This window comes from Amblyomma maculatum, chromosome 10 (genome assembly GCF_055883805.1).
Source record: "Amblyomma maculatum isolate TAMU_Amacu chromosome 10, ASM5588380v1, whole genome shotgun sequence".
NCBI lineage: Eukaryota > Metazoa > Arthropoda > Arachnida > Ixodida > Ixodidae > Amblyomma > Amblyomma maculatum.
This window is the reverse complement of record NC_139353.1, coordinates 121,209,940-121,354,118: the sequence shown is the minus strand read 5'-3', so window position 1 is coordinate 121,354,118 and position 144,179 is coordinate 121,209,940. Positions and strand designations below refer to the sequence as shown.

At 47.3% G+C, this 144,179-nt stretch overlaps 1 protein-coding gene and 1 pseudogene across 9 annotated transcripts; one reads left to right on the top strand and one right to left on the bottom strand.

Moving 5' to 3' along the window:
* The first annotated feature begins 58,114 nt into the window (after window positions 1-58,114).
* LOC146177374 (uncharacterized) lies at window positions 58,115-138,897 on the top strand. Of its 9 annotated transcripts, XM_084580439.1 has the most exons (6): window positions 58,119-58,328; window positions 58,406-58,444; window positions 69,655-69,774; window positions 118,823-118,886; window positions 127,648-127,834; window positions 130,059-138,897. In XM_084580439.1, the coding sequence occupies exons 1-5, from the start codon at window positions 58,225-58,227 to the stop codon at window positions 127,738-127,740; spliced, it is 420 nt and encodes a 139-aa protein (XP_084436565.1). In that variant the 5' UTR covers window positions 58,119-58,224; the 3' UTR covers window positions 127,741-127,834; window positions 130,059-138,897. The 9 variants fall into 9 exon arrangements, 8 of the variants coding, with proteins under 8 accessions (XP_084436567.1, XP_084436565.1, XP_084436568.1 ...); XM_084580441.1 differs by having other exon boundaries at window positions 58,115-58,509; XM_084580442.1 differs by lacking the exon at window positions 118,823-118,886 and having other exon boundaries at window positions 58,123-58,328.
* On the bottom strand, window positions 87,043-101,006 carry LOC146177375 (uncharacterized; annotated as a pseudogene).
* Window positions 138,898-144,179: the final 5,282 nt, after the last annotated feature.

The following is a 144,179-nucleotide window of genomic DNA, read 5'->3' as shown; positions in this document are numbered from 1 at the left end:
GCCGACCAATTCGTCCAGCATGCCGAGGCCGCTCGCCAGCTGGCTAGACTGAGAGTCCGGACACAGCAAGTTAAAGATGCTCGACGGTATAACCTTCGTCACAGGGAGGTAATTTACAACCCTGGTGATCAGGTTTGGGTGTGGACACCTGTTCGCCAGCGGGGTCGCTCCGAGAAGCTTCTGCGCCGCTACTTCGGCCCGTACGAAGTACTACGCAAACTCAGCGACGTCACCTACGAAGTGACCCCGCAAGGAACTGTTCGCTCATCCCGACGGCAAGCACAATCGGAAGTCGTACATGTCGCCAGGATGAAGCCCTTCTACTCCCGCTAGGTCAAGCTACATGTGTTTTTTTTCTTTGCTTCGTTTAACTACTTGATGTGAACGCGCCTCCTCGCCGACTACGGTTATCCTCGACCTCAGCACTCGGCATCGGGACGATGCCTTTTCCACCGGGAGGGGCAATGCCGCAATGTTATCGTACTGGCGCCGCCATGTGGCGAGCTCGGGAGACTGGCACGCGCTCGTCTTCTTCGCTCTCGGTACTCGCCCGCCAGTCGGTTCCGTGCCTGATCTTGCCGGTGCTTTTACTTAATCCTAAGTAAACCTGCTGAACCAGTTTCACTGGCTTCTGTGACAATATATATAGTGGCTGCACAGCAACCATAGTTCCGCATAAAGAAGGTAACAAAATTCCCATAAAAAAGGTGTTAGGCAAGGAGACACGGTCTCCCCAGTACTATTCACAGCTTTCTTAGAGGAAGTATTCAGAGACTTGAAATGGTAATAGTTGGGGATAAGGGTAGATGTAGAATACCTCAGTAATCTGCAATTTGCTGATGACATTGCCTTGCTAAGTAACTCAGGAGATGAACTGCTGATCTAGACAGGAAAAGTAGAAAGGTAGGATTGAAAATCAATATGATGAAGGCTAAGGTAATATACAACAGCCTCGGGAAGGAACAGCAGTCTACGTTAGGTAGCGAAGAACTGGAAGTAGTAGGCGAATATGCCTACTTAGGACAGGTAGTAACCGCAGATCCGGACCATGAAAAGGAAATAAGAATAAGATTGAGAAGGAGCACGTTTGATAAGCACTCGCAGATTATGACTAGCAGCTTACCGGTATCGCTCAAGAGGAAAGTATACAACAGTTGCATCTTACCTGTACTCACCTATGGGGCTGAAACATGGAGGCTAACCAAGAGGGTTCTACTTAAGTTGAGGACAACGTAGAGGGCTATATAACGAGAAATGGTAGGGGTAACATTAAGAGATAGGAAGCGTGCAGAGTGGGTCAGAGAAATAACTCACGTTAGTGACATTCTAGTGAAAATTAAGAAGAAATGGGAATGGGCAGGACACGTAGTGCGAAGAGTGAATAGCCGATGGTCGCTTAGGGTAACAAACTGGATTCCAAGGGAAGTAAAGCGTGCAGGGGGCGGCAGAAAGTTAGGTGGGCGGATGAGGTTAAGAAGTTCACAGGGGTCAAGTCGATGCAGCTAGTACAGAACCGGGTTAATTGGAGAAATATGGGAGAGGCCTTCGCCCTGCAGTGGGTATAATCGGGCTGATGATGATGATGAGTATGATGATCTCAGGTATGAATCTGTCATTACAAACATACACGCGTGCACTTGTTAAGATAGCTACTATGACACAAGTAGCGATAATGCCACAAATGAGCGGAGCACGGCGAACAAGTAGCCATGTTCAGTGCAGTCCAATGCCTTCGCGTGGTCCAATTGGCAACGAAAGCTACAGTGATCCGTTTGGCATTTTCGCAGACGTCTCTCGTCAGTGTCAGCGAAGGGAACATCGATCGCCAGGTACCGAACAGGACCGGTATGGGCTAAACAAATCCTGCAGGTAGATTCGCACCCTATGGACCGGCAATATGGCTACGAGTTCATAGTCGGTGTTAAAGAGGGTATACTGGGTCGCCACAATGGGGGACTCGACAGCGTCATGCTCTTTTTCGGAATTAGAGCGATACGGCCGACACTGAACGAGGGTAGCTTGGTGCCGCTCTCGAGGAAACAATTCACGAGCCCTAGTAAAGAAGGATCGAGGATGTCAAAGAAAGTACAATAAAAACCGGCTACTAGTCCGTCAGGACCGGGCACGGTCGACTGGTTCATGGCGCTTAAGGCAAAACGCACCTCCTCCAAAGTTGCTGGCTCCTTAAGTACTGAACATGCATCTTCTGGAAGTTGAAGAAGAGGCCCACAGAAAGATCCGATAGCTTCTCGAAAATGCTCCTCCTAGTCGATTCCTTGTGACTAAAAGAGGGCCGCGAAATGCTCGAGCATGTCCGGCTCGAGCGTGTCCGAAGTTTGCGGCATCCTCAAGCGGCACTTTGGATGGACCCGCGGAGAGTGATGTGCGCGAACATTCCTCGAGCGTCTCGAGATATTCGAGCATCGCGAACATGAGAGTTTCGCCGCCACTTACAATGCGCATATACGGCGCAAAACGTCATTCAGCATGGTCGTAATGCGGAAACGCCGCGCCTTCCCCACACACACAAGAACATCGCGCCAGCGTGTTTGCAGCGTGTCCTAGATAGCAGTAGTTATGTCACTAACTGCGGCCACAGGCAAGCACAACTCTCGGCGTATACCAGCAACGCACTGTTCATCGTGGAGTACCGCTGCATCCATGCACCACATCAGGGGGCTGTTTTCACGGCCCGGAGCTGCCCGGAGAATAACCATAAATCACTTAGTTTAAGGCCTGATGGGAAAGGCAATACTTCACACTGTAGCAAGTCAGGTGCCATAGCGGAGGGGATGTAAACTCGATCTATTCGGCTTGCGGTCTGGCCCGACTCGTGTTGCCTCGGAATGGTCTCTGTGAAGAGTGATCCACGCGTCATTTAAGCGTAATGGTCGCACTAGCTTTTCATTCGCGTGGTAATTGGAGGCGCCCTAACCAGGTCCCCTGACGTCGCGCATTGTGTCTATGACACAATTAAAATCCCCGAGCAGAAAGTGGGGCATGTCATTGAGGAAGTTATGGACAGAAAGAACACGTTTGTCAGACTGTGCGTGGCTGGCGCGTACACCTTGACAAGACCAGTCCCGAGCCATCTAGAAAAACGTCAACGACAATCTCGCGCCCATCTATGCCATATGTATTCATACAATGAGCACATGCCCTGTATGCTGGTGAATGAAAGATCACAGGCCACAACACCTCGCAGAGTCCGTCAATGAAAAAAAGGCGTCAACATTAAAAAGAGGACAAAAGAAAAGGACATAGGCAGGGGTGCGGAAATTACACTCCGGCAAAAATAAAATATGTACTCGATGCAAACGCGCAAGATGAAGCACCTCTCTTTGCGTGTCAGGGTGACGAAAGCCTTGCGCGTTAAAGGAAGCAAAACAAAAAGGGTCATCATAAAAGGAAGGCGGAGTAAATAAAACTATATATATTACAGAAAGAAAGGAACGAAAGAGAGCATAACGCGTGGAAAAGTTCGTCGGGCAAAGTCTGTAAACGTGTCCGCACATTAGCACAGGGAGGTGCTCGTGGAGTTGATGCTCGGTGTTGAAGCCTTCTGCAGAAGCGGGCAGGATGCGACGAAGTGCTGACTGCTGCGAGCCCGGGCCGCAACATGGTTCGTGTGCCGCGCGCGTTTGTGCACCCCACAGTCAAACACACACACACACACACACACACACACACACACACACACACACACACACACACACACACACACACACACACACACACACACACACACACACACACACACACACACACACACACACACACACACACACACACACACACACACACACACACACACACACACACACACACACACACACACACACACACACACACACACACACACACACACACACACACACACACACACACACACACACACACACACACACACACACACACACACACACACACACACACACACACACACACACACACACACACACACACACACACACACACACACACACACACACACACACACACACACACACACACACACACACACACACACACACACACACACACACACACACACACACACACACACACACACACACACACACACACACACACACACACACACACACACACACACACACACACACACACACACACACACACACACACACACACACACACACACACACACACACACACACACACACACACACACACACACACACACACACACACACACACACACACACACACACACACACACACACACACACACACACACACACACACACACACACACACACACACACACACACACACACACACACACACACACACACACACACACACACACACACACACACACACACACACACACACACACACACACACACACACACACACACACACACTCGCTTCGCGGAACACGCGCACAGTTCACCGTTCGCAGGCAGCAGCCACAAAGCCGAGGCGGTCGAAGCCGACTGAGCCGCGTCGAAGCCACCACCAGACAGGCGAGGAGGAGGAGGGTGAGGCCGCTGTGGCCGTTGAGCCTGAGAGGCGAAACCATGGTGCTTACGACTCGGCGTCCGATAAGTCCATCTCGGTGCCGTCTGGTGCCCTCCGCGCCTTCTTATGCGGCGCTGACGCGCTCGAATAAGATGCACAGCTTTCTGGGCCGGAAAGGTGACGCTTGCCATTGTCCGCCAAAGGCGCTTTCGTAGCGTGACCCGAACTCATGCGTTGTGGCTTCGGGGAGCCAGACCGTCTTGCCACCGTAACACACGACAGGGTGACCTCCTTAATCGGGAGGATGGGGGCGGAAACCACAGAGTGCAGAAGACGCGGGGTGTTCAGCAGAGCCTCCAGATTTGCCGACTCCACAGGTGGAGCGGGCGTTGTCTGCAGCTTGTCGTCATGCGGATACTGGCCCGCCACAGGTTGCGACTCCAAGGCACGAAGCTCAGAGCCGGGTACATCTGAGGAAGTCTCGGAGTCGCTCTGAGAGGCTGTCACCTCCGTCACAGGCTCGCTATCGGGGGAGGGCTCCGTAGTTTCTCCGTCGGAGAGGACCTCAGACGTGGCCGTCAAGGCCTCGTCGTCGTTCCTCTCTGCGTCCTTGCTGAGCTTCTGGAGGCCGCCGGACCGCTTTAAGTTCTCGGTCTTCTCGGGTTGCACGTCAGGCTCTGAGAATGCCTTGGCAGTCGCTGCATAAGAGAGAGGCAGAACACAATCCACCGTTGGGTGTTAGCCGCCGCAGCGCTCGCACGAGCAGCGGCAATTCGCAGTATCGTGGCCATAAGAGACCGCAGCGCACTGCCGAACAAGCAGTGCCAAAGTGGCCCTCGACGCCGCACCTAGAACACACGCGTTTTATCCCTCGATTCCAGCATCACGCGGGTCCCAGTCACCATCAGGAAATTGGGAGGGGGGACCGCGTCATTTCCAACTTCACCGGCCGCGTCCCGTCCCGGACGTGGCTCCTAGACTGGAACGGAACTTCTGAGACGGATCGGACGTACCTTTTCGTACGGGGAGCCGCAGCAAGAGCCTTGTCATTGGCGCCCGGGGGAAGACGGCAAATCGTCACATAAACCATCGGAACTCTCATCTGCTCCAGCGGCACTTCTTTTCCGGCGGGACGTAGGACACCTCTCGCCGCCATCTTGGTCGCTAGCGCCGTGGAGGACAAGACGGCCATGAAACGAAGACCTCCGAGGTGCTGCAAGTACTGCAGCCCCCCTACTCCGAGTGTCGGATAAGGCTGTCCGCCGAAACAGGTTCAGGCACCGTGAATGCGAAGCACTGCGCCTTGGAAGGATGCCGGGATAGGTTGTTCCATGATTCAATACAGGGCCCGGGGTCCGCCTAACAGGGTAGTGGCTTTGAAACTCGCTGTTCTACTTCGGCAACGAGGATATGCCTAGCAGCTCACTAGAACGCGCTGCGAGTGTATGTACACAGAGACGCTATACTGCAAAAATAACAAAACCTGACTGCAGTAATATACATGAATGTATTGGCATACAAGCGCTGATTGCCCCATCACAAAGCCAATGGAATGGGACCCCATGTCATTTCAGGAGATATCATTTGATTCACGAACTATTTTAGTCATTTATGCCGGCACAGCGATCAAGATTGCTTTTTCCAGTTTAACAAACATGTTCCTTACTTGCATATTTCACAGAATGTGTGGCGTTTATCCAAATTTATAGGTAGGAAGTAAGCATAATAATTTTGTGGCACTAGTGTAACGTTTCGCACAATGATTCGAATATGTGATGATGCAACTTTTGGGGGAGGGGGGAAGAAAATGCGTCGTAGCTGTATAACATGTGTCGGCAGAGATCTCAATCATGCTCTGAGGGCATTCGACAAATTTTAGTGAGGGACGCTTCAGCTTCTCCTATGAACAGGATATCTGCGTTTAGATGAAGGCGAAACGGAGAGGCATATGGGTATGCCTCTCGCACATCCGCACTCGGAAAGGTCAAAAATTGGCTTCAGACATCGGGTTTATGAGAAGATGCAGGTACTAGTGCTGCAGCACTAAAATTAAAAAAAAAACGAAAAATGCGAGAGTGCTATAGAATCCGCACTGGCGAAATGAGAAAGCCTGAGCGTTGCTGCTGCACACAGTACATCGCGCGACCCTTATACAGCTATTTTTATCGAGATCAGGTCTGGCGCCACACAATGGAAATTATCTTCTCCCGATCGCCGGCGGCTGCGTCTCGATGGAGGCGAAACGAGGTGTCCGTGTGCAGAGCGATGTCAGCGTTGTTGTTCTTGTGGTGATAGGAAGGAAAAGAAAATACACGGTCTTGCTACTGGCTCTGTAGCTGAGCCACCTCCGCTGCCTCGTGCAGACAGGAGAGAGAAAGTGGAGAAGAAAAAGATGGAGAGAAAGACGCGCGCCGCAACAGCCGTCCTCCACCACCTGAGCGGGGGCGGGTGCAATGATGGCCTACAAAAGATAAAAATTCGGTGGCAGGCTAGCCCCCGCCGCAAGCGGCGTTGACCTACCCAGTCTGAGCCCCATAGGGCCAGGAACGGCCACCCTTCACCACCTTCTCGAACTCATGTTAGATTCCCAGGTGGTAGAAATTACCTGGCAGCCTTCCACTACCAGCACCTCTTTCTCTCTTTCCGCTTTCATTCGCACCATCACCCCCCCCCCCCCTGTTACAACGTGGTTCAGGTTTCCAAACATAGTGTGACAGGTATTGCGCTCCGCCGTCGTGGTGCAGTGGTAAGACGCCCGAATACTGTGCCGGAGTACCCGGGTTCGATCCCGACCATGGCGGCAACGTTTCTATGGAGGCGAAACGAAGAGGCGTCCGTGTGCTGTGCGATGTCAGCGCAGGTGAAAGATCCCCAGATTGTCGAAATGTCTCCGTAGCCCTGCCCCGCCGGGGTGGTGCAGTGGTAAGACGCCCGACTACTGTGCCGGAGTTCCCGGGATCGAATCCCGGCCTCGGCGGCTGCGTTTCGATGGAGGCGAAACGAAGTGGCGTCCGTGTGCTGTGCGATGTCAGCGCACGTTAAAGATCCCCAGGTGGTCGAAATTACTCCGTAGCCCTCCACTACGACCCCCCTTTCTCTCTATCCACTTTCACTCCCACCTTCATCCCTTCCCTTACGGCGCGGTTCAGGTGTCCACAGAGCGAGTGTGACAGATACTGCGCCTTTCCCTTCCTATGAACCAACCAACCAACCGTAGCCCTCAATTACGGCTCCCCTTTTATTCTTTCCACTTTCACTCCCACCTTCCTTCCTTCCTTTCTTTACGGTGTGGTTCAGGTGTCCACAGAAACAAGTGTTACAGGTACTGCGCTCTTCCCTTCCTGTGAACCAATTATTAGTATGACAGATAATGCGCCTATGACAATCGTTAATTAGGTGAGAAACGGAATCCAAGTACCCGAGGTCAGCACACCTCGAGTCCTGGGAATGTTTTTGCAAAACAATGAACTCAACAAAGAAACAATCCTGAAACTGAATATCACCACCCATCAAACTATCAGACTCATCAAACGAATAGCGAACAGGTACGATCTCCGAAAGCACGATATCCGGCGCCTTGTACCGGCATTCGTCATCAGCCAAAAGGTCTATTCACTCCCGTATCTCTATCTTACAAAAGCAGAAACGGAAAAGGTGGACGCATTCATTCGTCAGGCATACAAAACAGTCCTTCACCTCGCGAAACACACTTCTACCACACGCCTCCTAAACATGGGAGTACACAACACAATTTAAGAACTAGTGGAAGCTCACCATACTGCCCAGATCAACAGACGTTCCTCCACAGAGACGGGCAGGTTCATTATCGCCGCGCTAAAACTCCAACCAATTGGTCCAACCACTGAAAACAGCCACCTAGTCCCCCAACACATTCGGGACGCGTATTACCAAACCATATCCCGTAGGAGCACTCGAGCAGGCCGCTCTGGATAGATGGATGGATGGAATATAGGAGCGTCCCTTTTGAAACGGGGTGGTAGCAGTAGCTATCATGCTCATTTTTCTCCCTATATCTTAATTGTTGATTTAGATTGGTTAACTAAACCATCATTTTATTTATTGAATTTTTGTTTCTAGATTAATAACATTATGTCACCTCTGCTTTTAAGCCACCAATCTTCCAGTCGTTTTTTCGGTTTATTCACCCGGCCACGGTATCTCTAAACCCCAGAGCTTCAGGAGCAGTGACTGCGTCTGCATCAACTTCCGGAAGGATAACATTACATTCGAGTATAATATGGTCAATTGTTTCACTGGAGTTACAACATACAGCACATGCGTCATCTTCATGGTTAAATTTCTTTTTGCAGCTGTGTGTTCTAAGGCACCCTGATCTAGCTTCAAAGAGTAGGGCACTGCCTCTTGAGTTATCAAAGAAAGCTTCCTTCCTGATCTGCATTTTCCAATTTCGGTATAATTGCACACTGTTTCTTTTCCATCGAATTTATCTAATTTTTACCTGCTGTGTTTTTCACTCGTTGCTTAATGCTCTTTATTTCTCCGTCCTTGTGACTAGCATACTTACTAGTTAGTTTCCTAGTTCTTTTCCTCCATTGTGAGTCAATGCTTTTTAGGTACAGGTATTTAAATACTTTAGCTGCCCATCTGTTACTGTCCAATTTCCTCAGGCGTTCCTCATATAATGTTTTACTCTGAGCTTCCCCGAAAGATGCCCAGCCCATACCTCCCTGTACCGCCTCATTTGGGGTTTTGCCGTGGGCACCTAGTGCTAATCGTCCAACGGCTCTCTGATTTATTTCTAATGTCGACTGTACCTCTGATTTTATGCACAAAACCGCATTTCCGAAAGTAAGTCCGGGCACCATAATTCATTTCCAAATACCCCTCAAAACCTCATACCTGTTGTATCCCCACAATGCCCTATGCTTCATTATCCCGGCATTTTCCCCCCCTTTGGCCTTAAGTGATTGCTCATGCTTTCTAACGTATGCCAATCCTTCGTTTACCCATACCCCTAGATATTTATATTCTGCTACTCTGGGTATTTCATGGCCTTGTATTTTAAGACCCTGATCAGTTGAGCCGTTGAAAATCATCAGACCCGACTTAACTGCGCTTAAACTGAAGCCTAGAGCGTCCCCTTCATCTCCGCAATACTTTAGAGTTTTCAATTCTTCCAGACTCTCAGCTAGTAGCATAATATCGTCTGCATACATCAAACCGGAAAGACGCTGCTCTACCGCCTTTCCACCTAATCTACATGACAGGTTAAAACCTAGGTTACTGTCTTGTATCCTCCGTTCCTTCTGCTACCTTGTGTTGCTTCCTGATTTGCGGAGATTACCCAATCGTCGCTCTTAAATGACTCGGCTATAACTGATGTAATGTAGTCCACTGCGTTGTCTCCCTTTAAACAATTTCCCTCGTTATCTTGAATCCGATCCTGATTTCTTTGATTCTTCTTCCCTATAGCCAGCTTATATGGTTCCAAAATTTTCTTGCTCCGCCTCTAGAGCCATCGTGTATGTCAGCCATTTGTGGACTGCCTTATTTTACTATGGACGAGGGCCTGTACTTCAAGTTTCTTTCGTCGATATGATTCCCATTTTTGATCGATTTCCTCCTGAGATACCTGCGCTTTCTTTGCCACTCGGTGTTCCCTTGAAGCAGCCCGTCGTTGTTCAATAGCTTCCCTGATTTTCTTATTCCACCAGCTCCGTGGCTTCCTCTTTCCATTCCAGCGGTTTGCTACTTTAACCTCCTGAATTTTGCTCCTTATGAGTAGTTCTACTTGTTCATAATCCCAGTCTTCCATGGGGCTTTTCTCTATTGCTTCCTCTATGTCTGCTGCTATCTGCGCTATTTGATCGTCGTTTAATTTTGCGTTCACGTTTTGTCTAAGTTCCATTTCTCTTTTCATCAAGGGCCCCATCTGCAGACTAATATGTTTATGATCACTTCCCAGACTACACTCCCCTTCTTCGTCTACTTCCATTTTTGTGACCTTGCTATAAATTTCCTGCGACATTAGACAGTAGTCAATGGTAGTCTGCCTGTTGCGGAATTCCCACGTGATTTGGCCTTCACATTTTGTTTCTCTATTTACTATAACTAGATCGTGTCGCTCACAGAAATCTAGCATTAGCTTCCCGTTACAATCCGTGTATCCATCCAGATCGTCGATGTGGCCGTTCATGTCCCCCAGCAGAATAATATTGGCCCCGTTTCCAAACTGGCTTATATCGTCACTGAGACACTCAACCAGATCCTTGTTTTCGTTCCTGCATTGGTGTCCTGTTCCTAAACAATCTACCCCTAGCCATGTCCTTATACCGGCAATTGTTCCTGATACCCAGATATGTTCTTTACAAGATGATTTAATTCTTTGCCAATTTGTTCCCTGGTGTATCATCATACCTACCCCTCCACCCTTTTTTCCGTTCTCGTTCTGTTGCACCCTTCCCAAACGTAGCCTTCTATAAACGGCGGATCTTCTAGATTTCTAAGATGCGTCTCGCAAAGAGCGTACGCACATATTTTGTCATCCTTCAACTGCTGTTCTATCTCTAGCCATTTCGCTCTTTTTCTACCTCTTGCATGTTTATGTAGCTGATCCTAGTGTTAAATTTCTTTTTTGTACTTTTCGTTCTCGACCTCCTCCTTGCCATTTTTTGGGCTCAGCCTCCGTTATTAGACTTTCTTCTGCTTCACTTCTAACTACTGTTAAAAGGAATGCCATCTCGCTGAAAAGCCCTACCAAAACCTGCTTTATGTACTTCCCTGTTTACCTCAACCACTTCGAAACGCTTCTCCAGGCTTAACTTTCTTATGTCCTGATTAACTGTCACCACGTCCTTTTCCAGCTTTCCGTTCAATCCTAGCACCTCCGGTACTGTGCATACAACTATCTGCGCTTGCTGTGCTATCTCCCTGATATCGTCAACTCTCTTAGCTAAACTTTCCTCCACTCCTGCAGCGTCACCGTTTAAGACATCGTTTAGCCCCGCGGCTACTATCACCATACTGCTCTCTGCGAAATTTTACAAACAGCCTATTTTTACTCTCTTTCAGCACTTCCTTCATTGTGCTCCCTGGGAAGGCTCCAACTAACACTCGCTTATCACCATTTACACGTTCCAAGATATCTCGCTTGCACCTGCTCATGTTAGAATCTCCGGCGATAAGCACCTGGGCCTTCTCTCTCCCTCTCCCAACTGTTGGCTCCTGCTTTCGGTTATCTGTGTCCTTCTCTCTGGGATTTTCATTCTTCCTTACTTCTTACTTTTTTTCCGGCTTCTTAGTAGCTGCTTCTAAATAACTCTGTCGGTTCGGATCCGCCTGACCTACTTTGCTTACGCCTTCCATGCCAGTGCTGGTCCCAGCCACGTCGCCCGCACTGGAATGTTCGTCCTTGTTGGTTCCAAGGATAAAGTTGGCCATTTTTTTTTCATTCTAGAAGCTTTCCAAGCAGTTTCTGATTTTCAGTCCTTAACAAACGTACTTCAGTTTCTAAATCATCCACACGAGACACTAAACTGCCCCTTTCTTGATCAAATCTATCTAGGCGCACTCAGCACGCAACACCGACAGCCGCTGCCTTCCGCTTCACGTACAGAGTCAGAACGCGTTTCCTTGAGACTAACCTGCGCCTCACACTTAGTACACTTTACCTTCTATTGATTTCACATCTTAAGCGTGTATCGACTGAACTATATCTGTTACGAATTCTCAGAATATACAAACTGCCAAAAGAAGACGCAAGAAACGACTAGCAAACACGCGTTAAAATCAATTCTGCGAATGCCAATAGCCTAGAAAAAAAAATATTTATCTATACAAAATAGTTAAAGAATGAACACCGAGAAAACCTAGCTGCTGGCACGAAAAACCGGGGCGCTAGGACAGAGCTAAAATCTATTCTTTAGGCTGCACCTAACCTAACTAGCTGAAAACGAAATAAAGATAATAAAAGAAAGAACTCATCTATTTGACGCTTCGGAAGCTCCCGCTGTCGCCAGTCCGTCCGTTACCGGTAGCTACGTGCAATCGGAGGAGCGATGGAACACGCGTCCGCGCCACACGGCTGTCAACTGTCAACTCCTGATTTTTCTGAGCAGTGTCACCTGGCGACAGATAGTGAATATATTGTCGAAACGAATAAGAACGCATTTAAAGATTACTGTTCCCGTCGCTTTTGTGGCGCGACAGTTCGTCCATCTCATCTGGATTGTCGCCTATATTTTGAGTTAGGCATATGACAAAGAAGAAACGCCACCGTCATTTAGAAGGACGCACGTGGTGTTAATACCAAAGAGCGATGACCTTGTCAAATTGCTCTCAGTGAAGTCATACCGGCCTAAAACACTTGCCAATGCGGAGAACAAAATCTTCATGAAGTCCTAGCGAAACGGTTGCAGAACGTAATTAAAGATATTTTTGGGCCACATCAAACATGCGGCAAAGGGAGAAGCATATATACAAATATCCACATAGCTAAAAGCATTTTGGAATGTTGTGACGCGTTTGCAGATCACGTTGAAATGTTGCAACTAGACCTGGAGAAAGCTTTTGACCGGGTTAGTGATGAAATTTTATTTTGAATACTGGATTATGTAAATGTAGGCTGAGTCATATTAGATGGAGTTAAAATGGCATATGCAAATTATTTCACTGGTATTATTGTAAATAAGGAAGTCACAGAAAGCTTTTAGATAGGATCGTCCGTAAGACAAGGGTGTCCACTTTCTCCTATGTTATTTGCCATATATTAGACCCGTTTTGCTTAAAGGTGATTGAAAATGAAAGGGTCTAAGTATTTAGACTTATGGAAAGCGAAGTAAAGATATTGTCATATGCCGACGACATAGCCGTTTTCTGTCAAGAACAAGACAGCGTTTTAGAAGCAAAAATGCTAGTCGATTTTGTAGGCGAACGGCCAGCGAAGTCAACTGGGACAAATGTTTGGGGCTGTGGCATTGGATTTGGTGCAAAGCCCCTTCCCTTTTCGAAAATGTGTCTTGGTCGGTCACACCTGCGAGGCACCTTGGAGTGCCGCTGGAACACTACAAGGACACGAAAGATTACTGGAATGCTGAACGTGAACGTGTCGAATAAAAAAAAAAAAACGAAGTGGGGTGGCCTTGATTTATCAATGTTCGCGCGTTCAACTGTATGCAATTTGTTCAGTGTTGCGAAAACCTGGTACGTTTTGCAAGCATTGTCTATGTCATGGGTTAGCGTCCAGAAATGTCACCGATTGCTAGCGGTTTTCGTCTGGTGTTCAGTTTGGGAGAAAACAAGTCGTACAAATTTGTTTCACTCGGTAGAAAGTGGGGGACTTGGTTTGGCCCATTTATTTTTACGACAAATAGTACCAAGCTTATGTTCTTACGGAACCAAACTGACCCTTTTCTGCATACGGTTTTTCAAGTTAGACTGAGCCAAGACTTTCCCGAATTTTAGATGTCCTCTAGCAACTTTAAACACAGAAGACTGAGTGTTTTTTTTTTTTGCGTGAGATTGTGGCTTCCTTTATCATTTTAAAAGTGAGATTCTCAATGAAATACCTAAGCGCTGTAACCCAAAAGCAACTGTATAAGAACTTGCTTGATGTAATGATGCCAGTGCCGTTGTATCGATCATTATACTGTGGAGGGGAAGGTAAGGATGTCCTAAAAAGAGTTAAAAAGATGCCAGCACGGTCGTCAGCAAACAGTTTTTTCTTCCTATTACACAGTGGTACATTACCTGTTAAACAGTGGTTGAGGAGAAAAGGTGTCTTTGTTCCATGGTCGGTGGACGGCTTGATTTGTCACTTTGCCCAAGATATCATTGTTAACAGGAAATAAAGAAAAAAAAAACAATTTTTGTGGCGAAATGGATTCATACAACCCATCTCTGCACTGATGCCACTGAAACATCTGTTCGACTCCTGTGTTGGAATTTTTTTCTTAATATTTGCTTTGCCAATTCCCTTCACCGTAATTATTTCCTGCTTTCAGTGTGTGTTACGTTTAGATTGCGTTCACAGACGCATTTCAGTAACAATCGGTATGACATTAAGCAATCACCTTCACAGTTGTCATTACCTGCATTCAGTGAGTGTATGTTACCTTTAAGTTGCGTTCAGACACATAATTCAGCAACAATCGCCATTTACAGTGAGTGTATGTTACCTTTAGGTTGCGTTAAGACAGACCTTTCAGCAACAATCACCGTTTACCTCGCTGACAGCGTCATCTGCTCCAGAGCCCGTATGGGATATGGTTTGGCAATACGCATCCGGGACAACCTTACCGTAGAACCCCTACCTAAAATATGCGCCCTGCTCACAACAAGATACGACGAAATGCTCGAGCCAAGGCGTTACACAAAGCACACGCGACTGACACCGAATCGGCCTACATAGACGCGGCAGAATACAGTCACCCCACGGCATATGTCATCAGTGTGATTTCTTATAATTTCAATCACATAGTTTCTGCCTCTGTCAAAGCAAAAACGTCGACAGAAGCCGAAGAGGTAGCCATAGCACTACCCATCTCCTCTTCCACTTCCAAACTCATTTCCAGCGCTTCTAAATCCGCCATTTAAAATTTCGCAAGAGGGAAAATACACCCAGTCGTCCAACAAATCTTGACCTCTGGCTCCACAGCTCCCCGACTCATTCACATCGTTTGGGTACCAGGCCATGCAGGCAACCCCGGTAACGAGGCAACCCACTCGACTGCTTGAGCGCACATCAACCGAGCGGGGCATACCGAAGATTGCGAAAGCACGCGGGACAGACTTCTCATCTATCATGACATAACACTTCACTACCGAGAACGACTCTTATATGCTCCACCACATACCTCTCTCTCAAAACCTCATCAAATAATCTGGCAACAGCTACAACCCAAAACCTTTCCCTCCACAGCTTGGTTGGCCTTGGCACACCCGGGCCGGTACAACTCCACATGCTATCTATGTGGCGCACCTAGAACCACCTCCAATCACATAATGTTTTTATGCGAAGATTTCAAGCCTCCGCCCCAATGGGGCATCACGGACCAAGAGGGATGGGAGATCGCGGTCTCCAGCTCGGACCCAGCAGCGCAAAAGATGTTGGTTGACTGGGCTGAAGCGGTCGCTGCCATGCACGGCCTGACAGACACCAGCCGGGATCAGGAACCACCTCAATCCTTGTAATGTACCATGGTCACGGCCGCTCGATGGAAGCGCAGTGTGCTTCCATCGAGCGGCCGTGACCATGGTTCCCACAAAACATGTTTTACCACCACCACATCCACGTCCGGTTGGCGTACCGTCAAATCCGCAGCACGTCGATGCTATTCGTATGGCAGCTGTCGACTTATGTTTGAGTTTACTGCTACATTTTCGGCTCTGACTAAATAACTAACCGTCCTATTGATACAATTTTATCTGCAGCATCCTCAAATCATTTTCTATCACAACCATTTCTTTGATCCTAACACTTCACTAACACGTGGCGGCGGACACGCTAGCAGACACGACCTTGCGGACATAGCCTAATAAAGCTCTCGCCTTAACAAACAATGGCGCAGTCTCGGTGGCGCAGTGCGTAAGACGCTCGACTACTGCACAGAAGTACATAGAATCACACTGCCGGAGGCTGCGTTTTGATCGAGACAAAACGGAAAGGCGTCCTTGTGCTGTGGGATGGCAGTGCACGTTAAAGACGGCTACGTGGTCGAAATTATTTGGAAGCCCTGCACCTCTTTCCGCTTTCATTACCATGATTCCTCTTTCCGCTGTGTCAGATGGCCACAGAAAATGTATGACAGATTCTGTACCTCCGTTCCCAGTAACCAATGTCAAATAATTTAAATATAGAATGTACAGAGAGGTGAATTATATGCAGGAAAAAGTTTTATATGAAATGAAAAAGAAGCATAACAAACTGTATAGTCCTTCAGTTCAGTTCAGTCGTTCAGTCGTGTCCGACTCTTCGTGACCCTATGGACCATGTCACGTCACGCTTTCCGGTCTCTCACTATCTTCCTAACGTCACATAACTTCATCTGCAGTGCCTCGAGGATGCCATTTAACCATCGCGTTCGCTGCCTACCCATTCTCCGGCGACCCTCAACCTTTCCCAGCATCAAATCTTTCTCCAGCGTCTCCTCTCTTCTCATCAGATGACCAAAGTAGCTGAGCTTTAACTTTAGCATTTGACCCTCCAATGAGCAGTCAGGGTTTATGGTCGACAATATTGGCTGATTTGATCTTCTGGCACTCCAAGGAACTCTCAAGAGTATTCGCCCACCACAATTCAAACGCGTCAATTCTTCGGCGGTCAGCCTTTTTCACACTCCAACTCTCGCATCCATACATCACAACTGGAAAGACCATAGCACGAGTTATACGGATCTTGGTTGGCAGACTGATGTCTCTGCTCTTTACTAGGCGGTCAAGGCTAACCATTGCTCACTTTCCCAGAAGCAGGCGTCTCCTAATTCCATGGCTGCAGTCTCCTTCCGAGGTAATCTTGGAGCCCAAGAACATAAAATCTGTCACAGCTTCCACTTCTTGTCCATTGATGCTCCAGGACTTGATAGGGCAGACGCCATGATCCTTGTCTTTTTAATGTTCAGTTTAAGCCCAAACTTCTCACTCTCTTCTTGTACGCGCATCAGAAGTCTCATGAGTTCCACTTCACTTTCTGCCATTAAAGTGGTATCATCCGCATATCTAAGGTTGTTGATACGTTTCCCAGCAATCTTCACTCCAGCTGAAGACTCGTCCAGACGGCCTTCCTCATGATGCACTCAGCATATTGGCTAATAGGCAGGGCGATAGTATGCAACCTTGTCGCACTCCTTTCTCGATCGGAAACCAATAAGTTAGACAATGCCCAGTTCTGACTGAGGCCTCTTGCCCTTCATACAGGTTCCTGAGGAGACAGATGAGGTGAATTGGAACTCCCATCTCTTGGAGAGCTTGCCACAATCTGCTGTGATCTACGCAGTCAAACGCTTTCGCATAATCAATAAAGCAGAAGTAGATGGGTTTCTGGAACTCTCTTGCTTTTTCCATGATCCAGTGAAGGTTGGCAATTTGGTCTCTAGTTCCTCTGCCCTTGCGAAACCCAGCTTGCACGTCCGGAAGCTCCCGATCCACATACTGCTGCAGCCTACCTTGGAGGATTTTCAACATCATCTTGCTAGCATGCGAAATAAGTGCGATCGTGCGGTAGTTGGAACAATCTTTGGCACTGCCTTTCTTTGAAATGGGGATGTAAACTGACCTCCTCCAATCCTGTGGCCACTGCAGGGTTGTCCAAAACTTCTGACATAATGTATGCAGAATGTTAACAGCGTCATGGTTAAGGTTTTGAAGCAACTCAGCTGGAATGTCATCAATTCCGCTAGCTTTGTTCTTAGCAAGTCTGGTTAAGGCCCATTCAACTTCACTCTTCAGGATGCCCGGCTCGAGATCAGTAATCACAACCGTCCTATGTTGGGTTTGCACATTCGAGTCCTTCTTGTACAGTTCTTCTGTATATTCCTGCCATCTCTTCTTTATCTCTGAGGCTTCAATGAGGTCCTTGCCTCGTTTGTCCTTTATCACGCCCAGCTTAGAACAGAAGCTTCCTTTGATATATTTGATTGTCTTATACAGAGCTCTCATGTTCCTTAATTGGCTGTTGTCCTCAACTGCTTGGCACTGTATGTTCAGGAAGGCATTCTTATCTCTCTTTGCTATTTTCTGCAAATCCGCATTGAGAACCTTGTATCTTTCTCTTTCCCCCATAACTTTTGCCATTCTCCTTTCCTCAGCTATTTGCAAAGCCTTTTCAGATAACCAGTTTGCTTTCTTGCATTTCTTTTGCTTTGAAACTAGCTAAGTAACAACTTCTTGTATTATATCATGAACATCAGTCCACATCTCTTCAGGCTCTCTGTCTTCTAGATCTAATTCTTGAAATCGATTCCTCACTTCCACAGCATATTCTGATGGCATTTGATCCAGATCATACCTGAAAGGCCTTCTGGTTTTCTGCGTTTTCTTCAATCGAAGCTTAAATTTCACAAGAAGCTGATGATCGGTGCCACAATCGGCCCCAGGCCTTGTTTTTACTGCTTGTATAGCGCTTCTCCATCTCTGCCGGCATAGAATATAATCCATCTGATTCCTGTACAGACCGTCCGGTGAAGTCCATGTGTACAGGCGCCTCTTGTGCTGTTGAAAATAAGTATTCGCTATGATCAGGTTGTTTTCTTGACAAAACTCTACTAATCTCTGCCCAGCTTCATTTTGCTCACCAAGACCGAACTTGCCTGTAATTCCGGATATTTCTTCACTCCCAACCTTAGCATTCCAGTCTCCTATGAGAAAAAGGACGTCTGATGATGGAGTGCGGTCTAAAAGGCATCGCAGTCAGCATAAAATCTCTCAACGTCAGCTTCTTCAGCAGTAGTGGTCGGTGCATAGACTTGGATAACCGTTATGTTGAAAGGGTAACCTTGGATCCGAAGTGAAATCATTCGGTCGTTTTTGCAGTTGTACCCTAGCACTGCTTTGCCCATTCTTCAGTTTACTATGAGAGCGACCCCATTTCTTCTCTTGGATTCGTGCCCACAATAAAAGACATAATGGTCGCCTGAGTTAAATTCTCCCATTCCGGTCCACTTGAGCTCGCTGATACTTAAGATATCAATGTTCAATGTGTCCATTTCTCGCTTGACGACAGCCAGTTTACCTTGCGTAATAGATCTTACATTCCATGTTGCTATGTGATATATCTCCCTGCAACATCGGACTTTCCGGTCGCTTCCCGACACATCCACTACTGAGCGTCCTTTTGGCTTTAACCCAGCCGCTTCATTCGTCCTGGAGCTACTAGGAATCGCCCTTTGTTCATCCCCAGTAACATGTGGGACGCCTTCTAACCTGGGGGGCTCATCTTCCGGCGCCATATCATTAATGGTACTGTGACTGGCCATAGTCCTTAGAAAAGTATAAAAGGGTAAGCAGTGCAACGCACCCATTTTGCATTGGATTATTTACGCAATAATAATAATAATTATTATTATTATCATTAATTCACAGGAAAACAAAGGCACCCTATTTGTAAGAGAGAGACCAAAGAAACCTTTATTTAGCCGGATAGTTGTATAGGGCCGAGTTACATTGCCCTACTAGATGGCCAGCCGGTCAAGCCGGTTGGCGACCTCATAGGCGCGCTTGAGGATTCGGTCTTGTATGCACGGGTCCGAGCTGCGCAGCAGTGTCTCCCAGTCATCTGGATGCAGGATTTCTTCTAATTCTGGAGGTGGCGGGCCCTCCTTGCATCCCCAGACTATACGGTTGAGGGTAGCTCTCTCATCACACAGTGTGCAGTCAGGAGAAAATTGGCTGGGGAAAATATGTGAGAGAACTACCGGGTTTGGAAAGGAGTTTGTTTGGAGTCTCCTCCAGGTAATTTCGTGTTCTTTACTAAGTCGCTTGTGCGAGGGCGGAAACTTCCTTCGTTCAAGGCAGAGCAAGAGAAGCTGCAGTGGAGGTAGTGATGCAGAACTATCGATAGTTATCGAACTATCGATAGTAAAAAAAACTGTCGATAGTACTATCGATAATAATTTCGATAGTTTATCGATAGCGCTATTGGTAGTACTATCGGTAGTAATTTTTGTACTTCTATCGGTAGAATAAAATCAACCGTGCGAACTCATTGCAGCAAAACTTGATTCCCGAGTGCATTGTATGATGGTGGTGGCAAATATGACAGGACTCTCCATTATCGCAATCTACGCATCACCGAGATATGCAGATGTGCAGTCGAGTTTAAAAAACATTAGCACTATTGACGTGTTTTCGGAGCGGCCGACAACAACGCTTGGCGCCGCGGTTACTACCACGCCGATAATAAAATTGCCACGTGGTCGAAATTACTCCGTAGTCCTCCACTACGGCTCCTCTTTCTCTCTTTCCACTTTCATTCCCACCTTCCTCCTTTCCCTTACGGCGCGGTTCGGGTGTCCACAGAGAAAGTGGACAGTTACTGCGCCTTTCCCTTCCTGTGAACCAATTATTAATATTATTATTATTATTATTATTATTATTATTATTATTATTATTATTATTATTATTATTATTATTATTATTAATCCTGCTCGCAAAGCATGGTGCAGTGCCAGCCGCGCTGTGCAATTTTCGCCGCTCTGGTGACGTCAATTTGTTAATCTCTCGACGCAGGACGTGCTGCTTCAAATACAAGATGTGCTCCGCAACGTAGCCCGAAGAGGTGAAAATGTCATAATGGCCCTTGACATCAAGGGAGCATTTGATAACGTCAGTCACGAAGCGATCCTTAGAGGCCTAGACGACCTGGACTACGGACGCAGAATCCACGGGTACGTCAAAGCCTTCCTGTCAGATATAGCTGCCACCATCGGCATGGGAGACCTTCGATCGAACAAAATTCACGCGCCAAACAAAGGAACACCCCAAGGATCAGTCATATCACCTATCCTCTTCAATATAGCTATGATAGGTCTAGCACGAAAACTAGAGAAGATCGAAGGCATCAGGCACGCCACGTATGCAGACGACATAACAGTCTGGACGAACACCGGTTCCCTCGGGGAGAAGGAAGAAAAACTACAGGAAGCGGCCTCCTGTGTACAGAAATATCTCGGAGAAAGAGGACTCGCATGCTCGACCGAGAAATCGGAACTGCTTCGAGTGTGGAGAGGCAAACAAAACCGGACCGTCCCAACCAGTGAGAACCTGAAACTCAACATCTACCAGGAAGGAATGCCCATCCCTGAAAAGACAACAATAAGAATATTAGGTATGTGGGTTCAATCGAACCAACGCAGTAGTCACACTTTTACCATGCTCAAAACAACAACGTTACAAGTGACACGCATGATCACCCGCATCACCAACAGGCGGCATGGCATGCGCGAAGAGGACACACTAAAACTAGTTAGAAACCTGGTAGTGAGCCGAATTATGTACAGCCTGCCCTACCAGTGCTTCAGCAAGAGTGAAATACAAGCGGATGCCCTGCTACGCAAAGCGTATAAAACGGCGCTCCGATTACCGCGCAACACGTCTACAGAAAAGCTCATGGCGCTTGGATTGCAAAACACATTCGAAGAACTACGCGAGGCGCAGCTTGAGTCGCAAAAACTCAGGCTGCTGCAGACAACGACTGGAAGAGCGCTCTTACAGAGACTCGGATACTGTGAGCAGATGCGAGAAATAGCCAGGACGGTACCGATCCCCGACGAACTTCGCAAGCCCTCAAGGTAGCTCCAATCCCGAGAAACATGGACCCAAACCTCCACCAAGGTAGAAGAGAAGCAAGGGCCGATTTTATTCAAAAAACATACGCCCCTCAAGACACGACCGTGTATGCAGACGCGTCCTCGAGAGGAGGACACAACAAAATTGCAGTGGCCACGGTGGTCGATTCGTCTCTACGCGAAGTGACCAGCGCCTCTATCCGACACTGCACAGTAGCAGAGGCCGAGGAAGTAGCCATTTCTCTAGCGGTGGCGGAGGGCTATAGAGCTGGGCGGTCGCTAACGATACTCACGGATTCTCAAACAGCCTGTATAAATTTCATGAATGGTAGGATTGGTCGTCACGCGCTCCGTATACTCCTCTAAGCGAGCGACAGAATTAAAAACCACGAAGGAAACAAGACCAGACAGAAAATTATGTGGGTACCGGGGCACATGGGGGTGGCAGGGAACCAAGAGGCTGACAGGATAGCTCGAGCATACACTACTTTCCGAGCATCCGACGGGTCCGCGGAACTTTTGCAAGCACCCAAGGCATACTCGGCCATACTAGTAAACTATAGAGGAAGAAGAATGCGATATCCCCCACCGCACAGTTCTCTCACCAGAGAGGAAGCTGTCATATGGAGACAGTTACAGACGGGTTCATACCCAAACCTACACATACTAAACAAAATGCACCCTACCATATACGCTGACAGATGTTCGTGGTGTGATGAAAAACCAACACTATATCACATCACATGGGCATGTCAAAACATAGATGTGGTCCCCAAAATTCGAAACCCGAGTGCGGAGTAATGGGAGACTCTGCTGTCCAGCGACCGCTGCGAAGACCAGCAAGGTCTGGTAGCGCGAGCCCAACGGGCGGCAGCAGCCAGCGGAGCCCTGGACTGAGGGCAACCGACCATTGTGAAAAAGTGGACGAAGTCGTCGAAGACTCTTGTGGATACAATAAGCAGACATCTCTGAAGACGTCCAAAAACCGCCAAATAATATAGGGCTAAATAAAGTTTTTCCTCCTCCCCCTCAACGCATCTGTACCCTAGGTAGAGCTGCTGGATAGTGTTAGTGTCTCAAATTTCATAGTTGTGCTGGCAGCAACGTCCCGAGACGCACCGTTTGGCGTGTTTGCTTCCGAGCCGAAATCGGTTGAAATTAACAATTCAGCGGGTATGCTTGCCGATTATGAAAACTGTTATTGCCGAGATTCGTGCTCTCTGTAGCATAGCTGCCGCATTCAAAACAGTAGCGACTGCCAGTTGTGTCAGGTAAGCTTGTACAGAACGTTCAACGTCTGGACGCAGACTATGTCGATTACGGTAGTCTAATAACTGCCAACTCTTCGGAACTGGTAAGCGCAGCATTGTAAAAACCGATTCTAGTTTCTTAATCGACATTTTAGCCTGTGTTGTTCTGGGGCGGTTCAAAATTACGAGATGCCTCAAAAATAAGTAATCAATATTCAGAATGCAGTTCGAGGAATTGTTTCGCTGGATGAGGCTGGCGGCACCCTTACGCCTGCTACTTCGACTCAGGTGAAGTAAGAAAAAAAATGTCTATAGGAAAATTTTGGTAGTATCAGTAGTGGTGCGTGAGAGGCTGTTTTTCTTTTTCTTTTTTCTTGGAGCATTCTTGGGAACTGGGAATTCTAGAGGTCTTGGTAGTGCTCCACAACGCCACTATCTGAATTAAGTGGCTAGGAAGTGCTTGTGCGTTCCAGCAACGTCAGTACCGGCAAAACGCGCATTTCAACGGCTGGACAGATAATTTCAGAAAGGAGGAGCAGGCTGAAGGGCAAGAAAGTTGGCATGCTTGTGTTCCTTCACCAGAATGCTTGGCTGACAAACGACAACTGTTGAACTGCTCATTCATAGCGGAGAGGAAGCCGTAACAAGTGAGCGGAACTGCGCTGCTTCCGATTAATAATAATAATTGGTTCACAGGAAGAGAAAGGCACAGTATCTGTCACAATCGCTCTGTGGACACCTGAACCGCGCCGTAGGTGTAGGGACGAAGGTGGGAGTGAAGGTGGAAAGAGAGAAAGAGGAGCCGTAGTGGAGGGCTACGGAGTAATTTCGACCACCTGGCGTCCGTGTGCTGTGCGATGTCAGCGCACGTTAAAGATCCCCAGGTGGTCGAAATTACTCCGTAGCCCTCCACTACGGCTCCTCTTTCTCTCTTTCCACTTTCACTCCCACCTTCTTCCCTTCACTTACGGCGCGGTTCGGGTGTCCACAGAGCAAGTGTGACAGTTACTGCGCCTTTCCCTTCCTGTGAACCAATTTAACTTAACTTTATCTTTAACGTGCGAAACTCCCCTGATGGGGCTGGGACAGGTAAGTCACTGCCGCTAGCGGTGGGGGCTAGCCTGTCCGAATTTTTACCTGTTGTAGGCCGTCATTGCACCCGCCACCTCTTCGGTGGTGGACGACGGCTGTTGTTGCGGCGCGCATCTTTCTCTCCCTCTTCCTTTTCTTTCTTCCTTCTTAATTTTCTCTTCTGTCTGCATGAGGCAGCGGAGGTGGCTCAGCTACAGAGCCAGTAGCAGGCCCGTGCATTTTCGTTTCCTTCTTCCTTACAGCCACAACAACAACAACAACGCTGGTGCTGTGCGATGTCAGCGCACGTTAAAGATCCTCAGGTGGTCGAAATTACTCCGTAGCCCTCCATTACGGCTCCTCTTTCTATCTTTCCACTTGCACTCCCATCTTCCTCCCTTCCCTACGGCGCGGTTGCGGCGTCCACAGAACACAAGTGAGACAGTTACCGCGCTTTTCCCTTCCTATAAATAAATCAGTTTAAACAACAACGCTGACCTCACACAGCACACAGGCACCTGCCTGGCGACGACTGCAAAGCTCCGTGGTGCGAGGATAGTACGCGACTCCAACAAAGATGTTTGGGGTTCGCGATGCTAGGTCCCGGGCACAAGACAAAGCATAGAGCGGAAGACGACTGTCCACCAGAGCACAGTACAGAACGAGCGACGCGGTCCAGCACTTCGTCCTCTTCTCTCCCCTTCTTCAAATCAATCAGACAGCTGTGTGCTACACGATCAAAGGCTTTGGCAAAATCCTGAAAGATGGAATAGGTTTGCAGGTTACTGTAGGTGTTAAAATGCATGTCGGCAATGAACGCAAATAACTGCGATTCGCAAGAAAAGCCTTTTCTGAATCCATGAGGCTTAGAGAAAAAAAATGTTAGATTCCAGGTGCCTATAGTTGTGTAAAGCGAAAGTGTGTTGAACCATTTTGCAACAGATACATGTCAGTGAGATTGGGAGATAATTTTCTTGCGCCTGTTTGCTGCCCCGTTAGAGCACCGCGGTACCCCCTTTGCTGTTTTCCAATTATTGGTAGTTCGCCTCTTGATATCGACTGCTTAAACATATGAAGCAAGACGTTGCTGTGGACAGAAACCGTATTTTTTGCAGTTTTAGTGTTTCATCAATCCCTGAGGAAGAGGGAACTTCAAGGTTTTCATACTATGCCATCAAGTGTTAGACTGATCTTCTTGAGAGTAAATAGATGTGAAACACGGGTTAAATACTTTAAGACAATCATCTTCGGAGAAGGGGGGTGTTGTCTATATCATGTATAATTATGCAAAAAAATCACGTATACGAAAACTCGCTTTCATGAACTGGTTACGGGGTTTTAGCCTCATAGAGTGAGTAATAAAAATTACTGCGTTAATTAATAAAAATTACTGGGCTCTCAGCCACCCGAAATGGGAAAACAGACTATTTACATTCACTTTTATTTGAAAATTGCAAAACAGAATACACGGGTTGGTTTTCATAAATGGACATAGCGTGCACACAAGCAGGCTTAAGTCTTAAGAAAAATTTGGATAGGTTCAACCCGTTTACACCATTGGCAGTGTTCAGAGAAGCACTGGTTTGGCTCATAGCGTAGGTCAAGTCAATGTTAAAGATCACACATGGTCAGTCATAGATCACAAAGGTCAGTCTAGGCTATTCTATATCGGGTTTAGTTTGGGTTACCCGCGCGAGGAAACCTGCTTGTGAAGTTATGAAACAGCTCCGCCAATCAAAGCGACGGAACACGATCAATCAATCCAATCCGCCGACCAATAAATGCCAGGCGTTGTCATCTGCCCAGATACATGAATGCAAAAACAATAATCCGGAGTTTCAGAGCCTATCAAAATCGTCTAAAGCCTGTATATATAAGAGGCATAGCAAGTGCAAAACGTTAGAACCATAGAAAGAAAAACCAATAGTAGCGGATCGGATTCGAACCCAGGAATTTCTCTGGGGAGCGACTAGGGAGCCCCCTAGCTATCGCTGAAGCCGATCAGCCAGTTTGTTTAGCTGCCACTCTGCACGCTGTGTATTGTGGAAGTAAAGGCGAAACCATAAGCCGACAAGGCTAATCATATGATTTCACACGTCTGATCGGTTAGTAGGTTAAAAACACTACCACTTTCTTGAGGCTGCGAGCGTCATGTGGGGGTGCTAAGGTCCCGGTGATTGGATTAGGTGTATGGAAATGGTTAATAATTTCATTGGCAGCAATGGTGGCATGAGACAATCAGACCGATGGTCTATGCAGCTCCGATACTCGGCTTGAGTGATCATAGCAACCTACGTGCTTCTCGGCGCACTAAGCGTTTGAAGAAGATTTTTGCTTTCATCTAGGCAAGATGAAATACTAATAGCGACTGCTTTTTTTTTTTCCTTGCCCCAACAGGGGCCATGTTTGAATGAGGGTATACAGTAAAGTACACTAGGCAAGATGAAATACTAATAGCGACTGCTTTTTGTTTTCCTTGCCCCAACAGGGGCCACGTTTGAATGAGGGTATACAGTAAAGTACACTAGGCAAGATGAAATACTAATAGCGACTGCTTTTTGTTTTCCCTTGCCCCAACAGGGGCCACGTTTGAATGAGGGTATACAGTAAAGTACACTAGGCAAGATGGAATACTAATAGCGACTGCTTTTTGTTTTCCCTTGCCCCAACAGGGGCCACGTTTGAATGAGGGTATACAGTAAAGTACAACTTCTTCCAAGAATAATTAACTTCTTCGCAACCCTCTACCGGAACGCACCGTCGCGATGAAAATGAACTTAAGCTCAGTGAGTTTCGGCACCCTACGACGTTGTCGTTAGGGCCGTTCATAAGGAATGCTTTTTTTTCAGCAGGTTCTCAGCATTTCGTATAACGTGTTCTCGTTTGCTTTTATTGCAGGTTCTTTCTCTGCTTCTTTCAACAGCACGCGAGCAGGTGGCATTATAGGCCTTATGCTTCTGAGCCTAATATCTCTAATATGGGGAATGGAATCATTGAAGCTTCGGCGGTGGCTTCTCGGTGCAGATAAATTGCATGAATATCAGTCTGTTATGCGATGTGTCCATGTACGTTTGATAGCCTCAGGAGTCATAAATCATCCGTAACATATCGTATTACGTCGCGTTGGGGTCCGCACAGAAAAATTAATATTAATGCTCTTGAAAGAATTCAACGCAATGGGTTCATATTTTCTAACTATCGCACCACTGACTCACCATCTACCCTAAAGCTTCAACATAATTAACAGTCCCTTGATTCTCGGCGCAGAATGCAAACGCTAAAATTTCTCTTTCTACTAAAACATAATAAATTATCAATGGCTCCTGATTTTTATCTTAAACCAGCAACGACTAGGGCAACAAGAAATACACACACAGAATCATTAACACCTTGCTTTGCCAGAACTAGCATCTTCAAATTTTCTTTTTTTTTTCCGCCCACCATAACCGAATGGAGTAAGCTACCGTTATTATCCCTTCTTGACACTGATACCTTATGAAAGGATTGAATTCCTGTTTTTCTGAACCTTGCTTTGTACTTGTCTAAATTGTATGTTCATGTTTTTCTACTTTATGTTTTGCCCTTTGCTTTGCAATTGATGCCCCTAATGCCAGGGCCCTTCACTTGGCCTGCAGTATGCTGAAATTAATAAATGAATAAACGTACCAGCTGGGGCATCAAAATTCGCATACCACGCCACGTACCATACCATACCATGACATGATTTCATATCTTGAGTCGCTTGTTATAGTCGTTCTCTCTGTGTAACTCGAAAGACACCTTTTTACATACGATACTACCCGCAGTGCTGTTGCGTACCTGCTATGCGATAGAAACATTTGTTGGTGTGATAGGCGTTCCGACAAAAGAGCATGAAAAATGCAAGAAACGCCAGTCGAGCTTTATTCAGTAGAGCCGGTGCTGCGTTCCAAACACTCAAAACAGACTGTTGTGATCAGGGGCGACAAACACGTCACTTTCATTGACAAGACAGGCAGATTATCTCGGTGAACAGAAACCACGAAAAGATATGGGTACTGATGTCCCGATAAACACAGCTACCTACGGGGGTTTATCGTGCGTTTTCAGTCTTCCAACAGCGCTCACGATAGTTCACTATAGTTACGACTGCAACAGTCTAAAATGGCTTGGTTTGGTTTGTGGGGTTTAACGTCCCAAAGCAACTCAGGCTATGAAAGACGCCGTAGTGGAGGACTCCGGAAATTTTGACCACCTGGGGTTCTTTAACGTGCACTGACATCGCACAGCACACGGGCGCCTTGCTTTTCGCCTCCATGGAAAAGCGGCCGCCGAAGCCAGGATTTGATCCCGCGTCCTTGGGAACAGTAGTCGAGCGCCGTAACCACTGCGCCACCCCGGCGGGGTTGTCTAAAATGAAAGGCGCTACCACGCGGTCTTGGAAGCGCCTCATAAAGACCAGGTCGCTGCCTTTAACTCGAAGAAAACCGGACAGGCCTTCACAAGTCACGAGGCCAGTGGATAAACCATACAAACGGGCAACTGGTACTCTTCAACTGAATCCTCTCGCACTGGGGAACTCCAGCAGCCCAGCGTGATCCCCATGTGGAGTGCGAAGCAACCTTCAAAATTTATTTCGCAGTTGCAGACGCTTTACATCCTTCTGAACATTGAAAATTTAATGAGTACTGCGTAACTCTACCCACATCTTGGCGAAAATACTTTAAATTTGTTGTAACGCTGAAATGAAATTCAATTGTTTTGTTTTATTTTTGTCTGCAGGTTACTGGTGTCTCTTATACGAGACAAAGCAGGGCAGGAGTACAGTTTCTAACACAAAATATTAACATGAATAGCTACTCAGATATTCAGAATAGGACAACAGGTTTTATGGTTGTCCAACTGCACAATGAACTCTTCAATTAGGTAAGAGCGAAGCGAATGATCTTAGTTCATCTGAATTTCAACCGTTGTGGGGCTGTGAGAGTGATAAAAATAACCTCCCCCCCCCCCAGGTTATGTACACCCTGAAAATAACGTTTACTGGGTAATTCCGTCCAGTTGCATGCGCTCTTGGAGACACAAAATAGAAATGCCTTTGAATGCCGGATGATGTGTGAAGGATTCTGTACTTGGCATGTGTGCTAAAGCTTCTCAGGATCAGACACCGGTAGTTGCACACAATGTGAAACCTCTGGGTTAGTGTGTGTTTGCGTGCGTGTGTGCACGCACGTGTTTGAGAGAGAGATGAGTAGCGTGCGGTGCAAATTAAACTAACACCACGAGCATCTTTATAAACTGCGTCATCCTCTTTTTCTCACTACACCACCATTCCCTGTGCTACTCTGTCAATGAACCTCAAAGTACCAGCCAATTGCGCACTCGGCGAAAAAAACGAGCACCGCAAATGCCAGCAGCACGTAATACTGCTGGAAGAAAGACAGCAGCTCAATTTCCTGCTTGGCCGGCGCCGGCGGTTGCTTGTACTTGCAGTCGGGTGCCGCTTCCGTATGCAGAGCCCCCTCGGTGGCACGCAGCAGCAGGTTCCTCAGTGCTGGCTGCAGCGGGAGACCGTGCCGGAGGGGAACACCGTTCACTGCCGTGCCCAGGTGCTCCCGAAACGGCCGCGCCCCTGGACTCTCCTCGTTTACGATGCACGCCGGCTGCAGACGCGTGAAGCACACGCGATCACTGCGACGTGTGCAGCGCAGGCACGAGCTGGTAGTCGGCGTCACCAGGGATGGGCCCCCATGGCGTCTGAACGCGTCCCGCAGTTTGGCCAAGACTGAACTGGAGGCTGCGTCGGCCAGAACCATGGCGGCAGCCTGAGGTGTGTCCCGAGCAGTGCAGGCGGCCACGGCACCGGCGTCCAGGGCTCGTTCCAGCTCGTCCAGGGTGTCCAAGTGGTCGGCAGGCCGAGTCACTGTGATCCACGATGTCAGCTGGCCGCGAATATACACGGACAGCGGAAAGATGCCTAAGAGCAGCATAGTGTACAAAACTCGGCGAATGTTTTTCCGCCTGCGATGTCGCGGGTGAGGAGAAGACTGCGCGAACAGAATGGCCAAAAGAAAGGAAGCTTCGGCTGCCACGTGCCCTAGGAAAATGCGCAGAGTGCGGCCACCGTTGGTGTAGGCGAGCACGAACACGCACACGATGAAGCAGGAAACCGTGAGTGCGACACCCGGCAAAGAGGAGGACAAGATCTCAAGAAATGATATCACCCGAGTGCCATTGGCGATCGCGTAAAATGTTTCGGACAGAACTTCGGCATTCGCAAATACCACCGAGCAATCTGATTCACCCGTAAAAGCCATATTCAAAAGAAACACGTCGACATGACCGTATATCAGATTCATGCAGACGCCATAAAGAGAAGAAGTGTTTACAAATGTAAGGGAAACGTTCTTCCGCTGGAGCAGTCCGATGACATATTTATACTGGCGCCTTTCGCAGTAATTGGGCAGTTTCTCCTTGTTCTCGACGTGTAGGCAGCCTAACCTCAAGGGCTCTCCAGAGAATCTCGTTTTCGTTTCCATTAGCATGGAGATGGTAAGTTTTGCACTGCTTGCATTAATCGAGGGTGCATTCGCTACAGAGTTAACTGGAGCAAGGACAACTTTTCGCCTGTCCGACTTGCAGAGCTTCACAACGGAAACTTTGTTATAGGGCGTACTGAAGTCATAAGCTTTGCTATCAAGGGAGCCAGCTTCAACTTCTTGCAGCAGCAACCAATGCACGTCTCTCAAGACAAAATCGTGGTGCTCTACAAAGCTACTGAAGGTATGCATTGGTATGCGAAGGCTTGGAACGACCGCGAGTATTCTTCGGCCTGTTTTAAGAGTGTCTTGCAAGTAACGACTGCTAGTGAAGTTTTTAAATAACCACGATGTCTTCGTCTGTAACTGCCGGGACAACGAATGGTCTTGCTCGTCCCAAAAGTCTTTAAAAGTTACAAGAATAACATCTCTTTTTGGAATTAGTAAGCGTATTGTCTGTTCAGGCTGTGCGCAGCAGTTGCAGCGTTTTGCGAACATTGCGATGGCGCTGAGTAGCAGCAGAATGCTATTCGCCATTGATGACAAGCGAAATCTCAATAACTGGGCAGACTGCGGAAAACTCCACGGGAAAATGTTCTAGTTGACACTAGACTTCTAATAATGCATGCCAAATTTACGTCAGTAGCGCACTTTGTTACCCACAGGACTGTCCGTCAGGTCTCAGGAGTGCATGACATCATTCTGATGTTAAATGAGTGGTTTTGAAGCGTGATTCGCAGTTCAAGAAACACCCTTCTGTGTTCGTCGCTTGCCACCAAAACAGTACCGAGATAGAGATTCACCAGTGTTTATAAAGACCAAAGGTCACCCCTTCTGTGTTTTGAGGGCAGACAAGAAGCTAAATAAAGAGCTCGTTTGATTTTTTACCTGGTGTTTGCTAGCCTTACACTTTGGTCACGAGGCTTTCAAATGAGGGTGACTCACCTCACGTGTCGCGATGGTCGACGCTCAACCGACCACTGAGGTGTATCCCATTAACATATTGGAAAGGAACGTACTCTAGACACGGGCAACAAATCGATATCGGTACGCTTGCGCGGTTCTTTGACACTTGCTGCTGCTGCGCGTGGATGACCCGGCCATGCTGAAATTGCCACCTGTTCTTAGAAAATGGAAGACGTTTAAAGTTTTTTCTTTTTTTCACGGCTAGTCGATATGGAGACGTTTTTAGTGCTTCGTACTTTAGCTTATAAGTGACTTTCCATTCCTTAATGGCAGCGATGAAGAGAGGTGCGCAGTAAAAGAAAGAATAGGGGCGATCTATCAGTAACATACAACTTTACATGTAAGAACAAAACCTTAAAACTCCAAGCACGCAACCATACTTTGGCAAGTAGAGACAACTCAGAAGTTGCCGACATGCTAACTATACACCTAAACCGTCACTAACGTTCGCGTTGTGTGCAAAAAAGAATAAACTACGACAAAAGGATATAGATTGATCAAAAATATTCCAAATGGAGACGTCCGCTACCTCGTCGCTCTCTATTTATTCACAAAGAGAAACTTTTGCAGCATTCAAGGTAGATGTGTTGCAAAGTTCCTTGACCTGCCTGGCTTGTTTCATACTTCTGTGTTTCAACTTAAACGCATCACATGCATGCTGTTGAAGCAGTTCTAGAAATTAAAAAATGCATTTCTCACCGCTGCATTTTATGTACATATAGATGAATTCAATAAAACGCATCGTTCATAATAAAATGTTGGGTTTTCTTTTTCAAGATCACAGGTTGCCATTGCCTAGCTGTTGCTAATTTTTGTCAAAAGTTGGCACTGCACCAGACATTGTGTTCTATCTCTCTTCGTCACTTTTTCTATTGTTTTAGAACGGTGTGAGCCATTCCCACTCTCCTACATGAGTGGAATGTTGTAAAAGTATATATATGAACAAGCATGATTCTGGTAGTGGTAACTACTTTATTTTCGCAAATATTTGGATGACGGAACGTGCGCGCTGCCCGCCGTTCAAGACTCCATTGGAGGCACCTGCGGCCGCTCGGGCCCTAATAATCATGTTCCCCTGTACGCAGAAGTTTGGGCTGGGCAGAATCTCGCCCACTGCTCATGAGTCGAGCTTCGAATTTTTCCATTGCTTGTCTATTTTACTGCGACGTATTTAAAGGCCCCGATCTCCAGACAGTCCAGCTTACCAGGGTACTCTATGCGGTGCCGTTCGATCTCGAGTCAGATAAGCCACCCCTAGGGATAGCCTATCTCTTATCATGCTCTGGTTAGTATGGCGTGCTTAAAGCGGGACTTATCTACATCAGGTAATCTTTCACGTGACGTGGTATATAACCCCTGTAGGTTTGGGAAAATTCAGGAGATCCATAGAGCCACAAATTGAGGATTAGAAAATAAACAACTATCAAGGTGCATGTATACAGAAACCAAGGTCTGTTAGAGAAATAGATGGAATCAAAGCTCTCCCCTGATACAATTAACGGTGGAGCTTAAGTTTGCCCCAGTTATTATTTTAGTTTCTGTCATCTTTGTGTTCCTTTACGATACTTAGTCGTTTACTTAAGATTCTCTCTTTTATGTAATGCTACGTGCCGATTCTGAATATGTTATTATTACTGGGTTTTTAGGTTGGCACCGATTGCCTGCACAGCTATTGCTATATTGATTTTCTTCATTTATTCTGCGTGAGTTATCGACGACTGTTCTTTCAATAGCACTTCAATTTCTACTAATATTCACCAACGTTCATATATAAGACGTATCGTTTACTTTCATGCGCTTCTTGTAGACATATATTTAGTCCCGGCTTGCCTTCTCTCAACTTTTTGTTCTGGGTACATATTTCTAGGTAGCGGTGTTACCTTGACCTGTTCCCAGACTTCTCGTGGTATTTCTTCCTTGCTTTATTTGGTGGCCAGTATGACGGTTGCAATTGACTTAGCATGTTCGTTCCTGTTTGTGTTTGTAGTCTTCCTTGTTTACTTGTTCATGGCGTGCTTATATGATTTCATCTAACTGTTATGGATGCCTAAGGCCTATTATTTCATGTTTGCCGACCTGAGGGGTTGCGCGAGCTCCTGTTTGTAAGCTTTGCTGATTAGTGCATTAATGCTTACTTTATTCCGGCTTAAGGGCCTGGTATATGAGATGTGATATTCGATCCTAGCTGAAGATGATTACTTGCGTCAAGTATATTACTCTTTAATCCCATGCCCTATTGGTTGTTCTCTACATCGTTCAAAATATATATAAGTGGTAATCGTCATAAGTAATCGTCTCCGTATACGCCGTGTTTACTCCACCGATGCGGTTCAGTTTTTCTAGCCGCTTAAGGAGGGCTGTACTGAAGATAAGTGATTATTACCCAAGTAGCACAACAGCATTGAACCAATACCGGCTCAGCATTGGAAAAAACTGGCACAAATGTCGTACTTTATAGGAATTCGGCCCAAATGCAATCCGAGCCCATATATAGCCGGGCTAAAACAGGGGTCGGACCTATATTCAGCCATTGAAAAAGCCGACATACCTGAGATGATGCTTTTCCAGTTTCAAACCAATAAATACTGCTATGTGAAGACTCAATCTATTTACAGTATATTTAAAAGATTGCAACTGCCATAGCAGCGAGCAGCACCACGGCAAAACAGTCCCACTTCGTCGTCATCTATCTTGCCGCGAGGCAAGGGAGGATTTTTTGGATTGGAAAACATTTATTGTCAGCAATGAGCGATTTGTGGGCGCTACACTTAGATGGCCTCAGGATCGTTGCTCTCAGCGACCTTTTGAGCCCACTCAGTAACCCGAACTTGCGTTAACGGTTCTGAGCTGGCCAGTATAGCCTCCCACCGCTCAAAAGAAGGGGCTGGTAGTAGGTCCGCTGGTGGCGGCGCATTTTTGCTACTCCATAATATGTGATCATATCCTGTTGTTTCGCCGCAGTGTCTACAATTTGGATTGTATTGTGCTGGGTACATGTGCGCTAATTTAGAAGGGCTGAAGAAGGCACGCGTCTGGAGCCGACGCCATATTACTTCTTGCCTTTTGTCTAGTTTCTTGTCTGGTGCAGGATATATTCGCCTTTCTAGTTTAAAGTGATTAGTGTAGTCATGAAATGAAATTAGTGCATCTCTCGAGAAATTGGGGGAATCAACCTGGCTCACTGCTCGGCTGATATAACCTCGAGCTATACTGTGAGCCAACTCGTTTCCTTTGTTCCCCGAGTGTGCCGGCACCCATATTAATTCCACCTCGTTTTGGTTCAGTCTTTATATCTTAAAATTCGCTCTGTCTCTTTGGAGATCATGCCCCTCGCAAAATTGTTTATAGCAGATTTGGAGTCGCTAATTATGGTAACCGCTTTGGTGCTGACCATCGCCATGGCGATAGCCGCCTCCTCCGCTGTCCCTGAGTAGTTTGTTTTTATTGAACCTGCCATTAATGTTTTACCCGAGTCGTTCACGCCCACGATAGCAAAAGAGTTGCCTCCTTTGTATTCCGCCGCGTCTACATAAACAGTGTATTTAGAGCCTTCTAACTTGGCCTCAAGGGCCTTTGCTCTTGCTTTTCTCCTGCCTTCATGATAAGCAGGGTGCATGTTTTTTGGTAACGGTTTAAGAGTCAGTGCGTTCCTTACTTCAGTCGGCAGTTTTACTTGTGCATTTCCTTCCGGGATTCTATCTTGTAGTCCTAATTTACCCAGGATTTTTCATCCCGTGGATGTGGTGGAGAGCCTCTTTAGCTGTGTTATTATATGTGCCTCGCATAGTTCCATGGTGTTATTGTAGACCCCCCCCAGTTTAAGAAGTCTTTCCGTAGGGGTGCAGTGGGGTAGCCCCAGTGCTGCTTTATATGCCTGCCTTATGATCGTTTCCATTTTGTTCTTTTCTGCCACCCCTAGCTTGAGGTAGGGGATGGTGTACACTAATCTGTTTATCACAAAAGCCTGAACAATTCGGCCCAAATCTTTCTCTTTGACCCCGCGTCTTTTGTTGGCTATTCGCCTTATCAACCTGGTTGTCGTGCTAATTGTTGACTTAAGTCGATTTATTATTTCTGTGGTCTTTCCATTGTCTTGTATTATCAGTCCCAAGACCCTGATTTTGTCCACTCTGGTTATCGGTGTGCCATTTAATTCCACCAAAATGTCTTCAGCGTTGATTTTGCGTTTTTTTTTGTTCCTCGGATTACCAGAAGTTCCGATTTGCTTGGTGAGCATTTCAGCCCTGCCCATTCCGCATATTCTTCAACAATGTCGATTGCCTGTTGAAGATTTTCTTCTATTTCCCTTCCCATCGTTGCCTGTGCATGTCCATAACGTGACATCATCAGCATATAGCGTATGTTTCACCCCTTTCACAGTTTTCAGTAATGGTGGGAGGTTCTTTAACGCTAGGTTGAAGAAGAAAGGGCAGAGAATTGAGCCCTGTGGGGTGCCCTTGTCTCCTAGATTAATTGTTTCAAACCTGATATCTCCAAGGCTTATTTCTGCTGTTCTTTCGGTTAGAAAATCCCTAACGTAATCGTGAATCCTATTGCCAGGGGCAATTTCCTCCAGATTATTTAATATGGCTTCGTGTTTGACATTATCAAAGGCTTTCTGTAGATCAAGGCCAAGTACAATTTTTGTGCCCCCTTAATTGGGCGCATCAATTATGTCTGTGCTTTGAGTTGAATCATTACATCCTGCGTGGACAGCTTGCTCCTGAAACCTAGCATTGTTTCGGAAAATACCTCTTTTTCCTCTGCATACTCCTGAAGTTGGTTTCGTATTACATGCTCCATCAGCTTCCCTGATGTTAGCGATATCGGCCTGAGGTTGCCTACTTCAAGTTTCTTCCCAGGCTTCGGAATGAAGACCACTTCCCAGGCTTCGGAATGAAGACCACTTTAGCATGTTTTCACTCTGAAGGCATTCCACCTCGTTTCCATGCCCCATTAAGAAAGTCTGTGAGTGCTGTGACTGATACTAAATCTAGGTTTCTCAGCATTTTATTGCTGACCCCATCTGCTCCCGCTGCTGATGTGGTTCTTAGCTGACTCATTGCTCTCCATACCTCCGCTATTGATATGTCTCTATCTAGCTCTGTGTTCTCTGGTCCTCGATATGGGGCAGATGAATCCCCTTTGCACGTATTAAGGTATCTGCTCTTCAATTCCTCTATGAGGTCTTCAGCCGTGCCCTGGTATTTGTGAACCAATCTTTTCAGCTGTCCTTGAGCGGCGGTCTTAGTTTGTCCTGGATCTAGCAAGTGGCGAAGAAGTTGCCACGTGTTTTTGCACCCAAGTTTCCCATTCAGTTCATCGAAAATCTGCCCCCAGTGTTGACTCTGAAGTTCGTTCGCGTATTCTTCTATCTGTCGTTCAAGTGTAGATATTCTCTTCTTTAGCCTTCTATTGCTCCTCTGCTTTTTCCATCTTTTCGTAAGGCTCTCGTGGGCTTCCCACATGTGGGCCAACCTCGAATCTGTAATATCATTTCCGGTGGTTGGGATCTCTTTAGTGTGTGTGTTTACATTACTTTTGAGTCGTTCAACCCATTGATTTAGATTCACGATCTCCCTCGGAGTGGTTCTGTCCCTGACTTTTAGATTCTAAGAGTATCCCAATAAGTCAGCTTATTTTTGTACAGCATCCCCTTCAGCGGTCCGGTATGTATTTCAATCTCTATAATATAGTGATCACTACCTAAGGTGTGTCCTGTGTTTGACCACTTCTCGCCCTCAAGGTCTCTGCCCAGCGTCAAGTCAGGGGAGGTGCCTACACTGATGCTGTTGCCTATCCTTGTGGGGTCTTGTGGGTAATTGTTTAGTATTGTTAGTCTTAAGTGTTGGATTTCCATCCATAGTTTGTTTCCTTTGGGAGGAAAACACTTCGTTTTCGTGTAACGTGACCTCCGGCGGTGTAAGCGCCTTTCCGGCGCTGAACTGCCAAAGAAGGAATGAGTTGGTATGGCTTAAGCCTGGAAACGTGCACAATGTCAGTAGCGAGATGAGATGAGGAGGACGAAGACACAAGAGGAGCAAGTTCGTAAGTGACATCGGTGACTTGGCGCACCACACAATAAGTGTTGTGGGCGCCACTGAGGACAGCGCCCCAAGCGGCAAGCTAGCCAGGCGGACCGCCGGGAGACCCCGGCGGCGTATTGCCATACCATATCCCGTAGGCGCACTGGAGCAGACAACGGTTTCAGCGAGTTGAACGGCGATTGTTGCTGAAAGATCTCTCTGAACGCGACCTAAAGGTAACATACACACATATAAACGGTGATTATTGCTAAAAGGTGCCTCTGAACGCAACCTAACGGTGACATACACTCACTGATGCAGGAAATAATTGTGGGGAAGGTAATTGCTTAGTGTAACTGTTGTCATACCGATTCGTACTTAAAGGTGTCTGTAAACGCAACCTAAAGGTAACATACACTTACTGAAGGCAGAATATAATTACAGTGCAGGCAATTGCCAAAAAAAAATATTACGAAAAAATAGAACTCAGGAGTCGAACGCAGGTTTAAATGGCATCAGTGAGGAGATGCGTGATGTTAATCCATTCCGCCACCAAAACGATAGGAACGGTGGGCTTTAAATGTGTTCTTATTCGTTTAGACAATATATTCACTATTTGTCGTTTGGTGGCGCTGTCAGAGGAATCACGCGCCAGAGCGTCGTCTGCTCGAGTGCTCCTACGGGATATGGTTTGCTAATACGCATCCCGGCATGGGCGACCGCGCCAAGGAGAGCGAAAACGGGCGCCATTACCTGATGTATAAATAAACAGTTTTGCTTGTTATGCCAACTACGTCTACCACATGGTGGCAGCGGTGGGATAACCAAAGCAGCGTGACACACAGAAGGACCGCGAGCCCAACGTAAGCGGCCGCAGCGTCATGCCAGACACTCGTGGCGCGAACGAAGAGCGCGCGAGCGGCACTAAGAGAATGACGTTCAAGCCGCTCACCGTGGAACTGCCGACAAAGCTCGCTTTCCGCAAGCCCGAAGCCCGAGGCACCGCAGGTGGGAACGCTACCGACTCCACTCCGGTCTGACAGGACAGGACGAGACGACGCAAATCAACACATTACTCTACGCCATGGGCGAAGACGCGGAGGACGTGCTCGCTGCTTTGAAACTGACAGGCGAACAGATGGCATCATACTCCGCCGGGGTGAGTGCTTTTAAAAAGCATTTCCTGCCTCGAAAGAATGTTATCTATGAGAGAGCGCGATTTAACTCTCGGAAACAAAAGCAGCATGAAAACGTCGACGCATTTGCGACTGAACTGTTCAAGAGGGCCGAAAGATGCGATCACGGAACTCTCAAAGGCGAACTGATTCGGGACAGGCTCGTGGCCGGCTTGCGAGACGTAAAACTCAGCGAGAGCCTGCAGCTTGACGCAGAACTCACTCTCGAAAAAGCAATCACAGCTGCCCACAATTCAGAGAGCGTGAAACTTCTACACAAGGAAATTCGCTCCATCGAACAGCCAGCTCCTCGACACGGGAGAAGTTCGCGGCCAGACAAACGTCAAAACTCGCCGGAACGAAGCGAAGGTGCCTTTCAAATCGCGCCCTCAACGTACACACAAGACGGGAGACGAACGCTGCAAGTGGTGTGGTGGTGTGCGTGACCACACGAAGACACAGTGTCCCGCGATAGACAAGACGTGCAACCAGTGTGGCAAAAAAGGCCACTACGCCCGCGTCTGCATATCTAAGGTGAAGGACGAGACCTCGAGTATCCGACAACGACCAAAAGATCTCGGAGAGCTATATCTAGGCGAAATCAAAGTGGGAGTGAACACGCCGTGGAGGATTACTGCTACCGTGAACAACTTGCCTTTTACCTTAAACGTCGACACCGGCGCGGATGTGACTGCAATCGCACACGGCCAGTACGACAGAACCGTCATGGGACCAATCAAGTCAACGCAACAGATGTTGATAGGCCCAGGCCAGACAGCGATAGCCACTGTTGGCTACATCGATGCAACAGTCACCTGGTGCAACACCAAGAAGCAGTCTTCATCATTAAAGGATTAAAATAACCGCTGCTCGGTCGACCAGCTATAGAATCATTTGGGATTCTACAGCGCCTTCTTGAGCTAGACGAAACCCTCGCACAATCAATTGATTTCCGCAACTTCTTGGCGTCATACCCAAAGCTAACATCTGGGCTTGGAGTCATGAAGACTGAGTACCGCATCAAAGTCAATAAGGATGCTGAGCCATACGCACTCAGTTATCCTAGGCGCGTGTCTCTTCCACTGCTTCCACTTGTAAAGAAAGAACTAGAAAGGGTGGAAGACATGGGAGTCATCCAGAAGATCGAGCGAGCAACCGAGTGGTGTTTTCCAATGGTTGTCGCACAAAAAACGAACAATGAGCTGCGCATCTGCGTGCACTATGGTCAACTCAACCAACAAATAATAAGCGAACGTGTGCTCATGCCTACCGTGGACGAGTGTCTTGCAAAATTAGCAGGTGCAAGTTTTCAGCCACCTAGATGCACGAGCAGGGCACTGGCAGGTGCCACTGTCCAAGGACTCTCGCGAATACACACCCTTCATCACACCAGTTGGCAGGTTCCAGTTCCTGAGGCTTCCCTTCGGAATCTCCACAGCGTCAGAGTTCTGCAAACGAGAAATGCTCCGTGTGCTCGAAGGGCTAGATGGTGTGAGTTGTCTACAAGATGACATCATTGTCTCAGAGAAGACAACACGACACCAACCTACTGCTGGTGCTGAGGAAGCTGGAAGATTCAGGTGTTACCCTCAATATCGACAAGTGCTCCTTTCGACAAACAGAAGTAAAATTCTTAGGACACGTCGTAAACTCAACAGGAGTCAGCGCCGACCCGGAAAAGATCGGGGCCATAGTCCAGCTCAACCCACCATGCTATGTGTCAGAAGTCAGGTTTTTGTTGGGCGCTGCAAACCACCTAGCGAAATTTCTTCCAGAGCGAGCAGACTTTATGAAGCCTCTCAGAGACAATTGCTCCACCAAGACGCCGACTGGCACTGGGGCCTAGCTCAGCAGCAGAGTTTTGACAAACTCAAGCAAGCTTTAAGCAGGACGCCGATTCCCACTCACTACGCTGCTCAGTCGCCTCACACAGTGTCTGTAGATGCTTCCTCATACGGTCTTGGGGCTGTACTTCTACAGCAGTCGCACGAAAAGCTCCTACCTGTGGCATATGCATCACTCTCCCTTACGGATACAGAACAAAGATATGCCCAAATCGAAAAGGAGGCACTGGCAATCACATAGGATTAGGAACATTTCCGCAAATACCTGCTGGGATCAACCTATCACGTGGAAACGGACCACAAGCCGTTAATACCGCTGCTGACGACTAAACGACTTGAGAAGCTCAGTCCTAGCCTTCAATGTTTCAGGATGCGCCTTTTGGAGTACGACTACACCATGTCCCACACTACCCGGCAAAAAGCTGTACACAGCTGACCTTCTGTCCCGGTAGCCATCTGGGAAACCAGCAGGCAAAGAAAGAACTCTCGAGAGAGCATGCAGTGAGCGAGTTTGAATAATTACCACTTGAACAGCTCCCTGCTTCAAACCAAATGCTGGACAAAATCAGGGCAAGCATCCAGTCAGACGAAACACTTTCAAGGGCGGCTACCTTCTGCACTACATCATGGCCAACTGTGCATGGGCTGTCACCTGACCTGAAAAGGTACGTCGAGGTGGCTAGTGAGATTTCGCTCGTTGATGGCCTGCTATTCAAAGCCGACGAATAATAATCCCGCCAGACATCAGAGTAGAGGTTCTGGAAAAACTCCATGCAGGCCACTTGGGCACAACGAGGTGCCGAGCGAGGACAAGAGAATGCACATGGTGGCCAGGCATAGGCAAGCACATTGAAGACTCGTGGAAAAGTGTCCAACTTGCAGAGAGCAAAGAAAGTCAGAAACAGAACCCCTGCTTCTAACCCCATTGCCAGCACACCCTTGGGACACAGTCGGCATGCATCTCTTCACGCTGGAGGGGAAAGAGTATGCTGTAGTAGTAGACTACTACTCCCGATTTTTCGAGCTAGAACAGCTGCCGAGGACAGCTACAAAAAACATAGCCCTCGTCTTGGAGCCAATTTTTGCACGGTACTGTGTTCCACGGACAATACGCACAGACACCGGGCCGTAGTTCACTTTCACAGAGTTCAAAGAACTAGTGCATCACTGGGGAGCCACACACACAACCTCAAGCCCTTACTACCCGCAGAGCAATGGTACGGCTGAGAGGGCTGTGCAGACAGCAAAGCAGCTTTTGAGGAAGTCTTCCAACATGCACGAAGCGCTGCTTGCCTACAGGGCCACACCCAGCGTGGAAGGGTTTTCACCAGGAGAACTCCCTATGGGTCGTCGTCTGAACACCACAGTACCAACCACTTCGAAGCTGCTAGCCCCAAAGTGGGACGGCAGCGAATTCAGACAAAATAATGAAGCCTACAGAGCTCGTGCAAAATGATCATACGACACCCGGCACAAGGTACGGAGCCGAGAGCGCTTACTACCAGGCACAGCGGTGCGCATCCTCGCTGGAGCTGCATAATATGGCGTGTAACACAGCCAACATCATAACCAAGGTCCTACGTTGTACAAACCGACAGAGGACAAGCAAGACGTACAGCAGGACACCTGCAACCATTGCAGGACACGAGCACCACTAGAAGTGGACGTGTTTGTAAGTGACCAGAATGCCTGGACCTGTGAGATAACACCTTTCAAGATAGGGGGGGGGGGGGTGTTATGGGCGCCACTGACGACAGCGCCCCAAGCGGCAAACTAACCAGGCGGACCGCCGGGAGACCCCGGCATGGGCGACCGCGCCAAGGAGAGCGAAAACGGGCGCCATTACCTGATGTATAAATAAACAGTTTCGCTTGTTATACCGGCTACGTCTACCACAATAAGGGTCGCTGTAGGGCGACAAAGGTTTCTCCGAGAGGCCAACGAGGCGTGCAGGATACCATAGAAGAACCAGGGACTGAGGGTCACAAGATACGTGGCGATGTCGCCTATCGTTGGCAGACTTCTGGGAAGTCTGAGAGGCGAGGAGCCGACGACCGGCTACTTGGCGCGCTGCACTGGCTTGAGCAATGGTGTCAAGTGCTTAGGTGGCTATGGGCGGCCATCAGGCGGGATCAGCGTGTCCAAAGGTAAGGCGTGGTTCCTACCAAAGAGCAGGAAGAAGGGTGAATAACCCGTCGTGCTTGGAATAATTATAAGCAAAGGTCACATATATGGCAGTGCGAGGTCCCAGTCGTGATGATCAGGCGCGACATGCATAGATAACATGTCCGTGAGTGTCCGGCTGAAACGCTCGGTAAGAGTGTTGGTTTGGGGATGGTACGCGGTCGCGAGCTTATGCTTCGTAGAGCATGAAAGGAAGGTGTCTTCGATAATTCGGGACAAAAAGTAGCGACCGCGGCCGGTGACTAGTTGGCGAGGAGTGCCACGATGCAGAATGACGCTGTGTAAAAGAAAATCAGCGACATCCGTAGCGCAGCTCGTGTGTAAAGCTTGTGTGATTGCGTAGCGTGTCGCATGACAGCAACGGTATAGTGCTCTATATTCTAGAGCACTATAGCAACGGAGTTGAAACTCAAGGTAGCGAGCTCTTTGCAGACAACAGCCTGAATCAGGGGAACGTCCGGGTGATGGCCGTAGGCGCAATGTGGCAGCAAGGTAGCGAGAGATGGCCTCGAGTTCGCGGCGGACAATACGGGTCACATTTTCGGTCGATGTGTGCAGGTGTTGGGGCGGCAAATCTTGGCACGATGATGTCGGAGCAGTATTAGGAAGGCGAGCAAATGACGATGCGATGCGACGGCTTTTGGCGTCTTCAAAACGGCGGCATTCTTTCATGATGATATCAACTGTGCGGAAGTCTTTGTATACAAGTAAGTTGAATATCGTCTGCGATGCCCTTCAAGACATGGTCAGCTTTTTGGGATTCCGACATGCTGGGATCCACTTTGTGGCAAAGGGCGAGCACATCCTGATGTAGGCCATATACGATTCAGTAGATGTCTGGACACGCGGGTCTCAAGAATTCTCTGTGCGTTAAGCTCTCGGCCAATGGGTTTTCCAACGATTTCACGGAGCTTCTCTTTGCAAGCCTCCCACTTTGTCAACTGCTCTTCGTGGGTCTCGTACCAGGATAGCGCAGTGCCCTCGAGGTAAAAAACAACATTGGCTAGCATGAGGGTGGGGTCCCAGCGATTATATTTGCTGATACGTTTCATACTTGTGTATCCAATCTTCTACGTCAGCAGTGTCCGTACCAGTAAAACAACCAGGATCGCGCGGGTGGGTGAGGATGGCCGACGGCAAGGCCTTCGGTGGTGTGGCGATGGTATCCTGGGGCATCCTCGGTAGGAAATCAGGCGGCCGCTGCGGAGTTCCGTCGTGCGGAGGCTGACGCCGGGATGAACGGCCGCACCTCCACCAAGATGTTACGTGAAGACTCAATCTATTTACAATCTATTGCAACTTGCATAGCAGCGAGCAGCACCACGGCAAAACAATTCCACTTCGTCGTCATCTATCTTGCCGCGAGGCAAGAAAGGAAAACACTTCTTCGTCTTCGCGTAACAATATATATATTCCTATTCACTGGTTGTTCTATATTGGCAACCCAACCGTATTTGTCGGCTATCGTATTATTTACCATCGGATGTTCTTCACTGTATTTTCTTGCTCTCAAATTTATTGGCACCGCAATATCTTAAAGCCAAGCCTACCTACTGACATGGATAATGTTAGTATCGGAATTTTTATATTTGTTTCATGTATTTTTTTCTGACAATCCGTTGCTTAGAGCCATTCACATGCATAGAGCTGTTTTTGCAACTCTTTAGGATAATGGACCGAAGAAAAACCAGAAATATGCATTGTGAATGAGATTTCTTTATTAAGTAGTAATATAAGAGCGCGCATATGTCCCAGAGAGAGAGAGGAGGAGAAAAGGAGGGCCGCAGGCAGGATTTCAATAAGGTCGGATGCGGAACTTATGACCGGTGCCAGGCTCACTGGAATACCTAGTGGCGATGCAGGGGAAGCAGTATGCAAAGGGAAACGGTTGGCAGTTCTAGATGCCATCTGAGAAAACTGAACTAGATGTCTCCTTCAGCCTCTGCCGCGGTCTATTGCTCTGGGAATCCATCTGATGATGAACACCTGTATTTTAACGATGTCTGTGTCGTCCTTATTTGTAATAGATATGAAATCTGCGGAAACAGAGAAAATCAAAACAAATATACTGTTAGCGCGGGGCTCCCCACGCGCAGTTATCGTGTGTCACAGCTCTATCAGCGAGATCTCAGCAGCAGTCTACCTGTCACAACCTTGCTGGACGTGTAGTATATGCTTAATCATTAATCAACGCGGCAGGTTGATGTTGGTGTGGCGCCGCGGCGAAAGAAGGTGGCTGCCATACCTTACCTCCACGGCGTTTCACACCGACTCAAGAAACGTGCGGCAAGGTACGACGTTGACATTGTATTACCAGCGAAAAATAAGATAGGAAGGGGCTCGACAATGAAGGTCGTGATAGTTTTCGTTCCGCAGTGTCATATAAGAAAAGGTTCACCACCTGCATAATGAATGTGGTTTATCGCATTCCGCTCAATTGTAACCGGTGCTACTACGGGCGGACAGGCAGATGTCTAAATGTGCGCCTGACGGAGCACTCTAATTCTCTGGGAGGGAAGGCGAATTCTGATCTGGCGCTACATGTGCAATCCCGGAAGTGTAAATCGGAGGATGACCCGTCTCCTTGTACGCCTGATTTCAGTAATACGGATGTAGTTTACAGCAATGGTAAACAGTTCTGTCGAGAGTTGGTTGAAGCGTATTACATTGCTAAGGCTGAGGACAATGTGTGGCTAAGGCATCGGTTAGCCTTCAATGTAAGGAATTCGCTCTATTACGAAAGTCGTTAGTTAGGCCTTAACTGAATCTTTTTCTTCTTCTCAAGAGTCTGCCATTTCACCGGTTGGGTCGTGCGCATGCTTTTCGGAATGAGTCTTCGTTGTTTGCTTTCGCTCAATAAACATTCAGTCGATAGTCCAGCCTTGTCCTGTCCTCTTCTTCCCTGTGTCTCGTCCTTTGGCTAGTTAAAAATGAACCCTTACCAACTTGCCCAGTCGTCAGCCTTGCTACATCTCTTCTACCCTTCAGCTGCGAAAAAGCCGAAAGAACCACGGGGGCAAAAGAAAAGCCTAAGCGGAGAGAAATAGTGGGGAAAAAATTGGTGGTGGTTTAGCTTGGTTAATTGCCTGGATATCAGAAGCGAAAAGGTTCCGCGATGTCATGGCTTAGCCTGCGGTTCCTTGGCGTAGTTGGCCCACTACAATTCAGTTCAGTTCAGTCGTTCAGTCTTGTCCGAGTCTTCGTGACCCTATGAACCATGTCACGCCACGCTTTCCGGTCTCTCACTATCTTCCTAACATCACATAACTTCATCTGCAGTGCCTCGAGGATGCCATCTAACCAACGCGTTCGCTGCCTACCCCTTCTCCGGCGACCCTCAACCTTTCCCAACATCAAATCTTTCTCCAGCGACTCCCCTCTTCTCATCAGATGACCAAAGTAGCTGAGCTTTAACTTTAGAATTTGGCCCTCCAATGAGCAGTTAGCGTTTATGGTCGACAATATCGACTGATTTGATCTTCTGGCCGCCCAAGGAACTTTCAAGAGTCTCCGCCAGAACCACAATTCATTCTTCGGCTCGGCGGTCGGCCATCTTCACAGTCTAACCTCGCATCCATACATCACAACTGGAAAGACCATAGCAGGAATTATACGGATCTTGGTTGGCAGTCTAATGTCTCGACTCTTTACTAGGCGGTCAAGGCTAGCCATGGCTTTCTTTCCCAGGAGCAGGCGTCTCCTAATTTTATGGCTGCAGTCACCTTCCGGGGTAATCTTAAAGCCACTTCTTGTCCCTTGATGCTCCAGGACTTGATAGGGCAAGAAGCCATGATCTTTATCTTTTTAATGTTCAGTTTAAGCCCAAACTTCTCACTCTCTTCTTGTACGCGCATCAGAAGTACACTACACTACACACACTTTCAAATGGATTGTCTGGGAAGCGAGGCTGAAACTCACAAGTAGCATATATATAGCCAAGCTCAACCGAATGTCAAGGTCCACTTTTCGTAAACGGTTAACCTCATCGTCACATTCAGTGTTCTTCTCAGCAATAAAACGCGCCCGTCTTGCTGCTCCACTCATGCGTCTCTTTTCCAACCTCTCGGCACGCTGTTATTCACTTTCCTCTGCCCACCGCCTCCTCTTGTTTTCATTCCGCCGTGGCTTCGGCCTGAGCAGCAGCACCTGACGCCTCGTCTCCTGCCATTCTTCTTCTCTTTCCCGGCATACGGTGTCACGGTGCCACGCCGACAGCTTGAAATCATTCTTCTTCTTCTCCAGTGACGTCACGGGGTTTGCGCATGCGAAGCTGTGGCTTTTTTTGAAGCTTTTCGCTTCAAAAAAGAAATTCACCCTGCTTTGCAGCTTCCCCTCCCTCGTTGAATCACGTGTCCAAATGACGGGAAAACTCTCGCGGGAGCTAAAGACGCGCTGCTAGCGCTGCGCCACTCGTAGTCGATGGTCAGCCTCAATGTGGGCGCGAAGCCTACTGCCTAGTTTTATCGTCCGTTTTTATCTCGCGCAAATTCAATCGGTCTCAACCTCCTGCAGCAGTCAGAAAAGAATAGACCACATATGCAGCTGACCACAGCCTCTCTGTACGGATTCCTCCTGCCGAAGTTCACCAAAGCATATAGTATAATACATGATCTTTCGGTCTTGATCAGAGGAGCTTTTCGTTCGATACGATATTATACTGCAAATAATAATGTATTGTTGTATAATATGCATTGTAATACTGGGAAACTAGATGGTAAACAGGGCGGCAAAATTTATGCGACTCACATTGATTGGGCGCATCCACTCAGTTAAATGTCAAATGCTATCACTGATATAAATATTGCAGCACCCCTCGCCATAGGAGTGATCAGAAGCTGTAGCTGTACAAGCATGTTCGCTGCTGCCAGGTTGAAGCTCTGTGCCAGGGCTGAGTACAAGATTTATGTCAAGTGTTTTTTTTTTGTTGCTGTATTGATGTTTGTATACGTGAAAATTGATTGTGTGATGCAGCATACTGGCAAGGTAAGTAAGCCAACGCGTTCATTTTGTGGATTTTGGAATAATATTGATACGTGGCAAGGTATAGTCCACGAAGGTTAGTCCAGGCTGGCACCGCACACAGAACACAGAAACACAGCAGCGTCGACCTTATTCTAGCATCAATCGTTGCTACCAATTTGTCTTCTGTGTCACTGTTGCCGATCGTTGTCATCTTCAACTTCCAGCGATGCAGGGCAACCCCCCCCCCCACGAAAAGCACAGTCCCGGTGCGCACTAGGACAACTACTACAGGGGTAGTACGGTTTCATCCGGGCGACATGAACAATCTCGGTGCGTGGCATAGAGGACTGTTGTGGCGGATGTACAGGGGCGATCTCGTATGTGACAGGACTGACTGGCCGTAAAACACGGTAGGGTCCTGCGTAGCGTGGCAAGAGCTTCTCACACAGCCCTACTTTACAAGCGGGAGTCCAGAGCAAGACGAGAGAGCCCGGAAAGTAGTGGATATCCCGGTGGCGAGAACCATGGCGCTGTTTTTGAGAACTTTGAAAGGAAGCTATCGGCGGCGAGCGATAACACGGGCGCGTCAGCTCAGGAGATGGCGTCACGAACGTAGGAACTGGCGTTAGCGGTGGGAGGCAGTAAGCTGTCAAACGGAAGAGCGGGGGGGGGGGGGGGGTCACGGCCGTATAGAAGATAAAAGGGTGAGTAGCCCATTGTGTCGTGACGAGACGAATTGTACGCAAACGTTACAAACGGCAAATTAGAATTCCAGTCACGGTGATCATCCAGACATACATTGACAGCATGTCCGTGAGCGTGCGGTTGAGGCGTTCGGTGAGGCCGTTCGTTTGTGGATGGTAAGCGGTGGTAAAATAGTGCCTAATGGAGCAGTACCGAAGGATGTCGTCGCCAACTCGAGCAAGAAAGCAACGGCCATGGTCAATGAGCAGCAGGCGTGACGCACCATGGAGCAGGATGACGTCGTGGAGAAGAAACGCAGCCACGTCAGTTGCACAACTGGTGGGTATCGCTCGGGTAACAGCGTAGCGCATAGTATAATCCGTGGCCACCGCATTCCATTTATTCCCCGACGCAGAAAGTGGGAAAGGCCCGAGAAGATCAAGTCTAACTCGGGAAAACGGGTCTACTGGGATGTCGATCGGCTGCAGGGATCCAGCTGGCATAACAGGGCTTCCGTCGCTGACACCGGTCACAAGAAGCCACGTAACGACGAACAGAGCAATAGAGGCATGGCCAAAAGAAGCAGCGGCGGGCGCTGTCGTGCGTACGAGATACGCCAAGATGACCCGCTGTAGGTGCGTCGTACCGCTGTTGAAGAACGGTGGTACGCAGGTGTTCGGGGACTACGAGCAGAAGCTCGGTGCCATCTGGTCGCATATTCCGTCGGTATAGGGTGCCGTTGTGGAGCACAAACAGAGCTAGGGTAGCGTCAAAGTGATCAGTGCTGAGGCGATTGATAATGCTGCTAAGCTTCGGATCTAAGCGCTGCTCATGGCGAATGTTTGAAAGGTCAGAGATGGCCAACATATATGTGTCATCGTCACACTCGCTCGCAGGTGGCGGATCTACCGGGTGGCGGGACAGGTAATCGGCGTCAGCGTGCAGCCGGCCAGACTTGTGGAGGACAGAAAAAGTGTATTCCTGAAGACGGAGGGCCCAACGGCCCAGGCGACCAGTAGGGTCCTTCAGCGTAGAAAGCCAGCATAAGGCATGGTGGTCTGTGATGACGGAGAACGGACGGCCAAACAAGTAAGGGCGAAACTTTGTAATGGCCCACACGAGGGTAAGCACTCACGTTCTGTGATCGAGTAATTCCGTTCAGCAGCAGAAAGGGGGCGACTGGCATCAGCAATGACGCGAGTGCGACCCATCTGCTGTTGGGCGAGTATGGCACCAATACCGTGACCACTGGCGTCGGTGCGTACCTCTGTTGGTGCCGAGGGATTGAAGTGTGCCAGGACGGGCGGGTTGGTGAGGGCTGCAATGAGCGCAGAAAAGGCATGGGATTGTTCTTGGTACCAGCAAAATGGAGTGTCGTTCTTCAAAAGATTGGTGAGTGGACGAGCCGTCACCGCGAAGTTGGGTATAAACCGCCGAAAATAGGAGCAAAGCCCAAGAAAACTACGTATGTCACTGATACAATGGGGTGTAGGAAATGCACTTACAGCACGTATTTTGTCTGGATCGGGTTGAACGCCACGGGCGTCGACCACGTGACCGAGCACCTTGAGTTCACTTCGGCCGAAGCTACATTTCTTCGAGTTCAGATGAAGGCCAGCTCTTCGGAAGACGCCAAGAATGTCATCAAGGCGATGGAGATGGCTCTCGAATGTAGAGGAAAATACAATGACATCATCGAGATAGCACAAGCACGTCGTCCATTTCAAGCCGCGCAGGAGAGAGTCCATCATGCGCTTGAAGGTTGCGGGCGCATTACACAAGCCGAAAGGCGGTCTTCTCTCGGTCTCGTTCGTCGACTGCGATCTGCCAATAACCGGAACGAAGATCAATGGAAGAGAAATATCTGGCACCGTGTAAGCAGTCGAGGGCATCATCTATCCTGGGGAGCGGGTAAACGTCCTTCTTTGTAATTTTGTTCAGGTGTCGGTAATCAACGCAAAACCTCCAGGTATTGTCCTTTTTTTTAACAAGCACGACAGGCGACGCCCAGGGACTGCTCGAAGGCTCTATAATGTTTTTTGCTAACATCTTGTCCACTTCATCTTGTATGTCGCGACGTTCAGAAATGGCGACTCGATAAGGTCATCTGTGAATTGGGCTGGCGTCACCGGTATCGATGCGATGTGTAACGAGGGACGTTTGTCCAAAGGGGCGGTCACCAACATCGAAAATATCGCTGTACGAAGTCAGAAGGCTCGTAAGTGCTGTAGCACGGTCAGGGCGCAAGTTAGGTGCGACCATTCCTGATATGCGGGCCTCCGGAGGTGGGGACGGTGCAGGTCGTGTCGATACTTTAGCAGCAGGGTCAGGTAAAAGAGCGGCCACAGTGACGTCAGACAGTGGGGTCAGTTCGGCGAGAGTAATGCCCTCAGGAAGAACATGCACAAAAAGGCCGAAGTTCAAGACTGGAATATAAGCGTTGTTATTTTCTACGTGCACGATGGTATGAGGGAGAGCGATTCTACGCTGCAGTGTCACGCCGGTTATGGAGCAAACAACGTAGTCGCCATCAGGAACGGAGGGGAAATGCGACATGAGCACATACACTGCAGCTTCTCGTGGCAGACGAGTTAATGTAGAGGGGTGGAGACGGAGCGTTGAAGTATCAGAGGCCTGTTTGTCAGGACAGAGTGTGAGGTCAAGATGAAGCAGTCCACAAGAACAGTCAATGAGCGCGGAATGTGCCGTTAAAAAGTCGAATGTCGTGAGGGCAACTGGCGAGGACTGTAAATGGCACAGGGATATGACGGTCGGCAATGGTAATTCTCACAGTACACGTACCAATCACAGTAGCTGTGTTGCCATCAGCAACACGAACGGTAGATGAGGGAGCGGGTGTGAGGACTTTGTTGAGGCGTTGACGGAGCAAGAAACTGAGGACGGAAATGTGGGCGCCAGTGTCAATAAGGGCACAAACCGTGCACAAGAATGTCAATGAGATTACGTCTGGGTGCAAGGGTCAGTTCCGAGTTGGTAGTCCGGGTCGGTAATGCAGCGTCACTTCCGGGCGCTGCATTCGCTAGTTTCCCGAGTAGGTGCCGGCTTATGATTGAGAGGAGCCGCGACGAAGTACCGGTGAACGGGATCGATGAGCCCGCGAGGAGATGGAGATCGGCTGTAGCGACGAGCAGTTGGGACGGTTTCGGTGCGAGGTTCATCTGGTTGAGGAGGAGAGTGCAGGTCGATCATAGGCGGAGCGGGGCTCCTCTGGTGGGGCGACAATTCGTCGAAGTCCATAGTACTACCGACGGTCAGCGTTGTAATAGAATTGCGAGGGGTGGGGAAAGTACGGCTACGGCAATACCGCGAAGTGTGGCCGGCTCGACAGCAAATGAAGCAGATTGGCCTGTCGTCTGAGGTGCGCCACTCTGAAGGGTTGGTAGCGACGTGGGGAGGCTGTGCTGGTGGTTGTAGTAGCCACTAAAGGAACAGGGTGCGATGGTGGCGGGGGCGGCACGGAGCTAGAGGAGAGGCCGACGTTTGTAAGTTCCTGGCGGACAACGGCCTGTATCATGGCAACAATGTCGGGCATCGGAGACGATAGTGGTGCAGGAGACGCTCAAAACGATGTACGAGACGTCTTTGTTTTGCCTGCTCGAATTTTCGGCAGACTTGGAGCACCGAGTCGACGGTAGAGCAATCCGTGCAGAATAGGATGGGGAACGCATCATCCGCAATACCCTTGAGGATATGCCCTACCTTGTCACTTTCCGGCATGGAGGTGTTAATCTTGCGACACAACGCAAGCCTGAATGTAGGCGAGGTAGGACTCCGTGGGGGATTGAACACGAGAAGAAAGTTCCGTTTTTGCAGCCAGAGCGCGTCCAATTGGTTTCCCGAACAAGTCCTTAAGCTTGCGCTTGCAGGTATCCCAGGTAGCGAGCTCTTGTTCGTGGTTTTGAAACCGTGTTCGAGCTGTTCCCGCCAAATAAAAGATGATGTTAGCGAGCATGATGGTGGCGTCCCAGTGGCTGCAGCGCTCATACTCATCAAGCCAATCGTCAACGTCTGGATTTTCGTCGCCATTGAAGATGGGCGGGTGGCCAATTTTCGTTAGAACAACTGGCTGAGCCGATGTTCCCGCGGTGGTAGGGACTGTTTCGGAGGTCATCGTGGCTGTTTGAGACGTGGTTGTGATCTCAGGTAGGTTGCGGCCGCTTCGTAAATCCAGCTTTTGGCAGCGTAATGGGCTAATCGGCGCGTACGGGGATCTTGATTCACCTCCACCAAGATGATACGTGGCAAGGTTAGTCCACGAAGGTTAGTCCAGGCTGGCACCGCACACAGAACACAGAAACACAGCAGCGTCGACCTAGTCTAGCACCAATCGTTGCTACCACTTTGTCTTCTTCTGTGTCACTGTTGCTGATCATTGTCATCTTCAACTTCCAGCGATGCAGGGCATATATGTCACAATATATTTGGTGCACATAGAAAGCTGTTTCACACTGCTATATGATTGATTTTGATCTGTGCGCTTCCTTTCTGGGCAAACAGCTGAACCGCTGTTTGCCTAATACGTATTCTCGCCATGCGGATTATTTCCTGCTGCTCACAGGCTCATATGGGATGTTCAGCTTTCAGCTGACTTGTGCCAAGCTTTAAATATCTACAACGGGTTCTATAAGCTTCTGCGAGTTGGGCTGTCTAGGTAGCTGTCTTGGCTGATAAGATTATTTTTTAAAATAATTCTGGGTTGTTAAATAACGCAGATAAAGCAGATGACTTATTGTTAAATATGCGGACGCTTTTGCTTAAAAGTTCAATCTAGTTTGAGAAACTTAAGCTGTTTTCTGCAGAATAAACTTATTGTAGGTTTCATGTTTTAAATATCGCGAGAATTGTTCGTTCTGCCGCGTCGGAACTCCTCAAACACGCCTCGACCTAGAAACATAGTGCACAAATACTTCATCACTAAATAGGCCACCTTCTGCAGTGTTGTTTCTGTGAAAAGCGCAGACCGTTGGTTTTGTTAGAATTATTAAATTGCAGCATTACCATGCAAGAACGAGCGTCGGGAGGATGAGGTTTGAGTGCGCTAGAGTTGCAACATCTTGACTCTAGCAAAACGAAATGCGCGCCTTTCTCGCGGATTCACGGATCCTGATTATCTACTGCAGTTTTGCGCTAATAAGTTTTCAGACGGGTAGCATGAAAGTCAGGCATATATAATATATTGGCGTGATCGAGACAAATGCAGCATTAGTCAAATATAGTCATTATTTTAAAGTTTGGCATGGTTGGTGGCAGTGAGCAAAGTCAATATTTATCTTCTACCTTTCAACCCTATAACTGCCTGCAATGTAATACTAAGCGAAATATATCTAAAAAATACTTGTCTTCGTGTAGCTGATCAAGATGGGACCTGCCGCAGATCCGATCAGTCGCAGACATAAGTGATCGACAGGCTGCCAAAAGAAGACCAAGCCTCAAGCCCATCTTCCACATATGACACACGCGTGTTCTACAGTCAGTAATATAACCACGCTTATTAAAAAAAAAAACAAAAAAAAACAAATCGCTAGCTTTTTCTGAACGGTCTTGACTAATTTTTCACCAAATACTGCAGCTGCTCTTGTTTCTTCACTGCTTTTCTTAACGCATTTGATGCGCTAACCAGTTATATATATATGCATGGGTCATGGTGTATTAAATGCCTGGCTTGAATACCTGCACGTGGCGCGATGCCAAACGCTATGCCGTGGTTTTGGGCAGTCTGCCGGCCACTAACCGGCCGACGTACGGCCCGCAGCAAAATACCTTGGGCAGACGAGCAGCCGACCATTCATGAGTAACGCTGGCTGGTGGCCGACCTACGTGCGGCAGGTGGTCGGTCACGTCAAGCCGTAGTCGATTTCCGAGAATCGGCCGACTTTAGGTCAGTGTCAGTCCCCGACGTCAGCCCTAAGTCGGGTGCCGAAGGTTGGCCAGGTACTCCTTGGACGGCGAGAGACGTCGGCCCTACCTTTTGCAAAGCACTTTTTTTTTGCTTGAGGAGCACCACAGGAAGGTGGTCAGCCCAGGGCTCACGGTCAAGGCGAGCAGTGAGGGCAGTCTTGAGCTGACAATGGAGCTGCTCAACTATGCCGTTGGCACAGGGATATGGTATGCTGTGGTGCGGCAGTGCTTAGTGCCGAGAAAACGGGCGAGGGAAGTGAAAAGGTATACATTCAAACTGGCGGCCGCGACCCCTGGAAACAACGCCGGTGCAACTGGAGCGGGAAACACATGCTGACACAAAGGTATGGTGGCTAACGAAGGCTTTGACCGCTGTTTCCGCAGTAATGTCCAAACTCAGCACTGCTTCGGGCCAACGAGTGAAGCGGTAAATCATCGTCAGAATGTACCGGCAGCTATTAGAGGCAGATAGTGGTCCAACCAAGTCAAGATGAATGTGGTCAATGCGACAACCAGGTGGCAGGAAAGACTGGGGTGGAGTCTTTGGATGGCGGGCCACTAGCGGACTGGCAAACAAGGCACGAGCGAGCCCACTGGCGAACGTCAGTGTTAATGTTCGGCTTGACGTTCCGCTGGGTAACGAGGCACTATGTGGCTCTTATGCTAGGGTGGCAGATGTCGTGAAGTGAACGGAAACTAGCACGATTAAAGGCCTCTGCAATGAATGTACGTGGTAGAGCCGATGACATGTCGTACCAGAGTAATCCAGTCACAAGCCACGTTTATAGATCTATAACCGATGCACAAGCTGCAGACGAAGGGCACGGTGGTGGTCGCGCAAGGCCTGAAGCTCAGGGTCTTCCAGCTGCGCCCGGGCCAGACATTCTCAGTCCACAGACGTAGACACGCCGATGGAGGTTTTGCGTGAAAGTGCATCAGCTGCCTCATTGCCGATGTCATTGATGTTCCGGATATCTGTTGCGGATATCTGTTGCGGATGTTCCGGAACTCCGATATGTAAGCCAGTTGACGAAGATCGCGGGCGACAGATATTTAGAAGAGTTCATATACGGAATACATACAACATAGGCTTATGATCCGTAAGAATGTAAACTGGTTGGCTCTCCGAGAAGTTGCGGTAATGCTGGCTGGTGGAGTAGATGGCGGGCAGCTAATGGCCAAATACGCTGTAGCGATCGAGTCCCGGCAGGTGCCACTTCGAATCAGCGAGGGCTTGTTTGGCAACAGTGAAACCAGCCTGAGCTTCCGCGGATCAGGCAAACGCGGAGGAGGAGGATTTGTTTGTGCGAAAAAGGTCTGTCATGGGATGAAGAAGCTTGGCGCTGTGCGGGATAAAGCGTCGGGCAAAATCACTAGGCCCAGAAACTTGCGGAGCTTGCGTTGGGTGCTGGTAAGTCTAACAACTTGAACGTGGGAAAGCAATGGACGATTTCCCTGCGCCGAGATTCGGTGGTCCAAAAATTCAAGCTCAGAAGAGTCGAAAACACATTTCTGGCGTTGACGATCAAAGAAAAATTCTTAGAGGCGTTGAAAGAGTTTCCGGAGATGGCGCTCGTGATCTTGTGGAGTACGGCTCGTCAATGTAGGCGAATAGAGCCGGGAGTCCGCGCATCACTTAACAATGAATCTGGGAAATTTGAGCTGCGTTGGGTAGTAAAGAGCATGCGCACGCACTCAAACAGACCAAAGGGTGTAGTAATGGCCGTCTTCGGGATATCAGCCGGTTCAACAGGGATTGGATGGTACGCTTATACAACGTCCACTTCACTAAAGATCTTGCATCCGTCCAGATGTCCAGTGGAGTCTTGAATGTGTGGAAAGTATAGATGTACGTCGGATTGTGTGAGCGTTGAAAGCCCTGCATGTCACCAAACGGACGCCTGTCATCCGATTCTTCCTTGGCCATCAGATGGAGCGGTGAGGCCAAAGTGCTGAACGAAGGGTGAATACCCAGCTGGAGCTATGTGGTCGAATTCCCGTTTAGCATCGTCAGACGCTCACCGAAGAGGCAGCGCAGACGAGCTGCAACGAGTGGACCAGACGTGACAATGTGATAGGCTACACCATGATTGGGTGGCTGGTAGAGATTACAAGGCCATCGCGACCTCAGGAAAGTCTACGATCAGGACTTGGGCGTGACGGGATCAACGTGCAGATGCCAGTGGAAGCGACAGCCGACATAACGCAAGTGATGGAAAGGCGCGTCGTACTGTCGATTAGACGATGGCGACGCATATGCCGACGTGCAGATCAAAATGTATCAGGAAGTCGGATCCGAGGATGGGTTGATGGACATCGGCCATATGATGAAGACCAATTGAAACGTGCAGCGCAGGCCAATGCGAGTGAGGGACGGGAGACCATACGCGGTGATGGAGGTTGAGTTGGCCGCCCCGAGAATAAGTCCAGGTGACTCAATTCGGCAGCAGTGTCGACGAGGAAGCGCAGGCCAGAAATGCGGTCCATGACTACGAAAAGGCGGCAGGGCGAAGGGCGCGAGGTCACGCTGCCGTCGGTGCATCTCGCAGCGCGTTTCCCGGCCACTTAAATGGTGGAGTGCATTGGCTGGCGCGGTTTGAAAAGTGCGGTGATTCCAGCAAATACGCTGACTGCGAGTACTGGAAGAGCTCGAACCTCTCGGCGAAGACTCGAGGAGAACCCGTGCTGGGCACGCGAGCTAGACGTCCGAAGTGCATCGAGAGAAGCGGCCAGCTGATCGATCTGTCTTTAATCGTGAAATGACGAAGGCCTTTACTGAAGAAGAGAGGACAGAGACGGAAGAAGTTGCGTAACAGAGCCAATCAGCTAGGGGAGGCGGTCAAGGTTCAAGTCCCCCGCACCATCCAAAACGAGGCGGGTGGACTGCGGCAAGCGCAGCAGGAAGAGCTCTAGTGCGCCGTTTGAGTCGGCGTTCCTTTCGTCTAGGAGCTGCCGCATGCTAGTGAGTAGCTGGGAGGGGCGGTGGCCAGACGCCGTGGGGCGGTCGTGCGGTCCAGAACACATTATATAAAGTCGCTAGTATGGAGTATCGCCCAAAGGATGACATCTGCCCCCTCTTTAGCCACCTCAGAAGGCAGGCTGGAAAAGTGATGAAACCGATCGAGATGCATCCGAGGTGACGTGGTGCAGATGGAAAATGGTTTTCACCTGGGCGAACCAGATATATGGCTGCTTGGGCCAGAATGTCGGTATGGTGGCTAGATGTCGGTAGGCGGACCTGGATAGCATAGCAGCGACGTCCCACACGTGCAAGGTCAGACAGTGGGTCGCCTCAGGGTGGTAGGTTGCTGGGGTTGTTCATATCTCATAGGCCTGTGTCACCACTGTAGGGACTAAATTTACGGCATCACAGCGGAGCCCGTATACCGGGACAAAACAACCAGCGTAGGCAGGCTTAATTCTCGAATCGGATAGCCCGTGCCGTGCGTGTGCAGGCCTTCTTTTTTTCCTCATTTGATTGGTGATCATATTGTAATAAAGCATGGAGGAAAAAAAAGCATAAAAATCATGTTGTTGCAGTCGTAGTTTATTTCTCCGCCTTCTTTTCTACACCTGCGTGTTTTCTTTGTTCTTCCACATATGTTATGTTTACACCAGTATGTCGTCGTTTACAAACTTTACACTTGTTCGCTTCATACTGCGCGGTTATCCGAAGGCACGTTTCTGGACAGTTTCTGTCTTAGAATTTTATAAAGTTCCTGCACTGCTCCCCAGTCATTCTTTTTTTCGCACTCAACACACTCGACATACTTGCGATTTCTAAACCGAAAGCACAAAATTTTCTGTACCTTGTCGAGACAAGACAAGCCAAGGCAGAAACAAAATAAAAGCCGCTCAATTTTTTCTTGTGTACAACACATGTGTGATGTGGGCGCCTCTTTTGTTCGTGCTACCTTCATTGGCATCACTTTCTTGCAGTTTAGGGATTTGGCATCACAGAACAACAAATCGTATGTGAAAAGGTAGCCATGGTGAAACGTCTCATTATGCCGAGTTTGTTTAAATATCGTTCCTTTTCACTTGCGATTGGTATCTCCAGAAGTTACAGGCCTGCCAGAGATCACCCCGTCTGTACAAGGTGAGAGTCTTCTTGGCTTCACGCTGATTTGGTGTTGACGCCTTTCCAGCATGTTTCAACAAACGGTAAAACTTTTTTTTTTCTTCTTTTTTTTTTTCTTTTTTTTTTTCTTCAGTAGATAGCCGCAATTTGCTCGTCGATTGATCTTTGCGGCCGACATTGTCAGAACGTCATTTTCAAGTTTTCATATGTGTATGAGGCACGTAATTGCTTTGTTTTCCTGGGCCAACGAGTTACTACGTAAGCGCAACGGAGTGTCACCGGGCGAAACTTCGTGCATTTTCTTGTGGCTGCGAGCTTCGGGCGGCGTGAAATGCGTTTTTTTCTTGTTTCACGTTGCTTGCATCCCCTCACGTTGCGTAGCAGTGGTAATCGACGTGTCGAGCTTCTGACCACTTTGTAAGCAATGAACGATCGTTGTTTTCTTATTCTTCTTTGTCAAATTGGCTGCATCATGAACTGAACTCCGAAATTCTGTCTCTTTATGTAGCTCATCTTCAAGTGCCACTTCAGTGTGGTTAAATCTCTTGGGCATCGACCCGGCGGGCTCAGCTACCCATCATTTTCACGTAATATTTCTGCTAGTACTGGACAGGGTCGGGAGTATCAGGGGCATTAAAAAAATAATAATAAAAATAAAAGCCCCGCTTACTACTAAAAAGACTGTCAGACGTGAGTTCCGGGATAATTTCAGCCCCACGATTTTCCCGGCTGCCGGTCTAGCTAGCCAATATGACAGCGAGCATGGAAAGAAATATGAGAAGCGACTGCAGGAGATGGTGTCATAATGAACTAGCGAAGAAGCATGTAAATACAAGCAAAGCAGGCGAACTGCCAATAAGGAAAAAAAAGTAGCACGAAGGTGGGGGCGGGGGGAGGGTAGAAACTTATTTGGAAGACTGGTAGCGAGAACACCCTTTTTTTTTATGGTGTTGTGGGGGTTTCCAGATAAAATAATAACTCCTTTATGTGTGTGTATGTTGTCCTCTTCCTAATTTTAGTCAGAGCTCTCATTCCAATGAACAGTTGGCCCCACTGTCAGGCTGGCATGCTTGATCAAGCTACTTGGAGGCTTAGCACGGAACAGACAAGGACAAGAGAGGCACACAGGATTAGCGCTTGTCCTGTGTGCCTCTCTTGTCCTTGTCTGTTACGCGCTAAGCCTCCCAGTAATCATGTCCCAGAACCAACAAGCCCAGAACCAACAAGCCCAGAACTCTACTTTGCTCTTGATCAAGCTACCCCTGCTAGGTCGGCTTGATGTTATGCAGTACAATTTTAGTCGCCACTGGGTAATGTTTTGTGACAAAACAGCAGCAAAGGGACAGGACACAAGTGCTGACGCTCAACTGTCTTTATTTATAGCGTTTGTAGGCGTGAGCTGCTGGCAACTCAAGCATTTGTCTTTCGAGGTAGGAAAAAGTAAGCGGAGGCAGGCTTGCGTATGAGTCTGGTGTTGATGCCACACGGCGGATGTGGTAGATAGCAGTGTTCTTCCACTAAACAGTAGTGCAGGGCTTTGAAAGGGCGGGGGGCAAAAATCTGCTGACACGAGATGTAAACTTTGCATGTGTTATGTTTGTGAAATAAAAAATTTGAGGTGTTTACGGCATCAGTAGATTAGCATGTTGTGGTGACAAAAAACAAGTGTGCTATATTCACTAGCTGCTTTTACTCTATGCCAGTTTATTAAAGTGAGGTTCTGCTGTAGTCAGTCACATTTGTTAGAATGTGAGTGAGAATTGTATCCTCGGGAAGAATTTTTTGGTGTTTGCATGCTGTGCAATGGCTAAGCATTTCTCGCGGCTAAGCAGGTATGCAATGTGCGAAACATTTAGACGTGCAACTGTTGACTGCTTGTTAGTGATAGCATAAGACAGGCTCCAGGTGACTGCAGCTTGATTCAGAGCCTTTTGAGTGCATAGAAATGCTTCCCAATAAGCAGTTTTGAAACAATGTTGGCAGCAAGAGTGACCGTGGTCGAGCGTATATGGCCATGCTGCGAGAAATACCCCTCAGGCCTGCTGTGGTTATTGTTAGCTGCATGAATTTCACTTTGATACTTTTAAACACTTAAGTCTGTGAATGTCAAATTTTTGGATATGAAGCACAAATTGCAATAAGGTGAGAATCAAATCCAATGATTTCGAATGGCATTGCAGATCATTTTCGGGAGTGTCAATTTGGGTAGCCTAAGCTAAAAAGAAAAGTTTTTTTTTTTTTTAAGTACAGCTATAAAGAGAAACAGAGTGGCTGCAGATTTTGCTTTTACTTATCACTGGCATAATGTAATGTTTCTGCAAGGCCTATCAGGCAATAACCAAAGGGGGAGAGGGGGATAAGGTAGTAGTTGCAGTAGTAATCCTTTTGTAGACTACATACCTTGCTTACAGCTGTTTGAAAATTATTTCCTTCAATGAATAAGTTTTATTAAAACAGTGTACTTATTTGTTACCAAATTAGCTTAATGAATGCAGTCATAGCTTTCTAACCTTGCTGTCGGAGTGGCATCAGTTCACAGTGACTTGAGGGGCAAGTTGCAGAGCAGTACTGGTCAAAGGCAACAGGATGGCTCAGTAAATTGACATAAAAGGGGTAACTACTGTGACCATTCCTTCAATGCTGTATCATGCCTGAGCGCAGAGTGCTAGCTGCAAAATGACACTTCAAATGTACCACTCAACAGCGCCGCGCACGCATAGCTCCCGTGTGTCGGCGTAGGCTGTGCAGTCGCCTGAGCTGGTTTTCAGTTTTATGCTTCGCTTATAAGCTGAAAATTTTGAAGGAAAAGAGCGGCTGCTGAGGAACTGCTGCAGTAACGCGAAACGCAGCTTCGCCCATTTTGCGATGCTTTGCAAGCCCCACTTATATGTGTACCTAGTCTCTTAGTGTCTTGTTCAGAGACTAGAGTAATACTGATCTCCGTCTGCATTTGTTGCGGCAGGCCCACACCATTTGTTGACTGCATCATGGTATACAACATAGCACTTTGTTTTCCGACCTGCCAGTTGCAGTAGCTGCATCGCAGTAGCTGTTGGTGGCTTTTAGCACATTGACTTTATGCAAGATTGCTTCTTTTTTATTCAAAATGTTTGCCACTATGCTGGCAATGAGGAAATGGCAAGCTAACTGATGGAGTCTTTGTGAGATACTGTTTGGTAGTGAGGATAGGTGATTGGGAATTTTGAAATTTCCCAGCAATAAGGAAGTTTGAATGCGTGGAATGATGCAATCTGTTAGTGCAATCTGAATTGAGTGGCAAATACTATCCTCAAAATGTGTAATTAGTCTTGTACTCGTGCACCCCTTATTGGTGCAATATATATATATATTGTTACGCCCTTAGCGTCGCGACCGAGACGTCCTAGTCGGTTCAGTACGCTGGGTACACACGGCTAGCGGGGACGACACAAGTGCCACAAGACAAAGGTCGAACGGGCGCGCTCACTACTTCTTCCTCTTCCTCCTTTCTTCCTCCGTGCTCTGTTTTAGAAGAAGTCCGTAACACTTCCCTCGTCGCAGGCGAAGCCCTCCGGGCGAGTTAATCGTCAGCACGAGGATGACAGGGTTTCAGACGCGCGACGTGGGCAAGCTCAGTTCGTGAAGAACGTCGGCCACTTTTGGTAAGGCGCGCAATCCGATAGGTGAGGTCACTAATTGCCTCGAGGATAACATAGGGACCGATATAATGCGCGAGCAGTTTCTGACTTAAGCCACGCTTCCTTAGTGGACGCCAAAGCCAGACCATATCTCCAGGGAGGTAGGTGACGTGGCGATGGTGGTCGTCGTAGCGGGATTTCGAGCGCTTTTGTGAGGCGAGAGTTCTTAGGCGGGCTATCCGGCGGGCTTCTTCAGCCCGGCACAGGATCTCAGCAATCTCAGGTTCGTCATCTGTGGAGAACGGGAGCATGGTGTCAAGGATGTGTCGAGGAGACCGGGCATAGAGGAGAAAGAATGGACTGTAACTTGTTGTTTCCTGTTGGGCGGTGTTGTATGCGTATGTTATAAATGGTAGCACAGTGTCCCAGTCCTTGTGGTCGGCGGCGACGTACATTGAAAGCATGTTGGTGAGTGTCCGGTTGGTTCGCTCGGTCAACCCATTTGTTTGCGGATGATACGGGGTAGCATGTCGGAAATGCGTTTGGCACAAACGAAGGAGTTCTTCGACAACATCAGCGGTGAACTGACGCCCTCGGTCGCTGATCAACACTCGGGGAGGCCCATGGCGCAATATAACAAAGTGCAGCAGGAAGAGGGAGACTTGGTGTGCAGTAGCCGATGGAAGGGCTGCCGTCTCACAGTAACGAGTGTGGTAATCAGTGCAGATGACGATCCAGCGGTTGCAGGAATGAGACTTGGGAAAGGGTCCCAAGAGGTCTACCCCGACTTTCTCAAAAGGGGATCTTGGAGGCGTCACTGGATGAAGAAGACCAGGAAGAGTGCCGGCGGGGCGTTTGTGACTCGCACATTGAGCACAGCTAGCCACATACTTCTCAGTGGTTTCACGCATCCGGGGCCAGTAGAAACGTTCTTGGATGCGATAGAGTGTCCGCGCAGATCCCAGGTGTCCAGAAGTGGGGTCGTCGTGCATAACGCGCAAAACAGAGGAGCGTAGGCTGGCGGGCACCACCAGAAGGTAGCGGAGACCAGTGGGAGAATAGTCCTTCTTGTACAAAAGACCACTCCGTATACAATAGAGACTGGAAGCTGTAGGGTCCCTTGCAGCGGTAAAGAATGGTTGGAGATTCTCATCTTTCCTCTGCTCAGTGCGGAACGTACTGGTATCGGGGAATGGAGGCAGAACCGCAGCGATGTAATGATCAAAATTGTCGGCGTCACATTCCGTTGTGGGAAGCGGTAAACGTGAGAGACAGTCCGCGTCAGCGTGCCGGCGTCCACTCTTGTACGAAACTGTATAATCAAACTCTTGTAAACGAATTGCCCACCGTGCAAGACGGCCAGATGGGTCACGGAGGTTTATCAGCCAGCACAGGGAATGATGATCAGTGACCACTGTGAAGGGCCGCCCGTATAGATAACAGCGAAACCGCTGAACGGCGAAAACTACCGCGAGGCATTCTTGCTCAGTAATTGTGTAATTGCGTTCAGGTTTGCTTAAGGAACGACTGGCATAAGCAATAACATGTTCCTTGTCACCGTAACGCTGAATCAGCACAGCACCAATGCCAACACCACTGGCGTCCGTGTGCAGTTCCGTTGGAGCAGAAGGGTTGAAATGCCGGAGAATCGGATGTGACGTTAGCAAAAACTTGAGCTGGCAAAAAGAAGAGTCACACTCTGATGTCCACTCGAAGGGAGCGTCTTTGTGGAGAAGGCACGTAAGCGGGTTAGCAATGTCAGCAAAACGGGGAATGAAACGGCGGAAATATGAGCACAGTCCTAGGAAACTTCGGAGTTCCTTCACGTTCTGAGGTGTTGGAAACGATGCAACGGCCGCGGTCTTTTGAGGGTCAGGTCTGACGCCTTCACGATCGACGAGGTGTCCTAGTACCAAAATCTGACGCTCACCGAAGCGACACTTCTTCGAATTAAGTACTAGACCGGCGTTTTTGAAGCAGTCAAGCACGAGAGCGAGGCGTTCGTTGTGCTCCTCGAATGTCCGGCCAAAAATGACGACATCATCGAGGTAGCACATACATATTTGCCATTTTAGTCCCCGTAGGATAGCGTCCATAAATCTCTCGAAAGTTGCAGGAGCATTGCAGAGCCCGAAAGGCATTACATTAAATTCAAACAGGCCATCGGGTGTGATAAATGCCGTTTTTTCCTTGTCGTCAGGGTGCATAGGGATCTGCCAATATCCCGATCGCAGATCGACGGATGAAAAATATGATGCTGAGAACAGACAATCTATGGCGTCATCGATCCGCGGAAGGGGATACACATCCTTCTTTGTTGCAGCATTCAGACGGCGATAGTCGACGCAAAAGCGCCATGTACCATCTTTCTTCTTCACCAGAATTACAGGGGCGGCCCAGGGACTGCATGACTCTTGAATAACGCCCTTTTCCAGCATATCCCGAACCTGCTCACTGATGACCTGGCGTTCTGTTGGTGACACTCTGTACGGCTTCTGTCGAATTGGGTGTGAGTAGCCTGTGTCAATGCGATGCCGGGTACGTGTCACGGGAATGCACCGTGAGTCGCTAGGCTCGGAAAAATCAAATATGGAAGAATACTTCACCAGTAAGGCCTCCAAAGCATCACGCTGGTCCCTGGTTAGAGAGCGGCTGATCATCCGACGTAGTTGCGAGTCAGGGGCTGGAGCGGCAGCACTTACGCCAGGTGCATCAGTAACCAAAGCCACCGACGGGGCGTCGTCTTGGCTACAGGTCGCAATCTTCATATTCACAGGCAAAACTACTGGTTGCGAAGAACAATTAATGGCCCACAGCCGTGAGCAGCCCTTGACCACCGACAGTAGGCAATGAGGAACCAGAATGTATTTCTTTGCACAGTTAGAATGAAGCGGTGCCACTGTAGCGTCGAAGGTGTCGGAAGCACGGCTGGGGCACAAAACTGGGATGCACACCATAGACAAGGCTGGCACATTGGTATCCTGTGTTACACAGAACACATCCTCACGAACGTGTGGCTTCTCTAAGAGTCCAGAAGGAAGGGAACCATCGACGCAGAGTTCCCCAGAGCGGCAGTCGACCGTAGCGCCACACATTCTCAAAAAGTCAATACCTAGAATTATGTCATGCGTACATCGCGAAAGCACTGCAAACTCCGCTGCGAATACCGTTCCACCCAGGGACACTGAAGCACTACACATTCCTAGGGGACACAACACTTCACCACCCGCGCCATGAAAATTCACATTTCTGTCCCAAACAAACATAACTTTGCGTCCTAACCGCTTCTTAAACGATAAACTCATTATTGAAATGGTTGCCCCGGTATCCACTAAAGCCATTGTCGCAACACCATCCACAAGCACATAGACCGTGTTCTTTAACATAACAACAGATGGAGGAATTTCTTGAGGCAGCGCACAGTCTCCAGCGGCCTGACCTCCAGCGGCCGCGCTGACTAGTTTTCCGGCAAAGGCGATGCCGACCGCCGTCGTGGTCGTGGTGACGGAAAGCGGCGCGCAGAAGAGGCAGGTGGTGGTGAGACACTTCGTTCGGAAGCAGGAGAGTGGTTGCGCGGTCCATTGGTCTGGGGATATTCATACGAAGATGGGGGCCATTGCCAATTAGAGTCGTAGAAACGGTTACGTGGCGGAGCATTTTGGACGGGCCGATCGTAACGGGTGAGTGGGCGGCTGCGGCAGTATCGAGCTATGTGCCCCTCAATGCCGCAGCGTCGGCACACGGGGGCTGTGCGACGAAAAACTTGTCCCATGGAGGGCTCCGAGGAGACAGGGTGCATTGGGTAGCGAAACTCATCTTCAGGTCTTCGGGTTGGACGCCGGAAATAGCGAGCAGGTGGTGGTTGAGGATGGTACTCATAGTGCTGATCATAGTGCGACAAGAAGTTAGTCGGGCGCGAGTCGTAGCGAGGCGGGTGACCAGGGCTGTCGAACCTTGGCGTCGGGCTGTTGGAGTAAACGTCCGCGTGTGCCGTATTGATAGAATTCACAGCGGGCATCGAAGGGAGCAAGGAGGTAGGCCCTTGAGAGCCGACAACGTCAGTGGGCAAAGATGATGGAGACCGTACAGGGGGCTCAAACCGCTGCAGTTCCTCGCGAACTATTTGCCGGATCGTCGACGACAAGTCCATGAAGTTGTCTTCAATGCTCGCCACAGATGGAACGTTGGCGAGCCGCCCAAATTTTGGCGTTATGCGACGAGTCTTCAATGTCTCGAATGTGCGAACATGCCGAATTACATCACAGACGGCGTTCAGGTCACCTTTGGCAATTAGAAAATTATAAACATCATCTGCGATGCCCTTTAGAAGATGTCCTACTTTATCTTCCTCGGTCATATTAGCGCTTGCTGTTTTGCATAGTTTCAGGACCTCCTCTATGTAAGTTGTACACGTTTCTCCAGGTAGCTGAGCTCTGTGCGTAAGCGTGTGTTCAGCTCGCTTCCTTCGTGCAAGACAGTCGCCGAAGCACTGCCGCAATTCAGTAACGAAACGGTCCCAGGTGGTAAGAGAGTCTTCGTGGTTTTCGAACCAAACAAGAGCGGTATGGGTCAGGAAGAAAACCACGTTTGCGAGCTTAGCGGCGGCGTCCCATCGATTGTAGCGGCTCACCCGTTGGTAGTGGGTCAACCACTCGTCAACGTCCTCGCCTGCCGCTCCCGCGAAAGTACGGGGCTCCCGATAGTAATGCGAACTGTTCGCTGCGCCCGCAGGCCGGTCTTCAGCCTGGATCACCGCGTCACCACGGGCTGCTTGCGGGTCATTGGCCGATTGCATGGCGCTGGTTTGCGGTTCGAGGCCCGCAAGGCGACGACTTCGGCGAGGCTCCAGTTGTGTCGGTTCTGTCTATAGCGCCAGGGATCGGTACCCCGCACCTCCACCACAATGTTACGCCCTTAGCGTCGCGACCGAGACGTCCTAGTCGGTTCAGTACGCTGGGTACACACGGCTAGCGGGGACGACACAAGTGCCACAAGACAAAGGTCGAACGGGCGCGCTCACTACTTCTTCCTCTTCCTCCTTTCTTCCTCCGTGCTCTGTTTTAGAAGAAGTCCGTAACAATATATATATATATATATATATATATATATATATATATATATATATATATATATATATATATATATATTTCTAGTAATGGGTGCACTAGAAGTGGTGTTTGCTGACTTATAAGCATACAGACTTCTATTGATTGAATGAGCCTAGGTGCAACATACAGTGGGCACGAGGCAAAAACATTTGAAGTGGTAATGGAATGCTCAGGCTTCACAGAGTTTGCTGTTTCTGCTGATGGTCTTATGAATTTCCCATGGTAATGCTGACTGTTATTAAATATTAGTGCCATGCATGTGACTCAGACTTTTGCTCATGTCTCTGACCATACTTTTGAAAGTCTGCTCATTGTAAAAGGAACCAGAGTGTGCAACTTGCTTTGAGCAGAGTTGGCAACAGCAAACTCATCAACAGCAAATCACTTGAACATGAGAAACAGCTCATGTTGGTAGCTGGAAAAATAAATCACTTGAACATGTGCAGTTTGAAATTCTTAAAGTTGACAGCAGGTATATGTGGCCTTCGTCACAAATGTGTAGCCCATGTTACGTTACACTTTGTGGCTATCTAGCACTCTGTCTAGTGTGGAGCACATTAAAACTGAATGCTATGGCGCAGTGTAAGGTTTGAGTGGTCGCAATTCACAGAACCCATGAAACTGAAAAAGCTCCCTTTAAAGGGCAACTCCGGGGGTTTTTTGACATTCGAATATTCTAGTGAAACTTTTCCCACAGGTTCTTCTCTCCGTCATGACGCATTCTACAAAATTTGGGTGCCGTACGATAATCCGTTCACGCGCAATACGGCTTTAAAATATGCCGTTTTCATGGCTTAAGTTGAGAGTATTTCTGCGGGCAACACTGAGTTTCTGACGTCACAAACAGTATACAGGCGTTAATATTTACTTCCAGCGTGATTATAAAATTGTGAGGCTTATATTGAACTACCTCAGACATTTTATGCAATGCGTCATGATTTCCATACTTTATTTTCACCATCCAACGCACGTACGAGTGTTTTTCCAATACTGAGTGTGATGTCACCATTTCGTCAAATGTGACGTCGTTTCTGGCCGTGAAATCAGTTTCGGTTTCGATTTGCTGTTTTTCTTTTTTTTAAAGATACTTCTAATTGGAATTTTGGAAAACGGTTTTTGTGTTGGAGTCAGGACGTGCCGAGGAATGTAATTCAATTAAAAACACAAAATGATGAAAAACCCACCCGAGTTGCCCTTTAACAGAGGTGATGAGCTCTGGAGTGGTGAGGATGAAAGATATTTCAGAGATTTGAAGTCTAGGAAAGGAAAATAAATTGCCCTGCAGGATTCAGGAGAAAAGCCACTGGTGATATAGCTCACATACAAGGGCTCAGTGTCGTAACCTTAGAGTTGCCTGCATTGCCTCTGCACTCTGTCTTACACTGACATCATAGGCCGCTTCTGTGATCGGTAAATGTGCTGACATCCCAAACTGCTGGGCTTGCCACACGAGCCAGATGCAGCCTGGGATGGCAATGCCTCATCGTAGCACGGACTTTCAAGTGCTGCATTCGGCATCCTTACACCCGGGTGTCAATGCCTGGTCATACATAAATGCTTAGACTGTACTATCAGCGTTCTTTGCCCTCACATTAGTTCCCCACGTTGTAATGAGACAGGTAACTTGAGGTCATTTGTGGCCTACAGTACAAAGTATGTGTGGTCTGGTGATTCCTTCTTAAATCAAATGAGCCAAATTCAAGGCTTTCTAAAAGAAGACAAAAGCTTAAAGGGTGGGAATTTTAGATTTTTTTTCGTCAGAAGTGTTGACATTTCTCTAAGCTGCATAAAAAAAAAAGAAAACATGGAGCATATTAGAACTGAATGCTTTCTCAGTGCATTGTTGGGTTGAAGCGGTCGCCATTCACGGAATGCATGAAATCGATAAAAAAAAAAGGTCTTACTGGTGTCACTGTGTAAAACTGGTCATATGATGGCATACTAATAGCGATGTCTTGCTAAATATTGTGAGCCATACTACTACCTGAAATGTGGATTCGTTTTAAGTCAGATGCAAAGTCTTTGGCTCCAAGTGACTTGCCGGCTTGAAAGACAGAAGTTAATTGGAGTCTGTCTGTTTAATGTCTAATGCAGGCGGGACGTTGAGAGTTGAAGCAAAAGGCTCCAAAAGAGTCTGATGGAGCACTGACTCAGTCTACATGATGCCAAATGTTTTACCACCACAAACAACACTGTGCACCATCTTGCCTATTTACAAATCTTGTGGAACACAAGTGCACCTTGAAAGTACACTTGTTGAGATGAAAACGCAACTTAAGTGCCCACCACTTTGGTTGCAAAATGGAGAGGGTGAGCTCCTCAGAAACATAGACTCAAAATGGGTAGAAGCAAAGGACAAGTTGTATGATACTTCGGAAGCATATAATTGAAAAAGTTGCTCGCCTATTGTGGTTTGGCCTGATTTGGGCAAGAATTTCTCGTGCCTGCATGTTAATGGATCCAGACCAAACTCAATATACGTGTCTTTTTTTCTTCTGAGCAGCGGCCGGACTGGAAGTTATCCTGTGATGGAACATCGGGTGCACCTGCAGGCAGCCAGGCTACAGAGGCGGCATCTGCAACTGAATGTGAAGGGCCCTTGGCACAGAGGAGGCACCATCATGTGAGTCATGCTTTCTTCATTGAGTTGCAGGCATGAGGCTGTAGGAGCGGCAGCATGTGGCCTCCTCTGAAACAGCATCTGGGGACCGGTTTCCGTAGCGTGGGCGACCACTGCACTTTGGAGTGTGGAGGTAGGTGTCAGAAACTGTAGTGCTTTTGTCACTCCATGGTGCTGAAATTGACGAATGTTTGAAAGAAAGCAAACATTGTTCCTGTCACCAGTGCAGTGCACTCTTGATGGACATGTACTGTACAGGCTCAGCAGGAAAAATATTTGAGAAATTCACGACAGTGGGATACAACTTCAAGTCGATTCCCATGTCAAGGACAGACTTGGCCCACCCTTAAAATGAACTTTGCGGAATCGAAAACTGAGCTGACCCAGCTTTGCGTGTCTTAATCAATTTAACTATGTTAAACATAAATAATTTTATGCGTGCCATGAAGTGACCCTGGTGGCTGTTCTGCATGAATTCTCATTTCTCTGGTCATCTGTTTCTGTGGCAAATGGAACAGCTTGCGAAATTCTGCTAAGCCGCCTTTCATAGACATCATAGTTGGTAAGAACTATCCTACACAGCAGTCAAGTGTTAAGCAGCTAGCAGAGGCCTATCATATTCACAAGACTGGCACTGCGTGTGTTAGCAAGTCATCTAGCACAGCGCAAGGGTGAGACATCATGCTTTTGTAGAGCATTTTGTGGACATGGCCAGATGACATCATTTTCATGTGCACATATTCCTTTTCTTGCATAAGTAATCCTGTAGCTGAAAGTTAGTATCTGGTTTGCCCTAACTTCTGCTGTCAGGTCATGAATCAAATAATGGCATACAAGTTTCTTCCGCCGAAAAGCCAGGTGCCCATGTGCTGTCCGATGTGAGTGCACGTTAAAGAACCCCAGGTGGTCAAAATTTCCAGTTTTCCACTACGGCGGCTTTTATAGCCTGAGTCACTTTGGGATGTTAGCACTTTCCTGTCCGCGGGAAAAGTGGTGGTTATCGGGTGGTGTCATTAAACATTTTCTTTTTAACCAAAAACTTGCATGGTATAAGAGTGTTTGGTATCAAATTGTAGAGGAGGAAATTCTCTTTACAATGAAAGCAGGCGAAATGAATGTCTTTATTCAAGAATTGCCAATAAAAATGAAAACAATCACAAAAAATGTGTAGTGAAAAATAAAAACGCACAAAAACATCAAAATTTCTTCACAAAAGCATTTGAAATATATGTTTTGTAGGTCAGGGACCGGGCTAACAATGTAGTAAATTTTAACTGTCTAGATGCAATAATAATGAAGTTACAAAAGAAAATGTTACACCTAGTGATGATCGTGCCACCACGCGAACGGCTCTTGAGTAGCGCTGAGCGCAACTCCGGTGCGCAGTGCCGAGGTAGGCCCCTGGCTCTCTTTGCTGAAAACACAACTCTCTGCACTGTCAGCGGCAAGTAGTTCCGCCCGAATGACGTTGAGACCATGCAGATAACAGTTGACTTTAAGAACACTCTGATCTCTTTCTATTAGCGCGCATCAAAAGCGGAACCTTTCATTGGACAGTCCGACATTTACCGGTGCTTGGCCGTTGACATTCCGGGTTGATTTGATGCAGTTCCGTCATCGCTGAAGAGCTTAAGTCGTGTTCAGAATCGTCACTGCTTCTGTCGGCATCCAAAAACGAGCTTTCAGATGCGTTGATATCCGCAGAAACACATAGTTTCCGAGGAGCGCCAGCGCACGACGTCAACGCCATGATGCGAACGAGGAGTAACGATCACCTGACACCGGAAACAGTCTCGACGTGCGCAGCAAGATGAAAAGAATAAAATCAAGGGCAAAACTGAAAAAAGGGTTCTTCTATTTCCCACTGGCAGCCGCCACATGTCCAGAAGCACTTCCAAAGTGGGAAAATTCGAATTGTAAAACCATTGTTACCGGGCTAACGATCGGAATAGGCGCAGACAGGAAAGTGTTAAACCTCACATACCAAACCTATATATTCCAGCGGTGTGAGTCACTTCCAATTCTAACGGTATGAGTCACATAATTCTGAAATCTTGCGAGTGTAAAACCAGAAGGAAGACGAACAAGCTCTTCTGACACGCTCACTGCCCAGAGATATGCGCGATCATCCTCTGCCTCCACGATGGAGTGTGGCACCAAAATATTTTTTTTCGCTCCATTCGAGACATCTGGCTCGATGACTATTGAATGTTTACCCATGAAGGATTCAGATGACTTCACGGGGGAAACGTCGCCGTCATTGCAGGCAGCAGCACATCTTCTTTCAAGGCGAGAACTCGTTGATGACTCGAGACCCCTCCGAGCTCGCCACGCGAGCGGACATGCTTCTCGACGGCTCCGAGACCCCCCGCACCGCCCCTCGCCCCGTGGCTTCAAGTGTTTTCGGAAAACCTTCTATACGGCCAACGCGCTCCGCCGCGGCTCCCGCTGCCGCCGCCCGGCGGCTTGCAGTTTCCGCTGCAACTGAGTGGCACGGCCTAGACCAACAAGGCCAAGCTTTTCACGGCCTGCAAATGACAACAATGGAGCCTGTCGCCGGCCCCAGTGGCCTGCAATACCCCGTAGGGAACTACCAGAAGATTTGGACTCTGATATGGAACTACAACACTCGCCAGGAAACCCCCCTGATCAGGATCAAACATCACTGCCTGGAGGATCAGGACCCAAATAACCCCCAATACTGCCCAAAGGATGGCAACTTGCCATGAGCTGCTACAAGGAGCGCAAACTTTGGAGAGCAGGCAAGGCTAGCAATGATAAACTGCAAGACAACGCAAGCACTCCTCTCAAATCGGACCCAAAACAGAAAGCCCCCGAGCTCACCCTCCATCACTTCCCATGAACGGAATTAAATTTGTGATTCGACCCAAGCAAGGACTCGCCCTAAATGACTTCACCAGATGATGATGATGATGATGCTCAGGGCCATACCCTTTGAATCGGATCGACACCAAAACTGGTGTGCAGGCCAACAGTGAAAGGGAGAAAGAAGAAAGATTAAAAAAAGAAGGAAGAACAAAAAACATAAAAACAGGACTGGGAGAAGAGAAGCACGAACAGGGTGATGCCACACCCTCCCAGGTGAAATTCGGGGTGGGGTAGCTGGCTCCACACTACACTTCTACACCACGCCACACCACAGTCATCCACTCAGACGCCTTTTTGTCACTGCCACTGGACTTAAAACACCTTCTGCAGTGGCGAAGTTGGGCGCCGAGCGCGGGCAAAAACCCAGCGACTGCGGTAACGGGGCGGTCTCCAGCGGCGGCGTCGGGAGGCTCGTGCACTGTTGCACGATGTGCGTCATTGTTTCGCGTTCCTTGCCGCATACCCTACACAGCACACACTGCACTGACGGGTCATACTTGCTGCAGTACTCCGCGGTCCGGAGGGCACCTGCTCATGCCTCAAAGAGGAGGCTGCTGCCGACAGTGTTATCGTGCCACCCGATGGAACTAATCGACTTTTTGTGCTACACGTATTCTGTGAGGCAGGATTTCTCCTTGGCATCTGAGAGCCACATGGCTTCCTCAACTGCCGCTACTCGAGTCCGCACCTCAGCTCTCCATCGCGAGCTGGTGTCTGCTACAACAGGCTCTTTGAAGAACCCATACTTCCGCTCTAGGTTGTAAATCCGGCGAGTCCAGGAGATGCGGATGCACCTTGCGGCGATGTAGTCGGAAGACGCAGTGTGCCCACCTGATGTGATGCAAGAAACGGAGACGGGCATGGTACGCTAGTTTGCCAAGGCCTCTCAGGCCTCGAAGCACGACCAGCCCATATCGCCTTGCACAGCCTCGTTGGCGACTCGACCATGGCCTCCGAGCGCAACACGTCCCATTTCACGCTGTCGACGCTCCAAGTAGTCACGTGTGCCAGCCGAGATGCAGATCACCGCGTTTGCGAATGTCAACGAGGGCACATGAACCAGCTTCCACAACTCCCGCACCATGTGGTATCGATTACACCCCCACAAGCTCCTGCGTCGGAGGATGAACTGGGCGCGGACTGCAGCCTGTCATAGCTTGTGTTCGTGCAGGCTGTACATCTCTGACTGTGTGCAGAGCAGCGCCCTGTCCAAAGCCATCTGCCAGGCAAGCCAAAACCCGCAAAAAGTGAAAGGAAATTTCCTTCTTCAACCGCATTTTGGTTCAGACATTGTCATCATCAGCACTGAAGATGAAGAAGTCTCCTTCAAGCTCAGCCGAATACAGAAAATAACGCTGGGAAACACCAGCCACGAAGTAAACACCTACTGCCCTTTTACGGATCGAGACAAACGAGCCGTCATACATGGCATACCAGCATAAGTGTCGCCAGACGACTTCTATACTCACCTCCTCCAGATAAGGGCGAACGTCAAGCTCATTGACGCATGCCGCATTGGCAAGACATCTTCTATGTTACTCACGTTTCAAGGAACAACACTTCCTGCTTTTGTTTGGTTCAAGGGTGTATTCCATCAGTGCTACCCCTTTCGTCCGGGCAGACAGTTTTGTCACGTTTGCATGAAGCCTGGACACCGGCCGGACGCATGCCCGACACCAAATGCAAATGTCTGTAGGACATGCGGTCTCGAGAACCCGCCTGAAGGACACCAATGTCAGCCAAAATGCGTTTTCTGCGGAGAGCCTCTCGAGACTGCAGGCAAGGACTGTCCAAAGCATCTGCGATATCTCCAACCACCGACCCCCCCAAGAATCGAGCGACCTCCCACCATACGTCAACACCGCCGCACCCAAACCTCGCCGCAAGAGATGGTTTAGTTCTGAGAACAAATTGTCACCCGCCGATGAAAGTCGCAGTGGAAGCCGACAGAGGCGCAGATCGAAATCCGGATCTAATCGTCGACCGAGCCAGAAAAGCTCCCACAAGCTAGGGCAGCAGCACCAGCCAGATCGACAGCAAACCCAGTAACAAACCAAACAGGTGAGCTGCGCGGGGATCACTAAGACTCCTCCCACTGTTCCCAATCACAATCACTCAATTAGCACACCGATCGCACCGACTGTGTCGATGCAAAAGAGATAGCTCGTCAGGCGCAACAAATAGCCAGGCTTGAGGCAGAAATCGCGACCATAAAGAGGGCACAATCCCACAATACAGCCACTTTAAACAACCTTCAGCCACGCCAACCTCAACAGCAACTAAAAGATAAAATTACCTCAGTCAACGCCAGGAATAGCCTCCCTGAAACAGCATCAGTAGCGGCGAACTCTGCCCATAACCAACTCTCAGACATACACACACAGGTGATTGCAGCAATCACACCCCTCCTGGATGCAATCAAGAATGAAATCACTCACGCTAGGTCCACTGTCGAAGAACTCAAGTAGTTGCTCTCACACAGCACATCGATGCTCATGACAATCAGTTTAACACCCTGCATGCCCTAATCGAGACTAAAACTAACAGCCGCAAGCGAGTCGCAAGCGCGGAAAACCCTCGAGCAAAAGCCTACCGCGCATCATACCACAGCGTCTCAGCAGCATGCAGCAGTGACAATGAGTCATTGCGACACACAAGTGCTCATGATGGATAGTTCTAACAAATCAGATACACCAGGCAGACTTGAGATATGTCAATGGAACTGTCGAGGATATAGAAAAAAACAAAGCCTTCTCAAGCAATACATTAAGACAGCCCCAATTAGACCCGATATAATATGCCTACAAGAAATAGGCACGGATAGAGCACCCACCCTATGAACGGGTCATACACACCCGTCTCCAAAACTTCATTGAGGATAACTAACTCTTCCCTCCTACGATGACCGGCTTCCGAAAGGGACTGTCTACCCAAGATGCATTTCTTCTCATAAAGGAAGAGGTCCTTCGAGAAATTCCACGCCACAGTGAAAGATGCATTATGGCTCTCGACTTTAAGGGAGCCTTTGACAATATTTTGCACGATGCCATCCTGAAGGAACTCAGTAACATAGGATGTGGAGAACGAATCTATAGATACATTCAGACTTTCCCCAGCAATCGCACGGTGACAGTTGGATTGGGAGAGACGCGCACGGGGACACTAGACATGCCAAACAAAAGCACGCCCCAGGGCTCAATAATATCTCCCCTCATCTTCAACATCGCTATGATAGCGATGGCGCGAGCCCTAGATACAGTCCCCAGCATTGGATACACCATCTATGCGGACGATCTCACAGTATGGGCTACCAAGGGATCCCTGGCAGACAAAGGAAACGCCCTACAAAAAGCTGCTACCTGCATTGAAGCCCAGGCAGCCAAATGCGGGCTGAGCTTTGCGCCGGAGAAGTTAGAGGTCATACGCATTTGCGGTACGCCTATCAATCTCCGGGACCTCTCAACATTACCATAAACAGCACTTGCATCAAGGAGGTCGAAAAAATACAAATTCTTGGACTTTGGCTACAAAGCGACAGGAGAGTTACATTCGCCTTCCAAAAACTAAGAACAACTGCCCAACAGATCGCTAGAATGATAAAGCGAGTCACCAACGATTAATCACAAAGGTATGAGAGAGGAAGATACTATACGACTGGTACAGGCCCTCATTACCACTCGGTTAGCCTACGGACTTCCATACACCGAAATGATCAAGAAAGAGAAAGACAAGGCGAATGCTATCTTATGGATGGCATACAATGTCAATGACTTCAAAGTTTCTTAAATTGCAAATTTAAGTAATTATTTTTCCAAGTAGTTTGAATACTGCTGAAAACTACATTCGCTGCAACTGATAATTTGTCTCAGAGGTTTCTTTATTTCAAATTCTCTATGTTTAAAGAAATTTTAATTGCTATCTGAAATACCTGGTATAACGAGCCTCTAATTTTCTTGCCAAGCTCTTCAATAACCCTCAAGAAAATTTTTGAGTGAAAAAGGCTCGCACAGGAAACAACAATGAGAACCATGCAACTAAACTCAAGTGGCGTCACAACTACTTGAGTAGGCTGTGCAGCATTAACTGCTTCGGTCAATTGAGTCACCAGAGCACCAACATCTAAAAGAAAAATAAAGCTTATGTAAACATGCTAACTCGTCATCAGCAGCAATTCATATAAGATCCACTCCCATCCCCTTGTCCCTCTAACTGACCCCATCCTGCGCCTGCTGTAATACTACAATAAACTTCCCGACCTCAACAGCCAGATTAACTGTTTGCCACTTTTGGCGATGTCTGCCTTCTCCAGGGATCCGCTCTGCCATTCCCGAAAGGCCAGCATGTATGGCAGAGGGCACCACAAGTGAAACTAATGTAAGAAGTAACAGAAGTGCCCGAAAGATCCAGGTAGAATGAGAGGAAGATGGTTTACACGGTATGAAGAAGCACTGAACAAGGGTAAAGGGGGAACGCCTCAGTTCGCAGGTCGACCTGCGAGCTGAGGCCTACCCCCTTTACCCTTATAAGTGCCCGAAAGCAGCTTTTGTATACACATACCTGCCGATGCTTCAGATTGTATGACCACTGCCCTAAATATTCCGATAAGTGACCTTAGTCTGCGTAAGAATGCCGTGCCAGTTTTGACCAGTGGCAGCGTAGGGGTCATTTGTAGGTGACCTTGGCCGGTGGCGGTGCGCAGCCAGACAGCCACAGTAGATCGCTTCGCTTTCGATCTCGACTACAGCGCCCTGTTCAGTGTTCTTGGCATTGAAGGGGTGTTGACGTGGCATTGCCCAAACATCACAACATCTGATCCCCCTGTATAATGCTTGGCTACATGTTTGTTACTGAGCTGCGCTATGCCCTACAACGGCTTGACAACTCACTTTTCGGAACCATCGTGGCTCAAAATGGCCGCAGCCAGAACTGCGTGTGAAGTGGCTAATAATGTCTTTGCATGAAAAAACTAAAACGGCGCATCAATGACAGTGAAAGAAAATGGTTAGCGTTGGTTGCAGAGAAAACTCTGCTGCTGCGTGCAGACGTTTCAGTGCACGTCTGTAGGATTCGCATTTCATACTTGCTGTTGCTGCTTCTGTGTATGCTTAAGATGTTTAAATTAGGGCGTATTGGTCACCACTTAAAGTAGCCAAGCCCCCCCCCCCCCCCCACCTTTGATTTTTTATCTCACCAGGTTGACAGGTAAATACAGTTGACAAAGAGCAAAAGTAAACAGCAAAACAGATGGAAATGCAACACTGGCAAACCCCTGCCTTCCAAGGGCGGTTATATGGTAATATTTGAGAGTAATCGATGTCAAACGCTTGCAGAGGAAACAGCTTGGTGCAGTGGTTCCCGTGTTCGTTCACAGAGTCACAATCCACAGCAAGGGCCACAAGAGATACCGTCAGGATATGGCAGAAATTATGTAATAATGTTGGAGGGAACAGGTCATTCATATAGTTATCACAGTTGCTGTTACCAAGAGTGAAGCAAACATGAACACTGATGAATATTCTGAACTCAGCCCAATAAGCAGACTACGTCAGACAGGGCCTATGTAACTAATACATAACCAACAGCACAAATTAACTACAGAGGAAATGCAAAGTTGACATATGAGTTAACATCCGACACCCAGAAAATAAGAGTACTAGCCCAGCTAACCAATGCTAAGAATCAGAACAAAAAAAAAATTGGGGTGGTTTAAGCATGGCTCGAGCCTAATGATACAGGTGAAAGCTGTATTAAGCATGGTTATGCATTGTTTGACAGTGTGAATAAAGCAGAGGCTCAAGCATTGTCTTGAGAGGAACCATGATAATCTCTGAAACACCACATTTTCAAATCATGAATTGTTTTTTTTTTTTTTTTCAAAACTTTTTTTAAGTTAGGTTTGGGGGAAAGCAAGGCGCAGTATACTTTTGAGTGGACACCATGGAATTATGGATATCTAAGCTTAATCGCATCAAGGTCACACTACCTTTTTGAAAAGTCAAGCGACCGGACAATTTGACCTTAGCTGATACATGACATAGTGAAGATTTCACTTCAAAAACTACCTCCTCCTTTTCACCTGTACTGTCCATGGCCAATCCACTAGGAGACACTGTCACTACCTGCCTCAAGTGGACAACATTCGGATTATAGAGTTCACTCTAGAGACACTGAGGCTTAGATTCCATGGTGATGAGCTTAGGTTAATTTCGACCACAGAGCATTGGCATCGCACAGTACACTTGTCTCTGGCATTTTGCTTTCATCAAAATGTGATAGCCACAGCCTAGATCGATCATGCTTCTTTTGGGGCAGCAGCCGAGCACCATAACCCACGGTGGAAGAATATTTTAGGTGAGCGAACGGCCGCCGCCAGCCGCCGAGCGCCAATGCTCTGTTTCCATAGCGCGCGACAGATGGCGCAACGAACTTCCACCCGCTGCGATCGCCGATCGGCTGAGGTTCTGCTGTTGCGCCTGCTTGCGCGCTTGATTATATTGTTGAACTCGTCGCCTTCCTGCCGAATTTCACCGATCAACTTCTACCGGCCCTCATTCTGCGCATCAAAAATGTTATCCCGGGCGACTGCTAGAATCGCACTTGGCAAAGAACGCAAACCTGTGAGAATTATGTTTTTCTCTTGCCGCTCTCACCGATTCAATTTGTTGAATTCCGTGGGTGGTTTAGTTATAATTTCTCGCCGCCTTTTTATATAGCTACTACGACGATGAGTAGCTTTAAAGATTGTATATTTTTCATTGCTAAGAGAATAACAATAAGAAGCATGCACGGATGACGAGTTGGAGAACAGGACAGGTTTTATCAGCCAGCATGATGCACCAGAGCGCGACTCGCGCCAGGCGAGTCGGTCCACTCAATGGGGGTACTACCTACAATAAAGCCCATCCAACCGAGACTCCGTATGTTTTGAGGCGAAAACCTCTAATGCCTCATCGTCCGTGCCCGTGTTTAATTAAGTACGCCCACGCAGCTTCTTTTCCCTGCCAAGGCCGCCTAGTATGACTCCAGTGATTGCATGCACACATGGAGCATAAACAAACTTGGACAAACCATCTCGATGACGGCCCTTTTTCCTGATTCTGCATACAAGTACTGCAAGGTTGTATTTACTTGATTCCAAACCCGCAAGCAACCACTTTTATTTTTTTGCTAGAATAGACTGTGCTGACAATAACACAAAAGTTTAGAAAGCAATCTAATTCATTTATTTTTTGAAACATCAGAAGCACATGTTCACACAGGTTTCAAATATATGACAAATACAAAGCAAAGTTGAAAACATTCAGGGTTTAAATAGTGTGCTCGTCCCAGATGCATCTGCTCACACAAGCTTCGACATTTTTCGCAAGTCCTGGCTTTTCTTCTCATTCTTATTTTTTAATTGCCGGCAGTACTGTCGCATCCCTCTCGTTTTGCAGTTCACAAGGTCTGCTTCAGGGGCTCTTGATAAGCCTTTGCGTCCCACAAGGGCTTGTTTGCAAATGGTGCATGACGTCTGATTCACCAGCTTTCTTGTGACAAATCCGGTGACATAATAGATAATGCAGTCAACAACGGTTGCACTGCAGTAATCGTGTTCAAATACGCCTTCACACTCCCAGCTTCCCTCGTTCATTAGGCCGTCCAGCTTGTGTTTGAGATCTTCCACTTTTTCGTGCGCTCCACAGCTGAACACTTGTATATGTGTCTGAGGTCAGCCAATGTCACAAAAGCAGACTGGCTGTTTTCGGGGGCCATACAGTTCCCAAACTGTGGTGGCTTGAGCAACGAATAAAGGGAAAGCATACGATAAAGTTGCAAAAACGTTGGAAAAGTAGGATGCTCATTTTGTCCCCCTGCTTGCCTTATTATGCCAAAAAAGCATTCCAAGGAGTCTTGGTTCATCTTAGCTGAAAGGACGTACTTGAATCCGCACTCCGTCAACAGGTAAGCTGACAACTCTCGAACAGACTTTAATGTCACTTGCAATCCCTCCGAAGTAGACTGAGTCAAAAAAAGGTCTTTATGAATGACTCCATCCACAACCTCTTGTTCCCACTCGTCGAGCCACCTAGATGCACTGTCAATAATCAGCAAGTCCTTGCATCCAAGAGTGAGTCCTTCTGCAGGGAAGTGGCGGATGAGGGCATCAAATAAGTTGTTAAGAAAAAAGGTAAATTCAACAGTTGGCTCCGTGTTGTAGAGCCGAGGCGCACCTCTCTTCGTGTAAAACTGTATCCCTTTAGCTACAGAGTTGCTGAAAAGCTGGGTCGCGAGTTTCACCCTCATTTTCAGCATGTTGGAGGGGTTGACGTGGTTATAAGTTAGCTTAGGGCAAACTCTCAGTTCTGCAGCATGTTTTGTGTTTGCCACGTACAGGGCATCATAGTGGGACCATTTTATAAACCGGCCTTGTCTTCTCAGAACCTTCTTTTCATACATCCGATTGCGAATACATTTAAAAAGGTGAGGGGCATCTGACAAGACATACACTTTTCTAGAGGTATCTATAGGATGCTCAAATGCATTCACAACATGGCCCAGTGCACCATTGACTCCAAGTTGTCTCCACATTGCTCGGCTGGTTGCACCATCGCACACAACCCCATCAACAAATATACCAGTATTCTCTAAGTGCACAATGCACTGGAGAAGTAGCTGAGCTAGAAGTGTGCCTTTCGTTGGTCCTTTTGATGCAAAAACAGCTACAGGCTGCAAGTAGCTTTCCCCGAAAGGAGAAAATGCAAAGACAAGACCATGGTCTGCCAGCTCATCGCTCCGAACACTTTGGTCTCCGTGATCAACAAGACCACTGTATGTCATCGTCTGAGAGTGAACGGTCATCTCTTTTCTCACATGTATTTCATCTAAAATTAGCATTCCTCTTCTTTGAAATTCTGTTTTTTTGGAGACTTTCATCTTCAAAGCTTTAAAAAAGTCTTCATCAAATCCACATTTAAATCCAACCATGCTGATATATTTCCTAATTGTGGACATACAAGGAAGGGGCAATATGTTATTGCTTCGCAAAAAGGAATACGTAGCAGGGCTTCGTATGTGGAGCAGCAAGCACAGTAACAGCCAGTCATCTGTATATCTCCTATTGTTTTTTGTTGTGCACTTGGCAGCAGAAATATTCTTTCAAGAGAAGTAGCTGTGCTGGTGGTACATCAAGAGCCTGCAATTTCTCTACATCCTCATCTTTCAATTTCATCATCTCCTTCTTGCTGTCTTCCAATTGTTCCCTCAGCAGCTTGTTGCGTTTCAGCAGCCTTGCTCGTGAACGCTGCAATGTAGCTCTTGAAGTTCGCAAGAAGTCAAGCCTTTGCTGTTGGGCAGGCAATGCAGTTGTGCGCAGTGCTGACAGCCTTATGGATTTCAAGCGTTGCTTCTGCTTTGTCCTGAAAGTTTGTTGGTCAGCATGTATTAAAGTGTCTGTGAGACTGCTGCACGGCCGACATATGGCACCTCCAGACGTCACCGATGGGCACTTATTGTGCCTCCACTTCCTCTGACAGTCAACAAAGGCACACTCAGGCAACACGGAGGGAAAACTTTTGAGACTTGGTCCTCCACAGCAAACACTCAAGTCGCTGACAGCTGATAACATCGATTTCACTTCAGAGACAGAATTCGTGAACGAACTAATCCCAACACTTGTGCATTCAACTGGCTTTCCTAAAATATACAACTGGACCGATATGTTGCTTTTTACATGTAGCGACTTTTTCGTAAATACAACACAAGACCCGTCGCAGTGTTGGATGCAAGCATCGTTGAACAAGACGTCCTTAATCCCCTCAGCATCGATTCTGTGAACCGCCCAAGATGGTTGGGGAAGGCACAAGTTAGGTGCGGAGCTAAACAAAAGTTCAAACGGTGTCCTGTTAGCGTCGTTGTCTTACTTGTTGACTGATTCGCTGTCTTCGTTTCCGTCAATGCGGTCGATCATTGCCTCTCCGTCAGAAGGGTGGGGCTCAACATCACAGGAGCTGCTAGACTGTGACACAGTTGAGCAAAGAGCAGCAGAACGATCCCGCCACTTTACTTGCTTGCGAGGGCTTTTGATTTTCTTTGATAGGTACTTTGACGCGCCTTCGAAAATGGTAGGTACCGCGTTCTTCGCGAGGCCAGCTCTCCTCTTTCCCGACATAAGCACACGGCCGTCAATTTCGGCAGACCAAGTCTTCAAAACGAAATGCGGCGCGAAATGTCTTTCACACACACGGTCCGTCCTCTGAAGCACCCTGTCTTTGCGCGGTATAGCCCGCCTCCATGCTTGCAGCCTTCCTTCGTGATCCGGCGGCTTGAAGAGTTAATACTTCGCTGCACGTGACATACCCGCTGTTGCAAAATGGCACAAAGCACTTTGACATCGCACGGCCGCAAAAAGATTTTGACGACTTTCCCACCGAGGTGTTCGCCGAGGAAAGCGAGGCGTGGCGGGCACCGACAGGAACCGGATCGGGTGTTAGTCTCGCGCGTCCTCTCACCACGCAGACTTACTAGAATGCTCCTCGTTTCTTTGCACAACGCGCTGACGCCGCGTCGTTCCTTCACCTAGTCTATCATCCACCGTGCCATAACCATTGAGCCATTGTGGCGACCCCTTAAACAGATGAATTCTTCCACCGATTCATATACCGTGCCATCTAGCCTCAGCAGTTCATTTCCTCTCAGACAGTCTAACATAACTTGTTTCTTGAGTGCTATTAGTCTTACAGCTTTGTTCCAAATGCTTAAGTCATTAAGCACATGCATCAATCTTTTCCCAATTAATTTACCAATGAGAAATATAGATTTAATTGAATCAGGGATTACGAAAAACGTCCTCCAAAGCTCCTACGCAATCTTACCTTCGAAGGGGCCAAAATCTGGCACAGCATTAAGACAGAAGAGTGTGCCATAAAGCCATCTTTAACCACATCATTACTTTAGTGCTTGTGAACCAATTGGGCGATGAAAGTTTAGTTAAATTTTCAAAATGCTAAACTCAAGAAAACATAGGTATTGGTGGGGCTTGCTGTCCTATTCATATATCCCTGCTTGTCTTGAATGGTTTAATATTTTCCATCAGTGCTCCTTTAATGTCCCAAAGTTACATACGTCCTAGCAGTCATGGGGCAGTATCAAAGATACATGTATCTTCGATACTATTTTTAGGTACTTTGTGTATCGGTATTAGGTATCAAGTGCTGAAAATGAAAGTATCGTTGAAGTATCGGCAGATTCCTTCAATGCATTTTTCTGGTCACGAAACTTCCGCCTCAGTTTCATATAGGGTCAGCACTGGCCGCTGGAGGCGCCACTGGGCACTGAAGGGCACCGAGATGCGGCGGAGCCGCCTGCCCGGCCCAGCCGGCTTTAAATCATGGGAGGTATTTGCACCCGATTAGTCGAAAATTTCAGCGACAGTCGGTTTGGCTTTCCTTCCAATCTAGTCTAACAACTCTGACGACCTTCCATCAGAAAGGCGCAGGGAAGGAAATGACGCAACGACGTACAGATATTTCTCTGAAGCAGACGATTTGTGTACAACTGCGCAGCTTCCTGTTTATTCTGAACTCCCCCTTATACATTTTTAAACGTGATGCGGCGCACTAACGCCTTGTAGACGACAATATAACGCTGACGATGTTGCGAGAAGGAAGCGATATGCGCTACGAGGACAGTTGCTTGTCTGCTGCTTTCGCATCGTCGGTTTCGATCTCAAATCTTGAAGCGCGTAACCGTTAGCTTGCAGTTGGCGAAATACGCGCAGAAACATGACCGTAGTCCCCATTCAACACCTCCTAACTGTGGTCTGACAGCTCAAGCGGGAATCCCGCTTTCAAGACGCGTATATGTAGCCGGCAGTGGAAGCGCACGGTCGGACAGAGCGTTTGGGCTAGTCGATGCGTACAGACGGGAGCGTGCATCAGGCAAGCATGTGATCGGCTAGCGATCGCAACACCGATCAGAACCTACCATGTCAACCCTCGTTACACCAAGGCCCCACGGGGAGCCAACGTCAGGCTCTGGTCCCAACGCCCTCGACACTGAATCAGCCCCACAACGACCTACCTGCAGTCATTTTTTTTTGCCCACAGCGCAACAAGAACGGGACACAAGACGAAAGACTACCACAGACAACTGCTCTGTGTTTTGTCTCATGTCCCGTTCTTGTTACGCTGTGTGCAAAAATGATGAACACTTAGCAACTCGCCCAAAATTCCGCCTTGCTGGACCTACCTGCAGCCCTGCCCTCCTTCGAATAGGAGATCGCCATCCCAGCAGCTAAGCACCTGCTTCCCCTCTATATTGACCTCTCTTTTGTTTTCCTCCCTACATACCTCTCTTCCAATTGTTTTGCCAGCTAACGCCTTCTAAGTCCTTATTGTTGTCACTAGTTCTGTAGTTATTACCATTGAAGGTCTCTGTTATTACCCTGATGTCTCATACCCCAAACTTCCCTCTTTCATTATTTTTGGAAGGAAAATAAACCTCAGTACAATACAATAAACCTCAATACAACTGGTCTGCATTTGTTCAGTTGTGTATTCATTTGTGCCCCATCTTCTGTAACTTAGGCTCCTTTTTAAGCTGCTGTAACGGCATTGTTATTAGCAGGCATCTGTGTTACTAACTGCCATATACCTCATGCATACGGTCAGCGGCTCATCAGTCGTGGGCCATATCTCTGGTCTGTGTGTCCGAACCTAATTTTTCTTCGATGCTAAGAGGAACTGTCGGTAGTTCTCCCACCGCAAAATTCTATATGATTGCCACAGTAGGCGCATTGGCCTAATTAATTTGCAAAACCCTAGGTGCCAATTTACCACTGACCCAGCCTATTTTTAATGCTCCTTGTAATGCAGTTCACAAACTAAATTTTATTTATAATGCTCACATCATCATAAAGCTATTAAGAATTACAAACATTATCTACATATTTTTGCACCATTGCATCCAATCTGCAAAAATATGGACCTATACACAGTAGGCATAAGAGAACTAAATATGAGTAACTTATGAAAAAGCAATAGCAAGTCGGTTTAACAGACAGCCGTGTTTAATATGTAAAGAGAGGAAAATATGATTACACAGCTGTCATCAGGCATTCTTCAACATTTACAGCAAACAGCGCACAAATACTTCTCAGAAAATTCTTTTTGAACATCAGTGACGCATATTGCTGTGCATACAGTAGAACAAAATTTTTGCTAACTACACGATGAAGTATTGAAGACATGAGCTTCACAAAGAGCGAAACCACACAATAAATCAGTAAGGTGTTGTAACTATTGCAACAGGACGTGGCAATGCAGGGAAGCGATAGTCTTGTAGTAGACCTCATAAGTACAAAGCACAATAAAGCAATTATCAAAGCTGCCAGGCGACTCGTGTATGCAGGCGGAGTAAAAATGTGTTGAGTAACAGTGTAAATAGAAAAGATAAAATTAAACAAAAAATGTAGTACAATTAATACAGAGATGAGAGTAATGTTCAATGCACTGGCATAGAAAAAAGATTCACGATGCCAGAGCATTGAAGGACACTGGCAATGCTTTTATTGAGGTAAATATAGTGACAGGGATACCTGACCATGACAATGAAACTAGCCAAACAAGAATGAGCTGCAGGATGATTAGCTGGTAGTCTCCATTTGAACTCATTCCCCAAAAGGAAGAGGAAAGTTAGTGCTGGCACCAACTTTTAACGCGGAAACTTGGAGGCTAACAAATGTGAGGATAACATTAAGAACATTTCAATTAGTAGAATAGGAACATTTCAAATAGAGAAATTAAAATGATAGTGGTAGTTACAAAACAAAACAAGGAGTTGCACGAAATGAAGAACAAACACAAGCTGATGTTTATTTTACAATGCTAGCCGCCTTTTAGTGGCAAAAGCAGCAGCGGACAAAGTACTTAGCACTTATGCATACAGGCGAATGTGCGATACCTATACATCGAGCTGTGATAAACAATAAACATATACAACAGCTTGCATCGGCAGCAAGGCATTGGCAAAGTTCTACATACTCTTGTGCTTTGGCCAACCAAAGAACATAGGGGATTACCGTCTTGATGCACACAGCAAAAATAAAGATTACGCACACAGCAGTCACAAACAGAGGAATCAAGCTTAAGTCAAGAGGAGCAAATGAACATGTAATAGAGAGAGCAGACAAGCCGTGTCTTACAACAGAGTAGATGACAAGAAAATTTTAGCAGTGTGCTGCAGTGAGTCAGGTGAAGAGATGGGCTTATTAACTAGACTGGCATAGTGTGGGCACCAGCAGGCACAGGACAAGGTTAACTGGAAGTCAATGATAAAGGTCTTCATTTGGCAGAAAATGCAATTCAGTTGGCGATTGTGATGTGGCTTCTTTCATTGTTGCATTTACACCAGCTTTCTTCCACCACCTGCTGGACATATGGCACGGCCAGTTGCCCGCATCTGCTTATTCTTTTCTCTAGTGAAAAAATGCAAGCGTGTCCTCAGAAAGAAATGAACCACTTCTGCTGTCTTAAGTCGCATTCAGACTACGTGCGCAACGCACGTATCGTTCGTAAGGATCGTAAGCGTAAGCGCAAAAAACGCAACGTGTTTGTTCAGACTGCTATCGTATTGAGCGTAAAATGCGCAACGTACGCAGCCAGCATGGGCGTAAATGTTGGAGGACCCGCGACTTTTACGACTAGCACAGATACGTCTGTTACGCGCGACCAATGCGCACAGCCGTTTCGGTTTTCCTTTTCCGGTCACGGGGCTTCCGGTCCTCCCAGATTTCGTGCGCAAACCCTTGTAGGTGACATCATCCAATGCTCCTACTTTGCTGCAGTGTCTCGACTCGCCGGTGATGTGTTGTGTCGGTGATTGTGTCTGTCCGCAGCTTGATCATGTGCAGTGCGGAATCTTCGCTGTGGAATTATCAGCCCCTCATAAAAAAAGTTCGGCAGAGGCCGGCTCTCTACTACGAGTAGCTGAAATCGCACAGAGAGAAGTGCAACACAATGCCTGGCTGCAAATTGCCAGTGCGCTGAGTCAAAGTAGTAAGTGGTTTATCAATCCGTCTTTTCATGTGCGAACAAGCTCTCAACAAGCAAATGTTTTCTCTAGTTTAGAAAAGTGAGGTTATGGAGGCGGGGGATGCCCGCTTCATCCCCGTGCATTCTCGCAGCCCATCGACTCCGTTGACAAGTGAGGAAACAGTTGGCCGGCAGCGAAAGGCCGATGCGGGGCGACGTTGCAGTCAGGCCGCAGAACGGAGCTGGTGCGGACTCGCCGAAGTTTGAAAGAAGCTCACTGTAAAAGAGAAAAAGAAAACAGCATTTTCTGAGGCAGGACGAGGTTCCGCGGACGTTTCCGTGTCTGCCGCGCGCCCCGGCTCATTGTTTGGTGTCAGTAGTACGGCCTTTGAGTCACCGCCCCGGCCCGTCTCCAAGATCGCTCCGGGGCACTGGTAAAATTGCAAGCAGCTGGATGCAGGCGGACCGTACGCCTGTTTTGGTGCGAGAGAGTGCGATCACGGGACACCGAGCAGGAGTGTGCGGTACGTCGACAATGAGAGCGGGCGCGTGAAGAAATGTGCGGAGTGAGTGGTGCGTCAGCACGCTGAGCGGACGTTTGAAAACTGTGTGCGAACGTGCGTGTGCGAAACGAAGTGTATTTGTAATCGAGTGGTTAATTGTTAATATACCCATTGTTCTTTTTCATATTTCATTTGTGTGTCCAGTCTTTTCTTTCACATCTCATTTTGAGTTTGAAGAGCCCAGACCTCTGCTATCAGCCGCTCGCTAACCGGCGCCATGTTGAGAGCGGTGATTGGCCGGTCGTAAAGAACGCATCTTACCGAAAGCACCAGTGTGAACATGCACGGTCGCAAGCTACGTAGACGGGAGTTCCAGCCGCTATGCGGACTGCAATAAATAAGATACTTACGACGGATGCGCACGTAGCCTGAACGCGGCTTTACTCACAAAGTCAGATGTACACCCAACAGCAGCTGAAGCTGTACGGCTGTCAAGCAGAACCTTCTCAACAATGTTCATGCACACGTTACTGCAAGCAATTCTGTCCACTGTAAGTGATTCGATGTGGTCTTCCACAATTTTGAGCAGGGAGATTAGCTGGTTTGAGGGAACTTGCAGATATCCCTTTGACCTTGCAAGTATCAGTCCAGAAGGGTTCTGTTGGGCAGCTTTCAGTGTTTCCACGCAACTCGAGCAGCTGAGTGTTGAGAATTTTTTCGTGATGTAACCTGCGAGGTAGTCAAGTATACCCTCTTTTGGGGATGTTCTGGTGATGGGAAGCTGCTGCTTCAGATGTGAAGTCACCAGGCTCCAAGAGGATGTCATCCAGAAGAACAGCCAGAGAGTCAGCCTGAAATTTACATTGCAAGTTTTTCATGATGGAGTGCTAGTTAAAGAAACGGCCAAAGAAATAATTACTACCATTCTTTCAAAACTGTACTAATTTTGGTTAGCAAAATTAGTGCTTTTGTGGATTGCCCTTGCGCTCAATAACAATTTTATTTCAGTTACACTTCCATCAGTAATGCAGCTATCTGCATTCACAAATTAGTCACATACTGGACTGTATGACACACTTTGAAGGCCCTCAAAGCCTAATAGCGTGAGAATATATTATAGTTCATTCGTAGCAAAGAACACAAAAACCCTATTCTAGAAGCACGACAAATACAAACTCGGCAAAGTGAAAATTTTAAATAGCGGTATTTATAAGACTGCCGGTGTCCAGCTGATTTCTATGGCCACAATAGAGCTACAACAACATTGTGCTGAACAACGCAGTAATAGCCTGAAAACTGCATGTTCAATATTAATGTGAAGTTTTTAAATATAGCACTGCTCACATGGTTAGTAGTAGAGCTCTGTTTGTTGAAGAGGTCTTGCAGTTTGAGAAGCAGTTGCGGTCTATCTCCACTGACTGATGCTCGCTTTGGTGGCTGGACTAAGTTGTTCACTGAAAGCATTTGATAAATGAACAAAAACTGCTGGACTATTGGCTGCCCTCCATCACCAGCAATATGTCTCACTATGCCGAAGAATCTCTGGAATAAAAATATTTTGTTATTACTGATATTGCTCAAAACAAAAGTACGCTAACTATCATAATTACTTCCAACGGGTCTTGACCAAATTTTCCAACCAATACATAGCGAAACCCAGATGATAGGAGGTTCTCAACAAGTGAAAGAGTGCTGAGAAGGGTTATTCGAAGAGCCTCACGTGTGGGCTTGCTGAGAAAACACACCTGCCTCTGTTTTGGAAGCTCTTCTATGTACTTGCAGTAGCTATCAAGCCATGCAACATTCTCTTTCAAAAGCTGGAAGTTAAACATGTGTGAGTTCAATAATAAAACAAGAGAACCATTCCCCACAAAAGATTGGCATACGTATATCTTACAGCAATGTGTTCAGCTTCATTGTACTGGACGTGCTCTGGCCTTCGAGAATTCAAAGCGTCAAAAAGGCTGTTCATTCTTCTAGTGAAATCTGATGTCACTGTAGACCCATGCAGCTTTTTTTAGGCATCGTGGTTGCTGTAAAATTCCATAGCTGTGGCAGTGGACACACTGAACAGCTGGAAAGAAAAAAATATCATCCAGGTTACATGTCCAGCATTGTTCAGAGACAAACAGTCGCTGTAGACCCATGCAGCTTTTTGTAGGCATCGTGGTTGCTGTAAAATTCCATAGCTGTGGCAGTGGACACACTGAACAGCTGGAAAGAAAAAAATATAATCCAGGTTACATGTCCAGCATTGTTCAGAGACAAACAGTAATTCGATATATTCATCCATAAAAATGTGCATGAAGAATGTTTCACCTGAATCGCAAGTTTCACACTCATTTTCTGGAAGGCATTTGGGTGTACATGTGCTTTTGTGAGCTTTGGGACAGCACGGAGTCCAGCCTGTTGCTCCTCGTACTCCAAGTGTTCCTTATAATAATAATGGTATACTTCTTGTCCTTGCGGTAGCTATGAACCCGCAAGGGCACCTTGTGTAAACTAGGTGTTGGTGCTTGGTGCCACCGCGGACCCTGAGCCCCCATACTGAAGCTGTCATCCTTACCGTGGCGAAAGGTTGAGAGGTGGAGGGAAGAAACCTTGAACGGTGGCGGTCGAGGCCATGGTCAAGTCTCGGCCGATGGGCTCCTCGCCTGTCCACCAGGCGAGGGGCTCCGGTACTTTCCTCTGCGTATAAGGGTGAACCAGAGGCGACATATATTAGGACCCCTTAAGCAATCCATACTGCATGGAAAAACTACCTTTAAAAAAACCTGATCGACCCCCGAAAAGGAGTCACACCGAAGTGACGCAAAAAATCAGTACAGTTGAATCCCGCCACAACGAATACCGCCACAACGAAATTTCCGCGACAACGAATAATTTTTTATTCCCCGCGAGTATCCTATAAGAATTAATGGCCTAAATTTCTCTGCACAACGAACCATTTTTGCAGAGCGTTTCCGCTTCAACGAAATTTTCGCGTTCAAAATCGAAACCGAAACTAGTTTTATTGGCGAGAAGTCCAAGTCAAATCCAAAGCCACATTAAGCATGAAATCACGTGATTGCAGTTCCGCCATTTTGGCTTTGTGTCGTGGTCGCGTTGTTCACTCGCTGCCTTTCTCTTCGACAACGACGAGTTTTCATCCGCAGGACACGATGGCAACGCAAGTGAAAAAACGCAAAACTCTTTCCCTTGAGCAAAAAGCTCAAATAATCGCCCAAGCAGAAAGCGGAAGGAAGAAAGCGGCAATTGCTGAAGACTTCGGAATTCCTGCAAGTTCGCTGTCAACGATTCTAGGCAATAAGGACAGCGTGAGAATGGCACTTGCTTCAGGCACATCCTCGAAGCACAAAAAGGTGACGCGGCCCCTCCATGAAGAGTTGGACAAAGCAGTGCATGCGTGGTTTGTGGAAGCACGAGCCAGCAACGTCCCCCTGTCCGGAAGCATCGTCCAGCAGAAAGCCTTGAACTATGCATGCCTACTTGGCATTGATGATTTTAAAGCCAGCATTGGCTGGCTAAACCGTTTCAAGGCCCGCCATAACATCGTTGGAAAAGTGTTGTGCGGCGAGTCAATGTCAGCAGACGTGGACGGAGCAGCTGCTTGGAAGGCGAGTAACATGGCCGGAATTTTAAGCAACTTCGCGCCTGCAGACATTTACAACGCCGACGAGACCGGGCTATTCTACGAGATGTTGCCGGCTAGGACGCTCGACTTCAAGGGGCAGCGCTGTCACGGCGGCAAACACAGCAAAAAACGCATCACAGTGCTGCTTTGCACAAACATGGATGGCTCGGACAAGCGTCTGCCGTTAGTCATAGGCAAAAGTGCCAAGCCGCGCTGTTTTAAGGGAACTCGTAGCCTACCTGTGCAGTACAAGGCGAACAACAAGTCATGGATGACCCGCGCTATTTTCACCGAGTGGATGATGGCATTCGACCGCGACATGAAGCGGCAGGGCCGTAAAGTTTGCTTGCTTTTGGACAATTGTTCAGCGCATCACTCCGACGATGTCAAGCTCACTAACACGGAGCTGAGGTTTTTCCCTCCCAATTGCACGTCTGTCTTACAGCCTCTCGATCAGGGCGTGATTCTTAGCCTGAAGCGCGCTTACCGCGGGAGGTTAATTCAGCGGCTGCTTTTTAACACTGAAACCGGCCGAGACACGAAGGTGGACTTGTACGTGGCACTGCAGATTATGTCTGCTGCCTGGAGCACACTGGGGCGCTCAGTAATTGTGAACTGTTTCAGGCACGCCGGATTTGCCGAAGGTCGACCCGTACACTCTGCTGGCCTAACACCAGGCGTTACAGACGACGACGAAGAGGCGTCACCGGCTCCGGGGATCGCGGCCGCCTGGAAAACGCTGGGAGAAATAGGAACCGTGCCGCCTAATCTCGAGCTCGACGAATACATCGGCGCTGACGCTTGTGTTGTTGTTCACGAAGATGTGAGTGATGAGCAGGTCATAAAAGCTGCCCGGAATGATAAGGACTCTTCCGATGAAGAAGACGACGACGTACAGGAAGCGCCGGCTGCGGCAACCGCCGTACAGGTGATGGACGCTTTTGATGTCATCAGGAATTTCGTTGCTGTCCGAGACGACGATGTTGCAATGGGTTTGCTGACCGAGTGCGAAAATCGCGTGACGGCGTTGCTCGCCGTGAAGCGTAAGCAAACCAAGCTTACAGAATTTTGGCATTAAACGCCTTTGCTGCTGCTTGGGCAATTCTTTCTGCGTTTCACGTCAAATTTTTGCGATAACGAAGTTCCGCGAGAACGAATTTTTTTTCGTGCACCGTGAATTTCGTTATAGCGGGATTCAACAGAACTTTCCAAAATTTCTTGTCTTGCGCTCTATAACCGAATCTCAACCAGTAAATGAACTGTCAGTCTTTCTGATTGCCAACTCTCTGAAGGCCATCATTGGGGCAAACTACAACGCGAAAAAACTAGGATCTGGTGACCTGCTAATAGAGGTATCAGACAAAAGTCAATCTGACAACCTTCTCATAACAAAAACATTTGCTCACGTTGATGTTCAGGTATCACCCCACCACAGTCTTAGCAGCTGCCAGGGAGTTGTTTCTGAGCGAGACCTCCTAAACGAAACAGAATCAGATCTCCTTGAGGGCCTACAGAACCAAGGTGTAACAGCAGTACGAAGAATAACAATCAGGCGAAAGAACGAAGAAATAAAAACGAAACATATTGTTCTCACCTTCAACCGGAGCACACTTCCTGAATTTATCAATGTGGAATTCATCCGATGCAAAGTTAGCCCGTACATACCAAGCCCCCGCAGGTGCTTCAAGTGTCAGCGGTACGGGCATGGTAGCCAGACATGTCGAGGACGCCTTACCTGTGCAAAATGCAGCGCACATGACCATGCAACCGATAAATGCAGTGCAACTGACTACAAATGTGTGAACTGTGAGGGCACCCACCCTGCATACTCACGGTCCTGTGCAGCCTTTCAGGCCGAAAAAGAAGTAATCAATATAAAGATAACTGAAAAGATAACATACGGAGAGGCGCGAAAAAAGCACAGAATGCTTTCCTCCGCTCCCTATGCTGACGCAGCCCACAGAGGGGCCAGGCCGTGTCTAGTAACGGTGGGCACGCAGTGCAATTCTGCTGACGTGCTCCCACCACGGCTCCTCACTAAGCAGCCACCGGCTGCACCAGTCTTTGCAATACCGGAGGTCACTTTCCCCCAGACGTCCGGGACACCAAAGACATCTGAGAGGGACTTGGTTCCTCTTGAAAAACCTCCTGCCTCCATGCCTTCACCAGAGGCGATGAAGATGAGCACGGACTCTGCAGCGTCAGCGGCGCCTAGGGAGTCCGGCAATGAGAGCCGGGCCTGCTGGACCGCCTCAAATAAAAAAAAACATACACCAGTTAAGCCCCCTGATAAGGGCGGCGAGTCTTAACCTTACTCTATATTCTTTCCACACCTACCAAAATGGCTACTGAGAGCATCATTTATTGGAACTGTTGAGGACTCCTAAAAAATCTGGATGACGTATACGAAATCCTCGCCGAACACCAACCAAACATAGTTTGTCTGCAAGAAACGCATCTGAAACCAACAGACACAAGTTTTCTCAAGCACTATCATGTATTCAGGAAAGATAGGCAAGGCAGTACTCACCCCTCCGGTGGCGTTGCCATTATAACACAAAAGTCAATCGCTTGTCGAAACATCCCGATTAACACAGACTTAGAGGCAGTGGCAATACAAGCCTTAATATTCGGTAAAATAACGACGGTATGTTCGCTGTATATTCCGCCAGATCATAGACTATGCAACAAAAATTTTGAAAAGCTGATTGATCAACTCCCAGAACCATGGCTGCTGGTCGGAGACTTTGATGCCCACCACCCATTATGGGGATGTACAAGAACAGACTTCCGAGGTGCACTAATTGAAAAGTTCTTGTTGTCCTCAGGATCATGTTTACTCAACTCAAAACAGCCAACATACTACAGCTCAGCTCATAATACGTACACAGCCATTGACTCTCCGATGCTCTTGGCAGCTACAGAGTGGGTTGTTATTGACAATCTATATGGAAGCGACCATTTTCCCATCTCTGTGAAGTACACAGGCAATAAAAATGTAAATGCATCTAGTCCCAGGAAATTTAAAGAATATGTGGCCAACTGGGAGATGTTCAGGGAACACTCAGCTCTGCCCTGCTCATCAGTTACTGGCTTAGGCATTGACGAATCTCAACTCTTGAGCACGCTGCACATTATAGATGCTGCAGAAAAACACATTCCACAAACATCAAGTAAGCCACGAAACAAACGAAGGCCGTGGTGGAATGCAGAATGTAAAACTGCCTGTGAAACACACAACAAGGCATGGTCGAAATTACGCCGATACCCCACGGCTGAAAACCTAATAGAATTTAAGCGCGCAAAGGCAAATGGCAAACGAGTTCGACGCATCTCCAAGCGAGAAAGCTGGTGATCATTCCTTTCTTCTGTGAACTCTTATTCTGATGCTCACAAAGTATACAACAGAATAAGAGCACTCAAAGGAAATAACACTCTCCCAACACCCCTTGTCAGCACTAGTGGTGACTCTCTTGAACACCAAGCAGACACACTAGGGCAACACTTCGAATATGTGTTCAGCTCAGCGCACTATACAGATTCTTTTTTGCGGCACAAGGTAACTGAGGAGAGGAAGCCTATATGTGATAAAAGACCGTGCACAGGAGGGTACAATAGCCCTTTCACCATGCAGGAGCTGAAGGTTGCACTTGGCACATGTGGGAACACAGCACCAGGTCCTGACAGGGTCACATATGGAATGCTCAAACACCTGCATACGGGCACGCTTGAAACCCTACTTTGCCTGTATAATAAAATATGGGCCACAGGACGCTTTCCTAAAGCATGGAAGGAAGCGATCATTATCCCGATATTAAAACCCGGAAAAGAACCCACTCTTGCTGCCAGTTATCGGCCTATTGCTCTAACCAGCTGCTTATGCAAGCTTTTTGAAAAAATGGTAAATCGCCGCCTCCTACATTTCCTTGAATACAATGGTCTTCTTCATCCAAACCAAGCTGGTTTTAGAGCTGGGCGGTCAACAGCTGATCAGCTCATTGCATTCGAGTCTTATGCAAGGGATGCTTTTATACACAAACAGCATTGTTTATCTGTCTTTTTCGATCTCGAAAAAGCATATGATACCACTTGGCGCTATGGTATCATCCGCGACCTCTTCTCTCTTGGCATCACAGGGAACATGTCGAATACAATTCGAAGTTACCTGTCTGAACGGGCCTTCAAAGTTCGTGTTGGCAATGCATACTCAAAGCAGTACATACAGGAAAATGGTGTCCCTCAAGGTGGTGTTCTCAGTTGCACACTGTTCATAGTCAAAATGAACTCTTTAAAAAGTGTGTTGCCAAAAACCATTTCTTGCTCTGTATATGTTGATGACATCCAGGTAAGCTTCAAATCTTGCAACTAGGCCATCTGTGAAAGACAGATTCAGCTAGGTGTTAACAAATTGTCCAGGTGGGCTGATGACAATGGGTTTAAATTTAACTCTGAAAAAAGTGTTTGTGTACTTTTCTCTAAGCAGCGTGGCGTCAGACCCGACCCCAACATTACACTGAATGGTCAGAGCCTTGCCTTTAAAAAGGAACATAAATTTCTTGGCGTAGTTGTTGACGAAAAACTTTCCTTCATTGCCCACATAAAACAGTTGCGACTGAAGTGTCTCAAAGCAATGAATCTGCTAAAAATTCTCTCTCACCGGTCATGGGGTACAGATCGCGACTGCCTTCTGAGCCTTCTGAATAGTGTAGTTCTATCACGCATAGACTATGGCTCGATGGTCTATGGGTCAGCATCATCCTCTGCACTAAAATTACTCGATCCCGTGCACCACCTCGGCCTTCGCCTCGCTACGGGCGCTTTTCGAACTAGCCCAATTGCTAGCCTTTATGTCGAGGCGAACCGATGGTCACTGCAACGAAGGAGAGAATTTACTTGTGTAACTTATGCTATGAAGGTACTATGCCAACTGAACCATCCATGTCGCCGGCTCCTGCTTGACAAAACTAGCACACCACTCTTCTCAAGAAAACCATCTCTAACACCGCCATATCCAATCAGAGTTGCCGCGCATATTGAACAACTGGACGTTCCGATTAACAGCCTTCATACAACTTCACCAAAAGACTTAATTGCTCCTTGGGAAATGCATGCTGTTAATTGTGACCTGTCGTTTCTTGCAGTGGGGAAGCACGCATCCTCTATTGCCATACAGCGGCACTTCATGTTACTTCAGGCGAAGTACACTTGTGATGAATATTACACCGATGCTTCGAAGTCTGCTCAAGTGTCCTGTGCAGCACATGGACCACACTTTTCACTTTCAAAAACACTGAACAGACATACAAGTATATTTACCGCTGAATGCCATGGAATACTGCGAGCTGTGAGACACATTATAGAAAAGAAAATACACACATCGATCATCTGCACAGACTCCCTCAGTGTTTTAATGTCCCTATCCTTTCGAAAGTGGCACAATAAGAACCCACTCCTGAATTCCCTTTATAACTCCCTTATGTCTGCCCATAAACTAGAACTTAATATTACACTGTGTTGGGTGCCAGGCCACCGCTGTATACCAGGTAACGAGGCAGCTGATAGGCTTGCTGCATCAGCTGCCCTTCGAAACACTACAGACACTGACAACATATCATATCAGGATCTCAAGCCACACATAAAAAACACGATCAGACAACAATGGCAAGAGGAGTGGGACACGGCAACCGAGAATAAACTACACACAATAAAACCAAGGATAGGCAGATACACTACAGAAAAACAAAACAGATTCAAAGAAGTAGCTCTGTGCAGGATGAGAATAGGTCACACATACACAACACATTCATACCTTTTAACGAACTCTCCTGCACCACGTTGTTCGAGATGCGGTTGCCGGCTCACAGTGCTCCATACTTTAATTGAATGTCAAAGACTTGAACAGCATAGGAGACATCACTTTCCTGAATTATACACGAAACAAATACCGACACATCCATCCATCTTTCTTGGAGATCATCCAATGTTTCCTTTAGAAAGACTTTTTAAATATTTATTAAAAGTAGGCTTTTTATATGGAGTCATTTGTCAACATGGGCGTCAGCCCATTTCTTTTAATTAAATGGCTTTCTTTTAAAGAAATTGTTACTGAGGCAACTTATTCTTTTAACACGTACATCTCACCCTTTCAGTTTTACTCAGACCACTAAACACCTTAACTCAATGTTTTTAGGCCCTATACACCACTGCTTTTAGACTACACACTCTGGAAAAACTTTTAGGCCCTATACACCATCGTATTTAAGTACTTCATTAAACACCTCACCTCGGACATTTTATTAACTTCAGTTGTCACCTCACCTTGTGTTTTGGCGCTCTTTGGCCAAAGATGCCCTTGCGCCATAAAAAATCAGTCCATCATCATCATCATGCGGTAGCTATGAAGTGAGAAAAGAGTTCCTGGTGAAAAAATATTTTGTGCATGTCGATATGCCGTAAATAATAATGTTTCCCACACCAGAAACTTTCCAACTTTCTGCAAATTATTTCTGATGCACTTAATTATGTGGGGTGGATCAATGATGCAGTATATATCCCTTGATGAGTCACAAGGGTGCTGAAATGATGGTGATGGGTGGTCCATTCCACCATTTATGACTACAAGAAGCACGCAAGTTTTATGAGGGGATCCAGTTTCACAGTAGTATTCAACAAGCTGCTGTCATACAAGTGAAATTAATGTGATGTCTGATAATTACCCAGGGACCTCAAGGCGGATCAGTTGCTTGTTGAGTTGTCACATGTCACTGCATCAACAACAGCACCAGAATTCGACAGGTGTAATATGCACTTCAGTAGTAGTTTTGCAATGACAGAGCCAGGAGAAGCACTAGATGCACAGAATGTTCCAACTGTTTGGGACCATCCACCAAGAAAAGGTCGAAACAGAAACACCAACACATGGTCAGCATCTTTTTCTTGGTCCCCTGGCCGGGTGTGGTCCCCAAAGTTCACTTTCGCCATGACTTTCATGTCAGATTCTCTAACATGTAGGCTCTTTCGCACACTCATCTCGTCGAACATGAGTGCACCTGCAAAGAAAAATGTTTTTATAGAAGCCTACTTGAGTAAGGCACATGCAGAGCATCAAATATGAAAAACAATGTCAAACATCGTTGTTCTCTCTCGGGGACTTCTTGCAGTTTCTCTTTCAGTAGGGTGAACAAGCTAGCGTCAAACCCGAAGTCTGCCTTTAAGTTCTTCATATATAAGTAGAGGGTGCATGGGTTGGGTAAAGGCAGAAAGTCGTTTTCATGAAGGAACGTATAGGCAGCAGTTGACTTAATTTTCAACAGCAGGCAGTCATAAAGCCATTCCTTCTTATACCTGGTGAAGAAAGGTTGCAGTGCATTTTGCATTCATGATCATACAATCAAATGCATGTATGTGCAAGATGAAAATGCATTAAGGAAATAAGCAGAGAAGCCAAACGCATGCGTATGCCGCGACATGTGCCCTTTACAAGCCACTATAATAAGCAGGGGCCCACCACCAAAATCAAAGCAGAGAATTTTCAACCTTACACAGAAAGGCTGCAAAATTATTTCGCATTCATAGGCATGCTGTGAACTCAGACACCTATAAATTTTGCCCAGTGCAATTACACAATGCAATATCACATAAAGGCAACCAGATAAGTGACGGGCAAACATGCCAATTAAACTCCACAATGCTTCAGTGCATGCCTTGAAGGAATTGTAGCACATATGTTTGAGCTGTGCATCATAGAACTGACTGCAAAGCACCAAAGCCTTTTATGTATCACATCTGTTAGCTACATTGAAGGTTTTGCAAGCATGGTTGTAACACATGCCAGCACATGCACACAAGCCAATTTGGGCTGGCAATCTAGAGAAGAAAACCACAGTACACAGGAAACTTGTCAGCATTTCTTAACTTTGCAAATATGTCACCAAGAATTCATTATTTTCTTTAGCTACAAAAGGCATTCTTCATATATTCGGAAGTGCGTAATACTACATAGGATAAAAAGGAGGCTAACATGATGTGCACACGTGAATACAAACAAGTGCTTAAGTCTGCACCATCAGTTATTTAGCAGAGTGCATGTACGTTCTGGTGACATTCACTGTTATGGTAAATGATGAACGCAGATATCAATGCAAAAGATGCCATTTCACATTGAAAGAAGAAACATTTCCCTAGCTCGACTGAAATCTTACAGGTTTCAGATTGAAATAATACAGATTACGCATATTATTTTTTCCATGACTAAATAGTAACAAAAACTAGTAAAAAGCAGGAGACTCCTTCGATATTTAACGCACAGTGCGCATTTGACACTTACCGCACAGCTCTTGCAGACTTTGCATTTGCCCTCATCACGTTCTGATGAAATACCAGCTTTCCGCGCTCCGAGAGATTCTCAACGCTCTGGTGAAGCCTCTTTAGCTTTTTAACCTCGACGTTCAAAGTCGCCACCTTTTTCTGGCAGTGCTCGAGCTGTTGCTTTGCGGCACGAAGCTGGTGCTTCAATGACTGTACTTCAACACAAGTCACACAGCTGACGACTTGATCTGTTTGGCAGGCCGCGTCCGAGGTCTGATCCCGACCGCTGTCGGTCGTCGTAAGTGCTACCACTGCAAAAAGATTAAAATACTGCTTAAAACTAATCCTCTCGAACTCGTGACAGGAAGCCACCAATTTGCCGAGACAATAAGCAAACAGAAAATAAGCCTACAAGCAATTCTTACCGTCGGTGTCATCACCCGCGGGTGCAGGAGCAGTCACAGACGAGCACGTTTCGGCGGCATCTTGAGTCGGCAGGCTGTAACACGATGACTCGCAACTTCGTTTCACCTGTTTCCGAGCTACTGGCGACCGCCTACGTTGTTCGGGCTTCGTCAAATAGCCTGGAAGGCCTTCAAAAATCCTTGGGAAAGCGTCAGGGCGGAGCGCCGGCCTCCCCCGCTGCAATGATACTGCATCGCCGTTCACAGCGAATTCCTTGATCCGAATGATGTCCGCAGTGTGAAAGTGCTTTTTGCAAACACTCGCATATTTAGAATCAAAACTGAAGTCACCAGCTTCTTCCCGAGGTATTGCACGCTTCCATTTTTCCGACAGCTCCTTGTCAGCAGGGAAGCGAAACAAGGAGACCTTCTCTGTCACGCCTTTGTAGCCGGAACGGCATCCTGGTACGCAACAAGTGTTCGGCATGGTGCCACGCACACGAGTTACATGATGTCAACGCACAACACAACAGCAGACGTCGAAATTCGCACTCAAATTACCAGCAGCAACGCTTGCCGGCCGGCCGCGACAGTGAGAGTTCGCCGTCTGGTTCGCCGAACGATGCCCTTCAGTGCCCAGTGGCGTCGCGGCGCGGCAGGCGCGGGCAGTATATGAACCTCTCCCATAACGTGACGGAGGAGTTTCGTGACCAAAAAGCATTGAAGGACGTATCAAAAATACATTTTTACATTATTGTGTATTTTGAAGATACTTGATACTAAAGAAAACTTCGAATATTGAAACTGCTGTGAGACTTTTGGTTGGCGGTGCTCGCTCAGACGGTAGTACAGGCCCTGAGACAGCTCGGCTTGTAGTAAGTACTGCGTGGGTTTCTTACAAATACCCCGGCCCCTCAGCTTCCACCGCATTTCCAGATTCCCTTTCTTTAAAACTGAAGAAGCAATCTTAAGTAGGTGCTCACGAGGTGCTTTGTTTTTGAGCACACACAGAGAGATATGAACAAAACAGAAACGCAAGACGAACACGCAGAAGGGATCATGCACTCTGCTGTACCCTCTCTTCCTACCCTTTGCCATCCGCCCCCGTCTCTGTGGCGTTTGATTCTTGTCAAGCAGTGCCCTCAGTGGGCTGTCGGATGCAGTAACATGCACAACCCAAAACCTCTGGGCTTCTCATACCGGCTCCGCTTTGTGGTAAGAACACAAGCTTTTAAGCCCTCAGTCCATCACGATGCAGTCAGCTAACCATGTTTTCTTAGTTACGGCGTTTGACTGCAAACAAATCCATCCTTTGTAACTGTGCAGGGAACAGGCATCTACTAGAAAAAAAAAAAAAGAAGTATTACGCCCAAAATTTTATGAAATGCACGACATGAAAGGTATGAATGCAATTTTCAAGCACAGTTCGAATAACAAATTATGCGTTGTAAATTTTTTTTTCGAAAAAACATCTGAGCAATCCTTGAATAAAACTTGTGAATATATCTCTATCTTAAAGAATTCATTTTTGAAATATGCCAATTGATTGACACCATATAGCCACTTTCTTTTAAAAAAAGATACTTCTATATTTTTATCTACAACCAGCCGTAGTTCTCCAGCGACGTTAGTGAACCTCGAGTTTCCTATCTCCAGGATCGTGAGTCAACGCGGCTATGGTTCACTCTTACACGCTGATAAAAGGTATCTTCATCTAATAGAACACTGCGGTGTGCTTGTGTGCGTATGTTGAGGCTTTTCTCATTTGTGTCACTTTTAGCATGCCCACATCGCGCTTTCCGGACTAAATAACGTTCAGCCATTTTGTTTTTCTTGTTTTCCTTCTAGTTAATAACAATATGCAGAGCTTTAAACGTTTGTTATCGCACTAATGGCAATATAACTGCTCAGTTCTCCAAATGCAGGCAGGTTGCACCTTTGTATTTGTATGTATAGCCAAATGCGGCACAGGTCGTTTTGCATGAAGAGCATTAGTTTAAAGAAATATTTTGCCAGGCTGCTTGTAGAAGCAATAGCTTAACTGTAACTATGACTCCAATTCAATGTTGAGTTCTGACAAGGACAGCTGCCCAAACAATAGCTCTGCGCTGGCGTATTCGTTAAGCCCTTTCAGAAAAACTACGCTATAGTAATGCTCTAAGGATTCCAGAAAGCACGGTACAATTTCGTAATGCCGCTTATTGTATTACTACCTTTATTATGTTATGATTTCAGTAATGTATTGAAGTATTGACGATACAGTACTGAGTATCTATATCGAAACTCGATTTTGAGCCTCTATCTTGTATCGGCATCGGAAATACAATTTTTCACGGTATCGAGTATCGGTATCGAAAATACTTTTTTAGAGTATCTTGCCCAGGCCTGCGTCCTAGGAAAGACACTCCAGCCAAGGGTGCCAGCTTGATTTTAGTTACCTATGGTTACTTTTCACACCCAAACATCAGACCAGCATTATGTCGATAGATCCATGATTTTTATTCCAGATCAGGGATGCCATACCCACTAAGCCACTGCAGCAACTACTTCCTGCTTTATTCACATTACGTGCAAGGCTTTGTCTTGTTTTTGCTTTTTTTACATGACCGCCATCAGTCTCGACAGTCACAGCGTAAAAAAATGAGCCATGTTTACATGAATGCAACATCTACACACTGTACTGCATGCACTGCAGATGGTGCTTCATCTGATATGCTAAATCACGTGATGCCCCTATCTCGCACTAATGTAAATAGGGGTGTAGGTGTGCCGATGGCAAACACACTGACAGCGCACATCCTAATGGTTTGTTAGGTTGCATTCTGCTCACTGCAACGTGCTTTCCCCATGACATGTCGCAGATTTGGCAACTTATACGTAAGATTTAGCGTTTATGTTTGCTATGCTCTAGAGAGCGTTTGATGACACAGCAAATAATTCCAGTCTAAAAACAGTAGAAGTTTGCATGCATGTGACTTCGAAAAAAGTGACCACATACCAAGCATCGGGCGGGTTTCATTCCTTTCAGCCTTGTATTTTTTGGCCTTTTTTTCTGGTAGCATCCAGCTGAGTTTCCAGTTCTGCTACCCTTTTTTCGGCCTCAGTGCATTCAGACTGTAGGTTCTGTAAAAGTACTTATGGCAGTAGTTATGCACCAAAACCTACTTCTGTTGAAATGCATCAAATAAAAGTGGTCTTGTGCACCATTCGAGCACCTCTAAAATAGAACAACGTGCGTAACAAAGTAGTTCATATGTCCCGCACAAATTCTTATCTTTCATGTGAATGGTGCACGCCTCTGTTCGCCGCGAGAGCGACCTAGAGGTGGTGCCACCGTCGTTCCGATAGTGGGGATCGGCAGCTGGTGGCGCTCGCAGAAACGCACGCGGCATGTGTCTGCTTCCAAGTTTACGGTGGGTTTGTTGGCAACAAAAACCTGCCTTATTCAATGCATTAGCGATTTATTGTTTAGAATGTTCCAATATTGCAGAAAAAATCCGTCCTTAGTGCAGCAAAAAAAAAAGCTTGGGTTTTTCGAAAACAAGGCATGCAGCCACCCGTCTTTTAGATTTACTGGCATTGCTTTGCATACTTTTTACATTGTACGGCACTCACAGGCCTGGTACTTGGGTCTGAACGTGACATATTGCCTTTTCATCAGCCTGCGCGTGTCTTATACAAGTGAGACAGGCAAATTTAGACTCTATTCAATGCAGTGATGGCGAAACTGCCACCTCTGTTAGACAACATCCCTGGGTTTCTCATGCTTTCTACGCGGATGACGTCACAATCTGGGTCACGAGGGGCTTTGGCGGCGACGTGCAAGACGCGCTTCAAGAAGCCATTGACGTGGTCCAGACGTACGCCCCCACGGGCGGGCTGACCTGCGCAGCGGAGAAGTCCGAACTTTTGGTTATAAGCAAGAACAGCCATGGAAGGAGAGAACAGCCTCCAGAGATCGATTTTCTCTTGAAAGGTGCGTCAATACCACAAGTGGAGAGGCTTCGGGTGCTGGGGCTACACCTCCAATCTAATGGTAGAGCTACACACAGTACATCTCCATAAAGAAATGTCTCAAATCACCCACATGATAAGACTGGTTTCCATCCGACGAAGCGGTCTTAAGGAGAGGAACACGCTGCGCATCATACAGGCACTCATCATCAGTTGCCTCACATACCACCTGCCGTACCATCATCTCAGTCGGGCCGAACTAGAAAAACTTAACGCGGCACTCCGGTCGGTGGCAAAGACGGCACTGAGTGTTCCTCCCCACGCGGCCACTCAAGCCTTCTTCACTTAGGCATCCACAATACAGTGGAAGAATTAATTGAAGCACAGCGGGTAGGACAGGTAACTAGGCTACGAAGCACATGCACCGGACGTGCCCTACTCGCGAGACTCGGGTATACAGCCCCCAGCACCCCCTCACCACCAGATCCGGAGCCCATGGACCCCTTAATGAGAGCAAAGATCCAAGTGGCTCCAATCGGGAGAAACATGCATCCAGACCTTAACGCGGGCAGACAGTGGGTTCGAGTACGGGCACTTCAACATACATTAAGAAATAATTAATTCATATTATACACCGACACAACAAGCTACCCTGGCAAACCTGCCGCGAGCCTGGCCGTCACAAACAATGATGGTCCAGTACAAGTAACAGGCTCCATCCTCACGATCCCGATCAGAACGGTGGAAGAGACAGCCATAGCCCTTGCCATCTGATACATCTCATCCAACCCTTTGGACAAACACTTGAAAACCTACGCTATTGTTACAGACTTATAGGCAGCATGCCGAGCCTTCTGAACTGGTCTGCTGTCTCCCAAAACTCCCAAAATCCTTCGTTGGTGCAAAGAAAAGACGTACATGCTGCTTATCCGAGTAACTTTGGGCGCCAAGCCAAGCATTCCTTCCTGGCAACGAGCGCGTCCACGCGCTTGCCCGCGAACTAACTTGCTGGGCACCAGGAGGGAAGAAGGAAGACGGCCAATTACCAACTAACTAATAAGGAAACCAGAGAGAAAGATGCTCCGAAGCCATCACCAAGCTCTCAGCTATCAGCCACTACAGAACCACTCACGTACACACTTACCATTGAATACTACAGACAGCAATGAAGAACACTTCCCGCATTGTACAAATTTCTCTCCAGAGCAGATGTCACTACCTGGCGACAACTTCAAATGCACACATTTCCGAACCTTTACCATAAACACCTTTTCTTTTCCTCGCAGTATCCTTCAATCTGCCAATCATGCAACAGCACCAAATCAGCTCTATACCACTCCATATGGGCGTGTCCAAAGCCGCAAAGCTTCCCACCCATTCCCCACCCCAGTGTCTCCTCTTGGTAAGCTGCTCTGTCTAGCTCACACTTGCAAGATCAGCAACGGCTGATCGAGCGGGCGCGTGGGATAGCAGCGGCTGCCTGGCATTCTGGACTGAGGACGCCGCCTGAAGAGGACATGACCACCTAATCAGCAGTGCCAAGTTACTAGGTTTAAATTGATGTTTTTCCTCCTCCTCCTTCCTTCATAGGATGATACCTTTGCTACAGGGCTGAGATACTAGGGAGCTTTAGAATAGGGGAACCCAAGGGTTGGGGCCCCCAAGAAAATAGCGTGCCGCGGTGCAACGTTCGAGCCGACCGGCGAGTTTTGGAATAGGGTTTTCCCGACGCAGCGGAGCAGGGCTTGCGTTTATCGATTGCAGTGCCCAGACGGTAAACCGTGAAAAGCATATAAATATATAAAAGCCAACAATGCTATTTTATTAAATAGAAACTGCTGTTATTGTACAAAGCTATCTTTAAAATACCAGGTATATAAACTCTTTTCTTCAGAGAAGACGAAATCCGCCAATCTTAACGAATCCAGGCTGAACCGGGAAACCTCATTTAAACCTTCCGCGCTTTCCGATGCCTGGTCCCCATGGCAACCAAACGAGGCGATCTCGCTAAGCCTATCAGCTCAGTAAATTCGGAAGTAATCAGGAAATATGGGGCGTTTTATCGCTTAAATTTGTTGGTGCGGGCATCATGAGACATAGCACAAGCTTCGTTGGCCTTTTGTTTGCCTTGAACGGGGACACCATGGAGCGGTAACGACGAATGTGTGCCGAGGCTAGCGGCCGCCACTTGGCCGGACGGCGCCATTTTTCCCGACCCTATCCGGCGATAGGGTCCACGCTATTTCGCCGAGATAAGGTGACCGTCGTCCGCTGACCCAAAACACCAAGGCCCGCTTGAGTTCTGCGCATGCGCACTCGCGCCCCGCTATTACCCTATTCCCCTAACCGATAGGGTCCCCCTATTCTAAAACTCCCTACTGAGAGGTGCATTTATGAAAAGGAGCACACATTCATGCACTGGACATTAAATTCTGCTCAATGTCCACAGGACTTTCCGAGACTATGGCTGTCCTTTTCTTTTCCATTGCAGTTGCCGAACCTAGAGATTAGTAATAATAAAAACATACAAACAGTATACCGCAGGGCCGGAGAGAGCGCACGAGACTGCGGCCACTGCCAGAGTTCAGCACTGATACAAAGAAATTGCTGATAAAATACTTCAATTACAATGCCACTTAATTGATATATGTGCTACCGGCATGAAATGAAATACGAAGTACGGAGTGAAGGAAAAAAAGGTCCAGCGCGGGCATGCCTGTCTTTCAGAGCTGGGTGCGCTCTTGCAGTTTGCGATAGTTTTGTCTCTGTCTCCTTTTACGTTCGTTTTCTCGCTGTGCCACTGAAGCGCCACATTCATTCTTAATAGGGACTTGCACAGCGCGGTTTCACTGCCAGCAGCGGCTGTAGTCTGCGTGGGCAAGCGAGCGGAATGGAAGCAAAATTAAAACGTCGTACGATATCGAACTAAGAGCTCTCGCCTCATCCATGCGGGCTACAGTACTTCCAGCAGTCGCATATCGGAAAAGCACGCCTATTTCTGGCAACGACAGGCGTCTCAGCTTGCCGCTTTTCCACGCGCTCCGCTGTTCGCATTTCACTTGACGCCAACAGTACTTGCTGATGTCGGAGAACACAGGCTTTCTGCTTACTGTGTGAAACCCGTACTGCCGGTAGCCACATTTCGACTCCTTATTTCTGCAAACTGTTTTCATTACCCCATCTCGCAATGACCTGTATCAACTGTCTACAACTAGCTCGGTACCACCTAGTACACTGTCATCTGCCGACTATGGTCATAGTCGCGGGCATGCAAAGAACTCAACACAGGCCCCCATAGTGAAAAGAAAAGAAAGCCTTCATGAAATTAAAGCAAGGCTATATAGAAAGTGAAAACAAAAAAAAAAAGAGGAGTGAACGTTTGACTACTTACCTACTGCAAGAAAGAATGCTGGTCAGAATGAGCCGTCCTTCCACTCCACTTCCACTTCTTTCGTTTTTATCTGCCGGCAATATTTCCGATCATCAACCAGCTTGGTTGAAGTTCTTTACATTTAAGCTTCCTGAGGGGATACACATCCAACTGTGGAGAATTCGACCACTTTATTAGAATGTGGTCACCCATTGTAGCGGTAGCAGTGTGCAGACGCGTGTATGTATGCGTTCTGAGTACACCGTGGTGATAGCCCTAAAAAACATGGTCCGCCGGTGCGGTGGGTGCTGCCCACAGAGGATGGTGCTGCCACACCAAACAACAACACTCAGGATTTCTGCATTCTAGGGAAAAAATGCGCCAGAAAATTAAATGATCTAAGAGCGAGAGTTCAATAAAAAAAAGTAAAAGCACAAAATAAAAAATGGTACCTACGGGAAATCCATCTGTGCGATGGGTTGCGCTTCAATCTTCCGGACATGTGGTGGAAGCCATTGGTTTGCCCCGTCTGTGCACGAGCGTTCTTCCCGCACCCGCTGGCGGCGTTCGATGTAGAAGAGCAGGGCCGCAACATGCGAACCTTTCTCCCAGTTGCCTGCCATGCACACACAGTGTGCCGCCAGGACTTCCCCGTCATTGTCCGCGAAAATTCATGCTTTCATGAGAGGGGTTGACAGGCTTTGGGAATGATTGACCTGTGCAGGTAATAAAGTGAACAAATGCAATGATTAACAGAATCGTAACTAAAAAGCCGAACGCTAACCGTAGTTTAAACGATGACAGTGCCCTGGCCAACTTTCAGCCATGGCTCCTTCACCCAGCTACTGGTCACGTAATTATGAGCCTCCTGTGACTTGTAGGCTTTCAATTGTTTTCGAGAAACAAAACTTGTCCTCAAAGCAAGGTAGTCATGATTGTCACACATGCTGATCCGCGGCCACATATCAACATCCACAGTGCAGTCCCGAGCGTCGAGTGAAAATGAATCCACGCCGCACGCCTCGATTTTGGCAGCATACCTCTCCTCTTCACCATCACACAAACTTGCCGAATAGGCTGATGAGGGGATGGAGGCAGGCTTGCTAGCTTCCATCTCACTGGCAGCGGAAGAGTGAGCGCGCATGGGCAACAAAAATACGGCAACACATACGCACGTGCGGACAGCTGCGCTACGCAACCGATGTCCAACGAACATCAAAATGATGGTGCTAGGTGGGCGGAGACGTCGCTACTACATCGCATGAATACTCCCTATAAGCTGCATTTACAAAGTTTTTTTTTTGTTGCAAGAAGTCAGACAGTGATGCAATGGTCTGAATGGGCTTGTCGGAAGGTGGTTTAATTCTGGTGAAAATGTTTAAAACAATTTCGGTCCTTGTTGAGTCTCAGGTGTCTGGCACTTACAGCAAGAAATGAAGGTGTAGCCCCTTTTGCAAGCCTGTTGCTGCACTCATTCCAAAGTGGCCAATGCTGTGTTTCGTCCTTTCTCATGTCTCCTGGAATTTCAGTGAGAACCTTCTTGACGACTGAGGCATTTTCCTGAATGGTCATCCAGGTGCACGTTTTCTGTAAAGTACCAGTCCAGTCGCAAGCTCAGAGAGAAAACTGTTGAGAGGCATTGTACCATTGCGTTGCCATTGTGCATGACGTTTATGCAGAAACCGTGCATTCACTGCAGTCATTTTGATGGTGTGCTGAATGTGTACATGTACCATCGCTTTGCCCACATGGGTTTTTTATATCCCAGCCTATCAAAGCAGTTCAGGTTGTCGTGGTAACCGGTGTCGGTTTCTTATATTTTTGTCTATCAAATCAGTTCGGGCAGCTCCCTGTGACGTGCTGGCCCTCACAGAAGATGCATGGTGGTCCATAGGAAAGCAGACGACGCCCTCTCCTCTTAGTCAGCCATGAAGAAACCAGTGGGGACGCAGGGATCTCTGAAAAAGGATCTTCCTGAATAGGTGCTGCGTGATTCTCTGGAAAAGCAACTACTTTCTGCACAGCGACAAAATTTCTTGGATGTTCGCGGAACCCACAACCAGCAATGGCCACCATGTCTGTTGGACTCGTCTTCATTTAATTAAGGTATAGTGGACCGCAGCGAAAGCCTCACTAAGAGAGTGGTTACGTGCTCTGGCATCTGCATCACATGGAGTCGCGTTACTTAAAGGCACCCCAGCGCACGAACCACTTTTTACAAACCTGTAGCATATATACCATCATGTCGCTCATACAAAATATTCATTTGTTTCAGCAGTGCACACAAGAAAAAAAGGCAAGGGGGGGGGGGGGAGAGGCAATAGGACAGAGCAGTTTTTTTTTCCTGATACAAATGGATCACAACGAGTTAGCCTAGCAGTTCGTATCATTCAAATACAAGGTATCTCCTGTGATTTTAGACAGTAAAGCAACACATCTGGTCATGAAATCTTTCATTTACGAGTGAGTAAAAAAAGACTGCGGAGGAATTTGATCTACAACACACAAGGTTTCAGCGTTTTTCGCTTCTTCTCACTGTCCTCCTGATTGACACCTTTCAGCAAAAAAGTGAATTGTTGTAAGGCAATAAAAACGTGTAACTGATGCTATCAGGGCAGCAGAATGCTCGCGACAACCAATCTGTGGAACATCACCAACTTACCGCAGAATCTCTACCACAGCTTTGGCATGCAAGCGAGTCACACTGAAAGCACAAGTGAGTTTCTTTTCCAGGGCCTTGACCAGCTTGTAGAACAATTGCAATGGATTTAAAAGGCCTCCAAGGTCCCATTTCTTGGATGTTTCAGCTGGAAGATCTTTGGGGATGTTGCTTTAGTCAGAAAGACATGCTGCTTTTGCAGAGTACACAGTTGGTGGGCAAAACACGCCCCCTAGCCACATAACCTGCAATATAATAGATAAGTCTTTCATCGCTGTGGTGTTCAATATAGCTCTGGTGGTCCACAGCCACTTGCACGGCATCGTTTGGCACAGCCTTCATGCTGTCTTCGGTCTGACTTTCCTCTTCAGCTAGCACCTCTTCAACAGACAGCAAAGACTCGAGGACATCAGACAACACATTGCCACCCTTAGGGCTCCTTGCCAGACTGTAGAAGCTTAGACACCTGGATGTGCACGAGCAACAGTTACATAACCATGCTGACCTTCTGTAAAACCAAAGTACAAATTAGCAACCTTCTCAATATACATACCTTGTGATTCCCCGCAGGGGGCACCTGTTAAAGCAGGTGTTTGTGTGTTTTGTGCGACACCACGGACCCTGAGCACCCACGTTTAGCCGTGCGTGGCATCGTCGTGTCTGGGGAAAAGGGGATCCTGGTGGTTGAGCCGATGCCGAGTGTTTGGACCTTTAAGGCCCCTCGGCGGAGGCAACACACCACTTTGGCCCACGCTTCCCATAGACGGCACCTCCGGCCTGACCCGACCGTGGGAAATCGGCAGTCGCCTTTTCCTGTCCTCCCCTCCATCTTTTGCTTTCCTGTCTTCTTGCTTACAACTTTCCTGTCTCCTCCTCTTTTCTTGGATTTTTCATTTTCCAGGCGGCAAGGGTTAACCTTGTGTGGCTAACCACCCTGTGTTACGCCATATTTGGTTATAGTCAGGGTGTAAGGCTGGCGTGGGCTGGACTCTCTCGGAAGCTCCCGTCCCGTCCCCTTGTTGGGCTCGGTGGTGGGCGGCCGCCACCCTGGCCGAACATCAACATAATTTTATGGCTTCTTTACTCTCACATGATCGATCCCGAAAAAGGGGTCGCACCGACGAAACCTCTAAATTCTTCCTGAAAAACCCAAACAGGTTCCCACAATTTCATGTAGTACACAGTGACAACGCTGAGAAAACGGCTAGACAAATCTCACCTTTCATAGTGACCAAGACACTGACAGAAGTAATAGGTCAGGGTTACAACGTAAAGAAACTCCCGAACGGAGACCTTCTGTTGGAAATCTTCTATAATCATCAACATGATAAACTGTCCACATTAAAGTCTTTTGGAGAAATCCCAGTGACCATCAGTCCACACTGTTCTCTGAACACTGTCCGCGGAGTTATCTCTGACGATGACCTCAGATCCCTAACCGAAGAGGAACTTCTAGAAGGCCTCAAAGACCAAAACGTAACAGATGTTTACAGAATAAAAATGAGGCGTGATGACAAAGAGATTCCGACCAAGCACCTTGTCCTGACATTTGCACAAAGTATCCTCCCCGAATCAGTCGAAATAGGTTATGTGAAACTTCAACTCAGGAAATATATTCCAAATCCTCGCCGCTGTTTCAAGTGCCAACGCTATGGTCACGGCTCCCAGACCTGCCGCGGCCAGCCGAGATGTGCAAAATGTGCTTCCCATGAGCACGATTCCGAAAAATGTGAGGTTCAGACACATTTGTGTGCCAACTGTGAGGGTAGTCATCCTGCCTATTCACGCACATGCCCAATATGGAAACAGGAAAAGGAAATCATTACTATCAAGGTCAAAGAAAACATAACTTTCCGGGAAGCACGAAATCGTGTTCTGTCAAAAACACCGGCCTATTCTGTTGTGGCACAACAGGGCACTGAGCCACAACAGACTCTGGCACCTGCCCAGGTCTCACACAGTGAACCGGGAGCAGGGCCATCCGTGCCCTTGGTGGCTGCTGCCAGCGCTGCGCCACCACCAGAAAAACAGGCTGCACAGACCCCCAGGTCAGCCGGCCTCAAGGCCTCTCACCATACGGTGAGGGGAAATACAAACGCACCTGTGCGGTCCGCACGGGCGTCCAGCGTGTCAGAAGACGCGATGGACACAAGCCAAGGCAGTCCTGTGCCGTCGACGTCAGACGGACGGCGCAGCTCCTTGGATCGACAAAAACGAGAAAAGCCCCGAATCAGAGGGCCTGAAAACAAAACTTAACTTGCTCTACTCATTTAATACAAAATGGCTTTTTTACAATGGAACTGCAGAGGACTTTTAACTAATATAAATGACATAAAACACTTATTGGCCACTCACTCACCACTAGCCTTGTGTTTGCAAGAGACAAATTTAGGTCCCAAACATAAGAACATACTCAAAAACTATACAGTCTTCCGTCGCGACCGAGAGCAAGCTCTCAGGCTCTCAGGTGGCGTTGCCATAGTAGTAAAAAATGGAATAGCAGTTCGAGAACACAAACTAAAAACTAAGTTTGAAGCTATAGCGGTAACCTTACAGGCTTTTAAAACTATAACTGTGTGCTGCATATACTTAGAGCCGCACCTTAAATTTAGTAGTTATGAATTAGAAGATCTTTTAAAGCAGCTTCCAGAGCCATTTTTAATAGTAGGAGATTTTAATGCACATTCCATCCTTTGGGGCAGTAGAAAAACAGATACGAGAGGCGAAATCATCGAGGATTGTATACTATGTAATAATATCTGTCTTCTTAACACCGGAAAACCAACCTACTGTTCATCTAGTTCAGGCAAAATGAGCTGTATTGATTTATCCCTCAGCTCACCATCAATTTTTACAGATTTTAAATGGGACGTTTTAGATAATCCACACGGAAGTGATCACTTACCTATACTAATCAGCTTAACATCTTCACCACAAATCATCCCATCCAAGCCGCGACGCTGGAAGCTGCATTTAACCGATTGGGCACTGTTCCGAGAGAAGGCCAGCCTAGAAAAAATTACTCTAGATAAATATAATATAGATGAACTAAACGATGCTTACACAAATTGTATCCTTACTGCAGCACATATAGCAATTCCTCAGTCCTCAGGAGTGGTGAAACAAAATCACAAAACCTGGTATTCAAAAGAATGTAAACAAGCAAAAAAAGAACAAAACAAAGCATGGGGAATTTTTCGCAGATACCCAACACAGGACAATTTCGTCAAGTTTAAAAAAGCAAGAGCAAAAGCCCGCTACATCCGCCGCCACGCCGAAAAAGCCTCCTGGCAAAACTATGTAACTTCTATAAATAGCTCAACAACAACAAAACAAATGTGGGAACAGGTTAGAAAGCTAAATGGCAGCTACTCTCCATTTACCATTCCCCTTCTAACAGCCCCCGGAGTACAGACAACTATACAAGAACAGGCCGACATTTTAGGTGAATACTTTTCTGAAGTTTCCAGTTCATCACACTACACTCAAACATTCCTAAAACACAAAAACATAGCAGAGAAACAAAAACTCCCTACAAGTAGTGGTACAAAAGAACCCTATAATAGCTTAATTACACTACAAGAAATAAAAAATGTCCTAGCTGCCGGTAAACAAACTGCACCTGGTCCTGACCAAATTCACTACAAAATGCTCGCCCACTTATCCGAACCTGCCATAGAGGCACTATTAAACTTTTTTAACAAAATATGGGTCCTAGGAAAATTGCCAGAGGCGTGGAAAAAAGCTGTTGTCACACTATTTTTAAAACCCGGAAAGGAGCCGACATCTCCTGGTAGTTATAGGCCCATTGCTCTCACCAGCTGTTTAGCAAAATCATTTGAAAGTGTTTTAAACATCAGACTAACTTTTGTTTTAGAATCTCATCAACTTTTAAACATTCATCAGTGCGGTTTTAAAAAAGGATGCTCAACAACTGACCATCTCGTGCGTCTTGAAAACACTATCAGAGAGGCTTTTATACACCGACAGCATTGCCTTGCCGTTTTCTTTGACCTTGAGAAAGCATATGATACGGCTTGGAGGTATGGGATATTGCGCGACCTAGCAGATCTAGGCATATGTGGCAGAATGCTAAAGGTTTTAAGTGACTTTTTGTCACATCGGTCGTTTCAAGTACGTCTGGGGACCACTTTATCAAGAACCTTCCTGCAGGAGAATGGTGTGCCCCAAGGGTGCATTTTAAGCACCACACTTTTCGTGGTAAAAATGAATTCGATTAGTAAAGTAATACCAAATTCCATAATGTATTCACTCTATGTGGACGACCTTCAAATAGCCTACACGTCATGCAACATGTCCACATGTGAGAGACAGATCCAATTAACAATAAATAAGCTAACAAAATGGGCCAGTGAAAATGGGTTTAAATTTTCCCCGCAGAAGACAGTGGCAGTTATGTTCTCGCTCAAACGAGGCATACAGCCCAATCCTACCTTACACCTAAATGAAATCAAATTGCCCATAAACAATAACCATAAATTCTTGGGCATTACTTTTGACAAAAAACTCACTTTTCTCCCTCACATACAAGCACTAAAGAAGAAAGCCTCCAAATCCCTAAACATCCTAAAAGTCCTTTCACGCAAACATTGGGGATCTGATAGGGCATGCCTTTTGCATATATATCGCTCCGTTGTGCGCTCCTCCTTGGACTATGGAAGCATAGTTTATGGAGCAGTTAGGCAATCATATTTAAAGAAATTAGACCCAGTGCATAACTTAGGCCTCCGCCTTGCTTGTGGTGCATACAGAACGTCTCCTGTGCATAGCCTCTATGTTGAAACTAACGAGCCTTCTCTGAAAGATAGACGAGCTTTACTTACATGCGCATATGTCCTCAAAATAAGGACACGGAAAAAACACATCTGTTACCCGATTGTCACAACTTGCCCCTCCCGAACAATATTCTCAAATAAGCCTCAGACAACTAGACCATTGATAATGCGATTTGAAGACATTTGCCGTGAGCTCCATATTCTGGACACCTTGCCTGATGTCGCTCAAGAAAATAGGCCCCTGGCCCCATGGTACAACTTTCCAACAGTCTGTGACCTCACTCTTACACAGTTCAAAAAGAGCGAAACTCCTACAGAACATATATTACAAGAATATCACGCACTAAAAGAGAAATACAGCAAATGCACAGAGTTTTACACAGACGGATCAAAAACTGCCTCCTATGTGGGCTGCGCTGTAGTGGATCGGAACTCCGAAAAAATTATTCGACTTCCTCAATGTGCATCAGTATTTGCAGCCGAGTGTTATGCTGTCCGGGTAGCTGTAGCAAAAATTGTGTACGAGGGTACTGAGAACAGTGTTATCTATACAGATTCACTGAGTGTGCTCACAGCTCTAAACTCCAGAAATGCAGTCATGCCATTACTCGGTAACATAATACACGATGTAATAAAGATATCAGCCCAAGGACATAACATAATATTCTGTTGGGTTCCAAGCCACATGGGCATTGAAGGAAATGAGAGAGCGGACGTGTGTGCTGCTCAAGCAGGCAGGAAAGAAATAGAGAAAGTAAACTTACTTTATAAGGATTGCATAAAGTTAATTAAACGAAAACAAAAGGATATATGGCAGTCTATATGGAATAACCAGGAAAGTAATAAATTGCACCTCGTAAAGCCTATAATAGAAGAATGGGAAACAAGCACTCATCAGGAACGCTTCATGGAGGTTACAGTATGCCGTCTGCGTATCGGGCACACACATCTCACACATAATTTTTTACTAATGAAACAAGATAAGCCTACGTGTGGAGAATGCGGAGAAGTACTCACAGTCAACCACATCCTGATTGCATGCCCAAAACTAGAGACACTACGGAGAAAGCATTTCACTATTTTTTATGATCATGCCATCCCTTTCCATCCCAAATTACTTTTAGGAGAAAGAGCAATAATAAACTTAACATGTGTTCTTAGTTTTTTAAAAGAAGCAGACTTTCTGAATAAACTGTAAACTTAAACGAACCTTCTTCCCCTTTTCAAATAAGAACAGATTTTAACCTTGCTCTTGGCGCATGATAGCCTCAGTTGCTTATGCGCCATAAAACCCCGATACAATACAATACATACCTTGTGATTAGAATGAACTGAGCTGAAGTAGGATGGTCATTGGCCCCTCTCGTTTGTCTCGCAACACCAAAACATTGCTCCAGGTGGTCTTGGCTGAGTTTCGATGTCATGATGTATCTGAAGTCTGCTTTTTCTGCAAGGTACTTAGAAGGTGCTTTGTTGGTGGATTGACACCCTCAGCCCCTCAGAAGTACTCTTACTAAGGAAGCCGAGCCCTTTGGCATGAGCCTCCCATTGAGAAACTCAGTTTCATCAAGGGTGACCTCTTTCTTACAGCCCAGCCTGAAATACCAAACAAAAAATTATGCAGCATTTTGAGAGAAAAACTCCTATGTTATAATTACCTCAAGGCTTCTTCAGGAAACATTGATGTCATAGCTTCAATAAGCCTGGCCATCAGGCCAATGAAAGGTCTGGTTGGCTCTGCATTTAGGTATTTCCTTTCGATGTCAACCTCGTAAAAGGAAATTGCATGTTCAGCTTCCTCACTGAAAATGTGAAATGCCAAGCCCACCCACATCTTGTCAAATTCATTCGGAAAAATGTGGCCATGGGTGAGCTTTGGCGCAACCATCAGCGTTAATCTGTTGTTGTCCGATTTTCACATAGTGGAAATGTGCTCCCATTGGGCCTGTAATATTTGTAATGAAGTATGAAAAAGCACTGTATTTAAGATTAAAAAGCAATCAAGAAAGACATATAAAAAGGACCAGCATGTAGCAGACTTACTCGGCCAAGGTGTGTGTTCAGTCCTCTCTTAAGCATTGTGTTTCGTGCACATTTGATAAGGTGCGGAAAGTCTGAAACAAAGTGTAAGAACCTGTTCTCATCTCAAGGGTGCGTCACTTTACACTTTACATTGTTCCCATTGCCGGACACACCAAAGTTGTGCCACATAGCACGATTCCATGATGCGCCGTCTGTGCAGATATAGTGTCCAAGAAGTCCGGCTTGCTCGCACAACATTGCTGCCTCCAACACAATTTTTGTAAGCAGCGGAGACTTCACGTTTCCACTGGAAGCATACACTTATAGAAAAATGAAGCACATGACATATATCATCATGTGAACGAACACCATCTGAAATAAAATATTTATATTGTACAAACATCCTCGCCAATTATTTGGGTCCAGCTGCCTACTAGAGGCTCAAACATGACGACAAGCCTATGATCAGCTTTGGTGCGTCTTTCACTGTGGTCAGTGAACTGACCTAAGTCAACAAATCCTTCGATATGAGTTGAGGATTTCATGTCAAGTGAGAAGAAAGCTTCATTTCATCTTTAAGTAAGCCTTCATGATGCTTCATTCCATCAAGTTGTTCTACTTTTTTTGACACATCCAAGAAGCTTGGTGCTGAACCCATATGATGCTTTGAAGCCCTGTAAAAAGTATTGGTTGCTTTGTTTGTTCATGTATAAAAAAAGGCACGCCTAAATACCTTCATGTATCTTTATAGACAGACTTGGCTAAGCAGCGCCAGGATTTTATAAGACCTCAGGGCTCATGGTCATGAACCTTTCATACTTAGGATGATACATACCAGCAGCCACTCCTTGACACTTCAGAGCATGCACGCACAGCAGATTGCTGTTTTTTGGGGAGCTCTTTAAGCTGGAAAACATATGTACAGTTAAAAAAATCAATGCATTTAAATAAAGAAAAACATAAAAGTATTCGGTCTAACCTTCTCTTCGAAAAAGGTTGCCTTAATTGCCAAGTTTTTTTCTTGCATTTTTTTGAGGCCGGCTTGCAGAGAGCTCAACTTGTGGCTTCTTCGTTGCAGGGTACGCATGGCATACTTTAGCTGTTTTGCAGCATCGTTTGAGAGCTGGAGTTGCGCCTTCCTTTTGCAGCGTAGCAAGCGAACTTTCATAAGGCTTCTGTTCTTTTTGCGTGACAAGCAGCGGTTAGGTTGCTGTGCAGGTCTGTCTGAAAAAAAAAAACAGAAAAAAAACATTGCAAGTGTATCACTCCATCATGTGTTAAGAATTTAATGCATACAAATTTTTATTTGCTGTATGCAATCCTTCTAAGTCAGAAACAACGCTGTGGTGCTGATCTATTGCACACAGTAGAGAAGAGGTAGAGAAGAGACAATCTTGCAATGTTATTCATATTCTGTTTCTCGAACTCATTCGTATGGCCAGTTCCATTTCATAAGGTCCGTCTGATTCTTCTTTGCACTGCACATCACTCTCCTGATGAAGCTGCCCAGCCAAGAAGATGCTGCACCTGGGATGTCCTTCTCCAATACAGAACAGTACCATTTTGGTAAGTACAACTGGCGGCGTTTCGTCTGGTCTGGTAGCAAGCAATGTTCTTTTGCTCAAACTTTTGCAATTACCACAGTTCTGAAGGTAGTTTAAGGTCGAAAATGAACAATTGCTGAGCGACTAGGCTGGGCATTGCATCCAGCTGTTTATCTACAGCTTCCACGTTTGCTGGGGAGGCGCATTCCTCTGTTGTGTCAAGGCAAGCGCTGCTTTTGGGAGGTATAGGAGCTTGTGAGGCATCTCTTCTTTTCCTTTCTTTTGGCAGCGTCTTGCTAATGTATTTCGGTAGTTTAGGAAATACAGGGGGGACTGCGTTTTCTGAGAGGGCAGGAATGCGACGCGGTATCAAGACTTCTGCTCCGTTAATAATGGGCTGGAAGTCACGAGCAATAAACCTAAAGGCAACAGGAAAAACAGACCATGGTGATCAGTTTGAGTAAGCATGAAAGGCCTCATGAATGACACAGATGGGCACGCTGCGAGAATGTTGTAATGAAGTGTTCGTAAGTTTGACTGCCGTGACGGCACGGCAAATCCGCTGCATTGAAGACAGGGACCAACAGATATAGATTGACAGCATTAGTTAATTTATTGAAGAGGTAACAATAATTAAATCGAATCAAGGGATACAAATTCAGTGGCAAACTCAGATTAACAACAAATCAGTTAGGCATACACGACATCTTGAACAGGGGTCCCGAGCAGCAGCTCAGATGGTCGCCGTCCTTCACTTACCGCCAAAACCCCCCTGACAAACGTTTTCCCAGGATTCTAAAGGCACTGTTTGTTACCAAGCGGAAATACACTTATCGGAGCCAATGAGAAGAATTTCTTTAGAACCGAGGAACCAATAGGATGCCGGTGCCCAAGAGGTTGGTTCATCTGAGCACCGTGTGAATTTTAAGAAGACGCAATGCATCTCTCCGCCTGGCACACAAATACACAAATGGGCAGCAAAGACACAGACGGTACAGATCACAAGGCTCCATCCGCACTCTCAGCCGTCGTCCCCAAGCCCTCAGGGGGTCTTAATGTCAATCGGCTGGTACGTGAGCTTCCAACAGCTCGTCTCCTCGCAGCCCAATAACCATTTTCCGAATGGTGTGGATCGCAAAGAATACCCTCCCAAGAAATGTCAAAGGATGCCGCACCGCGCCCCCATGTGTGTGCAAGGCCATCCGTTTACTGGCGCGCACTCTTAGGCCAACAAGAGGTACTGGGCTACTGGGTAGGACTTTGCACCAATACCCAATTGATTAAGATATCCGCACAATGCCCAAAAAAAGCGAGAAAATACAACTTAATCCAGCAATCTCGGAAGGCAGGTGAAATCCAAGCTTGTACTACATCGTGTTTTATTTTGGTTTTTATTAAATGGTTGTGCTTCATTTATGATATTTGGTTTGCACTCACGAACCCTGTGACGCGAATGAGGTGCTCCGTGCGAGTAGTGTCAGTCGAGCCATAGCTAGGATCACTTTTGTACTCCACTTCCTATATCTGTTAGTAATAATAATAATAATAATAATAAATAATAATAATAATAATAATAATTGGTTCACTTATTGGCCAATTCGCGAAAATCTGTTAAAGCGTCTCAGCAAGGCATGTTTCCCAACGCCGCCCTCGCCCCGGAAGGCTCTGTGAAGGCCTCGTTCATAGATATTTTCTTGGTCAATCCAAAAATGGAAAGGCAGCTGTGGAAACTTATGGCATCACATTAACACATCAGTCCGTTGCATCTGTTGATTTTGTTGCTTTCAGAATACTCACAAAGCAGGGAGAGAGCACAGAAAATCGGCAAAACTAGAAACGCGGGGAGTGAAGAGCAGGATAATCTTCCATCCTCTTCACTTTTTATGCATGGTGTTAAACCACTGTACTTTTTTGATGCCTCTCCAAGCCGTTTTTGTCAACTGTCAACATTTCTGAGTTTACGAAAGGGAAATTGGCTCTTTTCGTTTCCACAAAATCTGCAAAGTTTCACACGTGAGCCTCGTCTTTTGGTGCTTTGCCTACATTGTGGCCTCCCATGACACAATGCTACTTAGTACATCCGTTTCGCATCAGCAGAAGCGTTTTTGTATCGCGAAATAACCGCCAGGCACAACGCGATGCCACACGTGCACAGGAAGCTAGTGGAGCGCCTGCTCTGGCGAAGCCCCATCGTTTCACAAATCGCCACATTGCCAGGAATGCGGTGCTGCAGTCGCGCTGTGAAACTTGAGCTTGGGTTCCCTATATCCTGTGTCACAACCAGGCACGAATTACCAACACTCCGTCATCTTTTTGTTGTCGACTGCGCTGCGACAGACACTTTGAAACAGGCGACAACTACTACTACGGCGCAGGCGAGGCCGATGCGGCTGAGCTTACCGTGCCGCTAGCAGCAGCGCCATATTCTCCCTGGTGGCATCGGTTCGCAAATGGGTCATGCGCGGCCGATGGAAAGTGCCGCGGTCTTCACACCGCCCCATTCTAGCCGCCCTACCGGTGCTGACAAGGTTGATTTTATTTTCAAGCATCAAGCGCATTCCCCAAAGCCGTTAACTTAGAACATGGCTACAGCCCCACTAACTGATACTGAAAAGCACTCTAGTGAACATTGCCAGCTCGCAGCAGGGGACACACGTGCAGAGGCATTCGTGGTCCCCCTTCTCAGAACCCAAAGGGCTCATGCGTCCGGCTAACTGCCTGATTCGCACGCATTGGTACACAGTACTCAACAATGCCTTTTTTGGTACTGTGGGGTTTCAGCGCTGGACGTGCACTCCAAGGAAGGACTGAGTCACCGAGCTGTAGAGTGTGGAGGGGGGGGGGGGGGGGGGCAAAGAAGCCAAGCGGCTGGTGTTGTGGGCTCCTAACTTAACACTACCAAAAGACGGCTTTTACCACTCTAGGGAGCTTGGGTAGATGCTGGTGAGACAATGTGCTCTGGACAGTCGTCATCTTGCTGTTTTTGGCTGTAGTCAACGCAGCCACCACACATGCCACGCAGCTGTGTATATGTAATTGCGTAGTGCGTGCAAATGCTGCTGGAGGCCTAATATACTGTGCTGCGTTGGGCTGTAGCTGCACCATCTGAACCCAAATCAAATCGCAGGAACAGCAGCCTGGGCGTGAGGGTTTTTCAGGATTCTAAAAGTAGTACAGGAAGGTAAAGGAGCTGTGATGCCGAAAATAATGGCTTGCATACTTCAATAAACATGAGATCGGTGTCAACCGGAACAAGTACTAATAGAGCCAAACCTCGATATAATGAACACGCATATAACGAATTATTGAATATATCTAACTCTTCCGAAATATTTTTGTCAAGCACATGTATTTTTAATTTCCTATAGCGAATGCGGTTCGGCATAAAACGGATATAACGAACTTTGCGACGCCAAGCAATACCTCACTTTAATAGCAGGAGGCAGGCTTTGTTGCACTACAAATCTCTTATGCGGCACAGCAAACGTTCCGAGCTACCTTGCAGGCACTGACAGCACCACAGATGCCACGTCGGCATTGAGAGTTGAGTGCCAAAGAAATCGTTCACATCTCATAATTGCTGACAGAGCCGCTTCAGCAACAGCGGCAGCATTGCGATCGAATACTGCTTTTAGTCTTTTGCTTTTTAGTGTTAGCAGCGGTGTGGGCATCATAGCGTTCTGTTTAGGCTGTGTCGATGATCGTGTCAAGTGTCGTGTGCGGATGTGCGTAGTGCTGTGATGGCGGTGAACGTGAAAAAAAGAGCAGCACAGACTTTAAAGACCAAGCTCGAGATAATTCAGCATGTGGAGAATGGCGAAAAAAAGTGCATTCTTGCGGACGTATTTGGCATCCCAAGGAGCACTTTGAGCATCATTCTGAAGAACAAAGCTGTCATCAAGGCACGAGCACAAGAGACCATACGGACAAGTGTACAGCGTCTTCGGCCCCCTGTGTTAATGACATGAAGAAGGCGCTCTACAAATGGTCTTTGGATGTCAGAGCTTGAAACATACTGGTGTTGGGACAATGCTTCAACAAAAAGTGAAAGACTTTGCCTGTATATTCTATACCTGCCAACTCTTCCGATTCAGTCGGGAGACTCCCGATTTTTCACTGCACCTTCCGATTGTACGATCACTAGCCTAGATCTCTTGAAAAGTTGCCTCAGCCCGCGCGGAAATCATTTTTGCAAAAATCTCGGCGCAGAATTTGCAGCCGCGTCATACGCCCCCATCAAAGTTAATGGCAGCAGCAACGCCATCAGCATCATTGGCTAGCAGCGAGCCAAATCAAAGCAAAAGCCAGTGGTGCCGTTTGGCTGCACATGTTTTCTCATGCCTACCCTTGTGTGCACCGTTGCTGTCGCTTGCTGTGTGTAGGCTTAGCGTGTCTGCGGTCCACTGTGTGACGATCGACATCCTTGTGTTGTTCGCGACATCATGGCGCTGTCAAAGCCAAAAAAGAAATATTTGCAGAAGTTTTTGAGATCGTATACTTCTGACTTTCCTTGTTTTGTGACGTAAAGAAAAGGCGAACATTTCGCATTTTGCACAACGTGTGGATGCGACGTCAGTGTGTGTCACGGCGGCAAAGGTGACTTGAAACATAACGTTTCCACAGCGAAGCATGTGAGCAACGTTCGCGCCACTGACCAGCAAGGGAACATAGCAAACTTTCTGCAAAAGGACTGCGACAAAAGTGTTATACGTGCGGAGTGCCTTTTTACAGGTTTCCTAATCGAACATAACCTGCCGCTAAGTGTCAGCGACCATGTTGGGCCTCTTTTACGAAAAATGTTTCCGCGGTCTGAGGAAGCAAAGCGGTATGGGTGTGGACACACCAAGGCGACTGCACTCGTGGGTGAAATGGCCTCAGAGGTGCAAAGCACGATGTTGAACGCCCTGAAACGCCATGCTTTTGCTGTTGCTGTGAACGGTAGCAATGACAGTGCTGCACAGATATACCCGATTGTAGCGACTTACTACGTAGAATGCTCGAAGATCGACAGTAGGCTAATGAGCCTTCAAGAACTTCATGGGGAGGCAACTGGACGAAAAATAGGTAACCTCGTGTTGGAGGCATTGAAAAATGTTGACGTGCCTGTATCCAACTGCATTGCGTTTTGCGCCGACAATGCAAACGTTATGTTAGGGAAAAAAACGGCGTCGCTGCAGTCTTAAAGGAAGCTCAAGAAAACTTAGCTGTTGGCTGCCCGTGTCATCTGATTAATCTGGCTGCTGAGAAAGGAGCAGCATGTTTGCCAGTGAAGTTCGACGAGGTCCTCGTTGATATATTTCATTACTTGGAGAAAAGTGCCAAATGCAAAGACAAACTTTCAGAATTTCAGGACATGCACAATATGGAGGTGCGAAAAATTTTGAAACATGTGCCAACTCGTTGGTTGTCCTTAGGCATGTGCCTCACTAGAATGCTTGACCAATGAAAACCTCTGATCAGTTTTTTTCTTGAATGAGGTAAAAACAAAAAAGCGATGCCCATCCTTCTTAGATGCTTATCATATTCCTCGAAGGCCCACATCAACAGGAGGTGAAAATCCTGATGGTGCGAGTCACAAGCGTAAAGCAATAACCGAGAAGAAAGATGTTCTACCTGCAAAAAAAGCCAAAGTTATATCTGAAACTGCAAGAGAAGCTGCTTTATCTCGCGAAGAAAGACTGCTCCATTTTTTGACATGTGACATCAACTTGGCTTTTGGATATTTTTTGAAAAGTGTGGTCCCGCCTTTTTGAGAAAGCTAACTGCCAGCTGCAGTCGCAGGCACCACAAATACATATTCTGCGGCCTGTTTTACTGTAGCTCCTCACAGAGCTTTTGGCTAGGTTTGTGCTGCCGACAGCTGTAAAGGCTGCTGCTTCTCCGCTTGATGTTCTACATCAAGCTATTAGCTGCCAGAAAGGAGACAATGACTTGGTCATCGGAAGTCGCACCACAGCGTTGGTCGAGAAACTTAATTTAAATGATAAGACAGAATTTTTTGCTTCTGAGCGTAGTTATTTCAGCACTGCGTGCGACTACATCAGGCACCAATTTCCTTTTGAGAACCAAGCTGCGAAGCACGCTGAAGTTGCCAACCTGAATCTTATTTCTGAAGCATCTTTCTCAAGTCTTCGTTTTTTTGTTCAAAGCTTCCCTCAGCTGCTGCTTCACGACTGCAGTGAGACTGCTGAAGATGCGTTGGATTCCCTGGAAGCTGAGTTTGCTGTGCTGCAGGCGTACAATCTTCGGAGCACATTCTGAAGGAAGAAAGGTGCGATGTCCAGTGGGCAAAAGTCGGTAAAATGCAAAACACTGATGGAAAACTTCTGTTTGGCCGAGTTGCAAAGGTGGTACTTGATTTTCTTGTAATACTGCACAGCAATGCACAGTGCAAGAGGATTTTTAGCAGTGAGGAAATCAAGAACTGAATTCCGTTCATCGATGTGCAACACAACGCTCGAACAATTGCTGCTGGTGAAGGGCCCCAAGCAGTCTGAGCCATGCTTTGAACAAAACTATTCTGATGAATTTTTGAAGCTCGCTAAATCTGCGACCGCAAAAGCCCTGCGAAAGGACTCTTCTGGCACTACATGAAAAGTTAACGCTGCCTCCCCCCCCCCCCTTTAATGTTTATAATAAACCCCCGATTTTTGATCTTGCTGTGTTGGCAGGTATGATATTCGATGCCGAAAACTTCGTCACCAGCTTTGGATGGCTGTAAAGGTTCAAAGCATGCTATGACATCTTAGGCAAAGCGATCTCTGGCAAAAGTGAGATGGTTAAATGCGAGAGCATCAAAAAGTGGTTGGAAGAGGAGTGGCCACAAATCCTTGCAAAATATCAGCCCATAGACATCATCGTTAATGCGGATGAAACGGGCCCATTTTGGCAGATGCTACTCAGGCATACCCTTGACGCATGTGGAGAGCTGTGTCATGGTGCGAAGCTTGGAAATTCCCGGGTCACTGTTTCGCTTGCTGCCAACATGGACGGCATTGTGAAGCTGCGACCCTTTGTCATCAGGAGATTTAAACCCCGAGATGCATGAAAGGGGCCGCATACTCCCTGTAGAGTATGCTTCCAGTAAGAAATGTTGGATGACGCGTGAATTTTTCGCGAAGTGGCTGGATGCTTGGAACTGTGAGCTTGTGCGCGAGAGTCGCAAAGTGTGCGTCCCCACTGATAACTGTGCTGCACACAACATGGATGTCGCACTCAATAACGTTGAAGTTCGCTTTCTTCCACCTAACTCTACAGTCGAGCTGCAGCCTTTAGATCAGGGCATCATCGGCCTTCAAAGCAGTTTACAAGAGGAGACTGATTGACACTCTTCTCGTGAAGCTTCCTATGAAGCAGAAACTTGAAGATCGACTTGCTGGGAGCAATCCAGATGCTTAAAGCAGCATGGGACAACGTGAAAGGCGAAACGATTGCCAACTGCTTTTAGCATGCAGGTCTTGTTCCAGCAAAGGCCTGTGCATCAAGTAACGATGGTGACGATCCCGACGAAGCAGAAGCAGGGCTCCACGAGCTCGATGAGGCCTGGAGCAATTTTTCCCATCATGTTGGTGACATGTCCACAATGACTGTAGAAGACTTTGTAGGTGGCAATGACATCGCAGTGACCACGGCTGTACTGACAGACATCGAAGTTGCTGCGGAAGTTTGAACGTCACTGTAGATGAAGCTGAGGCTGACCCTGCAGACGATGAGAACATTCAGACTTCACAAGAAGCGCTTGCTGCATTGGATTTACTGCGCCGCCACTGCAGGGCTATTGAGGGCAGTGGGTTTGCCCTTGTTGAGTGTTTGCAAACTGTGGAACAGGGCGTGATACGGAACACTATCAACACAGAAAAGCAGGCTGTGATAATGTAGTTCTTTTCGCCTATATGAATGGACATGACCCAAGTAAGCACCCTCCGAGTTGCTGTGTCTTCACTGATTGAATTTCGCTGCTCTTGCATGTATTTTCTACGCAATTTTATATTAGGAATTATAGACATAGCGAACTATTTTCTGATTTTTTAACTGTTCGTTATAACCAGGTTTCACTGTACCAACTGTTGTCCTGTTGTAGAGCAAGTGCAGATCAGCACGCTTGCTTTGTAATGCTCGCACATACAGGCTACTGTATCACGGTTTTTTGCTGGCCACAGCTGGACAATGCTCCAGTTTATGTTTATCGATATTGTTAATTTTTGCTTCAATCAGTGTTTTATTGTCATTATGCACAATCAATTTACAAAGCAGTGCTCGAGCCCTTAGCCAGGGGCTAGTTTCTTTTCTAAAGCATGAAAGTACATAGGTATAGGTAATATTCGCAAAGAAACAGACGTGTCTGCATATTGTAATATATGCAGCAAAACACAACAAAAATGCTATTAATAGGTGAGTAGTAGAAGGTAATTTGTAAAAGGTGGCACAGTCGAGTCTGTATATTACAATATTTAAGTGCTACGAAAATTTTATTGTTATAACCGATAATTGTTATAAACGGGTTGCACGAAAAAAAGCATAACTGCAAAGAAGGGCCACGGACAGCAGTGACATGCAAGCTCTGCCGAGGCATCGTTTTGGTGGCCTCGAAGAGGGTGTTGTAAAAAATATGAGAAGGTTGCCGCAGCTGCCTCTCAGCTTGAGAAATCCCGGCGAAGAAATGGGGTGGAACTGCCACAAGCATTTCGCCACCTACTTCTCACTGGCTTGCACGAGAAAACCCCATGTCCGTCAGCCTTTCTTGCCTCGCGAATTTTGCCGACATCCTTCTCCATTGCTTTCAGGTACTCCACGTAGTGCAGCGGAAGGTCCCTCACGAAAACGAAGCCCCGGAGAGACTGAATCAACTGCAGGGCCTCCTGCGCGGACAATGTTAAGATAGCCTACCCTACCGCGTCATCGCTGCCGTGGTCGCAGTTAGTGTCGACGTTACTGTCCGATTCAAGCACATTCGTGACAATCGTCTCATCGGTGAGAAGTTCTGATGTTACTAATGCGTCATCCACATGCAGAAACTCTTCGAGTCATGAAGTGACCTCATTGACTGCGGACCAAAGTTCTGGCGTTACTTCGTCATGGGAGCTTTGCAGGCTTCGTCTGTCACTCCTGCCTTAAACAATGCATGCTTTCCTAAAGCAGTTCCACACTGTGAAGTGCCAACTTCGGACCACGTACCAAATATAAACTGCACGGCCTGCTGAGACCCGGAATGCATTTGGGTGCACAGATTTTTCTTAAACTTTCAGAATAAGTCAGTAGGCTTATGAAGGTGGAAAGTGTTAAATGTTTTTTCAATAGCCCTGATAGTTTTGGCTCAGTGCGATGTCCAGTATATTGGACAGTGGGATTCTACCTGTTCTTTTTTCACCAAATGCGCATGTATTTACATGCCGCAGATATTGCTCTCAAACTCGTGTGCAATATTTTTTTTATTAACTTCAATGGTAAAGTGGTGAAAAAGAACGCAAAAACGAGCATAATCCTCTGCTAAAAAAAAAAAAAATTCGCTCGCTTCTTCACTTTCTGTGGACAATCTCGAACGTCTTCTGTCCTCTGTGATGCAGAATTAGAGCCGGCATTTGGTACAAAAGAACTTTGTTTTCATATTGCAGCCCTGTAGTCTGCAACGGGCAGCGTTCGCAGTGCCTGCCAGCCTTGGAAAGTGGCCAGTGCGCTTTTCTTGCGGTTCTCTTGGTGATAGTCGAGCCTGCTTTGATGGCAGATACCACTCTTCGTCGCCCTCACTCTCCGTTTCAGTCTTCTTCCCTTGAGCCACGGAGGTCTCAGCAACAGATTGGTGGAACTCCATAAACTTTAGTATTTCTTTCCGCTGTTTTTGTAGGAAGCTCATGTCCTGCCTGTACTGGACCCATGAGTTGCTAAGGGCTATGTGGAAAAGGTGAAAGATGGATTTTATTGTCCACTTGTTCACTCGTGCTTTTATTCTGTAGTAACTTATCATTCTATCTGCCAGGTCAACACCACTCATGTTGATGTTGTACATGCGCACAATGTCTGGTCGAGGGACATCAATATTTTTTTTTCTTCCGAGACCACCTACGACAGGTGTCTTGAGGGTCCTGGCCATGGATTGAAGGAAGAAAAGTGGTCGGCTTATTGTCGTACCAGTGTACAACAACCTGTTGCTTGTCTTTTCTGACCCAAGCTTCAGATGATCTTTTTCCTCTTTGCTTTAGCTCCTTCTCACCAGAAAGCTGTACCCCTTTCGGAATTCGATTATTCATTAGTGTTCCTTTGGCGGCGGTCCCTTTTTCCGCAAGTTTATCTAGCAGTAGATTAGATGTAAAGTACCTGTCAAAATAAAGCTTCATTCCTGGGGCCAGTGTATCCGTAAGCCTCAGCACTGCAGATTCTGCGATCCCAGAGCTCTCTGGGCAGACTTGATTTCTTTCCTTAATAAATTTCGAAATCAAGGATTAATCCATCTGGTGTAGCGAGAGCAAAATTTTTCAACCCCTCAGGGTTTGGCTTGCATGGAGCGTACTGCTTCAGCTGTGTTCTTCCACTGAATGGTATAATTTGCTCGTCAACACACACATACTGTGTACGAGGGAGCTTCTGGCACCCCTGCAGCACGAATGCGACCAGTGGCTTTATGCGCCAGAGTAGATAATCTTTCTTGCCTTCGTCGTTCACGTCAAGCTCATTAACCATTTACAGGCGGTGTCGGAGTCTGAAATATCGGTCCCTGGTCATGTTGTTAGCAACAAGTGGCACTCTTCTTTTTTTGCCAATACATTCGTATCTTCAGATAGCAGAGGCATAACATAGTCAAGAAAATTCCAAAAAATGTTTTCAATTCCTCCACTGACGCTTTCAAGGAATTTCCCATATCCTGAATGCAACTCCTATTCATTGAAAACGCCATTTTTTCGTACACCTCATTTGGAATGTACTGCAAGAAGTAGTCGATTGGTGCCCAAGAATCCCGTTCTTCACTGTCATCAGCGCTGCTTTGAAAGTCTGGGATCCACGTTGGAAGCTGACTGCGTGTAAAAAAAAAAGCAGCAATGAAATATAAGGATCACCAATATAAGTGTTTACATCATAATGATCTTCACAAAGCGCAATAAATATTTCCTTTCTTACCCTTGATGCCGTTTCCAAGATTTATTAGTTCTTCCAGCGCTTGATGTGGAGGGCCTGTCGTCATAGCTGTCTTCTTCTGTTTCAGAGCTTGCATCATCAAGCGGTGCGGAGAAGCTCGGATCCACAACAGTATCATCGTGGCTATCAGAAAGCTCAATGTCCGACGTGCTCCCTTCAGCAATTCTTCTCAAAATTGTGTCAGCTGTCTCATCAGACACGCGAGGCCGGTGTCCTACAGAAAAAAGAGAGGCTATTTCGTCCGAAAGCCGCTGGATACAAACTACTCGTCTGCTGATCATAACAAGGCCTTGGCAAAACCGCGGTCAAAATTACCGGGTTGAGTCCCAGCGTTGAACACAATGGACACGCGAAATCAAAGGACACGTGAATAAAAGTAAGCGCTTGAACAGTTTAAATTTCTCTGTCTGCGCATTTGCTCTTGCATTACCTTTAATATAAAATCAAAGATATGCTCTGAAATTAGGTAGAAATACGGGAAACAGTACTTACTTCGCCGACAGGTGCCATAAAATGCCGTGCCGCTGAATGCAGCCATTTTGAAACGTTTTGGCGGGAATTTGAACGATGTGTTTTCATCAATGTTGCATAGATGGTGCCAGCGGGTGTCCAATATATTGGACAGCAGGGTTTTATGAGGATGAATGCCTTGGCGTAGGAGTACTGTCTCATTACTTAGTGTCCAATATATTGGACAAATCCCCATAGCCGGGTCTCAGGGCCAGGTCTTTGATTTTCAAGTCTGGTTGCTTTCTGCTTGTCTGTGCGGCCATGTCCATCAACAAGGCTAACTTGCTCAGGACGCGGCGACGATACACACACTTTAGTTCCGGAACAAAAACTCTAAGTAGATGAAAAAAGGCATGTACAATAGAAAAGAAAAAAATCACTGGTACAGAGCTGCCGCCAGCCAGTTTCTTGACATATAGTCAAATTCCTGCAGTGTGTTCTGCAAGAGTAGTGCTTTCTATCTTTCAAAACAATGAAAACAAACATCACATGTCCTTGATGGCGGCTGGTGAGTGGCTGTGTAAGAAATAGAATAGAAAGCATAAAAAAGTTAAGAAAATTAGAAAAATACTAAAAAAAAGGAAAAAATACACAAACCACTCGAAGCAGTTGTGAAGCCGTAGCTTGAAGTCCGATAGGGCTCCTGTAATGCGTTGCAATTTTTAGCAAGGCCTGGAAATGGGGAAGTTTTCACTGCTTGAAAGAGCAGAAGCTCTTTAGAAATACTACTTATGGCAATGCTACTGAAAAAGTAGATAGAGAGTGATAGAATACATACAAATCAACAGCGGCAATAAATAAATAAAAATAAAAAATAAAAAGTGAAGCATGCTAACAGTCTCACAAATCGAAAGATGAATCACACCTTAATTGTGAAAATGAGAAAGAAAAAAAAAAACCCACATCAAAATGCACACCTATATATCTGTGACCCCATATATTCGCACACATGAGGCCACACACACACGCAGCTGTGCAAAAAAAGAATGACAGAAATGAGCTGATTAGGAGGGCAGCAAAGTTATACTAGCTGAGCAAATCTGCTAAGAGTAATTAATGTACCAATCAGGGCATGACTGCTTAGCCAAATTAGATCCCTGACCGGTAACCCTATTTCCTTTGCTGCCTTCCTAGTACCAGCACAGAGGAGGCCACGGGATCCAAACGAGAAATCCAAAACCTTGCACGGTTTCCCTCTGGCAAGGACCTCGATCAAGGGGGCATACTTCTCTCGCTGGATGCGACACATGCGCTCCAATGTCTTGGTGTTGTAGTCCCAGGTGACTGCCACATATAAAATGCAAGTGCAATGGAGTAGGAGAGACCGACGCCTAGACTCCTTGAGGGCCTTCACTACATTAACGGCCTCACATTTGTCTGTAATGTGGGGAACTGGCTCGAGCTTTTTCCTGCAACGCCAGCAAATGCGTGACATCGGATCACCAGACTGTTTGAAAAAGATCTGCATGGGTACAGTCCTGCCCGTAATCTTAATGCTTTGATCTTGTCACGTTCACCCAAATACTTTGTCCCTGCTTTAAGCCATTTGTTTCCGAGTGGTTCCTTGCGGAAACCAACTATATACTTAGACACATAGTTCTGGCAGGCTGCCAGAGACCGACGCCGAGACTCCTTGAGGGCCTTCACTACATTAACGGCCTCACATTTGCCTCTAATGTGGGGAACTGGCTCGAGCTTTTTCCTGCAACGCGGGCAAATGCGTGACATCGGATCACCGGACTGTTTGAAAAGATCTGCATGGGTACAGTCCTGCCCGTTATCTTAATGCCTTGATCTTGTCACGTTCACCCAAATACTTCGCCCCTGCTTTAAGCCATTTGTTTCCGAGTGGTTCCTTGCGGAAACCAACTATATCCTTAGACACATAGTTCTGGCAGGGTGCCAGAGACCGACGCCTGGACTCCTTGAGAGCCTTCACTACATCTGTTGTGTCGGTTACACCGGTCGGTACAATGAGGTAGTTGTATAGTTTATCCTTTGTCTTTGAGGCACTCAATGACCGTGTCGACCCTCTCGGAGCCCAGACGGAGTCTGGCGAAAGCCATCAGCTGCGCCTCTGGGGCCATGCGTATAAGGTTCAGCAGGTCTAATCCCCCCTTGTAGGATAAATGAAGGAGAAGATGTGGGAACGGAAGTGGTAAATGCAGTAGCCTTTTGACCTCTTTGCGGGTGTGGCGATCCAGGTATGTCGCGCACGCACACGCCTTGGCTGCAAGAATGCTGGATGTTGCATAGAGCAATTTTGGAACCAGAATTCTGGTTAAGCAGTAGAGCTTTTGTGTGGGTTTCAATCGAGCCAATCGAAGCGCATCAAGCTGCCTTTGAATTAAATTAATTGAAACCCAGGGTGGCTTATTAACAAACAATTCCACACCCAAGTACCTTATGGGCTCGTTCGGAGCCTTTGGTTTGACCACCACACCTCGCACGGTAAGGTCGAGGATGTGGTAGTCAAACCACTTTAAGTCATGGGCTATAATGCGCCACCCAAAATATTGGGTCTTTGCTGGTTTCAGCGAAAGGCCCAGTTTTGAAATGAACTGACTTGCAGCATCCAGGTTTCTATGGAGCTCAGCGAGGCTGTTGGCAACGAGTACGACGTCGTCAGCATAGGCTAGTGCTGCAATATTAGTCTGGTTGACATGAAACCCCCGACCAGACTCGTTGAGCTCATGCATCAAGGGGTCAAGCACCAAATTGAATAGGTAGGGCGATAAAGGGTCACCCTGCTTGACCCCCGCTGCATGAGCACACGAATCCTGTCTGAGGCCCCTGAATATGAGAATGTGGTATGCGGCAGGAAACAGAGGTCGCAGATCGCATCGATAAGAACGGCACTGGCCCCTCCCTCCTGCAAAGCCTGAAATAATGCACTGTGACTTACGCTATCAAAGGCTTTTCTAAGATCCAGTGATGAAACATAGAAGTGAGTTTTAATTACTTTGCTCCATTTCATCAAGCCCTGCAGTAGAAGGAGATTGGATTGCTCCTATCTATCATCCGAAAAGCCTTTCTGCAGTGGATGAAAAGAATGACTTGATGTGAAACGTTCTAACAAAAGCCTAGATAAAAGTCCATCCCAGGCAGAGCTAATAGTTATAGGCCGTAAGTCGCTTGCGGATAGCGGCACATCACGCTTTGGGATAAAAACAGTCCGTGAGAGGCGAAGTTCATTCGGAAGACTTTGTGTTACCAGGAAATTGTTAAGAACCACAGTTATTATTTTCAAGGGGATTTTGCTGAGCTCCGACACCGTCAAGCCATCCGGTCCAGGAGCTGAACCCTCTCTCATGGCTTGATAGCACGAGTACCTCACGAACGGTGAAACAAAGGACGTCCCGAGAGAGTATGTTAGGAGGAACCCCACCCACTCAACCGGCGGTGAGGGGCTCTGAAAGAGACCATCATATTGGCTATGGATTTCAGACAATGAAATATCGGAACCTGGTGAACCTGATTTACAGAGTTCATCTATAAGCACTTTCGGCCCCCTATGAAAAAGCTGCTGGTGATAGGAATAAAGTCTCCTAAGACCTAAGAAAAGTTCTAGACTCATTTGGACGTTTGACAACTTCGACCATCTTACGCTTACCCCCCTTATTTTTCTTGGGTGTTACCTTAAATCTATCGAAGAAGTGAGAGGTCTGAGGCAGTCAGTGGACCATTGATTAGGTTGGCAGCGAGGCTGGAAGATTCGAGCTGATATTTAGATAGAACCTCGAACAGATCTTGAAATTCCAAAGTAGGAATCTGGCTCTTCTTCTTCACCATGGGGGGGGAGATAAACAGGCTGGTTGAATACACGGCAAGGCCGCGATCGGAGTGCGCACAGCCACAGATGGTCCTGTACCACGTACCCTACGCCGTTCACGTTCTGCCTCCAGTTTATTGCGATAGCGGTCCGTGTGTCAAAGACTGCGAATGGCATCAACAGGCCTAATGCGATGTTGATCCGCGATGGCCGCTTTTATGAACCGTTCACCAGGCGGAAGGTCTAGTTCTATGTCTACGATTATTCGAACCTCTGCCTCCGTGCATCGGGCGTGCGAACAAGCATGGAGCCTTGGAGATACTGTAAACTTCTCATCACCCTCTGACTGTGTATCTCTCTGAAGCACAGGCAACACACTTGCAACCGTCCCCGGTACCCCACCATACCCACCGTCCAAACCACACCCAGAGTGCGAGAACCTCTGCCGCCCCGTCCGATCCGGTGTCCTTTTCTTTCAATCAGTCCAAGTGTTTCTGCGGTCGGGCAGCTGAAACACCTGGACTCATTGAAAGATCATGCTTATCACCACAGGACTCAGCATGTAACGAGGGTCACGAAGGGCTTGGGCTCCCCCTATGTCCCGCACTAGAAAAAGTGGCGAAGAGCCCGCGAGGGCTCTGGCCCTCCTCACAAGAGGGGGAAATCCTATCTCCTAGTGGCCAAAGGCCAGCCGTCGAGACCAGTGTCTCGAATCGCCCACTCTGGCCGTAGCCGGTGGAGAGTGCAGGAGTTTGCTTGGCCTCAACCCTGGGAGATGTAGATTTATTTTCTGTTGGGGTATCCAAGACGCAACTTGGACCCTTTAAAACCCGTTTAGTAATGTGATGACTGGACGAAGCATCCGAGGGCGGTTCTACATGGTTATCATCATCCTCAACATGTAAAGAAAGGGAAGTGAGGAGCACCGTCTCAACTGCACAGTCGGCGGAACCTAACCTAAGCGGAACATAACAAGGAAAAATAATCTGAAATGGAAAATTTTTTCCCCAAAGAAAACAAAGAAAGGAAATTCTTGAATAGAGAAAAAATAAACACAAAAAAATTCCAGAATATACAAAATGTGCTACAGTGCCTCTTTTGTAACTTTGAGGTAAAAATATTTTACAGGTTTATGTACAACATTTTTTTTGCATGCTTTCTTGAACTGTCCACCACTCAGTTATGTCCACGGGTGCTGTGCCACTCGTGAAAACAGTTTCGCGATGCATTGAAACACAAATGCACTTTGCATTTACCACACAAAACTACTTTTCACTTCTGTTTTCATCCTCTGATAGCATAGCTCTCAATTCTTCCTGTTTTTCACCTTTTGGGGCTCATGGAGCGGCCGGTTTGCGGAGGGCGGTGGAGGAGCGCGGGATTGCTTGGCACCATCGAGTTGCAGGAGCTGTTGCACCAATTCTTGCCTGAAGACCAGGTGGTCAAACGAAGCATTTCTTGACAGCTCAGGGATCTCTGGATGCGATTTGCGGTACTCTTGGAATAATATAAAACTGTTCACGCATGCAATATCAATACAGTGGAAGAAGAGTCTTCCACCACCGAACACTTCGCATCAGAACGTTGTAGTAGCCAATCATTTGGTCTGATTTGTTAACTCCCAGCATTCCAGCATTATAATTATGGATCAACACAGGTTTTGGCACAGAAATTTGGGTCCAGGTATTTCGTCTTTTTTTCCTCCTTTTTGCAGCGACTTTCTGATTCGCTGTGTGGATAGTGGTCATCATGTTTACAACACGGCGGTCCTTCCATTGTAGGTAAAAAATGTTCTAATCACGCAACCATCGAATGTCGCCACGTTGAGCTTTTTTTTCCCATCGTGCATCTCATTTCTGTGGGGAACCCTCGGCGATCCTTTCGGGTAGTTCCGCAAGCCAATGTTCTTCGATCGAGCAGATGAGGGAACAGGTGTGTGGAAGTGTAAAAATTATCCACAAAAATTCTGTAGCCCTGATCGGAGTATTTATCACACAAATGGCAAACTAATCGAAAGCCAATTCATGGGGCCCTGGCTTCTCACGCTTGCCTGTGTATATAGCAAATTGCACAGTATATCCGGTGTTAGGGTCAGCTAGGACCCACAGCTTGTAGCCCCACTTTATCACCTTGTCCTTGATATACTGTCATATTCCTGAACGCCCTTTCGACTTTACCATGTGCTCATCCACAGAGAGGTCTCGATGCGGCTGAAAGAGCTTTGCTGATACTTCGTTTATGTGCTGGAGAAGCCACCACACGAACCGAAGCTTTCCTCTTGACAGCTGGTTGACATCATCCAAGTCTGCAACATGCAGCATCGCCAACAAAGCTATAAAACGATGCTGCGGCATGATTCGTGGTGGAAGCAGACTGCTGTAGATGTTTTCCGTACTCCAATAGAACTCTAGTCTCGGAACTTTGACAATGCCCATATAAATGAGGAGACCAATGAATTTCAACATTTCGCTTGGCATTGCATCTTCCCAAGATCCGTCAGGACGAGCATGTGTTGGCTTTTCCAAAATCTTCGTCCAAGCATACTTGTTCTTTTCGCATACGGTTTTAACTACTTGGCCTGAGAAAGAAAAAAGAAGTCCAGGGCAGTCGTAAACTTCTTTGATGAGCTCCGGAGTGTCATGCCCACAACTTCGCTCAGGTGCACACCAGGCTCCCGCGCAATCGAAAACTCGACATGCTTCTGCGGCGGCGGCAGCAGATCGTGACCGTATGTTGTGGAAACCCTACCAAATGAGATAAAATAGTCAAGTACGCGCCATTGCTACATGTTCGAACTCTAGCGCGAGTGGAACCCAAAGCTGTGCTCACTTTCAGATACCAGTTCCAGGCGGTAGTGTTCCCGAATCACTGTCGGAGCTGAAATTTGTGCTTGAAAAGTCATCTTCTGACTCTTTACTGCTGGTTTCCTAAAAAATCCGCAGTCAAAGCGGCTGAATCACGCGACTGATGCCTGTTTCGCCGTGCGGCCTGACGAGAGGTCGACGCCACCGCGCTACAGAAAAAAATCTCTCCTGCATCGCCGCCTGCGGTATCCATCCGGAGGTTGATGCAGGCGCAGTCACTGTTCCTGAAGCTCTGGGGTTTAGAGATACCAGTGGCTGGGTGAACAAACCGGCGGTGCAAACTAGCAAAAAACGACTGGAAGATTGGTGGCTTAAAAGCAGGGAAGTGACATAACGTTAGTAATGTAGAAACAAAAATTTAATAAATAGCATGATGGTTTAGTTAACCAATCTAAATCAATAATTAAGATATAGGTAGAAAAATTTGCATGATAGCTACTGCTACCACCCTGTTTCAAAGGGGACGCTCCTATATTCCATCCTCCATCCATCCATCCATCCATCCATGAAATTTGAAACTTGAAAGCGCGCGCTTGCATCGTCGTTCACTTTTGCATGATCGCCTATGGGGCGTTCCCGGAAGAGTTATCAGGAGGAGCCACAGCCCCTCTCGCGCCATCCCCTCGGTCAGAATCTGAAAATGAGTTCAGTAAGGCTCTGCTAAACCGAATTGCGGAGTGGACGGAGGCGCACAAAGTGTGATGGGAGCAACGTGCCCGTTAGAACCTTCTGAGCAGCGCATTCGTACCTCCACGAGGCGGCAAGTTGCTCTGCAACTGCCGTCTGAGTTCGGCCGGGTGACTATGTGCAAAGTACTTTTGGATCAGAATTAACCAAATCCAATTGCAAACGAACTAGCCGCTTCAAGTCATCGGCGGTCCAGGCAAAGGGCGAAGAAACAGGTGCAGATGCAGAAATTAAAGAGGCCAGAACCCTGTCGTCAGGCTGCCCTGAATGACTACCAGAAGCTTTACAACGAGTGGTATGGCCAGAAGCAGACTTTCACACATCATAGGAAGGAAGCTGAGAAGCAACGTCGACAGACCCAACATACTGTCATTTTGTTTATTGTGGTAATGATCTTGCAACTGTTGCCTACTAGAATCGACATGAGGGCAGAGCATACATCTAACCTCCGATGGAGGGTATAACAAGCTAACCTCCCCTTTCGGCCTGCCCAGAGGACCTGGGTGGTCTCCGGCTGTTGCCCTGCCGCTGGTGCGACCATGACAGGTGGAGCTACTTCCGAATTTGAGACACTCGCAAGGGAGGTCTCCAAAACTGCATCTGGCTTTTGACTACAAGTGGCAGCTAAGGGTGCAGATGCAGAGCCCGCTTCCACTATCTCAGCCTGACTCCCAGCATCCTTATGTTGCTTAGAGCATTTAGCATATATAATTCAAGTTTACATGCGTGTGCATTCGCTTTCATACAGTACCTACACTGGCCGAAGCGTGGCCTTGTGGCAGAGCATCCGCCTCGTGTTCGGGAGGTACCAGGTTCGATCCCTGGTGCCGCCGGGTACCTACGGGCTTTTCAATGGGTACAAGCTTTCCCCCGGCGTGGTGCTCGGCTCTTTGGGGTGAAATGTTTGGGAAAGGAGTCATAGGTATCAAATAGTTGCTTCGATGTGGCAGTGACCAGTTCCGCCATCGGACAACAATAAGTCCGCCTTGTGCGGCAAAAGTCTATTATGTGGCTCCCTTTTTTTTATAGCTGTATTCTGCTGGTGCCAAGGCTCAGAGGGAGAGCCAAGACGAACGAACCACCTTTGCAGTTTGCGAGGCTGTTCGAAACTAGGTTTGGTTCCACCAGGGGTGCTGTGGTTTTTACGGAGCTTCTCCCAAGCGAATACCCCTAGGAAAGTCGAGCGCCAGGCCGAGGGACGCTTGTACCCATTTTTACAGGTGGGTGGGTGTCTGACGGTGGGTTTCGAACTGACTACCTCCCGCAGCCGCGACGGGCACTCTAACCACTAGGCTATGGCTGCGGTGATAATATCGTGATACATCACCTTGAAATTGGCAATCCTGGCATCGTCCATGGGCTGCAAGCCTGCCGTCACGTTCAGAGGCAGGAAAAAACTTCCACGTTTGTGAGCTTGGTCATCCAGGATGAGCACCACCTTCCTTTTTGACGGCTCGATACTCTCATCAAACTCCAACATCCACTTGCAAAAAAGTTCTGTCATCCATGCCTTACGATTGTTGCAGTAGCATACTGGTATCCTGGCAGCATCGCGGAAACAGCGGGGATTTTTTTCCTTCCCAATGACAAATGCAGGGGACTTGTTGCTGCCATCCATGTTGGCATGCAAAAACACAGTGAGGTGCAGCTTGCTGCTTTTGCCACCCTTGCACGTGTCTCATTTCAGTGCATGCGTCTTGGAGGGCAACATCTGTAAAACAGCACTGTTTCTTCGCCATTGTATACATCGGTGTCAACATAGTTGTCGAGGATGCGGGGCAGTGTTTTCTGCAGCCACTTCGCCTCTACGTCAAGTGAAGCTCTCTCGCCAGTAACGGCTGTATAGACAACGCAGTGCCTATCTTTGAAGCGCTGTATCGAGCCGCCACCTAGCTGGAAGTCCACATTGTTAATCGGCAGGGCAAGCTGCTTCGTCTTTGCAGCCAGATTCGGCCTTGTGATAGGCAAGTTCTGGGCACGGGCACCAAGAAACCGCTCATAGAGGGCCTCCTCCACCTCCTCTTGCGCCCACTGAAGCGAGCATTTTTCTTTGTCGAACTTCTCAACAGAGCAGATGAACGTCAACACCGTCAGTTGCGATAATGTGTACTTCTTAACCAAGTCACACACTTTCCTACCGTCTTTGTAACTTCGTCTCCAAATCGATAGTCGTGCGCTTTCTTTTCGCCAACAACGTCGTCTGATAATCAGTGGGCGGATCAGCCATTTTACATTTCTGGGGCGCTTAAATGAGACGTGGAAACCACGCGGCCAAGAACGACTGATGAAATCAACTAACACAAACAACCAACATTGGCAGAACTGCTCTGAATGAGGGGCGAGCGAGCAGCTCAGCGCTATCGGCGCGGGGCGTTGGCGAGGTCTATCCGGGTTTTGGAGAGTGGCACGGGTATATAGCTATGGGCGCAGCCCATTTGTGTTCAGAGGGGTGGAAGGGTGGCAAGAGAAAGGCGCGCGAGGCTGGTGATGTGGAAAAGGTCGAAAAACAGATTCTATTGTATGAGTGCGAGGCGGGGATGGTACGGCAGCTGGAATTTTTATTTCTTTTCAAGATTTCGAATTCCAGTATTTTTTGGCACGAGCACGCAGGAGCCAGGCTTCCTTGTTATAACTGATAATGCGGCATGGGGCATTGTAGTACGCGGGCTATTATACCATAGAACACATACAAATTTGAACAGTGTAGCAGCTTTTCATTGTTGTAACCGATATATTGTTAAATCTGGTGATATCATTATAAGTGGGTTTGACAATGTTATATAGAGTGCAGTAAGCACACACGGCAATGACACTGCAAGCAGGTGCAGACTTGAGTTGGATGGCTTGCATTCAAGATACTAATTACTAAAGAGAGGAAGTTTCACTGCCTAAACAAGATAAGTTTTCAATTATTTAAGAAACTTTTGTTTGTCTTAAATCAACTGGCATATTGTTTCAAACTCTGGCACCAACATAGTGAATGAGCCTTTCCCCATAAACATTTTGTAGGTGGTAGATTGAAGTGGCCAGACTTGAAGGTCCTTCTGTGTCGTAAAGAGCTGTAGAAAAAGGACATGTGAAATGGTGTTTTTTCTTTCCTGGCTATGCTGTGCACACAGTCTGCTGCTTGCCTCGCAAATGATCGAGTGGTAACAATTTCTGATGAGCAAATAACGGTTTACTAGGTTCATTATATTTTTCAGAGTTCATTATTCTTATTACTTTTTGTAAGCATAAATAGTGAAGATATGAGGTGGAACTCCAGCCCCGAAATTCAACACAATAGGAAAAGTGGCTATTGACGAATGTGAAATATAAAATTCACATGTGGGTACCAAAGTAATCTCGTGTGTATAGAAGGATATACAGTCGACGACTGATTTTTCGGACATGCTTAATTGATTGGACTTTTTCCCTGCCCCAGGACATACCTTATAAAGTCAATGTGTTACACGGCTCAACATTTCGGACGCTCTAGGGAGGGCTGTTTGATTTTTACGGACATTCCAAGCGTCCGCCGGGCCAACTGCCACACATTTTGAGCAGTGTTGCCACCATCTTGTTTGTTTACTTTTTCATTCGATAGCCTCGAAAATGACGCCGGCCTTGCGTGCCGCTCCTCAGCTAAACTGACTCTGGAGTGAGGCTATATTATTTGCCTAGCAGCTTCTGCTTCTGGAACAGCATCGCTGCCGGAGTATTATTTTTTCTTTTAGCTTGATCTCATCGACTGCCTGTTCCTCTGTGTGTTTGCCATTGGTTTGCCGTGCGTTTCACGTGCGTTGCCGAGCATATAGCGAGTAGGCCTAGCCTAGACAAAATATAATTGGCGCGTTCGAAGTTATGCACGTCCGTTTGTTCGACAACTTCGACAGCAAAGCATTCCAAACATCGGTCACATCAGGGAATAAAGAATAATGGAACACATCTACATGTCGGAACAAAGAAAAGAGCAGTTAGTCGCATACATGCTTGCAATGTAGTGATGTAGGGGATAGCATTTTCTTGGTGCTTTTCGCGCCGTGATGGGCAACGAGCATTGTAGAAGTGCATCATGGTATTTGTAAGTGAACTGGAGGTCTTCGAATGCGTGGAGCTGTCTGCTGTTACCCAGGGCCTGACCACATACCGATTTTTCTCCATAGCACACCTGCATACGTGAATGTTGTCGACGATTAAAGTAAGTTTGATTGCGAATGGCGAAAAGGTTTGCTTACTGAAACACTCCTTTCTAACGACCTCTTTCAAATTCAGAATATTATGAATAAGCATATTGCTTGCTGGTAGCTTCATAGCTCATCACCCACTGTTTTGATTGCCATTCAAAGCGGAATGGTCGGCCGAAGCAGCTAATAAGGCTTCATTGCTCTGACTGTCAGGAGGTGCCTGGCATGGCAGTTTTGCATCCGCTTGGGTAAAAATGAATCTGCAGAAATCTTCACTGTTTTTTCTCACGGTCATTTTGATTTCTTTAACTTCTACACCATTCATATCTTTTTGGGCAACACTGATATTGCATTTAGTTTTTCTCTCTAGTGGTTTTCTCTGGTGTCTGCGCCGAGTTAACATGGGTGCCCTTTGGCCGAGCAAGGCAGGGCTTTGCCCTCCACCTTTGTCTCGCGCAAGCCGGTTTCTTTTTTTCCCACCATGAAAGCTGTAATTTTGTTAGCCTGCTTTTTGTTTTATTTTTCCGGATCTTTTTTTCTTTTTCAGTCATCATGTTCTCCTGCTTGCTTTTTATTACAGCATCCCGTCCTTGATATGGTTCTGTTCTTTAAAGCAATTTAGCCATCCTATGCTGGATAGTTGTCCGGCCCCTGCATGAAAGCATAATTCAGGGCCTTTTGCTCCACGATATTGCCGGTGCTTAAGGGGAAATTTTTGGCTCTTGTATTGGTGAACCAGGCGTACATGGCCTCAGAAGGGTTGAGCCGGGGGCAGCCGAACCGGAAGCCAGAGGCCCACCCAGTGCTTCACCACCATGGATCACGTCGAACTCTCGGGCAGCAGGTTCGTTCTGGGCAGTGTCTGCAGGTGAGGCCTGCACCTTCTGGTCAAGAGGGGAAGAGCCGGGGACAGTCGAACTGGAATTCAGAGCGAGGTTTCGGGCAGGATCCCCTTGGGCCACAGTGGGAGGCCGGAGCTGCCTCGTCAGCCAGGCCTTCAAGTGAGAGCCCAGAGGGAAGGATGTGTCCAGATGCCACTTGGTGGGGGGTGGGAAAGGAAGAGGAGAAAGAATAGCGTCCTTCCTTAGGTGGAGGGGGTCTGCCTGTGGGCTTGGGGAGGTGCAAGTCGGGGATAGGATGGGGAGGGGGGTTGGAAGGTGAGAGATGCAGGTAGGAATTGGAGGACTGGTTTGCTGGAGGGCGAGGTATCAGCCATGCCTGGGCCTAGCTCTTCTTCCTGAAGGGAGGGGGACAGTGTCCTTGGCCTCCACACGAAGTCAGAAGCCTTAGCCTTGGCCATGCATCAAGTGAAGATTAGTGACTCGGGTGGGGTTGCGAGGTGAGGGGCTGCACTGGTGCCGGGGCACCAAGGAGGCAGCGGCATCTAAGACGCGGCGCTTCTGCCGGTGCTTTTGCAGGAGCTGGTGGGCACTCCTATCGAGTTGGTGGCCAAAGGCGACCGGTCACATCGCACGCTGGAACTTCGACCGCGGGGGAGAACAGGCGCGACCATTGGTATGGGATGGTAGAGTGCCAGCACGGGGGAGCAAAGAAGTGGGAGCAAGAGCGAGGAGGTCCAAGTTGATCAGGGTTACAAGAGGAGTGTGGCAGCTCTTGGAAAAGGAATATTCCGGGAGGGGGTGGGGGGCCGCGCTTTTTGGAGAGGGCAATGAAGAGAGAGGCCGGGGCATTCGAAGGCGAGTAGGGGGGCTCAATTTTTTGCGGTGCCCCTATAGCGAGAGCAGCGCGGAAACACGGAGAGGAGTGGCGGCGATCAGAGAAAACGGTTACGCTTGGATGCAGGGGTGCACCGTCACGGGCTAGCTAAAGTGGCGGAGACTACAACAGAAAAGGTGCGGTGGCTCACCAAGGGAGAGAACGGGCGTGCAAGGCGCCGCTGCTGGCTCGCCTGGGAGTGGATAAAGTGGAGTAATCCGTAGCGGAGCTTGACTCAGTGGCACGACTCAGGGCACACACAGCACCCAGACAGAACACTGGAGCGACACCGCGACATATCCGGGAGCGGAGAAGTGGGATCTAGTGCGGTAGTTGAGCACTCACACGGAACACTGAACACTAGGGCGATGCCAAGGCATATCCGGCGGCTCACAAGAGGGCGCAAGCGCGGTCAGTACATAGAGAGGGCCTTGTTGACGGCGAGATGAGCGTCAGGTGAAGGAGGTGTGCAG

Coding starts and splice junctions, on each gene's coding strand:
- LOC146177374 (XM_084580435.1), top strand. CDS start 58,225: ATGTGTGATGTGGGCGCCTCTTTTGTTCGTGCTACCTTCATTGGCATC. Junction 58,329..58,405: donor AACAAATCGTATGTGAAAAG/GTAGCCATGGTG, acceptor TGGTATCTCCAG/AAGTTACAGGCCTGCCAGAG. Junction 58,445..69,654: donor GATCACCCCGTCTGTACAAG/GTGAGAGTCTTC, acceptor TCTTCTGAGCAG/CGGCCGGACTGGAAGTTATC.